General features: G+C 38.2%; 1 long non-coding RNA gene and 1 pseudogene across 1 annotated transcript; one reads left to right on the top strand and one right to left on the bottom strand.

Moving 5' to 3' along the window:
- Positions 1–31,310: 31,310 nt before the first annotated feature.
- On the bottom strand, positions 31,311–88,675 carry LOC131506100 (uncharacterized). Its single transcript, XR_009258731.1, has 3 exons — positions 87,661–88,675; positions 40,166–40,269; positions 31,311–31,450 (listed from the first exon to the last, which is right to left on the bottom strand). It is a non-coding gene; the product is annotated as an uncharacterized LOC131506100 (long non-coding RNA).
- Positions 88,676–117,688: 29,013 nt separating this feature from the next.
- LOC131507976 (FACT complex subunit SSRP1-like) lies at positions 117,689–143,626 on the top strand (annotated as a pseudogene).
- Positions 143,627–144,179: the final 553 nt, after the last annotated feature.

Below are 144,179 nucleotides of genomic sequence, written 5' to 3'. Positions count from 1 at the left end.
CAAAAATTAACATTTAAAAAAATAATAACAAAAAAGAAGAAAGAGATCAGATTAGATACGGCACTCAAGACATGACGAAATAACATCGCCATTTTGCACACTTGCAAAATATCTACAAAAAGGAACAACCGGAACAATTTACTTTTCTTGTTGGCAAGGGCGTTTTTACTTCCTAGCAAACTGGCCAAGTCGAATGTTACAGGGCCAAAAGAAAATGACTAAAGATATGTTTTTATTCTTACTTTTTTTTAAGTTTATTTATTTATTTTGATGGAGAGAGAAAGCACGACTCGGGGAGAGTTAGAGAGAGAGGAGAGAGGAGGATCCCAAGCAGGCTCCGCACCAATAGTGAGGATGCGCTTGGCTCGATCCAAGGGCTCGAACTTGCGAGCGGGGAGTTTATGACCTGAGCCGAAGTCAGATGCTCAACTGACTGAGCCACAAAAAGGTGCCCTTTTGTCATTTTTATTTTTAATGCCTACAGGGGAATTACAGAAATGGGTAGTCTGACAAGTCCGTGTAAGCCCCTTCACGAGATAAAACTTGTCGGAAGTGGAAATAACTAGACCTAAGAGGATCTAGAACAGACACTGCTTGCATGCAAGGACTCTGTCCCTCCAGGTTCGTTGTAAGCACTTTAACCATGCCTGGCCCTAATAAATATTGCTTGACTTATTGATTAAAACAAAGCTGTGGCAAATGGTAAATAGAAAAAAAAAAGGCACACCTAATGTCTCTTTTCACGAAGGAGAACTAGGTAATTACCGTTAAGCTCATAGACTCCATGTAGAATTTTGAATTATTTTGTGACGTGATAAAACTGATTATAATGACCATTATTTAGACTTGGAATAAATAGCACAGAGACTGAGAACAAGAGCCACCTCAAATAGGAAGAATGGATTCGTTTTTCATATCCAACTGATTTTTTCAGCAGGTGGGGTTTCCATGTTTTGAGCAAGGTCCACTGAGACTGTCCTCCAGTTTCTGGAGGGCTGTGTAGGCCAGTACGTTACCCACGAGGCCCATGTGGCTATTGAACACTTGAACGTGACTAGTCAAAATTGAGATGTTACAAGTGTCAAATACGTACCAGATTTCAAAGACTTAGCATAAATAATAATGTAAACTATTTCACTAACGATTTTGTTTATGGGTTACATGTTGAAATGAGGCTATTTTGTGCTGAGTTAAATGAAATGTATTACTAAAATTAGTTTTGCCTGTTTCTTTGCACTCCTTTAAATGTGGCTTCTAGGAAATTTAAAATTACATATCTGGCTCACATTATATTTCTATTGAACAGTACTGGTGGAAACCAATGAAGAGTCACCTTTGTTGGTATCGTCATTGACCTAGACCAGATGCGATCCAATAACCCAGGGGTGAAACACTTTCTGACCCATTCTAATTTACTAAACCAGGCTGTCTCCCGGAGCTTTTAGGTCTTAATCAAAGAGATAGAGTTGCTATAATACTGAATGGAAACTAAACCTAATAACATCAATAGTATACTTGACAATTTTAGGATTAGTTCCGGAAATACAGAAATTGGCATTATTCAACCTAAAGGAGAGAGTGACAAAACACAATTTAATAGGCACCTCTTAGGGACAAGCTAAAATGGCAGCATGGAGGTTGGAGGTTAACTTAAATGATTTCTTAAGAGTCAGAGTTGTTTAACACTTGAGACAGGTTGTGACTCTTCTTTTTCTGGAGGGCAATGATAATAAGGTAGGGTCTCCTCTGAAGTCCTAGATAAGTATAAGATTATAGAAGACAATTTAAGATAGTGACTCCAATATCAGCACTTCTGCAGATACCTGGAGTGTTTCTGAAAGTTGGTGACAAGACAGGACAAGATTACTAGCCCGTACAAACACCGTGAGCCTCTAATTAGAGCCATCTTTAATTTCTCTCTTTAGATATCAAGGAAATTCATTTCGAAGTGTATTATTTTGTGACACGTCATCATTCTCACGATAGCAGCATTTAAAATTTACCAAAATACTATATTTGAAACTTGACTGAAATCCCCTCAATATCTGAGACAGTGTACTATATTACCTTTTCACAATTATATGCCCTCATGTGTATGTAACTATGTTGTATTTAGTATAATTATAAATCGGTACATACACTATAGGACATAGTAGCCATTCAAAAATATTTGACGAGGGCGCCTGCGTGGCTCAGTTGGTTAAGCATCTGACTCTTGATTTTGGCCCAGGTCATAATCTCACAGTTCGTGGGTTCGAGCCCTGCATTGGGCTCTGCAGTGACAGTGTGAAACCTGCTTGGGACCTCTCTTTCTCCCTCTCTCTCTGTTCCTCCCCTGCTTGTGTTCTCTTTCTCTCTCTCAAAATAAATAAATAAACTTAAAAAAAATCAACACGAAAATACTTGATGAATGAATAGATATATTTTGAATAATAAAAAAAAAAAATCAAATATATGTACTTCCACAGCTTAGGTAGAGAAAGCAATTAAAGTGTGCCAGAAATCTCCACCTCCCTAATTCTGGTCCAATACATTCATACAGCAAAATCTTAATAAGCAAATACTCCACTTAAATGTAATAGAGTTTGGATTTTTTGCCAGTGAGATGTAGTATTAGATCAGTTCTGTTTTAGTAAGCTAGCAAGACTTTCTCTAAAAATACTGATGCTTTAGAATATTTTGCAAGATAAGTTCTTCTGGGGATGCCTGGGTAGCTTAGTCAGTTAAGCATCCGACCCTTGATTTTGGCTCAGGTCATGATCTCGTGGTTTATGAGATCGAGCCCCACAAGCCCCAGGTGAGGCTCTGGGCCATGACAACATGGATCCTGCTCAGGATTCTCTCTCTCCCTCTCTCTCAAAATAAATAAATAAATAAATAAATAAATACATAAACATTCAAATCTTAAAAACAAACAAACAAAAAAAAGCATAAGTTCTTCTGGTAGTATGCTATTAAGTTACTAAGTGAAGGAATAGTCACTGTATATATCAATATGAGAAAACCAAATGGAAGTCCAAAGATCTAAAGAAATACATTCTACTTAAATACAAGTGCCTGGTAAAGTTAAAAGCATGGTTTGTAACCTGTAAGGCATTACCCCAAATCTCATTATATCCAAAATAACTTCTTGAGTGGAAGCTTTTGGATGTTATTTTAAGACAACGTTTCTGGCCTCCATTTTTATAGTGTTTGTAAACTCGTATGCTGGAATCTTTGGTGAATCACGGGTTTATTTTTTTAATATATTTATGTCCATGCATCAATTTTTAAGTAGAAACATCTGAGTTTTCAGTGGCCAGGAGCCAATCTTGATTGGGGAAGGAGTGTTCACACAACGCATGGTATGATATCCAGGTGTGGACAAAATAATGGACACCCGGATGCATCTCAAGTGTCTGCCACATAAAGAAATTGATTAGTAGAGTTCATCACTTAAGGGAATGTATTTGGGCTATCCTTACTCTGTTACTGAGAAAAAGTAATTTTATTCTGATCCAAGATTCAAACAATAAAGCATCTATTGTTTCTTCTTAAACTATCAGCTTCACGTCCAGCATTTCTAACGATGCTGAAATTAGTTAACTTCGAGCCATTTACTCTACCTTTGGCTGGACATGTTCCTTTAATTTAAATGCCATCGCACAACTATTTGGCCTTTTATAAAGGTCACATATTTTTCTTCTAAGTAGAGTCGCTCTAGCTATGTCAGAGAAAAGGGGTATCCATTCTTCCAAACAAGAGACTTATGTTCTCACTGATGAGGATCCTACAGTGAGCCACTCAAAGTCCTGTTACCTTTTTTTGGAGGGTGAGGGGGGAAGCTACGAGTGCCTGTATAAAAGATGACTTAACTACTCAGGTATCAGTAACTTACTTTGCCAGTCGGAATAGCGATACTGGATTGGGTCGTGAGGTTTATACCAGCACCTGGAAAACTACATCGCTCCTGTAAGCAAACCATATGAAAAAAACGAAACTATCACATCAATTTTAACATCTTTCCAACAAGTTAGTGGAATTGATCCTCTAAGCATTAGGAAAACATACTTCAATTAGGATGCTACTTGGTAAAAAGAAAATATATTTTGGGAGGTGCACAGTGAAATTGCTACAATGTCCTAAAAAATAAATAAATAAATTCCTGCTCTGTCCCAGCCCCCACCTTCCTTGGAATAAGTAGCTAATGCTCGGCCCAGGCCATTTAATTCTTAGTACTTTTATCAACATGAGAGGTGCCAGCCTAAAACAGGGAACTTGTTTGTTTTTTTTTTCCTTTTTATTTGTTTTCTTTTCAAGCTATCGATGATATGCCCTATCAAATTGAGATGGATGGTGCTTCACTAACTGGCAGTTCAAGGAAGTCTTACCCTGCCTTGTTTACTTGAACACGTTTTAGACCAGCCATTCCGCTTCCAGCCGGCTCTGCCCCGCTGTCCAGAACTGAGCGGAAAAGCAGTCCATGGGCCCATAGGTTGCTGATAAACTAACCCCCCATTTGGCAAGCAAGGAAGCAGAATGATAAGGGCCCTGATTTATGTTTTATCTGCCGCTACGTTTTCAGTCAAGTCGGGCAGCCAGCCTGAAATGACTCAGTTCTGTTATCACCTCAGATGCCACAGGTTTCTTAAGTGAGGCCGATTCTCTGGCGACTTTTAAAGAGAACTTCATTTCACCTCTTGGAGAAGGTGAGCGATGCTGCTTTAAGGCACTTGCATCCGGCTCAGGAAACTTCGAGGCTATAAACTAGTCTGCGGGGCTCCTCCACTCCAGGGCTAATACTTAGCTGCCCATATCACCTACATATGAATGGGGTAATTCTTTTGGGAACACAAAACCGGTCTTGATAATCTTACTATGAGAAGGCTTTAAGTTAAAAAAAGTTTTTTAAATGAAAAAATATGTGATAATATGAAAACTGCCTACGTGTTTCTTTTTTTTTTTTCCTATTGGTGTATTTATTTCTTAGAACACTTTTCCTAAAATGGAACAGCTGTCATATTCCAACAAGGTCCAAATAATACAATAATATAAATTTTCTGACAGGTGGAAGGAAAGTGTCTTAATAGATACCTTTTTCCAATTTACAGAAAAGCTTTATACAGGTTATTGGTATCTCTATTTCCTCCCTACAATCTATTCTCCACAGAGCAAGCCTGAATAATCCTTTTTTTAAACAGATATATTGGGGCGCCTGGGTGGCTCAGTCGGTTGGGCGGCCGACTTCGGCTCAGGTCATGATCTCGCGGTCCGTGAGTTCGAGCCCCGCGTCGGGCTCTGTGCTGACAGCTCAGAGCCTGGAGCCTGTTTCGGATTCTGTGTCTCCCTCTCTCTGACCCTCCCCCATTCATGCTCTGTCTCTCTCTGTCTCAAAAATAAATAAACGTTAAAAAAAAAACTAAACAGATATAAGATTATGTTAATCCTCTGTTTAAAATCCTGCTACGATGCTCATTATATTCGGGACAAATTTCTAATTCCCTACCATTGCTCCTCAGACCTTAAAGAACCGACTCTGGCCTATTTGCACAACCTCATCTTTTGTTTTGTTTTGTTTTTCCAAATTTTTATTTAAATTCTAGTTACTTAACATCCAGGGTAGTTATGGTTTCCGCGTATACCTTTCTATTCAAATTTACCTAAAAAGAAAACCTTCTACAAACGATTCAGAATAAAATACAGGTTGACTTCAGATAATGCAAAGTAACTTGAAAAAGATAATCTGTCTTCGGGGAGAGAAAGAGTGTCAGTGGATACAATTAGAAAGCAAAAAACTCCTGTTTACTCCGTGATGGATGCTGTGGTATGGCAATGGGGGTCAATGGGAGATTAGCCTACATAAAAGCAAGGGAGCGTGTCTTTATCTAGTCTACTAACACGAATCAGCAAATGAAAGCCCTCCGTACCTTTCCCCAACCTGTTTCAAGTTGTTTCCCCTTACGTTTAAATTGGCTTGTCGTTTTACAAGGATGGATGGGTATTATTTTTAAGCTTTTATTTTACAATGAAAGAATGTGAGTGTTTCACCAGTGAAATTTTCCCATGGAGAGGGGAATAGCAATGAATCATAAACAGTGTAAACACTCCCAAGCTCCTTCCATACATAAGGTTATATCCTAATATCTTCTCTCCCAGTCATGTTTTCTTTCCAAACATTACATGAGGAGAAGTGGGGAAGAAGGCCATTGGAAGCTATCTTTTGAAAACAGTGGTAGTCTATCTCCTGTATTCTCAATAGTATAATCTTTTTGGTATCTGCCATGGGCTCAAAGAAAATGACTATGTATTTCCCCTGAGGAATATTGTTCGGTGATGCCCCTCCCCTCCTCTTCCGTCAGGATGAAATCTAAACTTAGCGTGCAAACTAGACCTGCCACTGTTTGCCTATCTGGCCTCATCCATTGCCACCTTCCACACACACTTTTCACACAGGTCACACTAAAGTACCTGCAGTTCCCTGAATACTCCATGTGCTTACCCTTTATTGAATTTACTCCTCTCTATGAGAACAACAGTTTTGAAAGATAGTTTTGATCACTACTGTCTCCCCCGATGCTAAACCTCTTTCTAAAACTTACTTAGTGTCAAATAACTAGTTGTCGACTGAATCATGTGTACATGCCAGGCCCCTTAGTCTGGAAAACCCCTCTCCTTTTTTCCTCTGACTGAATTTTACTTACATTTCAAAATGTGGGTCACGTCAGGGAAGTCCTCTATCTCCCATCTTCAGATCAAGGAAATACATCACTTTCGCGGCCTCTTATTGCACCACTGCACCCTTTCCACGTTTTCTACACCGTATTTTGATAGTTTGTATCCACTAGCAGGCAGGGGACTCTTCAGGGTGCAGAGAACTTGTTTTCCAGTTCTGCGTGCCTTGTGTCTGCTTGAGTATATGATGAGTTCAATTGGTGCCCAAGTCCTCTCCATGCCCAAAGGCCCGGATGATGCGTTCCCTAATTAACCTTCCAAATGTCTTCGACTTCTCCCCGCTTTCCCTCGCTCTAATCCAGCCACGAGGCTTCCTTGCTGTTCTTCCGCACACAATGCAAGCCTTGATGCTTCCACGCTCCGTACCTTCTGCCTGGATTGTCCATCCTTCAGATATCACCCTAAGACTGCCTCACTGTTCTTACTCAAATGGTCGCCTGCTCGTGAGGTCTCATCCGCTCTCCCCACTTAAACCTGCAATCCTTCCTTACCCATTCCTGACCCCCTCTACCCTTATTACCTTCTACCGTGCAATGGGGATATAGTGGTTTGTAGGGTCATTGTCTGTGATATGTCTCCCACTTGAACAAATTTCAAAAGTAAGCTTCTCAAAAGCAAGGATCTTTGTTTTATCCATTGAAGTAGCTTACACCCTTATAAGGAGCACAGTAGACAATCAATAAATACTTGTTGAATAAATAAATGCTGATTATATACATATACATCTATGTATGTATATATATACACATAATTTATAATTACTCTTTTAATCTATATCTATATACAATCCATTACATAGTTGAATAACACTATTGTCTACCTTAACACATGTCCTTTCTTTGCCTTAATGAAAGTTATAAAGAGGTTTTCACTGTATCTTTTGAAGGCCAATATACAACCTAATGGAAGTCACAGTCTAGTTCTTAGTGTGACATTTAAATTTTCCCTTTTAACCAAATGACCTGCCTTTATAAAGAATACTTTCTTTGGCTCGAACTTTTCACAAGCTTGCAATCTTGCCTCATAAGCCACAGTTTTCAGCTCCTATTTAAAATCACGGTTGATTTTAAATTGGTCTTCTCCACTTTTGATGACTTCAATAAAAATCATGTTGTAGGCTTTTAAATTCCTCAGTGTATTTACAGAACGTGTCGGTTGACTGAGAAAAAGATGCCAGAACTGGTGTTCCTGAGCCTTGGCTTCTGAAACTTTCTCTCGTTGTGCAACTGACCATGAAAGAGTTCATAGTCCCTATAAAAATATTTTCACTTTATTTATTCACCCACTGTTTGACCACGAATATATATCTATTTTTAACCACTAACAAGCACAACATGAAAATATTTATCTTTCCTTTCTCATCACCACGTTGGCACTTCACCACTGGCACTGGGCATGGAAAAGAGAAATCACTGGAAGTCCTGGGTACATTCTGCCGTTCTCTGCATAGTCTTGTCATTAGAGAACAGGGAGATCAAAATTTTGCTGAAACACGGCCATTTGACGCTTCTCTTGAGTTTACGTATGGCTGATTACACGTCAGATGTAGGAAATAAGGTCATCATTTCGCTCTTGTTGTTTTTGATTTCCCCTTCTCTTTATGTCTGGCCATGCCTTTCCTATTTTATTTCTTCCTTTCAACTTTTTTGCAGGGTTACTTTTTTGGGGGCAGCTAAGGAGGTTATCCCATATTAGCTTCCTCATTTTGTGTTTACTTTGTGTCTGTGTATACGTGTTTCTATTAAGATAATTACAATAATCTTGTTATTACCCAGTTTCTTTTCCCTGGCTCACAAATGTCACATCCCCATGGAGTTGTCTTGGGTGTAAATGTGATCTTCTGGATTTGTGTCTACTAACTAACAAATGAGTCGGTTGGCATGGAGTGAATCCATGTTAGTTACCTGCATAAGAATTCTGTACAACGGCACACAGAGTTGATCTATATTCTTAAACCGCTGTTTACCATTTATAATAAGAGATTTGCACATACTCTGTTCTTCAAAAGGTATCTTTTTTTTTTTTTTTTGGGACAGAGAGAGACAGAGCATGAACGGGGGAGGGGCAGAGAGAGAGGGAGACACAGAATCGGAAACAGGCTCCAGGCTCTGAGCCATCAGCCCAGAGCCCGACGCGGGGCTCGAACTCACGGACCGCGAGATCGTGACCTGGCTGAAGTCGGACGCTTAACCGACTGCGCCACCCAGGCGCCCCTTTCAAAAGGTATCTTAATTGCTCTGAGAACATTGTCCATGTCTTAAACACATTGCACCAAGACACAGAATATCTGGGCTTTAGAGACACGGGAACAACAATTCATTTGGGTGGACACGAACAAGTGTAGGCTGAACCAAATGGTATCATTATTTCTAACGTCGACTAAATATCATCTGCGCATATTAAGCAAAGCGTTCGTGTTGATTGTATATCTGAACAGCGGTTGTGGTATCCTGTGCATTGAATGTAATCTCTGTAATCCAGCAAGGTTAAGTATCCTTTCAAAAAATTACTTAAATTTTTTTTAATGTTTATTTAATTTTCAGAAAGAGACAGAGCGTGAGCAGGGGAGGGGCAGAGGGAGAGGGAGACACAGAATCCGAAGCAGGTTCCAGGCTCTGAGCTGTCAGCACAGAGGCTGACGCGGGGCTTGAACTCACGAACCATGAGATCATGACCTGAGGGAGCTGAAGTCGGACACTTAACTGATTGAGCCACCCCCGTGCTCCTAAAAATAATTTTTTAAAGCATCTTTACTCGAAGTCCTCAATTTGTTTAGTAAAAAAAGTTATAATAATTTACCCTACACTAATACTTTCATGTTTATGAATTTCATTAAGAATGAGTTTCATCTGGCTGATTAAAATAAGTTTCTGGAGGCAACACTGGGAAATATTCAGAGGGATGGAAGGGGGTAGATTATTGAAAACCTTTAGGTTGGGTGCATCCAAGATGGCCAAGTCCAATAGACTTCTGTGATGGAAGCTTGCTCTTAGGCTGGGGCCTTGGGAACTGTGTAGAAACTGAAGAATAAGAGTGTGAGAGGCTAAAAAAGGAATCTCTGCTTCACTTCGTGTGGTTGTAATGATCCCAAAACTTTATAGTGGGAAACATTCTATTTTTATAATAAAATGTATGGTAGGATATGTTAAACTGTCCCTTGGCTTCATCTTCAATGTACATAGAACTTAAGGCCCTTTTCTCCACTCAGCTGGACTTCATTCCACTCCATGCCTCAATGGAAGGATATCAGAGACCAAGCCTCAGGCCATATACAAGAGATCAAGGATTTAGGAGAAACGGGTTAGGGGTTTTTTCATTACCAGATTCTTTCACTTGGAAAAGGAGTTGGAGGGGTACCAGATAGGTAGCTGCTAACTGGACCTCAAACCTCAGCCTGAGCAGACAATCAGGCACTTTTTGTCACCAGCACCCAGAGGTCTATGCAATCCCAGAGACCGTTCATGATCCTTTCAGGTGTCCAGTGGATATCACCTGTCCCTGGAGGAGTGACAGCTCTCCCTCTTTACTTGCTAATCTTCTCTGAATGTTGAATAGATGGTTTAGTTCATACATCACAAGGGAAGAGTGACCCATCACACACACAAAGACTTTCCCTTCTCTTAAAAAACTCATACCTGCCAACAGTTACGCATAAGCTACAGACAAGAAAGGGCACAAAGTGGACTGGAGGTTAAGAAATATCCTGTATCTTTAAGAGAGTTAGACAGTCCAGTAGATAGAAAAGTGAAACCTACATTCATTTCCACTTACTCTGGAATTCCTTTGGTGCCTCACAACAAAGCAGGAATTTTGCTTCAGTCATTTGGATAAACTAATGCCGGATAATTCTAGTGCAATTCCTGAATATAAATTATGAAGGTTCTGAAGAAAGTCTATAAGTCTAAAGAAAATAACGTTAAATATATTGCATTATAGTCTCTGCCCACCCCCCCCCCCCACACACACACGGCCAATGGTACAGTTTGCCATTTATTTGGTTTATCCTGGGTGTATATTAATAAACCACAGAATGCTGCAGTAAAACATTTATTCATTTTAGGACTTAAGGCATGAAACAGCCACCAAACAGAGATGATATCCCAATAGACGTGTCAAATGATGAATGATATCAGTATTGGGATATGTGCAAACAGCAGACGTCACTAGCGTTGACAGGGTTGTGACTATTTCTCTAACAGACTGTGTCTGTCAGGGAATGCAGTTTGATTCTCAAAGCTAGCCCTTCTTTGGATTACAGCTTTTCCAGCTGTCATCTAGGAGAACCCCAGAGCATCGAACAGTGGCTGCTTTAGTAGAAAATGTAACAAACAGTTCCTCCTATAGTCTTTGTGAATCTGAAGTGAGAGACTGTGTTCTCATACCCTCATTTCTGAGTTTTTTCTGAGGATGTCACAGCTTCTGATCCTGGCTTTGGGAAAGAAAGTTTGAATCCCTTGTTATGTATTTATTGCTGCCCCAGAGTGCCTCAACAAAAACTTAACACTTTTTCCATCAGCTTTGTTTTTAAAGGAAATGGTTTAGAAATAGCCATGTGTTCAGTCATTGCCAAGGATATTAGTGAGAAAACACCTAAAATATGTACAGCTTATGTCATACCATGGCCTAATAAATTAGTACAAAAAAAGTGCAAACCCTCAAGAATATTTAATGATGACAGTATATTTTATCACACTGTAGCAACATATATAAAAACAGTCTGGAGATCTAGACAGTAATTTTAGGGACAAAATTCACAATCCATTTCACTTGCTTTGTGATATTATGGGCGTCCAGATACGGAAAACCCAGTTGGATATCCAGACTGGAGACACTCAAGTTCATCACTGAGACCTTATCTACCAATTTTTAAAAACAATTTTCAAGTATACACAAAAGTATAAACAACACTACAGTGTGCCCTCATTGAGTGTCAAGAGTGATCAACATTTTGCCGCACTGTTTTTTCTTTAGACACCTCTCCCAATGTTTTTAAAGAAATATTTGGAAAAAAAATCCCAGATGTCATGTCATTTCACCCGTAAATATTGTCAGTGCACAATTTTAAATTCCAAGGACTTTTAAAATTAACCATCAGGCCCTCACACCAATAAAATTTTATCATTGCCAAATACCATCTATTTTCATAGTTCTAGTCTGTATTCAAGTTACCCTAATTGTTTTGAAAATATGTTCCTATGGTTGGTTGGTTGTAATAGGGATCCAAATAAGGCGAATGAATACAAATACTACATGGTATCATTTATATGAGAGTACTCTCAAAAAAAATCTCAAATTCATTGAAACAGAGGGCTGAATGGTGGTTGCCAGGGGCTGGGGTGGGGGGAATAGGGAGAGCTTAGTAAAAGGATACACATTTTCAGCTCTAAGATAAATTAGGTCTGAGAATCTAATGTATATAACATGGTGACTAGTGTTGATAATACTGTATCGTATAATTACAATTTGCTAAGAGAATAGAATTCCAATATCTTCACCACATATACATATTTGTATATATGTAAATGTGTGTGTGTGTGTGTGTGTGAGTGTGTGTGTACACACACACACACACATATATATGGTATAGTGATGGTTGTGTTAGTTACCTTGATGGGAGGAATCTTTCACAATGTGTGTGTATCAATATACATATCAAATCATTATATTAGATACTTTAAGTATCTTACATGTTGATTATATCTTTAAGTATCTTACTTGTTGATTATACCTCAATAAAGCTAAAAAAAATTAATATCAAACCATTGTGCTTTTTTGTTAGTCTCTTAAGTCTCTACTCTGTAATAGTCCCCTTTCACCCCATTCTCTGCACCATTGATCGATAGAAGGTTTAGAATATTCTGCATTCTGGATTTGGCAGGTTGCTTTCTCTTGCTCCCTTTTTTGTTCTTTAGACTCTTCCTGTAAACTGGTAATTAAATCTAGAGGCTTGATCACGTTCAACTTCAATTATTCATGGACCATGCTGAATACTTGTTGCAACCAGTCATTAGACACCTTTCTGGTCCCCTGCTCTTAGTATAGCTAACTAAGACCAATCAGTGGGATCAGATGGGGTCAGTCTGATTCTCCATTATAAGGATCCCCATCACTTAAATTTTTTAGCAGTAACTGATGACTGTTGTATAGATCCATTATTTCATTGGGGTTGGCAAATAATACTTCTCCGATTTTGTCATTTCCAGAATTCTTTTATAAGGGAATTAAGAGCACACTTATCTCAATGAGTACTGAGTAATATATACAATTGTTGAATCACAATATTGTATAATTGAAACTAATATAACACTGTATGTTGAGTATATTGGATTCAAACTTTGAAAATCAAAACCCAAATAAATAAATAAAGTTTTACATTGAGTCTCTTTAAAAAAAAAAAAAGATATTCTATTTTATCAATTGTGTAGTTATCCTGAATGCAGGGTAACTTTCCCCTAATTCATTGATACTCGGGATTACGTGCTATTGTACTACCAACCTCGAAGATACTCAAAGGGGGTTCTTTTTGGTGTTGCTAGGACGCAGAGATTCATTTTAACCCATTGCAACTATTATTTTTACACCAAAACTATCTCATCTTAGGCTAATGGGAGTCTCTTCAAGTTGTCTCCTATGCCCCTTTAGCATGACCCAATTCTTTTTGGGTAGATTCCTTGCTTCCTGGCATACTAAATTCTCCCAAACTCATCTTATACCTATGCTGGACCTGATTAAGGTTATTTCTCTAAGAACGCTTCATTCTTGTCAGTGGAAAATCTGACCAGAATTTGACTTTTATAAGAAATTATGCCCTTGAGTCATGGGCATAAACATTGCCTATAGCGTCTTCCACATTTATTTCAAAATTCCTGAAGCATTTCAAAAAGCTAGACACATAAAACTTTAAAGTGGGCCTTTCGAAGTTTAGCCAGCCAGTTGTTACTTCTGTAACAATGTAAAAATTTTATATAAACTTGTAGGTAGCATGTATAAGTCTTTTCATTTGTATCTTTAAAATTTTATTTAAAAACAATTCGGTTTTCTGAAACAGGAAACGCATGTACCACCGTTCACTTAGCAATATCAAAATATAAGCATTATATAGTTTAAGGGATGATATTATTTCTTTTAATTTATTTTTACTTATTTTGAGAGAGAGAAAGAGAACAAGCAGGGGGAGGAGCAGAATCCCTCCTCCTCCTCCCCCTCCTAGTCTTCTTCTTCCTCTCTCTCCCTCTCCCTCTCTTTCTCCCTCTCTCTCTCCCTCTTCCTCCCCTTCTCTTTCCCCCTCCTTCCACCTCTCCTTTCTCTTCTTCTTCTTCTTCTTCTTCTTCTTCTTCTTCTTCTTCTTCCTTAGTTTGATTACTTGAGTCTTAATAGGTAAAGTTTAAATAAATAAATAAGATTCCAAGAGTTAATGTTACTTAGGTCCGTAGGCACCTGGGGCTGGTGTAGTGCTAATCAATTTTTTGAAATAACAATGCCAAAGAATCTCATGAGCACACTCAGCATTGGGGGACACAGATGGGTGACAACTGAGGTGGAAAGAATTGGAGGTCTCTGGGTTACTGGGGTACTGGCTGGTCTAACACAGCAATCCTAAAATTGGCCTAACTGGATATGGACTGTGACCACCCCCTTCTGTCTCTCTTTTACTGCCTTTTGACTCATATAGGTCATTTATTTTTAGGTTTTATGTGTAACACTTTTCGTTATCAAATAGCCTCTTTTGGCCTTCTGGAAATACTGGACAGACTAGAGGTGGTTTGCTCTTTTTCTATTATGAAATAACAGCAAAACCTTATATAATACTTATTCTGTGAGCCAGACACAGTCCTAAGAACTATACATAGATGAACTCATAACAGCCCTGTGACAAGTCTACTGTTATCCGTCCCATTTTACAGAGAAGAAAATTGAGATGCCAGGATTTAGATCAAGTAACTTGCCCCGCACCACACAAACAATTAGGGACAGAGCTGTAATTTGAGCCCACGAAATATGGCCACTAGTCTCAGAGCCACTCAAAGCTGGTTTAATACATAAATAGCTTCTATGAGCTGGAGCCAGAAGGCCTTAGCCTTCAAGGTTTGCAGTTTAATCTTGGAACTGTAAAAATAGCATAAAGCCATTCTCAGTTACTATAATGGAGTAAATTTCTTTCTTAAGTAAAGAAAGCAACAGCAAGATGGGTCTCTGATAAATAAAGTTGACACCTTGGGTTGTCTTCGAAGATAAATACACTGGAAAATTATATATTACCTTTAAAGCAACTGCATTTTGCATCAGTTAAAGTGTCTGAGATATAATTTGTGAGAACACCAGAATAAAGATTGAAAGGTATCCGTCGAGGGAATGAGGTTCATATTAGGAGTATAGATTCGAGTCTGGACTAATCACAGTACACAAAGAAAGATTCTAAACCAAAGCCACGAATCTGAGAGTACATAAACAATCTGATAGGACCTACATACAAAAAGTTGACCTGCTATCCCCACCAGCACCCAGCCTGCTACAGATTATTTTCTACAAAACTGGAAGTTACTGAAGTCAAAACAGAAAGTCTGCTAGATTCTGCACCCACACATCCGCTTGCTGACTCCTTCTGGGGAATAATGTGATGTGGCTCCCACACCCCATACGGTTGTGTGCCATTGAAAACTAGCGGGTATTGACTAGGCAAAGACCACCAACCTCTAGACAGGCTTGGAACCCAGGGCTCTGAAAGGTGAAAGGTCACAACCTCACCTCACAACACCATTTTGGGTCTGTTTCTTATTACCAAATAATTTCCAGAAGGAGACCGGACTGTGCGCCTGATTTTCCAGGAGCAGTACAGAGGGAAATGAGAGTTTGAGAAGGAGAAGTGATATTTTCTGCGCAGTCGCACGGCGATATTTTCAGTGACTGATGATGAGAGCAACAGTGATGTCTGGAGAAGGCAGCTCTCCCCCGGTCCCAGTACAGGCTAAGTGTGGCTTCTCCCCAAGGGAAGGAGCTTATTGTGAGGACATAGGTGGAGATGAAGAATCAGCTAACAGAAGGTCCAGCTGACTCTCAGAACCCCATTCTACAGAGCCTTCGACAGGCACGGTCCCAAAGAGGCGAGGTGAAAACCACATTCACGTACCCGAGGTGAAGGACCACCATTAAAAATAAATAAGAAAACCCAAATGTGTAAATCCGATATAAGCCAAACCATATGGTATAAAATGAAAACATTTTCTTCTTCTGCCTTTGGTAAAATTGTTCCTTGCTAGATTTTATATCCAGAAAAGTATTAACACACCTGTTGCCATGGAGTTTCCCCCCTGATATATGACATTGATAATGGAAGTAGTTCCATGATACTTCCACTGTTTGTGGAGCTATGCATATGAAAAGAATGTTGTGCATAAAGGGAAAGTGCTAAAATCCTGGGGTAACACCTCATACATTAGTGGCCTTCCATGGTGAACAAAGCCATTTTTCAGGCAAGTCATAAAGTAGCCTAACACACAAGTATTTCAGTGTTTGCTCCAAATGAGGCAGTGGCCCAGGGACTGCCGTTCATCTGACATCATTTCTGACCCAGCGCTGGTTTGGTATCTGATTAGGGCTCCCCGCCACAGTGGTGCCAGACTCACTCTTTAAGTGAGGTGGCTGAGGGAAATTAATGTGTCAGAGTTACCAGAAGGTGAGAGTGTCTGCTGTAAGTTTCCTTTGGAGAGCTTCAGCTGGAATTGCCTTTGATTCTTTCCAAGAGAATCTTTTGAAGCTGTCTATAGAGTTGGGTAATAGGTAGAGATGTGCTTCCCAAAGGAAACTTGGGAGTGAATGTGCCCTGAAGGATGCAGATATGCAGTGACGATTATATACAAATGTGGTAAAAATAGCTGACTTACTTAAAGGAGGCACTGGGGCCTCCCGAGAAGCCAAAGCGGCCGTATTCCTTTAGCTCTAAAGGTTAAATTTTCTTTTTTTTTTTTCTTTTTTTTTTTTAACTTTTTTTTTTTTTAACGTTTATTTATTTTTGAGACAGAGAGAGACAGAGCATGAACGGGGAGGGTCAGAGAGAGAGGGAGACACAGAATGTGAAACAGGCTCCAGGCTCTGAGCTGTCAGCACAGAGCCCGACGCGGGGCTCGAACTCACAGACCGCGAGATCATGACCTGAGCCGAAGTCGGACGCTTAGCCGACTGAGCCACCCAGGCGCCCCTAAAGGTTAAATTTTCAACTTGGCCATGCCACTGACCCACTGCCTGGTTCTGGAAAATCACATAACTTCTCTCAGTGGCACTTTATTTGCCTTAAATAATGAGGGAAATGTTATATACTTCACTGACGCATGGAACCATTGGGTAGAAAACACCAAAATGTGCTTCGAGATTTTTTTGGTGAAAGGATGATATACACATAAAAGTATTATTTCTGTAACCTGTTTTCTTTCCCCCCTTCTTCTCCTGCTGGCTTGTCAGCTGCTCCACACACAAGACTCATCACAATTCCCAACTTTCATTTCCATTCTCCGGGCAAATTTTTGGATCTGAGGATTTGCGATTCCGTGGTGCACCTTTTGTTTATTCAGTTGAAGCAATGCACACACACCGAAAGTTTTGCAGACCTTAAAGCCAAACAGAAATGGCAGTTACTATTTTCTCCACTTACTGAGCAAGGAGAGCATAAGAATACATGCTTTGCGTCAGACAAATTTGGACTCGGATCCTCACTCTGCCATGTACTCACGTTTGAGCACAGCTCATTCATACACACATTCGTATGCATTCACACAGGCTCAGGTGTGAGCTCATAGAGTCACAGGTGATTCGTATGCATGTACATAAGTACACCGATGCTCCCACTCCTGCAGGTACACACATGCACACACACGAGCACATAAACCCGCAGGCATGCCTATATGCACGCAGCTTATACCCACGTAAGCTACTCTCTGCAGAGATTCTGGAATTAGAGAAGCGGTTTATGTGATTGGAAGTTCTGCTGCTATTCTTGAACATGCTACAGGAAGGGCATTTTATTTCCCATCTTTTATAAAGTACAGAGAGCCTTCTTTCTTAGTGTACAGGCCAATGCCATTAAACTGGGGCCAGAAGACTGGGTTTGAATCCTGCCTCCACTATAGCGGGGTTGCCCTGGATAAATTACCCAACATTTCTGCCTCTGTTTCTTCATTTGCAAATCAGGAGTAATAATAGTAATGACAGCCCGGCCTTATAAGGTTGTTTCAAGGATTAATTACTAAGCTATTCAAAACAAGGTGTGGTATGCGGTAAATGCTATGTACTCGTTTGCTATTAATATAAAGGGGAGAAACAGCACGGCTAAGAGGGAGGTTTCTTTTAGGCAATGGCCTTTAATGCAATTTTCCGTGTGTGAAGGGGCGAATGAAACACACTGTGTGTGAATTAACAAACATTTTAACGGATCAGCTCACCCTAATTCTACACATAGAAAGGATGTGTAGTTTTCATAAGTAAATTTCAGGCTTTTCTGGGTCTGGTTCAGACTTTTCTAATTCACTCACCCGTAGGGAGAGTCAGGTCTGTGCTTCAGTGACTTCCAGAACAGAGACCACAGCCCCGCTAACAGCTCTAAGTGCGTTGGAGTTCGTTTCAAGCTGTTCTGCTAAGAGTTTAATGGTAGGCAATTATCTACCTTCTCAGAAATCTGGGGTGTTGGGTCTGGCCTCTAAATGCGAAAGAAAATAGGCTTCACTGTTGAATATTTATTTTCTTGAGTGATGTAATAATCCTGGTCATCATACTGTTAGGGCTCGATTTCCCCCTTACCAAAACCCTTATGTGTGGCTGTATTATTTTGTATTATATTTAGCTGCTTTAGGTTCATAGGATCTATTTAAAAATGTCCATTGCTTCTCAGGTTTTCTCTATGTAATCATGATGTCCTTCTGACACATAAATAGTACCTTGATGCTGGAATTCTGGACGGAGTAATCAGCCTTATAGAGGTGCTAAAAGAAGAGTGAGGAGATGTATTGAGCAGTGTAACTAATTGAGATTGAAGAAATACTACCTCCCCAGTTAACAATCTTAGTTACCAATTCCAAATTATCCTTCACCACAGTGCATCCTAGCCTTGATTTCCACCAGCTCCAAGTGAAACTTCCTGTTTCTAAAATAAAATTAAAATAAAATAAAACGAAATAAAATAAAATGAAATAAAATAAAATGAAATAAAATAAAATGAAATAAAATAAAATAAAATATAAAATAAAATAAAATAAAATAATAAAACACATAAAATAAATCTCCTTTGGCATATCACTCTGGGTCTATGTGATAGTATATGTAAATCTTTGCAGATCTGATTCCTAAACAGAAATTTATTTCTGTATCTTCTCAACAGAACCTACTGTTGAAGGGTCCACACCCCTTCACTTTGACTCATGGAAATGTGGTGTGCAGGTACTTAAGGTAGGTGCCTGCCTTTTCCTCAATTGTAAATTTTCAGTCACATTATCAATTCCTTGTCTGCTCATTAAAACATTCAAAAAAAATTTTTTTTGTTTATTTTTGGCAGAGAGAGAGAGAGAGAGAGAGCATGAGTGAGGGAGGGGCAGAGAGAGAGGGAGACAGAATCCAAAGCAGGCTCCAGGCTCTGAGCTGTCAGCACAGGGCCCGACCCGGGGCTCAAAGTCACAAACTGCGAGATTATGACCTGAGCCAAAGTTGGACGCTCAATTGACTGAGCCACCCAGGAGCCCCTTAAAAAAATTTCTTTTAATGCTTATCTATTTTGAAGGAGACTGCGAGCAGGGGAGGGGGAGAGAGAGAGAGGCAGAGAACGAATCCCAAGCAGGGACTGGGCTCAAACTCACAAACTGTGAGATCATGACCTGAGCCAAAATCAAGAGTCTGATGCTTAACTGACTAAACCACCCAGGTGTCCCTTGCTTCTCATTTGTATTAAGGAGTATGAGCTGCACAAAGTTTTTATTTTTATTTTTTTTAACTTTTAAGAAAAAATTTTTGATGTTTATTTTTGAGAGAGAAAGAGAGACAGAATGTAAGTGGGAGAGGGGCAGAGAGAGAGGGAGACACAGAATCTGAAGTAGGATCCAGGTTCCAAGCTGTCAGCACAGAGCTTGACACGGGGCTCGAACTCACGAACTATGAGATCATACCTGAGCCGAAGTCGGTGGCTTAACCGACTGAGCTACCCAGGCGCCCTGAAGTTTTTAGATAAATATAATAAATATTTATATTTATTCAGCTAACCATTTCTTTCTCTGACATATTCCCTCCCCAACACACATGCACCAAGAATGTTTGATATAAATCACTTTCAGAAAAATGTTTGGAGTTATGCTGGATTATAGCTTAAACATTTATGTTCAAACGAAATTTTTAAAAATGTGTGAATGAGAATAAGTGATGGGAAGGAAATTAATTTTTCAATAACCTGATAACTTTTGATGTCTCAGGCACTATTTATATGAATTATTTCGTTAATCCTCATGATAAGCACGTGAAATAGTAAGTTATAAGGACAAGGAAACAAAGGAATTGTTAAAACTAAGGAAATCACACTCATTATAAGGGCAAGAGATGAGATTTTTATCCTTGATATAAATAGCTAGAACTTCTGATTTTCCAATATAGAAGTGCCTTATGAAGATTTATTTTTTTCAGTTTATTTATTTATTTTGAGAGAAAGAGAGAGAGAGTGTAAGTGGAGGAGGGGTAGAGAAAGAAGAAGAAAGAGAACCCCAAGCAGTCTCCGTGCTGTCAGTGTGGAGCCCAGTTTACTGCTCAATCTCACAAACCGTGAGATCGTAACCCGAGCTGAAATCAAGAGTCGCTAAACTGACTGAGCCATCCAGGTACCCCAAAAGTGCTTTATAAATATTTCATGTTTACTACTTATTTTTGGTATCATTTTTTTAAATCATTTATCATTCATCATTAAAAAATTGTTTTTAATGTTTATTCATTTTTGAGAGAGAGACAGAGTGTGAGCAAGGGAGGGACAAAGAGAGAAGGAGACACAGAATGTGAAGCAGGCTCCAGACTCTGACTGTCAGCACAGAGCCTGATGTGGGGCTCAAACCCACAGACCTCAAGATCATGACCTGAGCCGAAGTTGGACACCTAAACAACTGAGCCACCCAGGTGCCCCATCATCATTTTTCAGCCAACAAGATTTATTGAGGTCTTAGTGTATACAATGCTTTATGAAAAGGCACTGGAGAAATGAAAAATTCCTATGTTCAATGATGGGAATTTAGTTGGAAAGAGAAAATACATAACCCACACCCTCAGTAATCATGTCACCCTATAAAACAGAACGTGAGACAGACAAATAGGAATAAAGAAAACGAGGTCAGTACTAATTTATGGAAAAATCTCTTGAAGGAGAGGGCAATTACATCAGGCCCTCAAGGATGGGCAAGAAAATACTGGAAGAATACAGAATCTATCACCAAGTTGGGGTTAGAGTTCATTATCCTGCATTCAGGTGACATTAGGAAGGTTTCCCACATTGCAGATGTGCTTGAATCAAAAAGTAGTGAGAAGGCAGCGGGTATGACCAATTGCTCAGGATTGGTATGATAGGTGGAAAGTCTGGATTGAGTGATGTAAACAAAGAAGATAATATTAGAACCTTATGAGAGCTAAAGTTCTCACCATTATGAGAACCTTAAAGTATCGTAATGGTGGAAGTATTGAAAAATATTGTAGGACTGAAAGGGCCCAAAAATGATGATACGATTTGGAGGATAATTAGGGCAATTTAGACTTGCAGTGACAAAATCTGGCTCAAAAGATGAGAGCACACATGTAAAGGAGGGATCAGAATCTGGTGACTCATTAAAACTATGAGATATAGTGGAAAGTTTCAGTGATAATTGATTTGGAAAGTCGTTTTGCAATTTATTCGATTCTTTTTTTTTTTTTTAATTTTTTTTTAACGTTTATTTATTTTTGAGACAGAGGCAGAGCATGAACGGGGGAGGGTCAGAGAGAGGGAGACACAGAATCTGAAACAGGCTCCAGGCTCTGAGCTGTCAGCACAGAGCCCGACACGGGGCCGAACTCACAGACTGCGAGATCATGACCTGAGCCGAAGTCGGCCGCCCAACCGACTGAGCCACCCAGGAGTCCCATAATTTATTCGATTCTACATCCTATCTGACACAGTTGTCACTGGTGTTTGGTTGCATTTCTGAGTCAGTTAAAGAGTGGAATTCATGAGGAAAATAATGTAGATAAGCAGTTTAAAGATTTTAGTTTGAAAATAATAAATGCTCGTGAATTTAGCAATATGTGATGCAATACCAAGTCTTGTCTTTGCCGGATATGTTTATTGGAGTCTTCTATATCATCTGTGTTGTATAGATCACACCCTTAGGGCGTTATTTACAATATCAGATTTTTTTCAAGTAAATGAAAAACAGTTACAAAACACTATAATTGAAAAATTCATCTACATTTTGCTTCTCTTACCCCAGTCCCTCAAAGCTGTTTCACCTACACCATATTCAACCACATTCAATAGCAATCATTTCAGTGACTAGATTTATTAAAAATTTCCAAACCGTTCCCTGTAGTATTTTTTAGAAGGATAGCTTTCTTTGGGTGCCTGTGTGGCTCAGTCAGTTAAGCATCTGACTTCAGCTCAGGTCATGATCTCATGGTTCATGCGTTCGAGCTCCACAACAGGCTCTCTACTGTCAGCAAAAGAGCCTGCTTCAGATCCTCTGTCCCCTTCTCTGCCCCTACCCCACTCATGCTTTCTCTCTCTCTCTTGCAAAAATAAACATTTTTTTAAAAGGTAGCTTTCTTTTTTTCACTAGCAGTTCATTGGTTTATATAATATCTAACTAAATTACATCGGTAATGAGTACAGCTGACATAAGTAGGTTTAGAAAACACAGCTGACTCTTGGCTTCAAGAGGACTCAGCTGGTGGCCGCAAGAGTGCATGAGATCTTGGGGCAAAAGGCCCCAGGTGGGATGGGAGCTTTCTGTGGGTGCCAAGTTGAAGGCACTGTTTTGTTTTGTTTTTTATAGCATGGTGGCATTATGTAATCGAGCAAGTCGCCAAAGAAGAGATTAGTGAAGAGCTTGTATTGTTCTACAACACAATCCCAAGATAAATGGCAACTGACATTTATCATAGTTATTGTGTGCATTAAAATGGAACCTGGCATGAGGTGGTCCTCATTTTATAACCGTATACCTTGAGTTTAAACACACAGACCTTCTAGATTTTCTCTCGGGGAATTTTTAGTTCAACCTAGAATAAAGGTCAAGTCTAACAATTTTTAAGTGTGTAGTGAAATCAAGGGAGCAAGGAGATAAAAAATGAGATAGAACTTAACATTATAAAGTAAAAAAAAAATTTAAATGTATTTGAGCCATGATTTTATTCATTTTTCACATAGAGGTCAATCCAAATGAACACCTATTGATTTCTTTAAAGCTATATTTTTTCAACTTTTATAAAATTATGAAATATTTATTTGCAAGAATGACTTTAGGATCTTTTTTTCAACTTTAGAAAACAAAATCAATGGATCATTCTAATTTCTTAAATAAGTGAAGTAAAGCCAAAATATTATCGCATAGGGGGGCCTGAGTGGCTCAGTTGGTTGAACGTTTGACTCTTGATTTCAGCTTGGATCAAGCCCCATGTTGAGCTCTGCACTGAGCGTGGAACCTGCTTGAGATTCTCTCTTTCTCTCTGTCTCTGTCTCTGTCTCTCTCTTTGTGTCTCTCTCTCCCTCTGTCCCTCTCCCTCACTTGCACTCTCTCTCTTTCTAAAATAAAAATAAAATATATGTAAGTATTTTTTAAAAAGTTATCATGGATTTCACTGAAGTCACCTGAAAGACCTATGAAAGCTGACTATAATGAAACATAGTATTTACTCTGAAGTTTACCCTTTGACATGGTGCCCCTATATATGTTATCCCTACCTCATTCTCTTTTAAATCTAAGACTTTCATGGACATATCTGAATGGCAAAGCTTTGGACACATGCCAGCTCCCTAGCAGCATGGCAGGCTGGTTAAGATAGCTCCTGGCTTGTACTCTGGTGTCTCAGGTCCATAAATTAGAAAGCACTCCAACATAGGGTGTTAAAATTACAGATTATGACACCACACTGTAGCTGGTAATCAGACCATGCCATCACATGTCAAAATGAATCCTTTTTAAGGGTAAAAAATATAAATGTGTACATCTCAACTCTTTATTTTAGAATATAATCAGATTTAACACAGGGAATTATCTAAAAATAAAAATCAACAGAAGGAACATCAGTGTATTAATCATTGAAGATTATCTCCATCACAGTTCATCTTTTAAACCCCTATATGTGATAACATGTCATATCTAGCTTTTATAAATTGAGTGACTCTCAAAAATCCATTTTAGTGGGTATATTTCACTTAGTGGGCATTTGGATGGCCATTAACAGCTTTTAGGTCTCTCAGAGATTTTTAATTATGACAGGATGGGTAGGCATGCAATGTAGCATGAAAACCAGCAATAGATTACCTAGATGACATCGTACTTAAGAAGCAGGGGAGTTTGGAGCCGAGTACTTTAGCTGATAAAGCACTCATTTTTCACCTCTCAAACCTCAGTTCCAGTTGTCTCTGATTCCTTAAGCAAAATTCATTTTGTTATGTCAACTGTGCTACCATTAGTTGGTAATCCAGGAGCCAATAGATGCCATGCATTTTTCATCCTTCATTAGATTCATGGTGTTTCTGAACATGGACTGAATATCAAAATAAACCATTTCAGATGTGTTTAGAGACGCACTGGCTTTAGCCGTAGCTCAGAAACTGTAAAAGTTTGGTAAATTGTTAACAGTTCCGAGCAGAACCAGTGCGATACTTGGGGTGATCATTCCAATTCCTATAAGCAAAAAAATATTGATGGATGTAACTAGCGTTCCCTGTTTACTGGACTCAGAATTAATTTGTGCTTCTATTATTAATTTTGTGAAGATATAAGTTATTTTTGGAGTTCTTGTGTTCTGTGTTTGCCTCCCATTCAGCCCTATGAATTCCCTCAGGTTAAGAATCAAAGCCTAAATGCCTAGTGCAGTGCTTAGCATATAACATGTGTTTAAAACTTGGAGTAGGGGGGAGATCGAGGTTCAGTGAAACCCTCTAAGAACATTATCAAGGAAGATTTAGGAATTAATTATTGGACCCCCAGACACAGGAATTAAGACTTTACAAAGATGATAGAAGAGGCTTTCAAGGAGTACCTCAGATAAACAAGAAACTCATGTTGAAATACGGATTTAGCAGATGTCTGAGCTTCACCCTAGGCTGCTCACTGAGTTGAAGGCAGAGAGTGCACTACACTTTTAGGTGAGTGATTTTAGGTTCTACTCAAATATCCTCCAACTCATCCTTGGGAAAACTTATAACAAGTTCTCTGAAGGCAAGGAATCCAGAAACTAAAAGAATAAGGTCACCCTTACTGGAATCTTGAAGAGCTAGTTGGACCATAATCAGGGAGGGAGAACTCAATTTGGGAATTTTATTAACATACTATAAGGGCAGAAGAAAGTTCATGAACTAACCTAGTTATGTACTTTAGCTTTAGGGCCGGCCTTGGGGGATGAGATGGCATTCCCAACCACAGTCCCTTCACTTGAGCTTGATAGGGAAATAGTGTCACTCGCCAAGAGGGTCTAGACTGGTTGATTGGTAACCTTAGCAATCTATCACGGCCAGCGAGTAGTGAGCGAATGAAAGTTCCATGGGCAGCAGGGTAAAAAAGTTAATTACCTCCACAGAGAACGTATAAGCCACTGGGATTCTATCTGGGAATGGGATGGCCTTTGGGGACAAAGTCTGACGATGCTTCCGGCTTCAGACCTGAAGACTGGCTGTATTACTAACATAGAAGATTTATTAACACTACACTTTTACACAAATTTACTCACACTGCACTTTAGACATACGGAAAAATAGTATAGTTAATTTATTTTGTCTATAACTAGTCTCTCAAGAGTCCTTACTAGGAATTGAGACACAGAGAAAAGTTATTTTTTCCTGTTTCCCTCTCAAATTTATAGAGAAAAATTTCCCTTTATACTGCCCCAAGCCACTCTGAAACATGACTACATGAAAATAGATTTGGTGGTTCCCTGTAGTCATACAGAGGGAAGCCTGGATGTTCAGCTTCCTTGGGCTGCTCTAGGTCGTACCTAAGAAATGGCCCAGATGCCACTTAGAAGTTTCTACAGGCTCCTGGGTGCAGCCTGGAAGGTGGATGATTTGCCAATTGTCTGTTCTCGAACCTGCTTTAGGAGAAGGTGACATGATTGCACGGAAGTCAAGACCTGAAGAAATCAGTAGTGGAACACCTAGCAGAGAGTTAGATGGAGACTCGGAAATGTATCTGGCTTTTAAATATACTGCCCTAGATTTTCTTGGCCACACCCTTCTCCTTGTCATGAAAGGAACCAGCTGCTGTCATCTTGCCATCATCACTGCATCTTACATCTCATTAGAAAAGAGAGAGTATTTTCCTTCAGTGTGATCCAGCAACATTTAAACAGCTTTATTCATTTATTTTTAAGTTTATTTATGTATTTTGAGAGAGAGCAAGAGAGCACAAGCAGAGGAGAGGCAGAGATAGAGAGGGAATTCCAAGCAGGCTTTGCACCATCAGCACAGAGCCCAATGCGGGGCTTGATCTCATGAACCATGAGATCGTGACCTGAGCCGAAATCAAGAGTCAGACACTTAACTGGCTGAGCCACCCCAGGCACCCCTAAACAATTTTATTATGATGATATATAATGAACATAAGTGTTATCTCTGAAGACTTCCCAAAATAAGATACCTGTTTAATAATTAAAATTTTATAAATAATATATAAATAAAATAAAATAAAATAAAGCATTGCATTATTTCCCTTTATCTTCTCTGCATATACAAGAAATCCCAGTCTACTTGTAATACAAGCATTTGCATTATGAAAGTTGCTCTTTAAACATGATTCAACTTGTGAAGAGCTATGGTAAGAATATGATGTGAGATCTTTCATCTAAACTAATTTCCATAAAAATCTTGAGGGATAAGCTCTACTCAAATGGTAAAGTCAATTTTTATCATCACATCTGATTAAAAGCGGAAAGTCATCTTTAGGGACAACGCAATGATACAATAGTGTTTTAGAATTTAAAAACCTAATAGTATTAGTAATTCTCATCATTTTATGTCTTAAAATACAGATAGTATTACACACAGGGACGTAATTGGCATCTGGTCATCAGCAGAGCAGGGAATAACATGAACTTGGTCCTCGCCCTGGTTACCAAGAGGTTAGGGAAATAAAACAAGTGAGAAAGAGCTTCATCCCTCCTAAACTTTTAAGATAACTATTGTCAAATTTGGTTAACTGAAAAATATGAAGACAGGAGATACAGGTTTCAGAGAGAAGAGTGGTCGTGTCCCAAATAGAGAACATTATACTTTGGATTGATTCTAAGAGGTAACTGTTGAGATTTCAGGGAGAAGAAATGAAAAAAAAAAAAAAAAGATGTTTAATTCTTGAAAACTTTTTTCTGTGATATTTGAGACCATGGAGATTTTGTTACTGAAAGAAAAAACTAGTTAAAGCCGCTCTACTAAAGAGTGTAATTCCCCTACATCATAGTGTCTGTATTTTGAACTCCTTTTTAGTAATGTGTTCACAAAATAATTAGTAACCTAGAACTGTAACAGATTGTGGACTCTGAAAGCAGGAAAGCCCTACAATATTTTTTTGAGTATTTCTCTATTATTTACATTATGTTTTCTTATCTATCTGGTCCCCTGTTGGCTTGAATTAGGTGACAGAGGATATTTGATTGTTAGATTCCTGCCCTAAAGTTAATGAGTAATGTTTGTGATCTGAAACAGGTATATTACATTGATAGTGTCAGGAATGCCTCCTGCTGTGCAAAAAAAAAAAAAAAAAAAGGTGTCAAAATGCCAATAACCAAGTGTGTGGTGAAGGTCGTAGGGACTATATCTGGCCACTTGGTGGGCAGATCATAAACTCTTAATAAGTGGCACTTGGGCTGGGAAAGCCTCATAATTTGTCCACACACGTCTTTTCTTCTGCACTACCACACCCCGTCAATTCACAGCCTACAGCTTTAAACATTTTCACAAGCAAATCTCAAGGTCCGTCTTTCTAACTCCACCGTAAATAGGTTGTAGGGAGGCATCTCCTTTGCTTTCAAAATTCTGATTATTTTAGACCTTCAGTGTAGCTCATCCATTTTCATTTTTTTAAAAAAAAAATAAATTACGCATATGAATTGCGTATCTCTAAAATGACATGCCCTTTAGATCGTCTGAATTATGAGGTTGCATTTAAACCTCCTGATTGCCACAGGATAAACCTCTGAATCATCATGGCCTTCAGAACCAGTTTATAGAAGTTCTAATTCAGCTATCCTGTTGGCAGCTAGAAAGCCTAACCCATTTGTCTAGTTATAGAGTGGATTTTAAAATTTTGTGTGTTTTTCCCCCAAAATTAATAGTTATGATTATTTATAAGAATATTTATTTCTCTCATTCAGTATTCATTGAGTGCTTACTATGTGTTAGACAGAATTCTAGGATTGGAGATATTAGTGAGGAAAACAGACATATATGGGAACTTTGTTTTTGCATAATTCAATAATAGATCTTGGCTAGTTTTTTATGGGAACTATTTCCATCGCACTGGAATTTAGCGCAATCAGGAGCATGCATCGTTTTACACTGTGACATTTGTGTGAGAGGAATGCCATGACAATTCATTGCATTATTCTCTTTTTTTTCTATTAAGTTTTTATTTAAATTCCAGTAAGACAAATTGATGTCTACCACAGGGGAGGTGGGTGGGGGAATGGGTTAAATAGGTGATGGGGATTAAGGAGTGCACAGTTGTGATGAAGCCCAGGTATTGTATTTAAGTGTTGAATCTCCAGCGCCTGGGTGGCTCAGTTGGTTAAGCGCCGACTTCGGCTCAGGTCATGATCTCGCGGTCCGTGAGTTCAAGTCCCTCGTAGGGCTCTGTGCCGACAGCTCAGAGCCTGGAGCCTGTTTCAGATTCTGTGTCTCCCTCTCTCTGACCCTCCCCCATTCATGCTCTGTCTCAAAAATAAATAAACATTAAGTGTTGAATCTCTAAATTCTACACCTGAAACTAATACTGTATGTAATTGAGTTATTCTTTTTTTTTTAAGTGTATTTATTTATTCTGAGAGAGTGGGAGAGGGACAGAAAGAGAGGGAAAGAGAGAATCCAGGCAGGCTTTGCACTGTCAGCACAGAGCCCCATGCAGGGCTCAATCCCACAAAACGTGAGATCATGACCTGAGTCTGAATCAAAAGTCCAACTCTTAACCAACTGAGCCACCAGGTGTGGCTAGATTCATAAACTCTGATGAATGTTCTTTGTTGATAATGTTTTTTCCCTGAAATGTGATGCTACATCTTGGACTTAAATTCTTACACAAAATGTAATGAAGAGTTTAATCGTCTTTCTCCCCTCTCCCTTCAGAAACTTTCTTTGCTGTTGGTTATGTGGGATGTCAAAGGAGTTGTTAGTCTTTTAATGTAAATAGGGTTTCTTTAAAGGCAACCACATTGTAAAAAATGTAGTTTTATTTTTTTCATAGAAAACTTAAACAGTTAAATCTTTAATAATTATTCGTCTTTGTAGAAAAAAGTTTAATTTTTGTTCAAAACAAATATAATGTATAATACAAGCTAAAGCATTATTAGTTAGAGAAATATACTCTAGATAAATGACATTACTACCGTCTCTTTGCATAGTTTTGGTAAAACATACTAGAAATAAAACAATTTCAAACCAAGTCATAAATTACCTAAAGAGCTAGAAGAAAGCCTAGGGAAAGCATAATGCTCTTGCTATTGTGTGTGTGACTTAGAATCCAATAATATCAGTTATTAAAAACATATAATCAGAGGGAATATCTTATTTTAGGGTTTCTAGAGCTAAATAAAGTAGATTTAGTAGCTTTAATAGCTCTTGTACATAAATATACATCTACTCTAACCATGGATAAAATATTATTTTAGACGGTGTTCATGGAAGTAATTGTCACAGTTTGTCTTATTTCTGGTTTTTACTCTTCGGTTTTCACTTTGACTACAATTTCCAATTAGCCATCCCGATGTGAAGAAAATTCTGTATCAACTGGATTCTGTGGATTCACAACATAGGAAACTGAGATACTGATGCAGTAAAAATGGGTGACATTAATTTTTTTAACTGTGGCACGTCAGTTATTTCCCCATTACGGTTTCTGTCTCTTAAAGGAATGATGATTCAAAGTGTGGTTTAGTTAACTAAAACATATTACTAAGTTAGTATAAACTCAATCAGTGGGAAACTTGGCAGCCAGCACGATTATTTATGATGTGCCAGATGCAAAATCATGTTCCTACTTTGAAGTTTTGCTAACAAGGCATATTGCAAATTCCAGAAAGAAAAAAGAATCTCTTCTAAAGTTTTTGGACATGAAAATAACTTTATAATTGTGTTTATGAAAAGGTTTTATGGTTTGTTGTATGTGTTTATAAAGGATTGCTTGGCAAGAAATTTATAAAATTAAATAATTGTATGTTGTAACTCAAGAGCAAAGCAATTGAGAAAGGGCAATCATTGAATTGTAAGAAACAGATATTTAAATATTATTTAGAAGCCAAATCAAAATGAACCAAATCTTATTGAACTTTTCTGACTTATCTATAGTTATCTTAAAATTGTCTTCCTTTTCTTTTTCTGCTCTGTTTTCTATGATTATTCTGTTTTTTTTAATCACTGAATTATGGAAATATTTCTGTAACACTACCAAGTTAATGAGACCACCGGACATCTGTGTAAAGGTCGACTGTGAGTCATTTTTTAAAATTTAATAATAATGTAAAAATGGAAAATATAAATTCATGTTATCTTTGAGTGCACTTAAAGTAGGGCATAAACTTTGTAAACATATTTATTTAGTCATAAAAATATTTTATCATACTGCATTATTCTGTTCAGGTGGTATCTGTGCCTAAGTTTTATTATTGGATTGTAACATTTATTTTCAATGAAACATAAACTGATTTTTTGATTTTGAATTTTTGATTTTTTTCAGATTTTATTTATTTATTTGTTTATTAATTTAGGGGAGAGTAGAGGTAGAGAAAGAGATTCTTAAGCAGTCTCCATGTCAGCATGGAACCCAATGTGGGACTCAATCTCAAGACCCTGAGATCATGACCTGAGCCAAAATCAAGAGCTAGATGCTTAACTGACTGAGCCACCCAAGCACCCCAAGACACAAATTGACTTTAACTGTTATAACTGGGGATTTAAATTTCTAAATTAGAAACACTCTGAAATATTTCTATCGCTATCATGTCTACAGGAAAGGTACTACTGTAGAGGTAATAGAGCTGGGTATAAAAGAAGTAGCAAGAAAAACTACACATTCAATTCAATGCAACAAGTGATTATTAAGTCTCTCTCATGCACCAAAACTGTTCTAAATGTAGAATGCAAAAAAAAGTAGTATCAGTTATCAAAGACTTTTCAATTTGCTAAATAGAAAATGTATGCTTCCATGAATGATGTTTATTTATGACAATTCAATGTTGAATGCAGTTGAGAGGATGGTGTATTGAAGTTTTAGAAAAGAGAATGAGTAGTTCTCTACTGTTTAGGAGAGTCTTCATGTTCCAGGAAGAATTTAACCTGGAAGGAATAAGAACATTTCAGTTAGTGGAATGAGAAAAGACACAATGACCAGACTAAGAAGACTTTAGTCAGTTGAATAAGAATTAGTAAGTTGAATAAGCTTGAATAATAAACAAGTCTAGGAAGATAATAGGAAACAGGTATAAAAAGAAAATCAAGTTTTGATCAGATTTGGAGGATGTTAGATACTTTTATGATAATTTCTATATTCTAGACCTAGGTAGGTGATTTCAGTCTCCTAAGTTTTGGTGGGGGGCACTAAAAAACCAGAGGAATGCAGTGTTTTGGAAAGAGTAATCCAACATTAACATTTGGGATGTATTAGCAGGAAAGATAATAGAGGCAGGAAGACTAACATAATGTAGACATGTAGTTAGTACCAGGACATAGGGGGAAAATAGTAGAAGTGACGAATAAAAAGATGAGTATTAAAGAGGTGATTAAGGAAGATTTATCTTCCAATTTAGTAAAAACGGTTTTATTTTTCTGGTCTTCATCCATCTTTTTTTCATTTTCTGCAGTTGTCATAGATTAAAGATGGTTGCACATTTTTGTATACAGCTCTCATTGAGAACTGGATTTTACTTCCCCTGCCCCTGATTTGGTCCGAGCTTAGTGAGACTTGCTTGAACAGTGGAACGCAGTACAGATGGGACTTTTGCAACTATAGTTCATAAAGGACTTACAGCTTCTGCCCAGAACTCTAGGAACACTTGCCCAAGGAAGCTGGCTACTCTAGGAGTGGCCAACATGGAGAGGAACCAAGGTCCTAGACAATAGCCCAAACTGAGCCTTCAACCATCAGCCAGAACAAGTTGACTAGCCATAGAAGTAGTTTGGAAGTGGATTCTCCAGCCCTGTTGAGCTGTCCTAGTCCCATGAGGAGCAGAGATGAGCTACACATAAAATTGTGAACAAAATAAAACTGTTTTAAATGCCCAAGTGTGAGTGTGGTTGTTATGCAGTAATAGATAATCAGGACAGGAGTAAATAAAAGTGTTTGAAGTCAACCTAGAACCAACCAATCAACATCAAATTGCAGGTGATATTTTGTTTCTAATTATTATTATTATTATAGAAATACTTCATGAGTAAGGAATTCTGATGAAATACAAATAATGAGAAAAGTCTTGACTGTCATAGGGGCATTGAAGGAGGGGCTACCCTTTAATATACGATACCAAAACATAAAATAAAAGTATATTCAAAATTCCATGGCACTGACATCCATGAGTGTTCATTCTTTTCTCACTAAAACTGATTAAAAGATTAAAATTTGTGCCCTCTCTATTGATACTATGTAAGAGCTATTTTCTCCTTTGATATGCAGCATGAGATATGTAAAATTGGAATTTGTTTAGTTTACTTGGTGACATCAAACCATTTTGAAACTAATTTTTTTTTTTAAAAATTAACGTTTTTTATTTTTTAGAGAGAGAGAGAGAGAGACAGAATGCAAGTAAGGGAAGGATAGAAAGAGAAGGAGACACGGAATCTGAGGCAAGCTCCAGGCTTTGAGCTGTCAGCACAAAGCCCAATGTGGGGCTCAAACTCATGAGCCATGAGATCATGACCTGAGCCGAAGTCAGACGCTCAACCAATGGAGCCACCCAGGTGCCCCTTGAAACTCTCATTTTAAAAAACTTGCTTAAAAGTTTCTGCCTTCTTAGAAGCATAAGAAATTACTAAATCTGTTAGTTTAAGTTTTTTCCAGAAATGTCTTTTAGACTATCAGTTTACATAAAGTGAAAAGACTTCATTTTGTTCTTTTATCATATCCCTGATAATTGGGAAGAGGAATTATATTCTCTCAACATGGAAAATAAGACAAGGAGTAGCGCTCTTTGGAGAAATCAACTATAATTTTAATAAACACTTCATGGAACATTCATAAATATTTAAGGGCATTAATAAGGTATCTAACCGTTTGTTCTTATTTCTTCTTTATTTTCATCGACAATAAGAATGAGGGGAATATTTATTTAGGACAATGCTAAGAAGGCAAATCAACACTTTCTCTTTTATATGGTTCTTAATCAAGAAAGAGGCAAAAGAATTTGCAATGGCATGCATGGAGCTAGAGTGTGTGAAATAAGTCAGTCAGAGAAAGACAAATACCATATGATGTCACTCCTATGTGGAATTTAAGAAACAAAACACATGAACATATGGGAGGGGGGAAAAAGAGAGACAGAAACAAACTGTAAGAGACTCTTTATGACAAGAGAACAAACTGAGGGTTGATGGAGGGCTGTGGGTGGGGATGAGCTAGATGGGGGATGGATATTAAGGAGGACACTTGTTATGATGAGCACTGGATGGTGTATGTAAATGATAAATCACTGAATTCTACTCTTAAAGCCAATATTGTACTGTACAATTAGCCAGAATTTAAAAAAATTGAAAAGAAATCACCATACCAAATAAATAAATGCAAATACAGAAAAAATGAAAAAAAAACAAGCATAAAATCTTCTGAGTTGTAGAAATCTTTTGATCATCATCATTAGGCAATATATATTAGGTGTGTGCGGGGGGATTTCTGATCGCTTTTAAAATTATCTGAGTGGACACAGAACAAAACAAAACAAAGTATATGAATTATTTATCTGTTGAAGAACTGATATTGTTCAGAACAAAATTCTGTAAGATTTTTTCTGCATAATACACAAAAATTTAAAGATAATGCTAATGAAATGATCAGACACAGTATCTCTTCTAGTGTCCTTGTTCTTTTGAATGAAAATTTTAATCTTCAAATTTATCCCTAAGTTGAACCATTTCTTTTTTTTTATGTTTATTTATTTTTGAGAGGGGTGAGAGGGGCAGAGAGAGAGGGAAGAGGACATCGGATACGAAGCAGGCTCTGTGCTGAGAGCAGAGAGCTTATTGTGGGGCTTGAACTCATGAACTGTGAGATCATGACCTGAGCTGAAGTCGGACACTTAACCAGCTGAGCCTCCCAGGCACCCCAGTTGGACAGCTTTTTATTTCTGTCTTTTAAATACAACATGTGTACTTCTTCACTTCTGAATAAATGATTGTTACAAAGGGAAAAAAAAGAAGAAGAAAGAAGCAAAAGAAATAAGAACTAAAATTTAACTCCAAGAAATGCTTCAAAACATGAAAGCCAAATATAAACATGTTTTCCAGTATTAAGGCAAGGTGGGAAGAAATGAAATACATCCATCTCTTTAAGTCATCAGAAAAGAAGGAGACAAATACTAACTTTCAGAGTTAATAAAAAAGGTACTAATCACATTTAAACAAATTATGCTTTAAGTTATTCTGTAATCAAGTATTCATTAACATCTCAAAGCTTCTACGTGTGGCTGTTCAGATTGAAAAATACAGTAGGATGCTACTTTAACAACAGCCTACAACAAAATTGACTTTATGATCTGGTGGGGTGGCCGGAAGAAGCTAGAAAGGCATCAAGGAGAGGGTTAGGACTTCAAGCAGGCTATTGTGAAGGTGTATGAAAAAGTAAAAAAAACATGACTCAAAGTTGGGAAAAGTGAACCTAGTTTTGTATGTAGTGGGAGGAAGTTTGGCAACACTATTACCTGTGGTAATTTGAACAATAGAAAATATACCTAATGAATGTGTAAATCTGTCTAAGCGGATTTTCAGGCAGTGTGTTGAAGGTAACACCCAGCCTCCCTGCCTGTGGTAAAATGTGAGAGGAAAGAGATAAGCAATACAGAAGACTGTTTCTAAAATCAGAGTAGGAAAAACTGGTCTCATAACGGAACTATTACTCCATGTGAAATGGTTTCACACTGAGCTGTACTCTCATAAACTTTATTTTGAACATATTTGTCCAGGAAGTTAACCACCGCAGCCATCCAATAAGAGAATTGTTCTAAAAAAGTTTCAGACAGTAACCTATGTTTTCAAGCGTGCTATTGTGATAATGACGGAATATGTCTGTGATGAAGGTTTGTAAGTCAGTGAATAGTCAATCAAGGGGGCCACGGGCCCAAACAAAATGGAAATAAAATGGCCTGTCTTTTTTTGGATGATCACTGTGGCATAAGGAACTCTGGTTGGGCATACAGAAGTTGGGACAGTTCTAGGTTCTTTACATGTGTTGTAGTCTACAATTGCTTTAAGCAGTCTATGGAAGAAAATGCATATATGTAATCATTTTGATTTTTTTTCAATAGTTGGCATATTGAGAAAATAAAACATTTAAGCTTTTATAAATAAAAATTTGTTGCAGCATGAGCATTTCAGGTAATTAATATTGAACAAAATTTACTTAAAATATTGAGTAAATGCACTATTTTGCATTCTGACCACGGGTTTAATTCCTAAGTAAAACAAGAAGCAAAAGATAGCCCACATATAATGAGCTTGAAATGCTCATGCAGCTTGCTTCCACAAGCAGCAAAAGCTAGGGAAGATGCTTGCTGTGATGGAAGAATGAAGGCACTGACTCAAGAGTGGAGTCTTTTCAAACGCAGATGCTGTTATTTTGTTCCCATGTTCAAGCTGACCACAAAGATACCCCCGCTTCTACCCCCCAATCCCATGCCATGGAACTGAGTCTGGGGAGAGGGAAGCCATCCTGAGAGTGTAACCCAGTTACATGTCCAAGAGATGATTTCCAGGAGCCAGAAACTGGAGGCGTTTCATGTGCAAAATGATTGTGGTGCCTGGGAATATTTTATGTAGCAAGGCTGAAATGATAAATAAAATTTGACCTGAATATCTGATTTGGTCAGAATCTTCGAGGTGGTAGACACCGAGGAAATCAACTGTGAATAAGCCTCAGTGTAGGTAGGCCTGTGTGTGAGCTACACACAGGTAAGCTTTACACAATTCTAATGCAACTCAGCGTATGACAAGTGTAATATTAAAGAGATAATAGGAAAATATAAACATGATACTAAAGCATGGAAAAGCAAACATTTTAACTTGGGGGCGTGTGGCATTTAGAGCATCAGGGAAAACTGAGAGGAGGAGGTGAAATTTGGGGTGGTTTTAAAACACAGGTAGTAGTTTTGGAAAAAAAGCTAGAGAACAGACATTCCAGACTATGGAAGAGCATCAGCAAAGAAGTGGAGGCATGAAAATACATGACAGATTCAAGGAATTATGAGTATTCAGATATGGCTACGATAAGAGATGACTGTGACCTTTGGAGGCGATTGGTAAGTACCCTAAATGCCATGCTAATGAGTTTGGACTTGTACCTCATAGGCAATGAAAAGTCATAGAAGTATTTTAAGCAAGAATATGGCATAATCAGATCTATGTTTAAGAAAGAACAAACTGTATTCTCCAATATGGTAGTGACAAGAACATGAGGCTATTTGAATTTAAAATTAAATTAATTAAAATTAAACAAAATTAATATGAGTTAATTAAGTAGTTACATTTCAAGTGCTCAGCCACATATGGACAATGCATCATTATAGAAAGGTTTATTGGACAGTGTTTGTATGGAGAATAGACCAATGACATCAAGCATCAGAGGAAGGGAAATCATTTAAGGAGCTATTTCCACAGTCACCCAAAGAGATAACAGGGGTCTGATGTAAGAAGAATGGCACTGGGAATACAAATTGAATGGACGGAGACAAAATCAAGATATGCCTTAAGGGTGGTTGGAAGCTCATTGTGAAATTGAACTCATATGCTCACCCTTCTGAGATGAACTGTTTAAGAAACACATGTAGGGGCGCCTGGGTGGCGCAGTCGGTTAAGCGTCCGACTTCAGCCAGGTCACGATCTCGCGGTCCGTGAGTTCGAGCCCCGCGTCAGGCTCTGGGCTGATGGCTCGGAGCCTGGAGCCTGTTTCCGATTCTGTGTCTCCCTCTCTCTCTGCCCCTGCCCCGTTCATGCTTTGTCTCTCTCTGTCCCAAAAATAAATAAAAAACGTTGAAAAAAAAAAAAAAAAAAAAAAAAAAGAAACACATGTAAGATTCAGTACCAAAATACTAGGTAACTTACTAGAATAGCAGAATTGGGGAGTGTGACTTGAATCAGGGGCCACATCTAGGCCTCAATACTTTTGCCCTAAGTCTAGATTTGGGAGGCTCCATGGAAGAAAGAATTTGCCACACGAGGGGAGTGTGGTAACCAACCTCCATGATGGTCCTCAGTGTTTCTTAGCTGATAGTATGCAGAGTTGTTCAGTCCCTTCTACTTTATTATTTTTTTTTCAATATATGAAATGTATTGTCAAATTGGTTTCCATACAACACCCAGTGCTCATCCCAAAAGGTGCCCTCCTCAATACCCATCACTCACACCCCCCTCCCTCCCACCCACCATCAACCCTCAGTTTGTTCTCAGTTTTTAAGAGTCTCTTATGCTTTGGCTCTCTCCCACTCTAACCTCTTTTTTTTTTTTTTTTCCTTCTCCTCCCCCATGGGTTTTTGTTAAGTTTCTCAGGATCCACATAAGAGTGAAACCATATGGTATCTGTCTTTCTCTGTATGGCTTATTTCACTTAGCATAACACTCCCCAGTTCCATCCATGTTGCTACAAAGGGCCATATTTCATTCTTTCTCATTGCCACGTAGTACTCCATTGTGTATATAAACCACAATTTCTTTACCATTCATCAATAGCACTGCTAGGAATTTACCCAAGGGATACAGGAGTACTGATGCATAGGGGCACTTGTACCCCAGTGTTTATAGCAGCACTCTCAAAAACAGTCCCTTCTACTTTAAATAGAGCTGACTTGTGTAACCAATAAAACATTATGAATATCACAGTGTAACTTCCAATTTGACAAAATGGACATGGAAGCCTCCACTTTCCTTTCTCTCGAATTGATCATTCTGGAAGCCAACCACATGGCAAGGGTACTTCAATAGCTCTATGGAGAAGCACACATGGAGAGGAACTGAGGTCTCCACCAACAACCAGTATTCACTTTTCAGGCATGTGTAAGCATCCTTGGAAACAGAGGCTCCAGCCCCAGTCAAGCCTTCGGATGTTGCAACCCTAGCTGACACCTTGACCGCAGCCTCATGAGAAACCAGGCACAGGACATGAGCCAGACACCTAGTTTATCTGTCCTTGGAATTCTGACCCCACAAGCAACTGTATAAAATTATACACGTTTTGTTTTAAACTGCTAAGTTTTGAGGCACTTTTCATGCACCAATAAATGTAGGGAGTTGTTCTTAAGAAGCTGATCCTTCATTCAAGGATGTAAAGAAATGAGACACACATGTATATAACTTTTGAACATATTCATTCTACACCGTCAAGACATATGAGCAGAAGAAACTCGGGGTCTTACTACTCACACTTCCTCTCATAAAGGCCTTGGGGGAGGAGTTTGGCAAGTATTATTCTAAAAGAAATCGGCAGATTGAGACAGGCTTCCCAAACACCAGTGACTGGTTGTAGATCATAAAGAGGAGGAATGAGGCTACCATGACTTTGGACATAGCTTACACTTAGACAGAGACAGGCTTTACAATAGAATTTCTATGGCTTCTACTTTTTCATGTGCAAGGAAAGATTGTGCGAGAGGTATGGTGGACAGTTTAGGAGTTTCACAAGCTGACTCTACTTTTGATGGAGAGTGATTACTTCTGCTTTTCTGTCTGGTTACTAGTATTTTACATTTCTACCCATAGCATCTGGTATAGATATATTATCTTCATTAATTCATTTAAAACATTCTAATTTAGTGTTACAAATCCTTGCAAAGCATTGTCACAACTGTTTCCTTTTGCCATAACAGATACTTATTTTAGTTTTTATTTTGATCGTATAAACTCAATGCCAAAAGCAGATTCGAAGTCGATGTATATCATTAGAATAGGAGTAATAAAAAAACCATGTCATAAAAATTTCAAGTGAAGTATTGTAAACCAAAGACTTTTGACAGCCACCATTCATTGAGCACCTACGTTAGATGTTTTCCCTCAAAGTGGCATCACTGAGTTCTCTGAAAGAAAACGTACATTTTGTGTTTCTGTTTTAATGATAAGCTAAAAAATTAACATATGTATATACTGGATTGTGTATATGACCATGTTATATCTGAGTATGGCCACTCAAGTTCAGTTCTCATGTTTGCCCATGTGTTTACAATCCCATTGATAATTATAGAAAATTATTTATTTAATAATTATAATCATCAAGTAGACAGCAAAATTGACAGGTAAAACCCTAACAAATAAACAAAAATGCCCTATATTGAGGCATTAGGTACCATATCTGGGCCACGAATAGACATATTGGGCAGATCCTGTTTGCCCAGTTTGCAACAATTATTGGAAGTAAATGTATAGTGGTGAATGAAGAGTACAATATGTGTCTGTCTACAATCCAGAAATAATTGGTTTAAACATCCACTTAATGTTGATTTCAATCACACTCAATTTTACTCTAACTTAAAGTAAGCAATAGACTTTTACAAAATTATCAAGAAGTACCTTGTTAATTTTGAGCCTGCACGTTTCATTTTATGGTTGTTTTTGTAAGTGACAAGTAGGGTAACCATCATCTTGTACATGAAATCATGCTTGTAGAACCGGCCTTTTTAAAGGTAATGGTAAGAGTATGTTCTCAACAATGGGAACACATAAGCAAACACAACCTACTGATCAAATCTTATGTAAGCTATTTGCTATATGTAAATTCTTCAGGATTAGCCAATTTCTTATTTAGTAAGTTCTGTTTTGTCCCCTAATATTTTAAGCTTTCCAATTCTTTTTTCACTTAAAACTCACCTCCTAATGTGCTCAATTCTCTAAGAACAGGTTTACATCGTACGTTTGTTTATGGCACAATATGTCACTGCAGCCTTTTGTTGCTCGTCACACCTATACCCGTACTAAAAGATACAATAAAGTAATCAGCAAATATACAACCTCGTATCAACTAAAAGCACTTTGCAGAAGGGGAGAGACTCCGAGGCAACAGATTTCCTATGGCAGTACTTTCCTAAGTGTACTAAGGTAATTAGCCTCAATAGGAGATAATTTTGGTTCACAGGGGTTGCTGTTGTTTTAAGTCTTTCTGGGAAATTTGGATTTTCCATTGATAGCAGTTTTAACATGTCACACTGGAGCCAGAGTGAATTAAAGTGAAGAGCTACACAGTCTAAACAAACATTCCTTCCCATTATCAGAAGCCTGACAACATAATAGCATAAACTATAGTCATGTGGTCACATTCACAAGTAATACAAGAATAATTAAAAATCAAAGAAATACTACATTTCCTAAACCAGACTTGAGCTGGGGTAAGCATGTTTAAAATTACCACTTTCCTCCCACTCCCTTAAGTTTTCTATTACGTTTTAAAATAAAACAATATATATGGCGATGTTTACTTGAATCATTCTCATGGTTAGTCTACCTTGATGTTTTGTAAAATTAAGGCAGACCATGGTAATATGGCAATACAATTTCAGGTATTTATATCTTGAAAATACTTTTGATTTGCATTCTTAATTTTTTTAAATATAATTTTTTTATTTTACCAGAGGTGTACAATTATGCAAACAAATTTAAAGCTGTAATTCCACTACATTTTACATTTCCCCCAAAGATGTTAGTAAAATTTGGCTTTATTTACTATGAAGACCCTTTAAACATGTAATGGGTAATGTAGTTAACATGTTGAAAATGAAATATTTTTCTATCTAATTTCCCTTGTTTTTATAAATAAGAGATGTAACAAATAACTCACAAAAATGGAAAGAATTATACTTCAGTGGTCTCCAAAGTAAACATACTTTGTCAATAATTTTGGTATTCTAATATTACTTTATTACTTTTAGATGAGAGTGATACAGATAATAAAAATTTATTAGAACACTTTTGGCCACAGAATGTGTTATAAAACAGAAATGATTTTTTTGTTGTTGTTTAACAACAACAAACAAAAACAAAAAATTAACAAAAAACAATTTTTGTTTTTGTTTGTTGTTGTTAATGTTGTATTTGTTATATTAAAAAAAAAACTTTTTTAGGCTTAGACTCTGCATGTGTGTATCTGATGGGAGATGAACTCACCTAAACATGCTTGGAGCTTAATGACCACACAACCTGCGCTTTCTAAGACCCTCATTTTCCAGTATTCTGTTTTCATAAGTATACTGAGATTTCCCAAGCCTAATTATTTTTATTCAGAAAACAAAACAGATCAATTACCATGATATTAAAGCACCTCCAAATGAGGCTTTGTTGTTTCTTCTGTAGCAATTCTCTAAGGAGAGGTCTGGAAAACAACTCCCTATACACTCAACTTTATTCTGGTTTGGTGTCTTGGAAAAACAACTGAATATTGTTCTGAATTCAGGGATTGGGGTCAAGTGATAAGTGAACAGGAAATACCAAGCCGCACCAAAATGTAGGATGGGTAGGAATTCAATTCAACTTGTTTTTTAGGTACCTACTGTTTACTAAAAATTATACTAGGTACTCTATGGGACGATATAATTAGAAATGTCCAGCTCTATTCACAGAGAACATATAAACAGTGGGGAGATAAAATATAAGAAAGCAATTACGGGGCGCCTGGGTGGCGCAGTCGGTTAAGCGTCCGACTTCAGCCAGGTCACGATCTCGCGGTCCGTGAGTTCGAGCCCCGCGTCAGGCTCTGGGCTGATGGCTCGGAGCCTGGAGCCTGTTTCCGATTCTGTGTCTCCCTCTCTCTCTGCCCCTCCCCCGTTCATGCTCTGTCTCTCTCTGTCCCAAAAATAAATAAAAAATGTTGAAAAAAAAAAATTAAAAAAAAAAAAAAAAAAAAAAAAAAGAAAGCAATTACTACGTAAGGCCTATTGTAAAATGTTAAAAGAAAAGAAAAAGTGCTGGGGAAACAACAAAAAGACACAAGTTCTGTAAAATATCCCCAGTTCAGTATTTCCAACCCCAGCCATATATGAGAAGCACTTAGGAAGATCTAGGTAAGTACTTTCTTTGACCTACTGAATTTCTTGGGGCAAGGTGTAGGGGTAGAAACTGGAATGCATATTAAAAAAAATTTTATCCTAATAATCTTGAAGCACAATCGTGTTTAGAAACATTAATCCATACTATCCAGGTATAGGAAAATTATGGAATTTTATGTAATGCTATCTTTAGCCCTCCTAATTATTTTCTAACTGGGGCTCATTCACAAGGAACAGACTCTTTTTTTTTTTTTTTTTTTTTTTTTTTTAACATTTTTTATTTATTTTTGGGACAGAGAGAGACAGAGCATGAACGGGGGAGGGGCAGAGAGAGAGGGAGACACAGAATCGGAAACAGGCTCCAGGCTCCGAGCCATCGGCCCAGAGCCTGACGCGGGGCTCGAACTCACGGACTGCGAGATCGTGACCTGGCTGAAGTCGGACGCTTAACCGACTGCGCCACCCAGGCGCCCCGGAACAGACTCTTTCAAATTAACTTCTATTTGCCAAATTCAAAACATCTCCGTGCAGTCCCACCCATCTCCAGTCTCTTCATTCACTCAGACAACCTTTTATAATTTCATACAAATATTGATATATGCTTCCATTTTTTACTGGGCTCTTTAGTTATTCGTCCATGCTTTTATTTTGAATACACTACAATAAGGTCATTGCGAAAATTGTTCTTATAGTTAAAATGTATATATAGAGAGATATATACATTTATATATATACACATTTTGGAAGACGTTAGAAAACTACTCTTCACAAGCATGAAGTTTCTTTTCTTCCATTACAATACTTGTCAAAGTGCAAAATTTACTCAATTTTTTTAAATTGCTTAGAATATCATATTTCTGCTAAACTGAGTAAACTTTTATAAGTATTAATAAAGCAAGAAAGCAAAGTTTCCAGGAAAGTGTAAGTAGAAAGTATTTTTTCATTATTACATGCATATGGCCAAAGCCCAATACCAGTTCATGGAACATGACAATATATCATACTAGGGTCATTAGACAAATAGGTATGAAAGGATAGGAAATGTTTGTGACGGCACCACTGAGTTCAGCCAGCTGGATTTGGAGTAAGATAGAGAGACTTTAAGAGCTCCCTGTGGGAAATAATAAATGTATCTCCTTCTTGGGTTAAAAACAACAACATCAACAACAAAAATCCCATGAAGCATACGGATGGGGGAAGGGAAGAACAGAGTGAAATTCTGGCACTGTGTTCTTTCCATTGCCATTGCACTGAGGCTATTCAATTCTTCCTGGCTAAAAGGACACGAGTTTCATCATACCATGCTTCCAGACCATGCAGATTTCTGATCCAAAACAACTCTATTTCCAGCCCATGACACAATGAAAAATGCCTCTGGGTCAAGGCTCAGGGAAGCAGTGCCCAAGATGGAATGGGTATCACATTTTGTAAAAGCTCTCTAGCAAAAAAGATGTCAGTAGAAAGTTGGAGCATTAAAATAGTTCAAATGGTACACGGAGAGTTGCTGTAATAGACAGTATAGTTTTCAGTTTCTGATCGTCACCCCGGCAGTCATGACATTAATAACCCAGTAAACAATAATCTTAGGCTCATCTAATTTTATTTTAGCCGTTACGCTTTAATCTAAGTATTGTGTACACAGGAAAAATTAGGCTACTTTATGTATGCGCTGACTTTGTGTTTATTAAGGTATTTATGTATTTATGTGTTTCTGTATGTATTTATTTGCTTTAATCCATCATGGGAAATTTTTCCACAAAATGATGGCCAGCTCAGGAAAATTATTTACGGACTTACTAATTATTCAACCAACAAGTATTTACTGAACAGTGGTCACGTCTCACGTCCACAGGCTAAAGGAGCAGCCTCAGTGGTGGTCTTGGACTTTGAGAGAACTTTATTCAGTGGAAGAATGCAAAGCATGTACCTGAAACAATCGATAGACGTAAAAGGAGGTGATTCTAAAGCGCTCAAAAACATTTTCCTTAGCTGCCCCTGTGTTGCCTCTTGATATCCAGCCTTGACTTTGTTATTAATTGGGTGGGGCCAGTTATAGAGAAGACAAAGATGGGAAATGTAGCAAACAGCAATATCACTTCTTTGGATTAGACCAAAACTATTCAAAATTTTACTAAAAAAAAAAAAAAACAACCCTTTAAATTCAGTTATACAAAAGTAAGATCATCTGGTCATTTAAAATCAGCTTGTACACAAAAAAAGAGAGATGCAGGATGCCATTTGCATATGTTTGACAAATATTTATACTTTAAGATCACTACAATCATAAAGGCATTCTAGCAGAATGATTCATATGAAGTGGGTTAAGTAATAAAACCACTGCCATTAAAACTTGAATGAGTTTCTCTCTAGAAATTCCTATTGTGGGGAGTAATTTTAATCTGACACTCTGCCCATTAAATGACTTCCATTAAACCGTGAACCCCTTGAGAAAAAAAGAATATCTCTTTTTAGTTTTGTACAGTACTTAGTGCACTTAGAGAGTTTAGTTTTTTAAAATGCATGAGTTAGTCTAGTGAAAAATTATTTTTAAAAGGCATGCTTAACAGATGTCTTCAATGCACCATGTGGCCAAATTATATTTTTGATCTTCTTGCCCAAACTGTTCTTCCTTCCCATAGTTACCTACATCTCAGTAAATGGCAATCTGTTTCTACCTGAGCTAAGTCTAAGTCTTCGTGGTTATTGCTGATTCTTTTCATTCTCCCACATTCACCTAAGTCTTCATGGTTATTGTTGACTCTTTTCATTCTCCCACATTCACGGCTGATCCATCCACAAATCCTATGAACTCCTACTGGGGCAGAGGCTGAGCTGTTCTAGTAAGGAGACCACGAAATAGAGGCTTAAGACCCCCAAAGTTAGTTCTTTGTTGGATAAGAGTTCAATAAAGTAGCCAAGGTCTCCCAGGCAGTGGCAGATCTGCCTTCCTCAACACAGCCTAAGGTGCTCCAGTCATTGCCATTCTAAGCACCTTCTGAGGTGCTTCATTTCCAGAAGGAATGAAGGAAAAAGGAGAAGCCAATGCAAGGCAGCCATCTTTAGGAAGATGGCTAGGAGCTGACATAGCATTTCCACTTAACATCCCGTTGGTGAGTGGGGCGCCTGGGTGGCTCAGTCGGTTAAGAATCAGACTTCAGCTCAGGTCGTGATCTCACCGTTCATGAGCTTGAGCCCCACATCAGGCTCTCTGCTGTCAGCACAGATCCTGATTCAGATTCCCTGTCCCACCACCTGCCTCCGCCTGGGCCTCCCCCGCTCACGCATGTATATGCTCTCTCTCTCTCTCTCTCTCTCTCTCTCTCTCTCAAAAATAAATAAACATTTAAAAAAAATAAAACAAACAAGAAACATCCCATTGGCGAGAAACTAGTCCTATGGACACTGCGCAGCAAGCTTGGAAATCTAGGTTCTAGCTGGGCATTCTTATGCCCAGGAAGGAGAGAATAGATCTAGGAGGACAGCCAGGGTTCTCTGCCATGAGTTTAGATTTTCAAAATAGATTCAGTCTCCAGTTACTTCTCACGTCCTCTGCTGACCCCTCCTGCGCCGCTGGAAGTCCCCATCTTCCATCACCTGTAACTGTTGTTACTGTTTCTGCTCTGCTTTCCCTAAATCCACTCACATCTCGGCCAAGGATGGTGTTAAAACTCATGGGAGCAGGGTATTTTTCTGCTCTTCACCCCGCAATAACTTCCCACCTCATTTGGAGTAAAAGCACGTGGGTTGGGTCTGCTATTTCTTGAGTTCAGCTCCTACTTGTACATGGGCCACCTGGCTCTAAACACGGCCTGCATGCTCGCACCTCCGGGCACTTGTGATTCCTCAGTCTAGCACTTTCTTCCTCCAGCTCTCCCCAAGGCTCACCCCTCACCTTTATGTTGCCTCAAATGGCCCCATCCTGGCAATGCCTTGCTGGGCCACCCTGTACAAAACTGCATCTTCTCCTTCACTTTCGCACCCCTTATCCTCCTTTCCTGTTTTATTTTTCTCCTCAGAACCTTGTAGCATATTACGCATTTTACTTAATGCTGTTTGTTGTCCTTCCAATTTCAGAACGTAAGCTCCAGGACAGTAGATGTTTTTGTCTGTTTTGTTCTCTGTACCTTGTATAGTGCCTGGGCTCATAGCAAATGCTCAGTTAATACTTTTGAGGGAATCAGAGGCAAAATAAATGTGTAAACTCAGGCATCTGACTTCCCATTTAAAACACCACCTTGTAAATACTTAACAGAATATAAGGAATCAATCTTATACTAATTAACATTGTGAGGCTCTACGACTAGGGACTATATACTGAATAAGCTATGGAAGGAAACAGAGACCTGAAACTGGGAGATTTTATGTTTACTGCTGTTCTGAGCCTAACCTGTTTTTGAAATAAACAACTAATTTTCTCCCTATTTGCCTCAATTTTCTTGGCTCAGTAGAGCATAAATACCTACTTCAGATTTATAGGGATTTGGAAACTTAAATATGTGAAAAAGGCAATGTAATATCTCAAAAGTATCTGCATATAATTATCTTAAAGTTTATAACCTTTATTCACATAAAAGAGTAGCAAACAATTTGCTAATTTCAAAGAGTATACCTGTGTAATTTGTACAGCAAATTACAGTACAGTACAAATTACAGTACAGTAAAAATACAGCAGAGTATTTTTCTACTTTGTGTCTATCTCTCAGTTTGTAGTGAACCCCAAAGATGCCTTGAATATGTTTAATAAAATAATCATAGTAATGGTAATTAATAACTTCTGTACGCAACTTGATTATTTTTATGTGTTCTGTTAAATCCTTATAAAAGCCCTATGAGGGAGATACTTACAGAGACACGCAGGATATGATTATAGCTGACTTTAACAATTAAAATAATAATAAAATAAATATAATTTGCCAACCTAAAATACTCCAATCTTGACACGAAAGCACAATTAACAATAAGGTGTAAATAGAAAATAATTACATTTTTCTGAGATGAGTATTTCCTTACATGAGATACTCCACTTTTCCACAATCTGTTATTTTCTTAAGCTTAACGAATAAAGAATGTCCGAATAGAGGTAAAATGTAAAAAGCAATAGCTGTTAGAATAATTTCCTCTTTTACACTGTGATAAAGATGCAATGTGGCAAAGGTCACTAACTCAAAACTAAACTAATTTCCAACTAACTCAAATTGCCCTTGTTTTCTTTCTTAAATTAGAAAAAAAAAAAAAAGGAACACGAATTTGTCTGCATGTTAACTACACAAAGCCTCACAAACAAGGTTTGTTTGTATGTAATTTATAAGGGTGACAAACTTAGGAAAAGAAGCCAGTCAGGAATTAAATGACAGCCTTTGGAATGAATGATCAGGGAAACAGCCCAGATTCCCGCTAATTTAGTTTCAGGAGATGATAATAATGCTTTTTATCTCAAACTTGGCTTAAGTTGGGGGGAAAAATATTTCCCCCAGGAAATTTTAGCCCAGCTGAAGCAATTGATGTTTACTGACTGCATCCAGTATCCTCAAGTTTCCTTGCTGAATGCATGCTCGCTCATTCACGCGCATTCGAATGGTTATTCAGAATTGAATCAACAACTTTGACAGAGTTAATATCTCTGCTGGCCTTTCACAACATACCCTTGTTACTCCAGAGGATGGACAAGAACCAGGATAGCCACACCCAGTTTCCCAGCTACTGCGAATGAGACCATCAGAAACAGTGTTTTGAGTATCAACTGTTTTCAGACACCACAGAGAGAGCCCATTTATTAATTTATTTAATATGACTTATTATATTTTAAAAAATATCTTTTAAGAATGACATCTCAAGCCTCCTCTACTTTTAGGGACAAGCCTGGATACACTCACAAAACGTGTTATTTCTGCGGAATTCTCAACACTGGCGGCCATGATAAAATTCTTGACAGCATTACTCTTAACACAAACAACAGATAGCTTTAATTAACTGAAATAAAAATGTAAAAGCTTTCTGGATGTTAAAAAATAATTTAATGGCTCTTTGAAAATCTCAGATAATTTTGATATTGATTATGCAAGGTTTAGTATCACCATTATGTTGATTAAGTTTTACAATGGTGGCTAAGATAAGTATAGAAAAAAAAAAAAATTCCAGAGTGTTCTTGGGTTTAAAGGGTCACTTCCTTGATAGATTGGAGCTGTGTCAAATCTACTTTAAAATGAGATGGTACATATAAAAATACTTTGAAAAGTTAAAAGCATCGTATAAATGCAAGGCCTTTCATAGACTGAGACCTTATTTTGGAAGCACTTAACTCTAATTACAAATGCTGATAAATGAAAAAACTAGGGCACCAAAATGCTTTCATTGCCTTTTTTCCCCAGTGCAAGTGCATTGGCTGATGAGGAGAAATCTAAGTCATGCATTAACATGGCAAGACCATTTAAATTCCAAACACGTAACAAGTATTCAAATCTGAGTTCTCCTCTGAGCTAAGCCCCAAATGAATGCTCCCCACCCCCCACGCACACTTTTGGCCTTGTATAGATACAAGTTTGTTTCAAAATTTATTTTTAAACTATGGTAGTCTAATGAACATAAGTATAAAGATTATTTGTCTTTCAAAAATGATTCACTCTTCCAAAGCTACTTTGAAAACCAACAATCTTCTCCTGACTTATTGGTGTCCTCAAAGGGCAAGGATGGTTTCATTTACTTCTTTATTTTATAGTAAAAATGATGTCTAAAGAGTTACTCTCTGTAGTATATTAAGAATCAATGTCATACAGAAATTTGTGTCTGTCCTTTGGTTGTGCTATGCAAAGCTGTGAGATAGCACTATCTCCCTCTACTGGCTAAATTAGCATCCAGTTTCTGAGTTCCGGTGACCTAAAGCCTCACTGATACCCCCTCCCCCAAACAAGGAAGAAAAAGCTACTCTGGCTGTGTGTTAGGCTTCCAGAAGCAGCCCTGTGCCAAACAAGCCTGGGAATTTTCTTTCCACCTTAAAAGAAGGAGGAGGACAAGAAGGAGGAGCAGGAGGAGGGGAAGAAGGAGAAGGAGAAGAAGGAGAGGAAGAGGAAGAGGAAGAGGGAGGAGGAGGAGAGAAAAGTGATTACCACGGATAAAGACTCCTTGATGAAAGAAAAGGAAGCATTTCCTTAAAAAAATTTTTTTTAAGTACCAGGACAATTCTTGAAGATTAAGTACAGATACAGTCAATGCTGTGTCTGCAGAGTGTGACTTTTCACAGGATCAGTAAAAAAGAAGCCACTTGTAAAATACAGTCACATCATATCTCATGGCTGAGAATGTGTGGACATTAAAAAAAAAAAAAAAAAAAAAATATATATATATATATATATATATATATATATATATATATATATATATTCGATATCTACCTTCTTGGTAAATGGCTCATTAGGGCACTACTACTAGAAGTCAGGGAAGGCAGAACCTGACTTTAGGTATTTTAAGTGGCATTTCATGTTTTCTTTCAGTTCAGAGGGTTAAACAGGTAAGTGGTTTCACATGTCGGTCCTTCCTAAAAATTGAGGACAAAAATGATGAGCTAGACGCTTTTTCAGGGGTGGAAAAAAACCCGAGTTCGAATACGCGATCTCTGGAGACACAGCCCCGCGGTAAGTGGAACCTTCTGCCGACCGGGGCCCTGCGAGTCAGCAGCTGGGTTCTGTCACCCTGACTGGGGCGGCCTTGTTAGTGTAGCATGACCTCTGGAGCACTCGCACAGATAATACCGGCACCTCTCTCCGCTCTAATCTCCTCCCCGTCTGAGCAATTCAGCAGGAGATAGGGGCATTAAGGCCATATTATTCCAAACAACATTTAGCTGAATGGTAGCTGAAGATTGTGACAGCCAAAGACAAATTCTCCCAGTCAAATACTTTCCTTCCCAGAAAAGTTTCCTGTTTTAGTACTTTTGCGACACAAGAATGTCATTAAAATGGAACCCAAATGGAAATCCCACACCATCCTTAGCTGAACCTAGGGAAGCTTCGATTACAGACAGAAATTTCTGGAAACCTCTTGTGCTACCAGGGGCTATGATGAACACCACTGAATGTCCGGATAAAGACTCATTCATTCATATATTTGCATACTTTGTTGGTGTTATGCTCTATCTCTAGATATGTGCCGATAGCCTTTTTGTGCATTGCATATTTAAATACTTGGTGGCCTGCAGCCATTCTTCCTCAGATGAGACACTGTTAGGAGCACATAACCTGGGTCGAAACTCTAAATATGAGTGGTAAAAGTGCTGCTTTTCATGTTAGTGGTACAACCCGTGTGTTTTCTCACAGTCCAAGTGGGCAAAAGTAAAAGCTTTTAAGTTCTTATACCTAATTTTTTTGTTTGTTTCTTTTACTTTTTTTTTTAAATGTTTATTTTTGAGAGAGAGAGAGAAAGAGAGAGGCAGAGAGCGTGAGCAGGGGAAGGGCAGAGAGAGAGAGAGGGAGACAGAGAATCTGAAGCAGGTTCCATGCTGTCAGCACAAAGCCTGATGCAGGGCTCGAATCCACGAGCCATGAGATCAGACCTGAGCCAAAGTCGGACACTCAACCGTCTGAGTCACCCAGGCACCCCTCTTATAGCTAATTTTTAGGGCTATAATTGTACCCTAACATTGGAGCTAAACAAATCAATATTTAATGTAGAGGAGAATTAAGAACGCTCCCTGCAGCTGCTTTTTCTATTTCTGTTGTTTCTCCTTTCAAAATATACAGCAATAGGGTTTTGCTGTGATGTTCTAATAATCCAATTTGGGTTTTAAATTTGGGCAATAGGACTTATGGGAAAAAATAAACTATCTCTCCGGTAATCTGCAATGCCTGGTGTTCTGAAATAAGATCAGATAATGATCAGAGATGATTCTTTCCTGTGACAGGGCACTGTGTTTTGGGAAAGGCTGATTATTCTTTTAGTTTTGTCTGTGCAAAATACAACCCGGCTAGTATGCTAAAATTTGCTTGAATGCTAGAGCCAGGGTCCTTCACACCTTTGAGGCTCACAATAGTTATTAATTGTGAATGATGCTAATTATTTAAAGAATCTCCTTTCAGAAATGCCTGCATATTACAGAAGAGGTTACTATACCAACAAAGAGCTTTTTCTGTATCATTCTTTTAAACAGCATCATTCTTATAGCCAGGATTGTTCAATAATAAGGAGTAGATTTCCTAGACTGAATAGCATATTATATATCATTGGAATTCATGCTCATTCTGAGAAAAAAATATATTTCCCACATGTCATCTGAAACGGATTTGTTTGACCTTATCCTGTTGGTCAAAGAAAGTAAGCTCACTAGTGTGTGTGCGTGCGTGCGTGTGTGTGTGTGTGTGTATGAAAGGCAGGGCAGTAGAGGTGGTCATTCACTCTTGTACACTATAGTAATTCATTTGTTGACTGTGCCCTACACATCTTAAAAAGTTATGAAACATGGTCAATTAATCCATTCTCGCTGGAATGATTTGCTCAGTTTATTAATGACTATATCTTTATGTCCTTTTTGTCACAAAAAAGGGAGACATTCTCACTGTTTCATCCTAATTAGAAGTGTATCATTTTACATTTGGAATTGGTCATTTTCAAGTTAATCTCTTTATTTTACTGAGCCAGAAACCGAATCAAAGAAGTTAAATGATTTCTTTAAGTTCACCTAACTGGTTATCATGGGAGTTCATGATACATCCAGGTCTGCTGAGTGAGTCTGCCTTTCCTACCTCAAACTCCTATGCTTGCTAATTTTAAGCTGTTTGTTGTAAGTCATCAGATAAATGGGGAGATAGAAACAGAACATCATTCTATAGTTAAAACGTATCCAAAGAAAATTACAAAATGAGCCAGATTTTTAAAAACAAGCGGGGTGCCTGGGTGGCGCAGTCGGTTAAGCATCCGACTTCAGCCAGGTCACGATCTCGCGGTCCGTGAGTTCGAGCCCCGCGTCAGGCTCTGGGCTGATGGCTCGGAGCCTGGAACCTGTTTCCGATTCTGTGTCTCCCTCTCTCTCTGCCCCTCCCCCGGTCATGCTCTGTCTCTCTCTGTCCCAAAAATAAATAAAAAACGTTGGGGAAAAAAATTAAAAAAAAAAACAACAACAAGCAAATCAAGCAATCTGTGTGGGGCACTGAGCTATATTGATCACTGGAATGAATCATAAAATGATGCCAGGAAACTAGGGTTTCTGCAGAACGCTTCGTACATAACTCATAAACAGTAACAGGGTCCTACTCTTGGTAAAAATAAAAACATTCTTTGCCCATACGAACTTCTCTGAGTATTTTATTTTGGCTGTGATTCACAGTTGTCAGGGAGTGCCAGGGGCAGTGTGCTGAAATCCAGAAACAAGTAATACAAGGCTCTACTGAAAGCTGACTTATGACATTATTGAAAGAATCAGTTAAATTTTAAGTTGCTTAATATAATTCCTGAGAAACTGTCTATTTCAGAACACTGAAAATGAAAATTGAAGAATGAAAATGCAGGTGAATGAGAAGGTTTTACACACATGAAAGCCGTGGAAAAACAAACATTTATGTTATTTAGAACTAAACGTTGTAATTATATCTATGCAAGGCATGGCTTCCTGTAGTGAGTAATGAAGAAACTTAAAAGATAATTTCCAGAATAGTAAAATGTTATATTTTTATTGGCTAGGAAAACTTTATGTATGATAGAAACAGCAACACATAGCAAAACATGCTTAGAAATAAATTCAACAAGAAATATTCTAATCCTAGAGAAAACCATAAAATACTATTGGAAACAAAATATTCTTTTTTTAATTTTTTAATGTTTATTTATTTTTAAGAAAGACAGAGACAGAGCATGAGTGGGGCAGAGGCAAAGAGAGAGGGAGACACAGAATCTAAGGCAGGCTCCAGGCTCTGAGCTGTCAGCACAGAACTGAACACAGAGCCCGAACTCATGAAACCGTGAGATCATGACCTGAGCTCAATCAGACGCTCAACTGACATCCCTGAAAGCAAAATATTCTTTTTTAAAAATATTTTTAATGTTTATTTATTTTTGAGAGAAACAGAGACAGAATGCGAGTGGGTTAGGGGCAGAGAGAGAGGGAGACACAGAATCCAAAACAGGCTCCAGGCTCTGAGCTGTCAGCACAGAGCCCGAAGTGGGGCTTGAACTCACGAGCCACGAGATCATGACCTGAGCCAAAGTCAGCCGCTCAACTGACTGAGCCACCCAGGCACCCCTAAAGCAAAATATTCTTAAAGATATGAAATACATTCCTTGTTCTAGGACTGTACATCTCAATATTAAGATGCCCATTCTTTATTGATTTATAAATTTGATGTGATCCTAATAAAAATACCAATGGCCTTTTTTTTTTTAAACAAAGCTAGATAGATTTGTATTTAGGTTAATGTGAAATAATAAATATGGAAGATTAGCTAGATACACTGAAGAGAAGAGGAAGGCCTACAAGATAATAGAACATATTACAAAGCACCTGTAACTGAAACAGTATGATATTAATGTGTGAACAGATAACCAATAGAATAGATAGAAAATCCAGAAATAATCTTGCTATACACAGAAATCCAATGTATGATAAAGGTGGCTCTCTAATCACTGAGGCAAAGTTTGTGGTTTTTTTAAATAAATGTATTGGAACAACTGCATAGCCATTTGGAGAAAAATAAAATTAGATCCAATTTCTTGCATCATAGGCAAGACTAATCCCCAATCAATAAGAGAACTCCAAGTTCTCTTGGAGAACATACAGCACTAGATGAACAAGTAGGTAAATTCTTCTCTAACCTGAGTAAGAAGGATTTCTAATTATGAATAAAAGTCCAGATGCAATAGAAAGGAATGTTAAGTTGTACTACATAAATTTTAAAAAATTATACAGCAAAAAAACAAAAACTGAAAAAAACAAGACAAAGAAAAAAATCCAAACATCATGAACAACACTTGAAAAACAAACGATGAGCTGGAAAAAATATTTGCAAAAATATCACAGAGAAGGTTAATTTTCCTGGTATACAAAGAAATTATAAAATATGAGGAATCCAATAGAAGAAAAAATCCAACAACATGAACAGATGAGTCACAACAAGAGATATAAAAATTACCTTTAAACATATAAAAAGATATCTACCTTCATTTGAGTTAGAGAAATTCAAACTAAATTACAGAGAAATACTATTTCCCAGCCATTAGGGTGGCAAAAACAAAAAACAAAGCTTGACAAAACACTCTTATGATGATGTTGAGAAACCGACATTTTCATACATTGTTGGTAGGAATGCAAAATGGCACAATTCTTCTAGAATGAAATTTGCCAACATCTAACAAAACTATTCATTTAATATTCTAGGAGTTTACCAAAAAGATATACCCTAGCTATATGAAGAATAAAAAACAACGTATATACACACACATATATATGCAAGATTATTCACTACAGCAATTGTAATTACAAAAATATTATAAATTATCTAAATGTCTAAGTATAGGAGATGGTTTAATTAACCATATTACAAACATTCAATGCAGCATTATGCAGTTGTTTAAAAATCTTTACATAAAAAAAACACACACAGAAAGGGTAAACCAGCAAAAAAAAAAAAAAAATGAACCTGATTATCTATAAGGTGTGGAGGAAAATGAGAGGGACCACAGAAAGAAGTGACACTTCTCTAAGTTTTTATAAATCTTGACTCTCCGAAAGCATGTTAATGTTGTTAGTAATCGAAGAATAAAATTAAATCAGCAAGGATGAGAAGGGAGTTTCTAATATTAAAGCAAATGGAAGTAAATAAGCTAGCTAGAATGTATTTCAAATGAGTAAATAATCACACTGAAGGAAGGAAGAGAACTAATCTAAGGGAGGTCTCCTGCTTATAGTAGAATATCAAGTGTTACCTGGTAAATATGGAGCTGATAATAGAACTGGAAAATCATTATTTTGCAGCCAACATAGTAAAGGGTAGCTCGGGGAAAAAAAAAAATCATTCATGGCAGCTAAATCAAGACGGGGAATTTGATGAGAAGCAGGGCATTTGTGTGGACTTGAAAGTCTGTCCCGCAGTTTGCTGTTACTTGCAAGGAAAAAAGTAATACCCATAACAGTGGAGAAACCAAAAAACACCCTGACGGGGTGATCAAAGTTAACAGCACCAGGAAGAGGCAGGTGGACATGATGCTCTGAGAAGGGCTATAACTTCTTCTGTGTAATATTTCAGGGAAGGCTACATATTCATAACTTCAGTCTAATCATGAAGACATTGTAGACAAATAAAAAATGAGAAGCAGTCTATGGTGCGCCTGGGTGGCTCAGTCAATTAATCATCCAACTCTTGATTTTGGCTCAGGACATGATCTCACAGTCTGTGAGATCGAGCCCCACGTTGGGATCTGCCCTGACAGAGCAGAGCCTGCTTGGGATTCTCTCTCTCCCTCTCTCTGCCCCTCCCTGCTCTTTCTCCCTCAAAATAAATAAATAAAGTAAAAAAAAAAAAAAAAAAAAAGGAGCATTCTATTTTTTAAAATGCGAGCCTGTTCTTCAAAAATGTCAATGTCATTAAAGGCAAAGAGAAGCTGAGGAAATCTTCCAGATGAAAAGAAGTTAAAGAAATGTGATGACTAATGTCATACAAGATCCTAGAGTGGGTCCTGTACTGAAGGAAAAATGATGCTAGATAGGACATTATTAGGTCAACTAATAGATTTGGAATACAAAAGAGGGATTCGACAAAATTCAAATGGGTTAAAGTCGATAAATGTATGTGGTTATATAAATAAATATTCTTATTCCTAAGAACTATATCCTGAGGCATTCTGTATATGATTCTCTTTCTTGTGATTTTTCTTTCGGTTTGTTATTATTTCCAACTTAAAAATTAAAAAAAAATAGCTTTAGACATAATATCTCATTTTGAATATAAAGACATGAACATTTTAATTCACATAAAATTAACTTATTATCCGCCCCCGCTCCCCTCCCGCCCCCCCCCCCCCTGCCCCCGCCCCCGCCCCGAGCAAATGTTGAACAAACGAATATGTAGCAAATGTTAGTTTGCGGGCTGGCAAGTGTAGCCTGCCTGGAGTCCATATTCATGACTTTTGAAGTAAGCTAAGTCTCTCTCGATATCGTTTGCATCTCTTGAAAATTAGACCCCAAAACCAACAGAAATGAACTTCTGGACTGATTCTGAGCCCTAAGAAAAACCTGCATGAGTATCATAAAGAAAAGGTTAAAATCCCTGTAAAAAGCAAGAAAGTCACCTTGGAGCCTTTGATAGCCAGTAAGTGAAAACATACAGCGAGTTAGACCTGGTAGTTACAGTTTTAGGAGATCAGAGTCCAAAAAACTTCAGAGAAAAAAAAAAAAAGATTTGACCCCAAAGCATGAATTCCCGGAGGAGAATCCGAAATGTTTGAGAAGCTATGTAAGACTTCACAAATGCAATTTTTGCTGATGAAGAATAAAAAGAGAGACACAAATAAGAGAAGACTATAATGTGCAGTCCTTTATGACCTCAAAAAATTAATATAAGCATAAAGGTAAAGAGAAAAAAAAGACAACTGGGTGCTAGGAAAGGATGGGTGAACTAGGGTGGTGAGGACATGTAGAAATAATGTCAGGAAGAGACCTGATGAAGTGAGGCTTGCTCACCTCTCCCCCCACAATGCTAAAGTTGTTCTGGGCAGTGATACTGAAGCAAAAAATAAAGGAATAAAGGACACTTGCTTCAGCCTGACTGGTCATGGATTAGACATTGCCTGAGCTGAATTTTACAAGAAAAGTTTAAGAAATAAGAGTCAAGAGGGCTTTCTATTAAAGGGATTGCTACAAGGCATGCCACAAAAGTGCGTAGTTAAGAAGTATAAAGACTGTTGGAAGGTTCAGAGGACGAGGTCAGAACATGACAGACAGAGCCAGGTTACTCCTAATGCACCACATTATGCATTTCAGGCTTTGTCTTACAACTGTGGCAGATGGGGACCACTGAAAGTTTCCAATATTAAGCCCTTATAATTATGTAGTTCATCCAAACACCATTGTAGCTACATCCCACAAACTTTGATGTGTTACATTTCCATTATCATTTTGTTCAAAATATTTTTTGATTGGCTTTGTGATATTTTTATTGACTCAATGAATTATCTAGAAGTGTGTCAGTTTATAAAAGATTGTGGGTCTTTCTAGGTGTTATTTTATTATTCTTTCCTTTTATAAATTTTTTAAAATGTTTGTTTTTGAGAGAGAGAGAGAAAGAGAAAGAGAGAGAGACAGAGTGCAAGGAGGAGAGGGGCAGAGAGAAAGGGAGACATAATCCAAAGCAGGCTCCAGGCCCTGAGATGTCAGCACAGAGCCTGACACGGGGCTCAAACTCACAAACCGTGAGATCATAACCTGAGTTGAAGTCAGACGCTTAACCCACTGAGCTACCCAGGCACCCCTATTCCTCTCTAACTTAATTTCTCTGAGGTCAGAGAACATTCTCTGCAAATTTCTATCTCTTAAAATCAATTTGAGAACTATTTTGTTGCCCAGGATGTGATCTAATTTGGTGAATGTTCCATGTTCATTTGAAAAAAAAAAAATGTAGTCTTTAGTTATTAAGCATAACGTTCTCTCACCGTCAACTTGGTTAAGGTAGTTGACAGGGTCATTTTGATCTGTATCTTTACCAATTTTTTATACAGTTTTTCAATCAACTACTAAGAGGATCTTAGAATTTCCAATTATAATTGTGGATTTGACTACTTCTCCCTTCATTCCTGTGAGTTTCTGCTTCATATATTTTGAAACTCTGTTGCATAATTGTAATATCTTTGTAATGTGTTGATCCTTTAATCATTGTGAAATGTCTCCTTTCGTGACTAGTAATCTCGTCTTGAAGTCTGAAAGAACAGCAAACTCACAGATTCACCTGGTGCAGTTTGTCCTCCCGAGCAAGATTCCTCCCTTATTTCTGCCTGCTATTTCCCAAGCCCCCCACACATGCGCAGTTGCAGTTACCCAGGGATTTGGAGAGTTTATGTTTAGATTCTGTGAGCCATCCCTTACTTCTAGGAATTCTCTCCTAAATCTCCAGCTGTTTTGACAACCTTGAACTGTGTCTTGCTTGCCAGCTAGGTACTAGAACATGGCCCACAGGCCATAATTAAGACTTTAGATATTATTCTAAATGTGATGGGATGCATTGGAGATTTTGAATGAGGGATGTGATACGATGTGAATTTTATGGCAATATTACTCTAACTGCTGTAGGGAAAATATGTCATAGAGAAGCAAGAAGGAAATTTGGGAGACAGGGTAGGGAGTGATTGCAGTAGTCCAGACATGTAGGCTAAGCTTCACTGTCTACTGGCTATCTGCAGAAATAAACACACACTCTGGGAAATTGAAAGTATCATTTTTCACAAAGAATCAATCCTTATAACTGTCTACATTTCAGGGTGTGTTAGGGCCCGATTCAGTATATGTTGGCTTGTGAATAGTAAGCAAATGAATAGATCTTTTGAGAGAGAAAGGAACAGCTGACATCATCATATTTCACTTAACAAATAGTAACTGAGGGACGACCAAGTGACAGGCAGGCTCTAATTTAAGGAAAAGGGACAAATTAACAAACCTCTAGCTTCAGAGAGGTAATAACCTAGAAGGGTGGATGATAATAAAGAAATAAGCTAATAGGGGCGTCTGTGTGGCTCAGTCAGTCAAGCAGCCGACTTTGGTTCAGGTCATGATCTCATGGTTCATCATTTGGAGCCCCACATCGGGCTCTGTGCTGACGGCTCAGAGCCTGGAGCCTGCTTTGGATTCTGTGTCTCCCTCTCTCTCTGCCCCTCCCTCTCCCTCTCCCTCCCTCTCTCTCTGTCTCAAAAATAAATAAACATTAAAAAAAATTAAAAGAAATAAACTAACAGACATTGATTTTGGCAGGTAGCACTACATGTTTGAATGGTGACCTAAATGAAGGGAAAGAGGGAGCCATATACCAATCCAGCAACAGCAATGTCAAGATGGAAGAGAACTATGTCCAAGGCCTGCAAAGAGGTCAGTGTGCTGGAATTTAGAAAGATGATGTCTGAGACACAGCCAGGGCCAGGTAATGTCAGGCCTTGTGTGCCACAGTAAGGATCTTGGATTTTATTCAAAGTATGGCCCGTAGTTATTGGAGCAGGAACTGATTTATATTTTCAAAGTATCACAAACTGTTTGTTCCAACAATCCTCCTTGACCAATTTGTTTTGGAGAACAGTTTCCAAGACTATCTTCCAATACTGGTCTCCTTTGTTATAGATTATCTTTCTAAGGATGTTTGAAAGGAGAAGAGGCTTGGATGATAGAGATAGCGCCTTCCTCCAGAGCACATATTCCCTAAGCACGGATTCCTCCCTCTGACACAACCCGAAGCCTGAATCACCTGGCCCTCTTTGAGTCACCCTGTGGGACTTGGGGCTTGGAAACTAAGAGCAATATTGATTTTTTGGCTACTGCTATTGCTGTGAGTAATAAAGTCCTTTGTCTCCAAGTCAGAGAATCGTGTATTTTTTTCAACATCCGTGAAACTGTGGCAAAGTGACTTACTATCTTGTGAATTTCCTTCACAAGTTTTGATGGTTCGGGCAATGAGGGTGGCATGCTGACAGACATATCACTCGTGGAAAAGAAAGAATGAGAGCCTCTCAGGCCAACTAGCAGGAATGGAGGGGAGTCTGTGGGAATCGGTAGCGAACATGACCTAATTGTGTGGCCAACGTAGCAATAAATGGTGTCCTCTTCTTCATGGCTTGGTAGTGAGGATGAACTGGAAAGGCAGCCTTAGGTCAATTACAAGGAAGGAGGTTTAAAGACATAATCCAAGTGTTTCCCTGCTTGTCGTTAACCCCTGCTCCATGAGGGGTGACGGGAGAGGAAGATGTCCTCTCTGATCCTGCAGTCAGCTTCAGGTCTGCCCTCGTGTAAAAATTGGTACTGGGTTTCATCTCGGGTAGTTTCCACCCATCAGGAGACAACAGTGACAGTGATACTCACTTAAATTTAGTGTGAAAGGAGGAAAATCCTCAACCAGTAGAGAAGGAAACCAGGCAAATCTTAGAATATTGGCTGGTTCCGGAGGGCGACAAGGGATGGTGGGATGTAATACCCAGGGAAGAATGACAACAGCTTGGCCATCTTACAGCTCGACCCCTTTGCATTCTACCATGTCAACCTTACATCCCTCAGAAAGGACAGTAAAAGATCTCAAAGGGTTTTGTTTGTTTGTTTGTTTGTTTTTCATTGAGTCCTACCTGCTATAAAAGAGCTTTGGCCTCCTGGGTCAAATTTCCTGGAGAAACCAAACTCCAGCAGGAAGCTGGAGATGAGGCACCAACTAATATCTGGGTTCACTGTAGCTATGATTTTTTTTCAGTAAGACATCAATGGAACACCTATTGAAATATAACTTTATGGTAAACCCTTCAAAATAAAGTATTTGTAAAATATACCGCTAGATAACTGGATGAATCTCTAAGTAAGAGATTCCTATTAATCAGACCATGAGGCCCCCATTCCTTCCTTTTCATAAAAGTCATGTCTTTGTCACAATCTCATCTGCATTGCCAAAACCAGGATTGTGCTGACTCATTTCTTAGAGATCCTAAGTAATAGGCCTAAGTGATAGGATCCTAAGTAATAGGCCAGTCAAATGTTGGGGGCATCTAACAGAATTATGATGCCGGTTTTGAAAGACTTGATCCAGAATCTTCTTTAATGCAGAAAATTTTCTAGCAAGGCCAGTTGTCTTTTGAAGCTAATCCTAGTTTACGATAATGCAACCGTATCGTCTTATATTTTTCAGTACACTATGGTAAGATATACAGAGGAAATACAGTGTTTGTCCTTGATTTCTTCCCATCTTACCCCCACGGAGGTAATACAGCTGTTTGGCTAATTGTTAATATAAGAGAAGATGTTTGATTTGATGCTGGAGTTTGGAGCCTTTTGGATCCTTGATACGAAACAGGTAAAAATACTTCCGGTCAGTAGCTGTGCACCACTGTGTGCAGAGTGGTCCGTAACGAGACGGTTGTCTGCCACTTTGGTAAAGCCTAGTGTGACAACAACTAACCCAATGAATTCCTGAGAATCTCCACCTACTTCAAGCAATTCTTAATAAATATTATTTCTGATGTCTTGCCTACTTGTTTTACAGAGTCCAGGGAAGAACTTTCTAACGCTAATGATGCCAGCTTCTTCTCTTCCATATTAACTGAGCTGTTATACTCTTGTAAAATTGGGAGGGCAATCATTCTCTAGGATTGAAATTTGGGGGGAATTTCCATAGCCCATTGGCTCCCTTTCTGCTGTCCTCTTGGTAAGAAACTGATTTATAGCCTACATTCTCCCACCTGCTAACCCTACATTACCATGCTGCCCTCCAGGCAAAACTAAATGGGTCTAGAAGAAAGGAATAACTAGGACATTCACCATAGGCCTGGTGAGTACCGATATTAATCAGGAAATGAAAAGTTAGTAAACATTTCAGAATAATCCACAGTTTTAAGGCTAGAAATGAAGTTGAAATTATTAGAACAGATAGATCTCACTGAAATAGGAAAAAAAAATATAGCAGAAATATAGTGAAGGAAACAGGAAAGCACTAAAAATAATTCATTGCTACCTGAAGAGAAAATTATACAAAAGAAAAAGGGAAGTCTTAAAAGTAACAAAGAAAAGTTTATTAGCAAAAATTATGATGTGTTTAATTGAAAACTCCAATCAAGGCAGTGAAAATGGAATAAATACTGATGAAAAAACTCACTAATACTATAGTAAATGAGTAATAGTAAATGAGTAAATAGTAAAATTATTCTAAAACATAGAGTAAACAGACAATGAGTGGTAATTTGGAAATTAAAAAAATGATAAACTTAATAGAAGTTAGATCCAGGAGACCAAATGACCCACTAATAAAGCTGGCAAAAACAGATAAAGAAATGGATGAGGAAGAGAGACAATTAAAGAAAGAATAAGAGGGGTGCCTGGGTGGCTCAGCCAGTTAAGTGTCCAACTTCAGCTCAAGTCATGATCTCAGGGTTCATGAGTTCAAGCCCCGCATCCGGCTCTGTGCTGACAGCTCAGAGCCTGGAGCCTGCTTTGGATTCTGTGTCTCCCTCTCTCTCTGCTCCTCCCCCACTCATGCTCTGTCTCTCTCTCTCTCTTTCAAAAATAAATAAACATTAAAATATTAAAGAAATAATAAGAAAATATATCTCTGAGTTGAGTCAGACTAAGGGTCCTGATTGTCAGCCCAGGTTAACAAAAAAGACCTTCTATATAACATGGAAAACTCTCTAAACTGAAAGGACAAAGAACAGATCTCACAAGCTTCCAAATGGAGAAGAGTTTACCAATAACAAAAATAGGAAGAGATTTTCCCTCTGCAACTCAGAAAGGAAGCTGCAACAGAGTAAATAATATTTATAGTTTTCTAAAGCAAAAAGATAAAATCCTATAGGCAGCCAGGATGTAACTCAGGGGTGAGGGAGAGAATTTAAAACTTATCTCACAGAATTTGAGTAATTAAGGAGACAAAGAATATGTAAGCCCACGTAAAGAATTTAGAGAATATAAATTGATATATGGGCTGGCTACAGAATAAAAACTGAGAATAGTAATTTTTTTTTCTTATATCCCTGGAGTATTTTTAAAGTTTGCTATGTCCTTGGTCACAGAGAAAAATCTTAATACTGTTCCAACAGTGCATTATTTCATGACAAATTTGAACTAAAATAAAATAAAACTAAAAATTAAAATTTTTAGTCATTTCAAGATTTGTAAAAATAAGGATATTGCATGTAGGATATGGCTCAAGAGTATATTCATGGCTTTAAAAGATTTCCCTGTTAAATGAGAAAGATTGAAAACAAATGGAATAGCCATTCAATTTAAGAAAGAGGAAAGATACAGGAGCTGGAAATTAATAAAGATAAAGACAGAAATTACTAATTTAGGAAACAATAGTAATAGTTAACATTTACAGAGCATTTGCCATATACCAATTACTGAATAAGTGCTTTGTAAGCATTGTCTTATTTAATCTTCATAATAACTCTAAGAGATCATTTTCATCATGAAAAAACAACAGTTGTGGATCTTTATGAGGCAAATAATTTCATCAGACTCCATAAAGAAAAAAAGACTTACAAATGCTATAGATGCCTTTTAAAGAACTCTTTCAGCCTTTGATGAGTTTAGAAAATAAAAGGCCAACAACTGCCCACAAAACCACACCGAACAAAAAACCAAGCTCGGAGAATTTGCACAATAAGATAAAGTGGAATACACGTATATTTAGTTTCGCATTTATATTTTTCTCATACAAATACGGAATATGTTTAGAGTTAATAAATACAACCCATCATATTCAGATCCCAGTGCAAATGAACTCTGAAAAGCTAAATCTTGTACAGGTCACTGTCTAGAATTCAATATATCAGGGAACTAATAAGTATTTACAACTAGAGGGGTGCCTGAGTGGCTCAGTCAGTTAGGGCACCCGACTCTTGGTTTCGGCTCAGGTCGTGATCTCAGTTTGTGAGATTGAGCCCCGCGTGGGGCTCTGTGTTGAGCATAGAACCTGCTTGGGATTCTCTCTCTCCCTCTCTTTCTCATGCACGCTCATGCATGCTCATGGTCTCTCTCAAAAGCAAATAAAATAAACTTAAAAAAAAAAGTATTTACAAGGACAAAAATCTTGGGATTTGAAGATTATATCCTCATCTAAAATTACATATGTTAAGAAAATAACAAATAAGCCTTTTTTTTTTCAAAACTTATGGGATGAAGCCAAATCTGTAAATAAACACATATTAACAGCCTGAAATATTTTGAATATTAAACAAGAAAGAATGGAAATAAATAAACTAATTATTCATTTCAAGAAGTACTAATAAGTAAAAAGTAAGGAAAACTGACAAGGAAGGACTTCTGAAAACAAAGTAAAACAATTATTTTAAAATAGACAAGAAGACCTGCTAAGGCTTTTTGACCTTACTTTTTCTTTTTTCTATTCTAACTCATTCTAAGTCAAGTCAAGTTTCTATCATAACAGTGCTTATTTTTCAGTATTGGTTCTACTCTGAACTGTTTCTAACATTGGTTTTTATGGAGTTTCTTTATGTTCTTTCCCAGTCTCATTCAGCTACCTTTTCAGGTGTGTCTGCCTTCCATCTCAGTGCTTTTTTCTTATCATCCCCAATGGGTGCTGTCCTGGGCCCAACATTCTTTCCCATGAATTGCCTATGTCTTCAGGGGGTTGCCTTGGGGGCTGGCTGGGTTGTACCAGACCTCAGGTGGGAAAAATCAGTGTGTTCTCCCTTGAGAACCGGAGACAACTAGGGAAGGAAACACAAGTTAAGCTGTCTCTGGGTATGTGGGCCTGTAAGAGACGCTTCTGGTAACTTTCACTGCCACGTAGCCTGGTCTGTGGTGAGAGAATAAAGGATGTAGAATGAGGCAGGTGCACAGGGTGGAGTAGAATCAAGAGAGAAAAGAAGCCTCCGCAGTGCTCAAATAGGTCATTCTGGTTGCTGAGTTTCATCCCAGCTTGGTGTCAATGAGCTGTGTCCCAGCATCTCTCTATTAACTCTGTCTTTGGCTACTTGGATCCCAGAAAGTCCTTACTCAACATACTGCCTTATTCTTATTTTAGATTTCCAGTTATTCTTTTTCACTGACTTTGTACTGAGAATACGATATCTAGTTCCACTGCCTTCAGCCAGTCTTTTCCGCAAGTACACTATTCCTCTGTGCCTTAAGTACTATATGCCCCATCTTTATAGTAATAATCCCCGTGGAGGTGCTTTTTGTTTTTTTCTTTTGTGGTAACTCATTCTTGAAGAAACTCAAGTCCATCCAGTTGTGGGTAGATTCTCTATGACTCCTTTTCCTTTGGTGCTGTTTGATGTATGTATCCCTTAAGTCAACTATCTGAAGGGTTATAGCCCTTTCTTCGTGTGCCCCTGCTCCTGGACATCTTACCGTAAATAGTAGAGTTCATGTCTGGTTATTGTGAAGCAGCCTCACATCTCTCTTGCCAGAATCAGCAAATAAAGACCCATAATCCCTACATGAGCCACTTTCAGCTCTTCCAAGCTCAGCTTGTTCCTGCAACTGATTTCATATCTTGGAATGTCAAGTGCCACTCCCTATCCAGCCCGCCTCCTGCTCCAATGCATTGCTGGCAATTCTTTATCCTCCTTCTAGCCCTGGAGGATAAAGGTTCCTGTCAGGCTGTGCTTGTTTGCAACATGACAATACACTTTGCCAAAACCACTGGTTCTATGTGTCAGAGACCACAGGTTATTTTAAAAAGTTCCAAATATAAAGATTGCATAGTATAGAGAACATAGAGTGTTAGAAAAGTATAGAACTTGCATAAAGAGAATAAATGGCCCTGTGGAGATTAATCTGTAGGTCCCTGAGTGTCTCAAGGTTAGTATGTTCTTTGTTTGCTTATTTATTTACTCTGAAAGAGAGACAGAGAGAGAGATAGTGGGGGCGAGGCAAAGAGAGAGGGAGACAGAGAGTCTTGATAAGACTCCACACGGTCAGTGCAGAGCCCTACACGGGGCTCCAACTCAAAAACCCATGAGATCATGACCTGAGCCGAAACCAAGAGTCAGAGACGTCACTGACTGAGCCACCCAGGTGCCCCAGGGTTAGTATTTTGAAGGCACATAATTTTAAGAGGGATTAGAAATCAGTTGAGGAAACTGGATACAAGACTGCAGGGAGAATGAAGGAAAAGGTCTGTGGTGCAGGTGCTCTCTATTGTTGTCATTCTTTCTAGTTATGCTTTTGATAGGTCATCATAAAACCCAAACATAAGTCACAAAATTAGAGAAACAAAAATTTAAATATACAAACGGATAGTTAATTAAAAGTGAAATAGGAACAACAAAAGATAATGTTACATGCTTTAACATTATTTAAAGGGGTCGTAGTAAATATAAGAGAATTTAACTACAATGCAGAACATCAAAAATGTTTAACATTTTTTAAAAGATGAAAAGCATAACCATGGTCTCCATTGCTACCTCAGCACAAAATAAATGGCATTCTCAAAGGGTGTCAATATACAGAGTAGAGTGAGAGTTAGAGAGCCAGAAAGACTGGTGAGGAGTGGGAAATAATGAACATTTCTAGACTTGAAAGGGAAAGGGTGTTTCCAAATGGTTTTGCCAAAGCTGGGGAGGGTCACTGCTAAGAGCAAGGTCCACCTAAGGTAAAGGAACTGTGTGGTCAGGTAATGAGGGGCCTCTCCTCCTGGCCTCTCTCCTCCCACTCCAATCTTCATGCCAGCCTCTCAGGGCATGAAATGGGGCCCAGAAGAGCAGAGAATGAACCTGGAGAAAGGCAAACAGCACCAAACCAACCCGAAGAAAAAAGGAAGGTAAGGCTGGAAAAGATAACAAAGGTAAAAACTTTCAGGGGAACAGACTGATAAATTAAAAAATATATATATATTAAAGCTCATTAAGGGAAAACAAAGAGTGTAGTCTTGGTGAGATCATAGATTAAGCACAGAACTAGGAACTAGAAATCTGAGTAAAAATATGAAACATTAGTCAAGGAAGATACCAAGCAAAATCATGTACTTTATGAAATGAAAGCGGGGAATTCCGGAAGTTCAAATGTTAGGTGATAAAATCGGAATGCAACAATAAAAATGAAATCAGCAAAATTAAAGGCAATAATACATGTGAAAAAGTAACCAAACTGTGAAGAGTATTAGAATTACTTTAGAACTACCCTAGAATTTATTATTTTTGTTTTAAGCTGTGCACAATTTCAGAGTTTTGAAATAATCAGTATGCCTTATTTTCATAATTGAAACGGGAAAATGTATTTAAAAAATAAGAAACACATACAAACCCAGCCTAGTTGGCCAACTGGTTGATATTCAGAAGGCTACATCAATTAAAAGAACAGATTACAGATGGGGAAACCGTTCAAATTAATTTGCTGAAAACCATGTCAAAAGTTAGGGAGGAAATAAATTTCTCCTATTTTGCTGTGCCCTCTCCCTCTTAGCTGCATTTTTTTCAAGTTTTTAATTAAATTCTAGTTTGTTAACATAGAGTGTAATGTTGGTTTCAGGAGTAGGACCCAGTGATTCATCACTTACACATAACACCCAGTACTCATCCCGACAAGTGCCCTCCTTAATGCCCAGCACCCATTTCCCCATTAGGGATTCCCCTACCTTCCACCTGCCTCCATTAACCCTCAGTTTGAATCTATGGAGAACAACTGGGATTCTTTTTTTCCCTTTTTTAAATAAATGTTTTCATTTCTTTTTAAGAGAGAGAGTGACAAAGCGTGAGCAGGGAGGGGTGAGGGAGAGGAGAGAGGGAGACACAGAATCCCAAGCAGGCTCCAGGTTCTGAGCTGTGAGCACAGAACCCGACGGAGCAGGGGCTCAAACCCATGGACTGAGAGATCACGACCTGAGCCCTGAGCCGAAGTCGGATTCTTAACCGACTGAGCCACTCAGGCATCTGTGTCTGGAGATTCTTATATTTCTCCCCACCCCCATTGTCCACCATGGGAGATGTGTCTGTTGAGAATCGCTGCATTTTTTTTCGACCCCAAACAATTTTTTCAGGCCTCACTTTCTACAGTTTGTATTATAAAATCAAGAGATTTTTTTACTTCCTTCCAATATGATAAACATTGATTCAATATAATTAGAAACTGCAAGTCCCATTGCACCAAGAGTACAGAAAATTCTCTTTGATGTGTCCTCTCTTCCTAGCTTTGCCTGCATGATCACAGCTACCATTGCCAAGCTGAGAATTATCATCCTGGAGAGTAGCTAAAAGTGCTTGTGTGAATCTCAGAGTAGTTCGTGTCTTTAAAAAATATGGAAGACATTTCTTCTTGGCCCTTATATTTTCCCCATTGTATAATAAGGTCATGTTATCTCCAAGTGTGCATCTTTGTTACGTGTTCTGAAATTTCTTTTTTTTTTAAACTTTTTCAAAAAAGTTTTAATTATTTATTTTGGGAGAGAGAGCCAGCGGAGGGGGGTGGGCAGAGAGAGAAGGAGAGAGAATTCCAAGCAGGCTCTGCACTGTCAGCACAAAGCCTGATGTGGGGCTCAAACTTAGGAGCCATGACATCATGACCTGAGCCAAATCAAGCGTCGGATGCTTCACTGACTGAGCCACCCAGGCACCCCTACATGTTCTGAACTTTCAAGGATTAAATCAACAAATGAGTTTGGTCAACATACATTTGGATAGGCAAGCCCAGGTTCAGGAAAACTACTCCACGGTTAAGATAGACGTTGCGACGACAAAAGGAAAGCACTGTCCATATGGGAATTTCTTGTCATTGTCACCTGTACCAAAGCACCTAAGAAAATCTTTTTTGTGTGTGGAAACAAAGAATACTTCCACTGCCTTATACTTCTGCTCCTGACATTTTACATTAAGAGAAAGTCCAGACATCAAACAGAAATATGAAAGGAAGCTGAAACTGAAAATGGATAAAGTAAGCCCTGAATAATGGGAGTTGTTGATGGCACTATAATTGGTCCTTGCAACTTTATAGAACAGATGGGATTCCTAAAAGATCTTAAGAAAAGATAGCTGGAGGGTGGCATATATTATGTAACTGTCATATTCTGAAATGAAGGAGAGTTCTGGGGAGAAATAACTAAATTATGAGCATGTAAAACAAATGTGTTTATTGTTATCTATTATTTATGGCCCTCTGGATAGTGGGTAGATCATTTGACTATACTTCTGCCTAAACCAATTTAAATTAATCTAACCAGTAAATTGAATAATGCTATATCAACTGCTTTGCTGCAATCAAGATATATTGCGTATACTCAACTCTCTTAATCTAGTAACCATATTTTCCAATGTTGATGGATAATTGCCTTTAAGTGCATCCCTGCCTTCTCTGCTTTTAGGTCTGGTTGATAGGGCCATTACTGGAAGTGGTACGTTCCCAGGGCCATTTTGAGAATGCAATTTGCCTTAACTCTCCCATCAGTAATATCAGTATAATCTGAGGGTTCTAAAGCCTATTAGCTTTCTCTAATGGTCTTTGACTCCCTTAAATAATGACCAAAATGGGCCCCACAGACAAGAAGAAACAAACTTCAACTTTCAACTCCCTAATATTTTCTACCCTTCAGTGTGAATGCTCGCTGTGGTTCATAAGCATATACTCTTGAAGCATATGCTGTGAAGATTGTGTGTTGTATCTATGCATGCAGAAAGTGCATTTGTAACTGTAGTGAGCTTGTCTGTTTCCATTTATACTGTCCTAGGACATGGCTATGGCATATCAGGAAGCTATAAAGAAACAGAATGCTAGTAAAAGTCTGGCCTTAGAGGCCTGTATTTACAATTAAACTAAAAACATTTCAATAATGCTTGAGAGTCTGTCTTTTTCACCAGTATAACAAGATCACAATTGTGAGCTGTTTACACCTCCTGTTTCTTTTTAAACAGTCGGTAGATGTTATGATTGGCTTTAAGAACCTCTATTCTGGCCAGGAAAGTTTTCCTTAATATTAGCTTTTGTCACAGACTGCTTATTCCTTTAATGTTCAACAGTAGAGGTGTGATTTGTGAACTTAGCTTAGATGTCTTCTTCACGTTTTATCATTAGGTTGCTGAAAACTCTTCTGGTCATGATTATTAATAACGATAATGGTAGATGTGAACATGATCGCTAGAACATAACATGGGAAGGTGTGTTCCAGGTGTGGTTATGACTAACTCTGGGTCCACCTTGCTGCTCCCTCCCATGATCAGTGAGTCCAAATATTGATGTTGCTTTGAGTTCTGATAGTGTTATTCTAGGTAAGAGACGAAGGGCTTCCTGGTTTAGATCATAGAGAAAACAAGACATTTCCCAGAATGGCAGTTCTTTTCAGCTGAAACATAAAAAAGATCTACAAAACCTTGGGGGTTTAACATTAGGAAGACAATCTCTCATTTTTTTTTAATGTTTATTTATTTTTGAGAGAGAGGCACACAGAGTGCAGGTGGGGGAGGGGCAGAGAGAGAGGGAGACACAGAATCTGAAGCAGGCTCCAGGCTCTGAGCCGTCAGCACAGAGCCGGATGCGGGGCTGGAACCCACGAATCGCAAGATCGTGACTTGAGCCGAAGTTGGACGCTTAACCTACTGAGCCACCCAGGCGCCCCAGGAAGACAATCTCTCAACGATGGTACCTCAGACCTCTAACGCCAAGGGAGAGACAAAACATGTAAACGTATGAACAAAAAATAATATTTCCATTGGCTATATCTCATCAAATAAGACTTGATATATGACTATATTCTGTTTTATCTTGAATTGACATGAATGTGTACCTCTAGTTGATATATACATAATAGAATATATTTATATGTGTTTGGACCTGAATCAAAATGAGATCATCTATGGGAAAGTACTTTATGCTTTACAATACGCTTAAAATGTAAGATTTATTATGTATAGATTTAGGTAGACCTAAGCAGCAAGCTGGTACTTCAGCACGATTACATTGAATTATCCATTTAGAGATATCTTATCTGATTCTTCCCTGACATTTCCAAGCAATCATTTGATCATCTATAGTTTCCCATCCCAAATCCTTCCGTAAATAGAAAACTGTAAATCCTAAAATGTTTACCAGAGAATTTAAGATGACTGTCTCAAATCTTCTCTGGTTTTCAGATACATGTGCTAGGCAATATTTCAAAAGGCATAACTATGTATAACTGCTGTATGAAAATGGATGCATACTTGCATGCACACATAGGCGCACACACACACACACACACACACACACATTTAAAAGACAAAATTAGGTACAGGCTTTGTATAATGTCCAGTTTTTAGATCTTGCCAAAAAATGCATTGTTGTTTTAGGAAACAAAGATGTTTCACATTAACTTCTCCAAAAAGTGTTTTAACTTGCAATCATGTTTTAACGTATAAAATACAAATAAACTCAACTGCATGCTCTTTGAGGGTAGGGATTAGGCCTTTTGTGTCTTGCATAATTTTACCACAGAGCTTAGGATACTGCTAAGTCCAAAGTGGGTATTTAATAAACATTTACACTTATGAGTGGTTGGCTGAAAAATATGTTTCGGCTATATTCCAAAAATAGGATTCTGTGTTTGACTGAGAGGTATGGAGTTACCACTCATGATACTGAGATATATATATTTATAGTATGCACAACACTGGTCCAGAAAAATCTTGATAAATGGTCAAGTCATAAAACCAGCAAGAACCATCCAACCATCTACACCACGAACCAACTGGAATGATGGAGAATTACCTTCTCTTTCCGAAGAGACTTAGGTTACAAAGTGATACTGTTTGTCCGGGTCATCCTTGTTTTACTTTACACATAGTGTGTAGGAATATTCACTTTTGTCTACTATGGCCAGACCATGACTAGTGTATGATAATAACAAATCAATTACACCAGGGTCTGAAGTAACAAGACACTTTTGTCATGTAGATCTTATGACTTTGGAATGTTCCAAATATCGAGCCATGAAATAATCCAGTAAATGCTCTAGTTAGACAAAAGTCAGCAGATTTTTCTAAAGTGACTCTTACGTACTTAGCATTTTGATAAAGACTCCTGAGAAGTTTCTGTCCCTAGGGATTTGCTCTTGTTGGGGAGGACAGAATAATATATATTTTTAAAAAGCCAACTAGATAACAAAACAATCATATGACCCAGTAATAAAATATATGCTACAGATTGTAAGTGATTGAGGAGTAAAGATAGTATGATCAGCTGTGTTCAGAGATGAGTTTATGAGGGGAGCAGATCTTGGGAAATGAGAATTTGGTTGGGGGATGGTAAAGACTTGAAAGTGGAGTGTGGCTCAGGCAAATGTGTAAATATCAAGTAATTGCATCTGAGGGTTAGCACTGCAGAGCGTTTCCTGGGTTCAACGCAAAGTCTGTCTCTGTGTTATCCAAATGGGCTTTATGAGATAAAGCTATATGAGATATACAGATTTTCTCATCTGTAAAATGAAGGAAGGAATAGTGTGCGTGTGTGTGCGCGCACTCGCGTGCACGCGCAATTCAAATATAATCTTGTTTTCAGATACCATTTTATAATTTTATGGGTCCTGTATCTCTTATCTCTTTGAGAACTTTAATTAGGTATACGTTTTGTAATACTTTCTTCTTTCCCTTCCAATATATCTGTTTTCTCTCGGTTGCTTTTATCAGTTTGTGTTTGGTTATTCCTAGTACTTTCTTTTTTAGGTTAGAGACTTTCCTCAAATATTTGGTAATATTTGCCTGTGTTTAGAATGAAGTACTTAAAGTTCATTTGTTTGATATTCATTAAATATTTATTGAATGTCTACTATGTGTCAGGCATGGTGGTAGGTGCTTGAGATTCATCAGTGAAGAACTGATTGGGAATTCTGTGTGCTCAGGAGAAGAATAGAGAATGCCTGCCTCCCTAAATGTCAATATGTCATTTTTCTGGAATCAAGTAGTCTCTTCAAAGAAGAGCCTGTCTATCTTCTTCCTGGGGGAGGAATATTTGGTTGTTTCTATTCTAGAAGTGAGGCAGGAGACTGCAATTGACCGTGCCACTTTGCAATAAGCAGACTTTCATGTAATTCTAGCATGTATCTCCAACTCCTAAATATCTTCAGCTTAAATTTTCCAGACAGAAGACTTCCTGTTTCTTGCCTAAGAGCCGGTAGTTCCTGTCTGAATGTAGAAGAGGGAGGGAACTGAGGTATGACTGCTCTCTGTGTAGGCTTTCAAAACAATCTCCCAGGTCTCAGCCCTTCCCTGCACCCCTCACCCTTTCCAGTCCTTGAAACCTCCAAGTCCACAGCCCCGGGAAAAGGGGTCCTGAAAAGTTAATTCCATTACTTCTCATTGTAGGTATTTGGTGAGTAGCCTCCTTTGCTTTGCTTAAGTTAAAGACAGTGTTGAAATCTTTGCACGGATATTTTCTCTTTTTTATTTGTCCTTGTAGGCTCATTTATTTTTTTTGTTATTTTAATGGGTTTCAGGAGGAAAAGGGAGATGTACACATTTATTTAAGCCACGCTCTTCAACTGAAAGGTTTGTTTCTTGACTTTAGTAAACCATGGCTTTATGTGATTGTGCAATACTGCAGTAAACACTCCAGATTTGTTCCCTCCTTCTTGTATGCATGCGTTGCGTCACTGCTTCCGCACAATACTGGGTATGGCCGGGTGACTTGTTTGGCCCATGGGCAATTGCAAATGAGAAGGTAAAGAGATATGAGACTCGCTTGGAACACTCTACCTTGTGAACAAGACTGAGCTAATCTGCTGCAGGATGACAGATCACATGGAAAGAGGTTTAGTCAGCACAGCTGTCCCCAGTGGAGGCCAATCCCGAGCCACCCAGCCTGACCCACCCAACTCACCACCCGATTGCAGATCCAGGAGTGAGCCCAAATGAATCCAGCTTTGCTGGGCAAGGTGAGCCCAGCTCACCCTGCCAACTTGTAGAATCATTAGCTAATTTTGGGACCTTTTTGTGCAGCCAACAGTAATCAATGTAACTATTATAAATTGCTAACGTTTATTTTCTTAGCATTTACTACACATTAACAATATGTCAGGCACTGTTATAAGTGGTTGACCTATATTAGCTCATTTAACAAAAATCCAGTAAGGTTTATGTTATACCCAACTTAAATCTTTAAATATTTCAAATCTTGAGTATTTAAATATTTTAAATATTTAAATACAGAAAATCTCCAGAGAACAAAAACTCAATTTCCGGTATTAAAAACACAAAAATTTAAATTTAGAAATCAGTGGAGGTTGAAAAGATAAAGAAAATTTCCTCAAAAGTAGAAAAGACAAAGAGAGGAAAATATAAAACAGAAGAGAAAGGATAGAAGATATAAGGGACAGAAAATATAAGAGAGAAGATAAGGAAAGTAGCCTGACTTACAACAAATAGAAATTCTAGAAAGAGAAAATGGAGAATGAAAGAGACGAATATTTTCCAAAACTAAAGACAACCAGTTCCCAGGTTGGAAGATCTTACCAAGTGTTTTGTATGATGAATAAACAAAGAGTCAGACAAAGACACATCATTGTAACAGACAGGAATATCTAAGTAGCGGAAATAACAGCTTTCAGGGATAAAAATCAGGTATATAAAGAATGAGAAGTAGACTGTCATTACCCCTCTTACAGCAACACTATTTTTACCAGAAGGCAACTCAGAAATGCCTTCAATAATTCTGAGGAAAACATATTTTCAAAGTTGTATCAACCAAATTGTCAATCAATACAGAAGACCAAAAATGTTACTTCACATGCATTCTTTCTGAGGTTGTACTCCAACCAAATGATGGAGTACTCGAAAAAAGAGGAAGACTTGGGGTGCCTGGGTGACTCAGTCGGTTAAGCATATGACAATTAAGCGACCAACTTTGGCTCAGGTCATGGGCTCAGGTCATGATCTCACGGTTCGTGGGTTCAAACCCCACATGGGGCTCTCTGCTGTCAGCATAGAGCCTGCTTCAGATCCTCTGTTCCCCTCTCTTTCTGCCCCTCCCCTGCTCATGCTCTCTCTCTTTCAAAAATACATAAATGTTAAAAAAAAAAAAAAAGAAATAGGAAGACTTGAGTCTTCCTTCCAAAAAAAGAAAAAAAACAACAACAGGGGACTCAATTTGGGGGCGGGGTGGGGGGAAGGGCAGCAAAGAGAAGACAAGATGATAGTTGTCAGCGGCCTGGAGAACAACAGGAGACAATGGTTCCAGGAGGACCCTTTCCAGGGAAAGGAAGGATGTGGTATGATCATTCATGTGATACAGCTTTTGGGGGAAATAAACACTATTTGTAGGAATGTGGAGAATTAATGGAGCATTTGGGAGAAGAGACTAAGGAAAAGAACATAATCAATACACATGAAAATGAAAAGTTTATTGATTCAAGAAAAAATGAAAAATTGTACTCCCCAAAAGGAAATATAACCATAATACACTCCTTGCTTCTCCAACAAGCAATATTTAATGATTAAACTAGTGAAAATACTGATTACTGCTTTAAAAACGAAAAAAAAAAAATAGGGGATGCCTGATTGGCTCAGTCAGTTAAGCGTCTGACTCTGGCTCAGGTCATGATCTCATGGTTCATGAATGCGAGCCCCACATCAGGCCCTGAGCTGACAGCTTGGAGCCTGGAGCCTGCTTCAGATTCTGTGTCTCCCGCTCTCTCTCTCTGCCCCTCTCCTGCTCACACTCTGTCTCTCTGTCTGTCAAAAATAAACGTTAATTTTTTTTTAATTATGATTTATCATGTTGAGAGAATGAATGGGACAAAGAGATGGGGAGCGTGAAAGAGAGCTCAATTGTCACCTACTATCACAGAATGTCAAATAGTGATATCTAAGATATATATATATATATATATATATATATATATATATAAATAATAGAAGTATATTATTTAGAAATGTAAAGATAAATATAGAATAAATAGCTAAAAGCATTTTAAGTGATTACTTTTGGGGAGTAGAATCACATGTGAGCAAGTAGGTAGAGTAGAATGCTGCCTTCTCAATGTAGAACTTATTTTTTGACTATGTGCTTGTATGATTTTGATGAATATCAAAAGAAAATCGGAGGGAACCTGAGCACATATGTATCTTATTGTTAGTCGTATTTCCAAAGCTAGGTCTGGGCTGGGGCTTACCAGTCCCTACCTAGTGTGAACCAGGACTACAGCCACCACTGTTGGGTTCCAGGATTGGTTTGTTGTTGCCCTTGGTGATGGGTGTGAATGAGCATGTGCAGAGGTACCTGGAATAATGCTAATCCTTTATCACCAGTGAAAACTTTCTCCACGTCTGTGGCTGGTCCCTCACCCTGGTCCCTCCACTCAGGCCGGGAGGAGGGTGAACCCCTAGCACTGCACTTTCTCCCCAGCACAGCCTTACTTTGGGTTCATCCTGTCTCCCTCTTAGCCTTCTTGGTGGGAAACCGGCACAGGGTTACTATTCCTCAGTCATGGCATGGGACAAAAAAGAAGTAATGAATGTGAGAAAATACCTTCATTTGCCACTTCCCTTGAGATACAGTAAAACCTTGGGGTGCCTGGGTGGCTCAGTCGATTGTGCATCCGACTTGGTCTCAGGTCATGATCTCACGGTCCGTGAGTTTGAGCCCCGCGTCAGGCTCTGTGCTGACAGCTCGGAGCCTGGAACCTGCTTCAGATTCTGTCTTCCTCTCTCCCTGCCCCTCCCCCACTCATGCTCTGTCTCTCTCTCTCTCTCTCTCTCTGGTAAAAATCAATAAACATTAAAACTTAAAAAAAATACAGTAAAACCTTGGTTTGTGAGCATAATTCATTCCAGAAGCATGCTTGTAACCACAGCACGCATATATGAAAGCAAATTTCAAGAACCACTGGTTCAGTTGTGATCATGCGATGTTCAGTATCATGTACTACTCATATTGCAAGACATTGCTCGTTTATCAAGTTAAAATTTATTAGAAATGTTTGCTTATCTTTGCGGAACACTTGTAGAACAAGTTACTTGCCATTCAAGGTTTTACTGTACTTAAAGCAAATATTGCAGTGCCTATCTGAATATCTCTGAGGAGTCCATTTTGGCCTTGACTCCGATCTCACCCCTCTCTTCTAGAAGTGGAAGAGATGGAAGAAAGAGAGGAGAGCAAGTGGGCATGGAACACCTTGCAGAATTTAGTGTGTGTGATCATCATTTCCTATGTGCAAGGCCTTTGGCGATGTTCTATAGGAGAAATCAAGAATGAGAGACATTTTTTGTCCCCCAGAGGCCTGACAAATATCTTTCTAATTACAGGGTTACATACATTTCTTCAAGAATTGCAAATTTTCCTTTTAAACTTCAAACAACTCGGGAAGCCTGGGTGGCTTAGTTGGTTAATTGTCTGACTTTGGCTCAGGTCGTGATCTCACAGTTTGTGAGTTTGAGCCCCAAGATGGGTTCTGTGCTGACAGCTCAGAGCCTGGAGCTTGCCTTGGATTCTGTGTGTGTGTGTGTGTGTGTCTCTCTGCCCCTTCCCTGCTTGTGCTCTGTCTCTCTCTTTCTCAAAAATAAATAAACATCAAAAAAAAAATTAAAATTCAGATAACTCTGTGGCCCCTGGGTGGCTCAGTCTGGTAAGCATCAGACTCTTGATTTCAGCTCAGGTCATAATGTCACCGTTCATGGGATGGAGCCCCATGTCAGCGCAAGGCCTGCTTAGGATTCTCTCTCTCCCTCTCTCTTTGCAGCTCCCCAGCTTATGTGCATTGCACTCTCTCTCTCTTTCTCAAAAAATTTTTTTTCAAACAAACCAAAGATACACTGTACCTTATTAAACTATTACCAGCTACTGCCATTTACTGCTGAGCTCTGTGGAGATGGATCTAGAATAAGGATTTCTAGAGGGTAAATGAGAAGGATGAGAAAGGATGTTGAAAAGGAGGGTGAACAGATACAAGGGTAATCTCAGTAATCTTGTTATCTCCTTATATTTCAAAGTGTCTGCAGTGAATAATGGTGCCTTCCTCACTCAAGGGAAGGCAAGTAAATTTCCCCTTGGCCTTTTATGGTCAAATTAAACAAATTAATTCTCCTTTATTGCTATTACTATTCAACCTTTTACTCATGAAGAAAAGCCAAGAGTTTACCCTTCTCTCATAATCCTAATACAGTGTATACCAATGACTAATATATGTTCATAACTGAAAGAATTACTTTTCCACCCTCTAGGGTTACATTTTTGCCTCCTTGCAGAGTATGTTGCTTCTTTCTATCCATTGTGCAATAAAATCTTTGCTGAGTGACTACACAGTCCAAGATACCCATTTCAGCAATATGTAAAACAGAGGCAAATATTTAAAATTTTTTTTAATGTTTATTTAATTTTTAGAGAAAGAGAGACAGAGTGTGAGCAGAGAAGGGGCAGAGAGAGAGGGAGACACAGAATCCGAAGCAGGCTCCAGGCTCTGAGCTGTCAGCACAGAGCCTGATGCAGGGCTCAAGCACACGAGTAGTGAGATCACGACCTGAACTGAATTCAGATGCTTAACTGACTGAGCTATTCAGGTGCCCCTAGAAACAAATATTTTATTTTATTTTATTTTTTTATTTTTTATTTTTTAAAAAATTTTTTTTCAACGTTTTTTATTTATTTTTGGGACAGAGAGAGACAGAGCATGAACGGGGGAGGGGCAGAGAGAGAGGGAGACACAGAATCGGAAACAGGCTCCAGGCTCCAAGCCATCAGCCCAGAGCCTGACGCGGGGCTCGAACTCACGGACCGCGAGATCGTGACCTGGCTGAAGTCGGACGCTTAACCGACTGCGCCACCCAGGCGTCCCAAGAAACAAATATTTTAAAATGATGACAATAAACATGATGTTCTCCTGAAGAGAGGAGTTGGGGAAATGGGACATTAGGAAAGTACTTACCAATAGACTATGATAGAAATAGGGTAGAAATTATTATTTTAAAAAAAATTTAAGTTTATTTATTTACTTTGAGAGAGAGACAACACAAGCAGGAGAGGGGCAGAGAGAGAGGGAGAGAGAGCATCCCAGGCAGGCTTCGTATGGCCAGTGCAGAGCCAAGTACAGGGCCTGAACTCACGTAACTATGAGATCATGACCTGAGCCAAAATCGAGAGTCGGATGCTTAACCAACTGAGCCACCCAGGTGCCCCTGGGGTGGAAATTATTATAAGGCAGCAAATGAGAGGCACCACAAGCTAAACAAGCAATAAGGGTTTGGCAATTTTAAACCTATAGAACGTGGTAATTAAATCCTTTGTCCATGGAGTCAGAAAGAGCTAGATCCTGATTCTGCAACTTACTAGCTGTGCAACCCTCTTCCAAGTACCTCCAAGTGCCAAGTACCTCAAACAAGCTCCAAGTACCTCATCCTGAAGATAAATATCAACATATTACCTAATTTATTCAGTTATATTTGAGAGTTTGCCGTATGCTGGACTCTGGAATACAACGATGATTAAGATAGTCTCAGCCCCCATTAAACAGTAAGCCAAGGAGTCAAAGCTACGGTAAGTATTCTCAAAGGGAGATATAAGAATGCACCAAACAACAATAAACCTAAAAGGAAAAGATTTCTGAGGAAGTGGCCTTTTAAAGGAGACCTGAAGTGGGTAAGAAGAGTTGCCCCAGTGAAGGGGCAGTCATGTCTTTAAGGAAGGAACAGAAGCAGAGACGGATGGGGGCGGGGCAGAAGAGGAGGCCAAGGATTTTGACAGGCAGTGAATTACAGAGGTCTGGAAAACCACCATAAGGAGGTTAGACTCTGACCTGAGCATGATTACAATCTACTGAAAGATTTTAAGTATCCTTCATTTAAAGAAGTGTTCCAAGGAGTATACGAGAAATTGCATGTAATGTTTGCCAACTAACTTCCTTCTTCCCTCCTTTCTTTCCTCAATTCCTCCCTTCCTCGTTTCTGTCCTTTCTTTTTTTTTCTTTTTATTTCATTTCTTGTTTTCAAATCAAAGGCCGTTTCTGCTTCATTGAAAGTGGTACTAAGTTACCTTTCACTCATTATATAAGGAGGAATGTGTTTAGAAATTTAAAGTTATCGAGTAGCCTAATTCTGATTCCTTCTGTGGATACTAAGTAGGCCATATAGCTGCATTTCCCAGACAAGTGCCCCTATGACCCACACTTTCATTCAATTCTGATGGGAATATGTTTAAAACGTATTTTAAGAAAAGTATGTATTTTTTATTTCAAGTTTTTACTTAAATTCTAGTTAGTTACCATATATGGTAAAAATTGGCTTCAGGTGTAGAATTTAGTGATTCATCCCTGTGCTCATCACAATAAGTGTCCTCCTTAAAGTTAAGAGTCTTTTATGGTTTTCTTCCCTCTATTGCCCCCCACTTCCCCTATGTTCATCTGTTTTGCTTAAATTCCACATATGAGTGAAGTCATATGATATTTGTCTTTCTCTGACTTATTTCATTTAACATAATACTCTAAGCTCCATCCACATCATTGCAAATGGCACGATTTCATTCTTTTTGATGGCAGAGTAGTACTCCATCGTTATGGAGTACACATTCCATGTGTATTTATACCACATCTTTCTCCAGTCATCAGTCGATGGACATTTGGGATCTTTCCATAATTTGACTATTGGTGATAATGCTGCTGCAAACATCAGGGTGAATGTACCCTTTGAATCAGTATTTTTGTATCCTAGTAGTGCAATTGCTGGATCATAGCATAGTTCTATTTTTAACTTTTTGAGGAACCCCCACACTATTTTCCACAGTAGCTACAGCAATTGCATTCCCAAAAACAGTGTAAGAGGATTCCCCTTTTTCTGCATCCTCACCAACATCTGTTGTTTCCTGTGTTGCTAATTTTAGCCATTCTGACAGGTGTGAGATGCAATCTCATCATAGTTTTGATTTGTATTTCCCTGATGAGGAGGGATGTTGAGCATCTTTTCATGTGTCTGTTAGCCATCTTGATGTCTTCTTTGGAAAAGTGTCTGTTCATGTCTCCTGCCCATTTCTTAACTGGGTTATTTATTTTCTGGATGTTTAGTTTTATAATCTCTTTACAGATTTTGGATACTACCCCTTTATCAGATATGTCATTTGCAAATGTCTTCTCCAATTCCATAGGTTGTCTTTTAGTTTTGTTGATTGTTCGACAAACATGTATTTCTAAAGTAATATATAAGATGGCTCCCTACTTCCACCCACCTTTGCAACAGTATTTATTCTCCTCTGAAAAACAGGGATACTTTGGTGAAAAAATTTTACAAGCTCTCATGGTTTAAGCTCTTAATAAGTGGCAAAGTTATTAATATTCAAAAAAAAAGACAGAGAAAAGATTGAGAAAAGGCTTGAGTTCCAGGGGAGATTGAATTAGGTTTTTCAGGGAGGGTGGGATAGATGAATGGAGAGAAGAAAAATGTATTCTAAGCAGAGGACATGGTGAAAAACAAATGCACAGAGCTGGAGGGGTAACAGTGGACTGATCTGGATAGGACAGGTTAGGGGCTGAAATGGGTGGAAAATATAGTGAATCCAGAGAGAAAGGTCAAATTATGTTACAGAGTGATAAATCAATCCAGGGTGGAAAAAAAAGTATGATTTTGATTCAACAACCTTCTTCATTTGCTAAGGTACAAAATAAATGAGATTATGAGATTTTGAGTATGAGAACATAGCCTCAGAGATAAGGTAAAATCACTAAGTAATATACATACATGTCCCCTCATATACACTGATAAAGAAAAGAATTTATTAATGCAGATGAATGCTACTGTATGCTGAATGCTTCCGTTCAACCAAATAGAGAAAAGGAAACTGGGGTAAGATCCCTTCAAATGAAAATGCATGACTGTCACAGGAAGGGAGAGAGTACATTTAGTAATTAGTATACTATGTTGTATTACATTGTATAGTGCATTAATTCATATCATATACACAGTTGATAAGCTTTGAAATGTTTTTTTTTTTCATTTACAAAGTATTAAGTCGGCCTAAAAAAAACCTCATAAAGTCATAAAACTGAAAGAATGGTACTAGGTAAAAATTCAAAACTTTTTAACAAATCTGTTAAAAAGGAGTACAAAAGCCAGTACAAAGGAAGTTCAGTGTTAGAGTGTCATTTGTCCACTTTTATTCTGGTCTTAACTCTGAAATCAACCATGTTAATTTTTCTTTTCTTTTTTTTTTAAATTTGTTTTAAATTTTTATTTTTGAGAGAGAGAGACAGAGTGAGAGTGGGGGAGGGGGACTGAGAGAAGGAGACACGGAATCGGAAGTAGGCTCCAGGCTCTGAGCTGTCAGCACAGAGCCTGGCACGGGGCTCGAACTCACAAACCATGAGATCATGACCTGAGCTGAAGTCGGACACCCAACCGACTGTGCCACCCAGGCACCCCAACCATGTTTCTAAACCAATAGAAGAATTTTGTTGTAACTATATAAGTTGTCGGATGAAATGTTTCCCACATCACTGCTAAAATGCTAGAAAAAGAGTAATGGTATCATAATAATTTGTAACTGTCTTTGCTTATATACATTCTGATTTAGATCTTCCCCTACTTTTGATGAATGTGCTGAATTTCTGCATGTGAAATTTCAGGAAAAAGCGTTTGTCTTAGTTTATACATCTTTGGGGGGGGGGAGTCAAAATAAAGACAACAGAGTTATTTTTAGGAGGTTTTCCTACACTTTTATTGCCTTTTAATAAAAGAGATCCTTGGGTTTTGAGGAGGAGATGATAAATAGTAGGGAGTGTGAAATTTAAAAGAACATATATCTTGGCTATAAATTCCATAGTATGGATAGAATCCCCTTTGTTTAGATCTCTTAATTTTTCTCTGGACAGTGTATAGCCCATTTAAGAATTATTCACATGTCTAAGCAATATTCACACAGTAAAATTAAGGTTTGGTGAAATAGGGGATAAAGACCTGAGAATCTTCCAGAATACAAAGAGGAAACATAATCAAATAAATAGGACTTAAAAATCACCCCAAGCTTTACAAACAACCACTCATATTCACACTGAGACAGCACACAAAATGATGAGCACAGCCATCCTGGTGACGTTTTGTAATTTCAAAACGAAAACCATTCTACAAGCCTTTTGAAAGAGAGAATATATGCCTACAAAGAAACAAGAGTCTGACTTCATTAGATTTGACTGAGTCAGATGCTAGAAGACAATGGAGCAATTTATTCAGATACTCAGATTTCCAGGGGAGGATGTTGAATCTAGACTTTTTAAATTCTATACAGTACATACATACACATACACACATATATGTAATTTCACTTTTGAAGGACTATGTTCAAAAGGCTCAAAATCAAAACAATATAAAACATAATATACAAAAAGAAGAGTCCACCTCTGTCCCCCTCCTCTGCCTTACAAACGGTGATTGTATTCTTTTTTTGTGCATCCTCCTACTATTTCTTTATAAATCCATAAACAAATAGGAATATGTAGATCTTCCCCTTTCTTGCACAAAAGATAGCTTACTATAAGTATTATTCGATTACTTTTTTTATATCACTTAATAAAAAATGTTGACAAACCCCACATTTCTTTGTCATTTCACTCTTCTAACTGCCGAGGACTGCGTTGTATAGATACACTAGAGTTCATATGACCAGCCCCTCATGTTGGCTGGTTGATCAGTTTCCAATCTTGTAGCATTTTAAGCAATCCTACAATTACTGCTATGTTATTTCTTTTCATGTTCATATGTATCTGTAGGATTACCTCCCAGTAGTTGGATTACTAGGAAAAGTTAAATGTATTTGGGTACATGAGATCCAATTTCCTTCCTATAGGGTTTTCATTTTGGAATCCTAAAAACAATGTACGAGAGTACTGGTTTTCCCACAGTTTTGCTAGAAGAATATGTCAACCTTTGGGGTTTTTGCCAATATAAAATATAAAAAATGATATCTCAATGTAAATTAAACTTGCACATCTCATATTACCATTGAGATGTTGTTTCCCTATCTATGTTTGAGGGGGCATTTATATATTTATCTGTGAACAATCTGTTGTTTTTTTTTTTTTTTAAATGTAATGTTTATTGATTTTTGAGAGAGAGAGAGAGAGTGTGTGCGCAGGGGAGGGGCAGAGAGAGAGAGGGAGACACAGAATCCGAAGCAGGCTCCAGGCTCTGAGCTGTCACTACAGCCTGATGCGGGGCTCAAACACATGGACCATGAGATCATGACCTGAGCCGAAGTCGGACGCTCTACCGACTGAGCCACTCAGGCACCCCTATCTGTGCACAATCTTAACCACTTTTCTTTGGGGTTGTGAGTTTGTTTCACCTCAATTTCTAAGAGCTATTTATATATCAGGGAATTAGCGTTTGCTGATAATATGAGTCACAATCCCCCCTCCACAGCCATCACCAATTTTGCATTTATCTTTTGCATTTGCATATAGTATAGTTTTCATTTTATGCAGAAGTTCTTGATTTCCATCTAGTCAAAATCATCATTATTTTAATGACTTTTGGATTTTGCATTATATTAAGCAAGGCCTTCCACATTGCAAGGCTATCAGAAAATTCAGTGCTTTTTTTGGAGCATTTGTATGGTTTCATTTTCAAAATTGCTAACTTTGGTCCATTTGGAATTTATCTTGGTGTAGGATGAGCAACATTAACTTACTCCAGATGGCTTCGCTAAATTGTTCCAGCACCACTGAACAAAAGTTCTTATTTTTTAATGAACACAAACCGTGGGTTAATTTTTGCTCGTAACTGCAGATTGGGGAAGACTTTTCTAACCATACTACAAAATCCAGTAGCTATGAAAAGTTGAGACTGATACTTTAGAACACATCAAAAGAGAAAGCTTTATCTTTTTTCGTTGTTTTCTGATGACATCTTTATCATATGTTAAATTCCTGTGTGTATTTTGTTTATTTACGATCTTACTCTTCTGTTTCATGTGTCAGCTCGTGTGAAAGTAGGAGAGTTATTTACCTTTTGAGGTTTATAGTATACTTCATATCTACTGGGCTAGTTTTCCCTCATCGTTCTTTTTCAGAGTTCATGTGGCTATATTTGCTTATCTTTTTTTACTTGAACTTTAGAATAGAATAATTTTATCTAATCCCAATTCATATTAAATTTAAGATCACATTCAATTAAAACAAACAAACAAACAAAGAACTTAAGGAAAATATACACATTGACACTGAATCTTCCTATCTGAGATTATGGTATGCCTTTACTATTAAGTGTAACTTTATGTACTTCAGGAATGGTTTACTGTTTTATTTTTTTTTTAATTTTTTCTATACAGGGTTTGTACATTTCTTTCTAGTTTTGGGCCTAGTTTTATGTTTTTATGTTGCTATTAAAAATCGGTCTTCCAGGGCATCTGGGTGGCTCAGTCAGTTAAGCATCCAACCTTTGGTTTGACTTAAGGTAATGATCTCATGGTTTGTGGGTTTGAGTCCCTCATCAGGCTCTGCACTGTCCTTGGAATTCTCTCTCCCTTTCTCAGCCCCTCCCTGGCTCTCTCTCTCTCTCTCTAAAAATAAATAAACTTAAAAAAAAAAACTTTAAAAAAAGGGTCTTCCATTGTATCTTTGAACTGGTTTCTTTTTTAATTTTTTTTTTCAACGTTTATTTATTTTTGAGACAGAGAGAGACAGAGCATGAACAGGGGAGGGGCAGAGACAGAGGGAGACACAGAATCTGAAACAAGCTGCGGGCTCTGAGCAGTCAGCACAGAGCCCAACGCGGGGCTCGAACTCACGGGCCAGCCCGACGCGAGGGTCGAACTCACGGGCCGTGAGATCGTGACCTGAGCCGAAGTCCCAAAGTCGGACGCTTAACCGACCAAGCCACCCAGGCGCCCCTGAACTGGTTTCTTTATGTTTAGGTAAATTCTATTCATTTAATGTATATGTATTTTATATTCTAGTGTAGAACTGCATCATCTTATACTCGTAGTGTCTTATTTTCTTAGTGTCTTGGGTTTTTCACAAATAACATTATAGCAACTGTACATAGTAAGAGCTTAACCTCCTCCTTTCCAATTTTGTCCTTACTTTGGCGAGAATGCTTATAGTATCTCATCATTCAGTGTGACTCTGGCTTTTAAATATATATCCATATATCTCTATATAATCAAATTAAGAAAACAAGTACAAAATGATTACTGTATTGTTGAGTGTTTTTAACAAAAATGAATGTTGATATTGTCAAATACTTTCTCTGAATCCAGGTAGGTGATCATATAACCATATAACCAATAGTTTGATAGTATTGAACCAGAGGCTATATGGGCCTTTTGTGACTAATCTGCTTGATTTTGTATAAACCTAAACCTTCTGTAAAACAAGTAATCTATTAATTTAAAAAACTAACTTGTTGATATATTTAAAGAAAGGTTGGCATAAGTTGCAAGATACAGTGTCAACTGAGAATGATAAACAAGACAAGGCAAAAGATAGTTAGAAATAGAGGACTTGTCAGACTTTACTGTAGATAATTCTCTATTGAATCACAAAGCTTCAGTATACAGTTCCTTCTCTTTAAAATTTTTTTTTTTCAACGTTTATTTATTTATTTTTGGGACAGAGAGAGACAGAGCATGAACGGGGGAGGGACAGAGAGAGAGGGAGACACAGAATCGGAAACAGGCTCCAGGCTCCGAGCCATCAGCCCAGAGCCTGACGCGGGGCTCGAACTCACGGACCGCGAGATCGTGACCTGGCTGAAGTTGGACGCTTAACCGACTGCGCCACCCAGGCGCCCCTGGTTCCTTCTCTTTAAATTCCGTGTTATTTTGATCTATCCCCCACTGAATCTTTGATGTCTAAACATGGTATTAATCAGTACTCTTAAGTAAACGAAGACATTAAAAAATGACTAAATTCCAGGCTCAGAGTTTATTTCATTCCTAGTTTGGGGAATTTAAGAATCCCAGAAGATGGGATGGTTGCTCCTTGGTCAGACTTGTTGTTTCTTATTCTGCCCTGAGTTTACAATGGGGTTGTTGCAACTTGCCTTTACCGTTTTCTTTGTCTGGATCCCTCATTTGATCCCCAGTCCAGTTACCTTCCTTGGAATCTTAGAAGATAAATTTTCTTTTCTCTTCAAAGGACCGCTCCAGAGCACAGATTTCCCTATAGCCTGCATTTGGAGAAGTCCTGCAAGGAAATTCCTGCTGAGATACTTGCTGGGTATCTTTGCAGGTCACGAGAAAGCGTGGCCAGAGCACTAATACACCTCTTTCCATTATTCCCATGCATCTGCTTCACCTCCCTTATTCCTGTCACTTCCCTGGGTTTTTTGCCTTCTAATGAAAGCATTAGCACTTGATGCTTGCTATGGACTGAATGTTTTTTTCATATAATGAAGCCCTAACCCCCAGTGTGATGGTATTTGGAGATGCAGCCTTTGGGCACTACTCAAAGTTAGATAAGGTCATGAGGATGGGGCCCTTGTGAAAGGATTAGCGTCTTTATAGGAAGAGACACCAGGGGGGACACAGTGAGGAGGCAGCCATCAACAAGATTGGAGGAGATTCCTCACCAGAACCTGGCACCCTAATCTTGGGCTTCCAGGCCCCAGAACTATGAGAAAATAAATTTCTCTTGTTCCAACCACCCAATATTATGGTATTTTATTAAGGCAGTCTGGGCTAACTAACATAATGCTTAAACCAAGCTCTATTTTCTAGGGAAACTGAACTAAAACAGCAGCCATCACTTTATGAATATTGGATGCCCATATTACCTATTGCCTATTTACCTGAGCTTTTGTCCATGTTCCTGGTGTTCTTCTCTGTTCAACGGAGCTTCTTCATTTCCATTATTGAAGGGGGTTATCTTGCATATTATATATAGCATGTGGTGGCATGTACATCCGGTCTTTGAAAACTAGGTCTTAGGGTTTAACTCAGTTGGGGGTCGTGAGTCCAGTTCTGTCGTCCTAACATGACAAAAAGTAGCACAGACCTTGAGAAGGAGCTCTACTGACTCATACCCAGAGCCTCCAACACTTACCAGTCTGTCTGATCTATACAAAGAATTATTTATGAAAGGAAGCACTTGTTTCTGTTTTGTATATCTCTTGCCCTTTATTCTGACTAGCATCCCTGAAGCCAGATCACACACACATAGGGAGTAAATACTACTACCTATTACCAACATGCTATTCCTCATGTAGGTATTGATCACAAACTTCCTTGCATAACCTTGGTGGTTCAATGAATAAGTTTTGCCTATCTAACATGACAGACTATCAAATGGGATTCTTTCTGTCTCGGTTTTTTAAACCTCCCAAATCTGAGAATAATGGGGCCCACATTCTAAAGCAAAGTCTAGGCCATATAATCAACACTTGGAAGAATTACGCCAGGTCTTCCAGCCTTTGCCCCTTATTCAACTTCAGAGTATAGAATTTTGAGGCTGAAAATTCTGACATTGTGAAGTGTCTTGGAGAAATATGTCAGTATTCTGATCTTCCAAAGAGGGAATTCAAGGGATGGAGAGGGTCTTGATGGGCCTTGATTGGTGTAGGACTCTCACCAGGAGGAATGTGAAAATGAGAGTCTGGCTGAGGCAATGCGTCAGACAAAGGATTACATTAGGAAATAACTGCCTTCCAACAGCAGTGGTACAGAGACATTTACGGACTATATGTAGATTCTGCAACAATAAATTAGCTTGGATACATGTTTAACAATCAATCCACTCAAGATCACTTATTTGATCTAATAAATGAATGGGCCACAGGAAACCAAGTGGCAGAATGGAGTCTCCTAAATGGCTAGCCAGAGAGGAGACATCAGGCATAAGGAGAGCTTCATGAAGAGGTCTCCAGTGGGCACACCCTACGAGAATCATTTCTAGATATTCCCTAGTGGCAGGGGACACCTATGCCTGATCACATCTGTGTAAAGAGCAATTAGGGGGTGGTGACGGAAATGGGTGAGGGAGGACAACCATGTCCTCTTTCCCCTGCTAAAATATTTCCCGTTTCAGTCAGACCTGAGCTGCTAGAAAAGAGACATTTAATTTGGTTAACAGTTTGGAGTTTTGATATTACCTTGTACTGGGCAAGTCTTCCTATTTTCCGAGTGTCCAGAAGTTAAGAAATCAAGTCTGAGAGTCATCCCAGGGTAGGGAAAAATAAGTCATGACACCGATTTAAAGAACAGTGGGAGAAAATAAAGTGGGTTATGGTTATTTTTCTAAAATCCAATTTGTTCAATAAACCAGTAATGAATATCCTTCTTTCAGTTCTTTTATATATCTACATTTTAGCAAAACTGGAATGACTCCTCAGTGTTTAATGAAACCCTATTGGTATTTTGTTCAGAATAACCCGTTTACAGGATTGGCTCATGTTTTACAGAACATTAAGCATTCTACATACTTGCCCATTAAATATCAATCAAGCTCCCCAGTAATTTTGACAAAAGTTTCCTAAGAGTGGTGCCTCCACAAATTGAGAGATTCTTACACAGGGTAAATGAGCTAATGTTGACAACTTGAGCATCTTTAAAAGACATGATAAATCTCCAGTAACACGTAGCCAAAGGTGAACCTTGCATGGAAAACTCTAGATTCTCTTTCCAGTTAAGATCTTAAACATTTAATAATTTATATTTCAACAACAAAAAAGAAGAATCCATTGAACCTGATCGATTTCCTTGGGATGCCCCGCAGCCCTTGAAACAGAACCTACAATCCAGTTGCAAATCTAGAAAAAATTCCATGTTAGCAAATTTATGCAGTAGAATCTAGAATAAATTTCACGTGGGAAACTTTATGGCTCTTCCTCAAGTCCTACCCAAATGTAATATGTTACAAAAATTTATGAACCCAAAATGTTATCTGCAATAATATGTTGAGAATGAAATCCAAGATAGTTAAAAAAAAACTGTACATACTAGCAGGTACTACTTTATGAAAGATCATATTTGCTGCAAAGATTAAAAAAGAATTCTGAACCAATAGGGTTGCCTGGGTGGCTCAGTTGGTTAAGAGACCAACCCTTGATTTTGGCTCAGGTCATGATCACATGGTTTGTGGGACTGAGCTGTTCATCAGGCTCTGTGCTGGCAGTGTGGAGCCCACTTGGGATTCTTTCTCTCCCTCTATCTCTGCTCCTCCCCTCACTCTCTCTCTCTCAAAATAAATAAGTGAACATTAAAAAAAAAAAGAACTTGAACCTATACATAGGAGATGGTGTCTAAAATACAGTTCTGTATGACGTTAAGAATATGATGAGATTTCTGGCAAGTGGGACCTACAAAGATAGCATGGCCAAAAACGGGATTAAAAGATAATAATTAAAAAAGAAAATAAAAATAAATTACCCCTCCCCCCACCGTGTCAAGAATGTAGATGTTTGGGGGTGCCTGGGTGGCTCAGTCTGTTGAGCGTCCTACTTCAGCTCAGGTCATGATCTCACGCTCTGTGAGTTCAAGCCCCACATGGGCCTCTGTGCTGACAGCTCAGAACCTGGAACCTGCTTCAGATTCTGTCTCCCCCTCTCTCTGCCCCTCCCCTGCTCATCCTCTGTCTCTCTGTGTCTCAAAAGTAAATGAATAAAAATTTGAAGAAAAAAAAAAAAGAATGTAGATGTTTCAACAAGCCAGCACACACATGCAACTAAAGAAGGAGGGCATAGAGGTGGGAAAATGGATGAAGGAGAAGGAAAAGAAAGAGAAAAAGGTTGAGAAGGAGGAGGGAGGGAATTAGATCCCAAGAAGGGAGGAGGGAGAGGTGGAACCAGTAGCTATACATCAAAGAATTAGTTACCTGTGTCCCAAGGACTTGAGAGTTGACCTGCCATCAGTTATCAAGCAGTGAGGATCTGAAAATGAAGAGGAAGATGAGCATCGGCTGTATCAAAAATCAAAATGGAGACCGCCCGAAGGGAGTAAAACCACAGACACACGTATTCTCCGCAAAGAGTTCTTGGACCGAATCACTCAAAGGTAAACAGACCTCAAAAGCAGACGTTGCAAGGTACACATTAGCCTCCAACATTCCCTCAAAATAGCAGGATTATGATGGTTCCTAGAGTAAATAACTACATACAACAGGGATTGTAAAACAAATGGTCCAAGGGGAATAGCCCTATACATTGGAGCTTTGTAAAAGCGCACTGTGGTTGAACGTAGAGAGACTCATTTTATCAAGTAGAAAGGTGAATTAATTACCCCGAATGCAACGTTTAAACAGCTATGACACGAATAATATAGAAATGCGTAAATCTTAATAAAACATGCCTTTAAAAATTCCCATGGTTTATTACTCGGTAGAAGAGCATAAAGAAACAGCCTTCACTATCCTTAGCTTACTCTTGTCTCATTACAAAAAACAAACAAACAAACAAACAAACAAACAAAAACAAACCTCTGGAAAAATAAGTATGAAAGTGTGATTTTAAATTAAAAACTTAAATAATGAAATGGGCCTTCACTTCCATTCCAAAAGTGAGAGTGTAAGACTTAGCAGACTAGTTGAACCAAAAAATGAAGGGGTATAAATAGAAGTTGTTGTTTTTTGCTCGTTCCCTGTTGACTTCTTATGTGTGACCCCTGGATTCTTCTTGTTTGGCCCACGAGGATGATTACAACAGTGCTAGATCTCAGTGAGATATCTTTGAACAGCTTAATCATTCTTAAGAATTGTCAACGCTACCTACCATATTTTCACTACTATAGATAATGCTTGGTGATTATAAATAAGGTTGCAATAAACATAAGTGTGCATATATCTCTTCAAATTGGTATTTTCATTTTCTTTGAGTAAATACCGAGCAGTGAAATTCCTGGATCATATGGCAATTCTATTTTTAATGTTTTAAGCAACCTACATACTACGTCAATAGGAAAGTTTCTTGTTTTTAAACGCTAACAATGGGAGAAAGAAGAACTGCTAATGAAAAATAAACATTTACACCCATTCAGCCGAATTCTAAGCATCTCACATGTATTAATGTATTTAATTCCCCAATGACTCTCAGGAGACTGATACTATTATTAGCCATACTTGACATAGGAAACTGGAGAAAACTGAGCTACCAAGAGATGAAAATAACTTGTCCAACGATATGCAACTGGAGGTAGGAGGGAGAGCCAACTTTTTTTTTTTTTTTAATTTTTTTTTTCAACGTTTTTTATTTATTTTTGGGACAGAGAGAGACAGAGCATGAACGGGGGAGGGGCAGGGAGAGAGGGAGACACAGAATCAGAAACAGGCTCCAGGCTCCGAGCCGTCAGCCCAGAGCCTGATGCGGGGCTCGAACTCACGGACCGCGAGATCGTGACCTGGCTGAAGTCGGACGCTTAACCGACTGCGCCACCCAGGCGCCCCGGGAGAGCCAACTTTTAAGCCCATGAGACTCTGGATTCCCAAGGAAAACAACTAACTGGTGATGTGCTTGTGTGACTAGTCAAACGGACATACGTTTAATAAATGTCTCTTTAAGAAATAAGAATGAGCTTACAGGACCGTCTTGGGAAAATCCTTAGGGAATGAAAACCCTCAGAGATGAAGAGCATTGGCTTGGAGAAAAAGATGCAATGTAAAGAATTCACGGAAGGCCCCACGTCGTGTGGGAGGTTGTGGTGACGTCACTCCTCGTCCCATATGTCAGGTCTGACACCCCCTTGCTTCTGGCCAGGAGGTACAACGGAGAGAGAAATAACATTGAAAATGGCAAGTACATTTTGGGAAGATAGATGGCCATTTGGGGGCGCAATATTATATAGATTCATTAAGACAAATAGATCTAGGTCTGCTAAAAAAAGTAAAAGTTACAAGATATCCTAACATGTATTTGAAATAAAATTTTTGAGAAGAAGCCCATCCTAAAACAACACCTCTGTGCTATGCTTTTATGCAGTTGTGGCACATGCAAGCCTTTTGATGGCCTTCAAGTTTCTTTTTTTTAAATTTCTGACAACTTTGGAAGTTACTAAAGAGTGTAGCAATCATTTCTTTTTCATTTTGCAATTCTGTAAATTGTTCCTTAATTCATCTTTTGAAATAGCATTGATCTAAAACAAAACCGATTCCATCTGCAACCTTATTAAATTAAAACCTTTGAATTATTTTTCTGTTGACTCCTCGGTTTTCAAAGTTACCAAAAATGTAGCATTTGTTCATACAATATGCCTTACATATGGATATTGGTTTGCCTATTAATATTTTTAATTTTTTTTTAATTTTTACATTTATTTATTTTTTGAGAGACAGAGCACAAGAGACAGAGAGGGAGACACAGAATCAGAAGCAGGCTCCAGGCTCTGAGCTATCAGCACAGAGCCCGATACAGGGTTCGAACTCACGAGAACTGTGAGATCATGACCTGAGCCGAACTCAGGCGGTTAACCGACTGAGCCACCCAGGCGTCCCGCCTATTAATATTTTAAAGATGAAATATTTTGAATAAGATGAAATATTTTAAATAAAGAGGAGATATTTGTAAGAAGAAATTATAAAACCCATAATTGTTCACCACCAGAAGAAAATAAATAGGGAAAACACCAGATTGATCAACCCATATTTTGTTGACCGTTGGCTAAATGGACAATTTAATAAATTGTGATCAAACTTCTTATATAGGCTAGATATAGAGTGGAATACAAGATTATAGAAGGCATGGTGACCCATGCTCCCATGCTTATATGTGGAAAGGTCCACAATAAGCACACAGTCATCATAGGAGGAGGTATATGACAACTACTGAAGAAATTCTATAAATCAAGTGAGAGAAGAACAAGGGAGAAAGTCATTTGTGCTGGTAGACAAAAATAAATGAAGACAATCTGAGGCAAATGAAATAAAACTAAGGAATGGATGAGGCAGAAGAGTAAATTTTCCAGTTTTACTGAACTACAGATTATTATTTGGAGAAAATGGAAGCATAAAGAAAAATGTAAGCTGGATTAAGGTGATGAAGGGCCTTGAAGGCCAGTCCAGAGCTATTTGTTATTACTTTAGATACAACATCTGTTTGACTGATCTTTCTATCCAGATACTTGGCATTATCCCAGCATTTGGCTGGAGTTTTAAGAAAAAAAAAAAAAAAGAAGAAACATAACCCTTGGGCAAAGGTCAAGGAATATCTGAATTTGACGTTGGAATTTTTTTTTTCCCAAGGGGAGAAGTCTTACCACTATTCCTTGAGGCTTAAAAAAGGGCCACAGTTAAGAAAATAAATTATTAAACAATGTCACAAAATAGATGGCTTTTAATATAAAAGGAGTCCACTCCAATTCTGATTTGTATAATTTTATGAACATTAATATTTTAATGGCCTATAAAGTGCTATAGTACCCTCACCCACACCCAATGACAATGCATTGTCATTGCAGTGGCTGTTCCTAAGTCAGGATTTTAAGTGATAACTGCACGTTGATGTCCACTGAACTTCCTTTGAGGTTCAAGAATCTTTATTTATTAGTGCATGCACTTAAGTCTGTAAGCTGGAAAGTTACATAAATTTGGGAGTCATGAATTTGCAGGCAGTCTAAGAGTTCAAGCATAAATTTGGGAGTCATGGATTTGGCATTGGTTTCAGTCTTGCCAAAATGTATCTTCCTAACTCTGATCCAGTGACATCATTATGGCCTTCAAACCTTAATCTCTAAGCAGGCACTACTCCAACTATAAACAGTGGGAGTTTTACACATTTCAAACCGTAAACCCGGCATACCCAGGAGTTTGTTGTGACTCAAGTGTATATAAAACTGAGATTTTCATCCCTACAAAATAAAATAAAGATTCTTCAAGCCTATTTTAGTAAAAATGAAAAATTTTTAAGTTTTTTTCTCTTTCTTGAGTAGGTCATGAGTTAAGGACAATCTGTCACCATAACTTTGAACTACTTGATCTTGGTATGCTTTTTTGGTCTCGTTTTAATGTTTCTCCAACCCAATTTCTCTTGTCTTCTTTAAAATGGACTAATCTCCAATCATCATGGAAATAAGTCAAGTAAATGAAAAATCATAAATTACACGGGGACTCACTAATTCAGTCAGTTTATTTGAAAACAAATGCCCTGGGGCTTCAAAGAGAGGTAACTGCCTCAGCTCCAATTCATCGTATACATTGGCCAATTTAACTTGCCAAGGAAATGATAGATGATTTAACAAAGTGAGTGGCCAATGTGACATTCTGTTCCATCCACCGACGTGTTGGGGGTGGGAACGAGGTGGGGGTCAGGGGAGGATAGAAAAAGTCTGGAGCATTAATTCTAAATCATGGTTTTTATGAAACGCTCAGGTTAGTTACATTTCACCCCCTAAGGAAGCATCATAAAACAACCCCAACATTTTCAAAGTTAAAAGCTTTCAATTCAATTCTCTTTTAATTATACATACTACAAAGCACTTTAAGGAAGTTGCAAATCCCCAAGGGCTATGAAATATAAAATTAGATATGTGCCAATCAGAAAATACTCCCTTATAGTTTGTTGCATTACTGAAAACAAAACCCATCGGTTATCCACAAGATAACAAAAAATGAATTCAAGATGTAAGCGACATTATCTTATAGGCATATTGCGGTTCCAGGTATAAGTTACATTCATCATATCTGTATTATGATCTAGTCATGTGAGATATGAGAGGTAGATATTATTCCATTTATCACTAAAGGAAAATTGAAGAGTGGAAAGATGTCATGATATATTCAAGACCACACAGCTGGTAAATAGAAGAAAACAGATACCTGTAATTAATCCAACTTTCCACTATAATACACTAATCATTAAGATGGAAATGAGGAAAAGTATACATATAAAATACAACATAGATTTCAAGATAATATTCATTCATTTACTCATTTTAAAATAATTTTAGGGGCGCCTGGGTGGCTCAGTCGGTGAAGCGTCCGACTTCAGCTCAGGTCACGATCTCACGGTCCGTGAGTTCGAGCGCCGTGTCGGGCTCTGGGCTGATGGCTCAGAGCCTGGAGCCTGCTTCCGATTCTGTGTCTCCCTCTCTCTCTGCCCCTCCCCCGTTCATGCTCTGTCTCTCTCTGTCTCAAAAATAAATAAACGTTAAAACAAAAATTAAAAAAAAATAAAATAAAATGGTTTTATATATTAATCTGCCCCACACTTTCTTATGAACTAGTGAATAAGATAAAAAATAAAATACAGTTTTGAAAGAATCAGGTTGTGAAATGTAAAATTTTTAGAGTGGCCACTAGTTAGATGAAAGTGACATTTTCTCATGACTGCCTCCATGTCCTTTATAGAGTTGCTGAGTTCTTCCTTGCTTATCACCTTTTAAAAGTGTTTCTGAAGATATCTGGAATGAGAACTCCAAAGCAAAATTCCATCTTGAATTTCAGAGCTTCATTTTGAGGGAATTTTCTAGCAATTCTTACCTCAACTCAAGTGGTTTATTAGAAATATGCTAATGCATTATTGGGCCAAATTCCTTTTTAAAAAATTAAGTGCATTAGGTGAATTGATAATAGTGGAATCAAGTTGAAATTTTAACTCTTCTTTTCTTTTTTAACTGTGAAATTTTGGGTGGATAGAGAGCGTATAGATTGGCAAATGTAGACTTAGCCTAAGAGGTAACTTGGAAAAAAAAGATTCCTAAATTCTTGTATGATGTACAGGAAGTAGAAAGCAAATGTCAAATATAAATGTAAAACAGGACAGAATAAACTATTACAGCAGATCACGAAAGTGGCTAGGTTCAAACGGGCTTGTCTGGGAATTTTGTGCTATCCAGATGGGTCAATTTGATACATGCACATATATACATCCTACAAGAGTCGACTAAAGTCTCTTATAACTGGAATGTGTCACAAGCTGACAGCTTATGAAATAGCAAAGTATTGAAATACAAGCACAGTGTGATGAAAATTAGAATAACATACAAAAATCAACTTTAATTAGTTGTGCATTAATGGGATCCAAATTAGTTGTATACTCACAAGTGGAAGCATTTGGATGGATGATGCAGACATCTGCTCGAGTGTGGGCAAAGGCAGAAAGATAATTTTATTTTCAGCTGCTTTAGGAAGGAAACAGAGAAACTATGGCAAATATGATCGGCTAGTTAAATAAATTAGATATTGGCAATTACTGTACAAAGAAATACCATGTTATTTTGGGCAAAGTCATTAGAAAACAAAACAAAAATTTAAATAAGTATGAAGACAATGTATTTTCTAAATAAGTATACAAATCACAGCTTTGGAAATTAAAATTAAAAAAAAAACCTACAGTGGAACAGATATAAAATAATGGAGGATTCAGGTCTATAAAATTTTATGTTTAAATGGGGGTGGGGGGACCCTTCTATCTGCTGGTTAGCAGCAGTCATGTTAATTCACATAAAACCGGAAAGATTGCTGAAGGGGATGGCCCCCTTGAACTAAATTGTAAACAATCAGGTAAATTAGCAGAAAAATCTACTGCATCTTTGCCTCCTTGCTCCCTTGCCTCCTGCTATCTTCAGGGGGAAAAAAAAAAGTACCATTGTCACAGCATGTGCACCAGGACTTTGTTCTATTGGTACAACTTTCGTGTTCTTCTGTTTCTGGTCATTGTATGTTGAATTTACACCCTGACCCACAGAGCTGGATAAAATCCATTTTGTTAAGTCCCTTCATGTTTAGGGATCCTAAATAAACTACCTTCAACAGACTATTCCTGCGCCTGTGTCCAGATTTAAAGCCATGTAACACCTGGACTTTGTGAGCTTAACCTGCTGTGACAAATAAAAATAAATAAGAAAGTTTCCCGTAGTTGACAACCCAGGTGGAAGTTTTACTACAATTTCCATCAGTCATGGGGGAAGGCTTCAAGTGAAATAAACTGTATTTACACACAAGTTTGGTCAGAAAGGTGGCTGTATTATAGCTGTATTCAGCCTCTGAAAACTGCACAGAGATCTACAGATCTAAATAAACTGAAAACAAATCCCTTTGTCCACTTGAAGTTCTTCTTTATCCATTTACATGCATCTTTGAAGTTCTTCTTTATCCGTTTACGTGCATCTTTTCTGTATCTAAATAATTTGGACCAAGTGAATTTTGCCCTAATTCAGGGGAAAGAAAAATCTGGGGGACTCTGGGCTGAATGACATAAACGCTCTGGGAGGGGCAGGGAGCCAAGTATTACACATACTCTCTCAGATCTGTATCTCACACTGATTCTGTGATTTAAGTTTTCCTTTTATTCTGATTTACTGAACTGATAGAGTAGGGGAAGTGTGACCAAATTTTTGAAAATACCATATAAAGACAAAAATAAACCCTCTTGCAACAACAATCTAAGATAGAAGAACACTGGTTAAAGAAGTCAAGTCCAGGATTTTAATCAACATCCCCGAAGTATTTTTTTTTAACAACATAAATTTTCCCTAAGTGGAGGCATGAAAATCCGAGCTACATAGAAAACAAGACTAATGAGAGACAGACTTGCAGTAAGATACAAAAATGTGTTATAAAGCTACCATGCTTAATCAAGTGTGGTGATGTGGGCACAAAAATAAGACTGGATGAGAGTCCTGAGAAACAGAAAACACTGCGGAAAATAAAATCTTGTGCATAATGAAGACGGCACTTAAAAACAATTGGAAAAGAATGATTTAGCCATTAAAGTAACGAATGTAGGTTTTCGGGGTGGGGGGGGCGGAAATGAAGTTATACCATTACTCCTACCAATCATCAATATGGTTTAACCGCCTAAACCATGTCAGCAGTTTAGCAATCTTAATATCTAAGATGGGGAAAAAAAGCATGTAAAAGATCAAGAAGAAAATATATGAGTATTTTTCTGATCTTGACGTGTAGAGGAGTTTAAGCCCTGAAGCTAAGAAAAATATCATAAAGGCAAAAGCAGAATGTTCTAACAACATTAAAAGTAGAAACATCTGAATCAGAAGAACACAAACAAAAAGAGTATTAAAAGAAAATGACAAATCGGAAAAGCATTACAACACACATGCTAGATTAGTGGACACAGTCCTAATAAAGAACTACAAATAAACACAAAGACAAACACCCTAATGATATTATACACAAAAGTCAGGAACGGACAACTTAAAAAAAAGAAACGTGAACAGTCATTTGACATACAAAACAAAGTTCAATTCTGCCTTTAATTGAAATATCAATTTCTCGTTTTCTCTTTGGAAAAATCAAAAAGTAAATGATAGTACCTAGTGTTGTTTGGGTAGATCAGACACTCTCATATACTGCAGGCGGGAGTATGAATTAAATTAAAGCATTTGGAAAAAAATAAGTTGCCAGTATGATTCCAGACCCTGAAAAATGTCAATGCATCTTGGTTCAGCAATTCCGTATCTGGGGATTAATCATATGGAATTAATTTAGAGATGCACACTAAGATTTATGTATAAGGATAGTCATAACTGCTTTATTTATAGTAGGAAAGATAACTTTAAAACTCAATAAAAAAGATGAGCTGAATAAATTACAATACATGCATTAAATGCAATAGTCTACAACCATTATAAATCATATCTCTTCACAGAATATTTAGTGACATGCAAAATTCTCACAAGAAAATCAGGATACAAACTGTTATATACACTTTGATTTGCATCATGTTGTACCCAGACTCAAGCAGCAACAAACACAGAAAAATACTACACTGAACTCTAAGAACATATTAACATGGGTGAAGTATCAACTTTGGATTTTGGTTGATTTAAATTTTCTTCTCCACACGTTTCTGCATTTTCCAAATATCCACAAATAAATGCGAATTGCCTTTTAAAAAAATTTTTTTAAGTTTATTTATTCTTGAGAGATAGAGACAGAGTGCAAGCACGGGAGGGGGAGAGAGAGGAGGAGACACAGAATCAGAAGCAGGCTCCAGGCTCTGAGCTGTCAGCACAGAGTCCAACATGGGGCTGGAACTCATGAACTGTGAGATCATGACCTGAGCTGATGTTGGACGTTTAACCAACTGAGCCACCCAGGTGCCCCATCTGACTGGCTTTCTAATTGAAAGACAAAAACAGGTTCAACCACAGCTTCATCTGCTATGTGGACTCAGCCAGGTCGCTTTACCTTCTTGTTTGGTCTTCATTTGCAAGTGCCCACCATCCCAGCTATACTTCTCAGAGGTAGATAGGTGTTTAACAGTTTAAAAACAGTTTTTAAAAAATAATAAAAGGATTACGCATATTTCACGTAGTTTGTTGTTTTATAAAGTCAAAAGACATTTATGACTCATCTCTGACACCTTCCTGAAAATTAGGAACACAGGCTCACAAAATGGTTTGCATTTTATAGTCAATAGAATTATTCTGGAAGGTGTATCTAATTGTAGTTGCACACTCTGGTTGCTGATGGCAAAATGCTTACATCGTCCATTTAGTTTGAATAAACTAAAACCAAGCTGAAAGACTATCATGGTGTTGACATGAAAAAGAAACCTTTCTACGGTGTTCTAGATATTTTTGTTAATGTGAAATCTGAGAACTTTAGTAAGGAAAAGTTCCAATCCATTTTTACATTACTTACATTGATACATTGTTTCTGAAATGTTGGATCACGATTGGTTGTGTTTTTCGGTCAGAAATCAGGGTATATTAATGTCTAGCAGAAGACGTTGAGGTGGGTTTTGATATGTGGTAGTCCCTCATTTCTCTTTGCCAATTTCTAGCCAACATGAAGGTTAAAATTATTATGTTAATGCTAAGGAAAGGGTAATGGAGGGGATGCATGAAATATATGAGGTATATGGAAATAGAAAGAGCAAGGTAGGACTTCTGTACTTCAGAAGATCCACACTTGCATTTAACTGGAAAAATAATAACATCGCCAGCAATAACAGCGTGTAACGTTATTTTACACTACTGAATTTCAGTCACCTTGACAAGGAGTCATACGCTGAAAATTATAAATGTACCCCTTCATTATGCTGTTCCAATGTGGTTTCTTTTTTAACAGTGAAAACATATTAATCTCAGTAGTCATGTTCTTAATCGACCGACAATCCCCTCCTATTTGAGATCAGAGGGTCTACTATTGGGTAGAAAAAAAATCAAAGGGATAGCAATATCTGATATTTACATTTTTTTTCAGTATTGAATTATAGAAATTAAGTTTTTGAGGTTTTGAAGATTCACCAAGCTTAGATTTCACAGGGGCTTTAGAAATGTTACACGTTCACTTTTGTTGAATATCTAGGCATATCCTATCTTTAATAAAAATCGGTGAGATGTTTTGCACGGTAGAGGAAAGAACAAGCATTTATTTCTTCATTAACCTTTGCAATAGCCTGTTATTCAGTCCCTAACTAACAACGGCAGGAATTTCTAATAGTAGTAACTTATGGTAGCAGTTACAACCTTAATCCTACTTTGGTGCTCTGGTCCAAGTTGTTCATCTTTGTTTTTAGAAAGATTAAGCAAGCCATGCTTTATTATTATGACGTCAACCTCCAGACATATTCTTTAAAGAGAAATTGGAGATAGCAAAAATAAGTGTCACATTCTATGGTTCCATATAATACCCTTCTCTCCTTTAAATCACCATATTTTGTCATGTTTCTTCTGGAAGATGAGGCAAATCTTCCCTAGGGAACAACCAGGGTGATGAGTACCAATATATTCAATAAAAGCAACAGAAAGTTCTTGAACTCCTTTTCAGAAGTTCTCTCCATAGCCTGCTTCCTCCATTTTAGTGAAGAAATACAAATTCTCCTCTGGGGGTTACTCAAAGCCTGCCTTCACACACCCCCAGCTTGAAGACTTAAGAACGTAGCTATTTGCACAGGATTACACACAATATGTATAAAATTTTATGTTACTATGTACTCGGCTGTAATCGTATTTATTTCGCAGACATCGGTGCCTTTTCTCACACGTAGGTAAAGGCGGCAGAAACTTGTACGAGTGCCCACCATTTGTATTTGGACACACCTGAAGAGTCTTGGTATCATGTAGAGGCAAGTTCAGAGCTCATTTGTTAAGCAATTCAATCAGTACATTCAATTAATAGTAAAAAGATTTTTTACCATTTGCCATTATTGAGTTTGTTAAGAAATAATCAGTTACGTTAGAAAGAGCGTAGACCTTAGAGCCAAGTAGTACCTTAATTTAATCTCAGCTGTAATTTATAGGCTCTAGGACAGGGTACATGTTACTTAACCATTCTGATCCTCAGGTGTCTTCGTCGGTAAATAGCTACAGTTTGGGGGCAGGGATTAAATGTGATAAAGTATGATAGAGTGATGCATGCACAATGCACACTTAATAAGTGGGAGTGGGGTTTTAAATACTTGGTTAAAATACACCAGAAAATATATAATTGGCTATTCCTCCTATTCATTGAAAATCTGTACCTTTCTTATCCAAAACACTCGGAGTATGCAGTGGTTTTTAAGAAAAGTTGTTCAAATGTTCAAATTTTAAGTAATATAATAAGACATATAACTGGTACCTCTTTTCCTCATTATTCTTATTTGCAGGCTGACATTCAGCTAGTTGGTTTTTATTCCTTGAACACGTCTCTTTGCCTCTAGACTGCAGGTTTGAGGAGGCTAGGGACCAGGTCTGTGTTTTCTTCATTGCTTTCCCTTTGCCCAACACACAGGGACAATTCAACAAGTGTGTGTCGATTGAATGAATGAAAACTAATGCAGACAGAAGACAGTCCTCCGTACCATTTGATCTCTGCTTACTCTGCCACATCCTTATTACCACTGATACCGAATAATATATCAAATGAATTTTATTTTGCATTCACAGTGACCTTGTACTTTATTGCAGAGCTGGGAAATGAGTAAGAAAATGTTCTTGCCTATAGACGTCATGGGACATGCCCAGTATCTATCTACCCCATTATTGTCTGGCTGCACAGGAGACCTCTATAATGAGCCCACGCACAGTATCAGCGACGTCTCGTGAACGAGCAGGTCAGATCTCCCTGCTCTATCGATATGTGAGGGGGGCGGTGAATGGGAAACGGGGCAGGGGGTAGTTTAGCTTTATATTTTACTATCTGCCACTTCTTTTGAACAACATGGGTGGTGCTGGGGCCTCTGGCGGTGTTCCCAGAAGCACTGTCCCTGCCAAGCAGAATTTGCACCTTCACAAGTGCTGACTGACTGTGATAGAAAGGTATGGTCCTCTTTTGGAGGCAGCTTTCTGGGAAAGATATTATACTTTCAGTCCAGGGAGGACCCAAGGAAAGAGGAATATTTGTCTGGTACTGGTAGGCAGCAGATAATTTGATTCTTTTCTCATTACATGTGTTCATTCTACCATGCATATTTTTGAAAACTTAAGTTCCCTAGACACAGATCATAGAACAAAATAATAAAATATGAAAGAAATAAGGTTTCTCCTTTTCTTTCTCTCTTTTCTTCCTTTTTTTTTCTTTTTTTTTTTTTTTTACAGAGTATTATAAAAAGTTTGTTTTCCTGGCTAACAGCAGCAAATGTACAAAGCTTTCTTCGTTAGGGTTTGCTATTTAAACCATCAGCTCATTCTGCAAGAACATCAAACATGTGTCTACCAGATGCTGGGGAACAGTGCAGTCCTAAGGATCTGACTCAAGTGAACAATAATCTGTGGACAGCGGGTGTGAACCTGAGCTGGGCCAACACCTCATCAGACCGAATGGCTAATTGATTTCAAAATTAGACTTGGTATTTCTGAACAATAATCTTAAAAGGCAGCAATAAAATACATCAGGATCCTTTGAGCTAGCCAAGCTTTCATCCAAATGGCTTATTACAAAGAGCTGGCACACCTGAACTTTGGCACAGTCAAATAAATCCAAAAACAGCAAATGGAAACCACATTTGGCACTGGAGGTTTGTCAGGAGAAGTGCGTATTCATGAGGAAACATGATTTTTTATTTTGAAAATAATTTTTGTGTTAGTGGCAGGAAGCAATTCATTGAATGTGTTTTACTTTGACACCTGTGATTTATGCAATAAAATATGCATAATATCTGAAGGCTTTGGGGTCTCACCTAATCTTTGGAACACCAGGAGCAGCCAGGGCACAGCAAGGGTTAGAGTAGTTCCATTAGTGATAACTTAATCGCATGTGTAGACCTACCCCTTTGAACTCTGAATAGCTGTTTTGTGGCATCGGGGTCCAAAAGGGTTTAAATCTGACTGCATTGCAGTGACAATAAATTATACCAACTATTTTAGAAATGCTTGGAATCTTATCTTGCCTTCAGAGTGAACAAACTAAGATTACAATCCCTGGATGAAAAGATGGCATAAATTCTGAGAACAAACACGTAAGATTTACACAATGGCAATGGTGTATTTCAGTACTCTTCTCTTGAAACATTTTATTACAAATCCTACTGATATGTATCAAAAGGCTCTGTTTAAAAAAAATGAAAAGAAAAAGAGATAAACAGTAGGGTGCATGTCAGGGGAAAATGAATTAAAGAATTGACTGATTACATAATCCATGTAAGAATGGAATTCTTATTTTAACTTCCTGGCTATTTTAGGAGAAAAACTTTTGGCATTCTCTTTACATGTATTAGCCAAATAATTGACTCAATTTTTAACATTAAATTTTATGTAAAAGCTCTGCTTAACTGGATGTATTTGTTAAGTCTTTTCACTTCCTTGCTAGACTCTACCCAAAGATAACAAAATATTTCGTAGAAGGAGGAGGGAGAAGAAAAAAAATTAAGGAAAGGAAATGGACTCACCAGCATGGGTCTAACCCGGAACTCATGCAGCAAAGAATTTTCCAGAGAAAAAGGAGGGCAGAGAGTGAGCCTGGAGAACTTCTCTGCAACTGAAAGCATTTTTTTTGTCTTGGGTTCTCCCTTTTTTAGGGCAATATCTCTCTGGTTGTTCAAAAAACTGACAACCTAAGAGCAACTGTGATGATGATTTTTTTTCACTAAGACACTACTCCCAGCCTACAGCCTGTGCTGAGCTCATTAGGAGGTGACTGCCCCTTGGGAATTCATGGTTAGAGACCTGAAGAAAGAAAGTCAGGAGTCCTATCGTCTCCTCTTCCATTCATTCACTTAGTGAGATTTGACATATCTTCCTTTCTGGACTTCCGCTCACTCATTTTTAAATGATGAGAATTGAAATAGATGATGTTCTAAGGACTATTTCAGTTCTAAAATATTATAAAGCAGGTCACCTGGGTGGCTCAGTCGGTTGAGCCTCCGACTTCGGCTCAGATGTGATCTCAAGGTCTGTGAGTTCGAGCCCCGCGTCAGGCTCTGTGCTGACAGCTCGGAGCCTGGAGCCTGCTTCGGATTCTGTGTCTCCCTCTCTCTCTGCCCCTCCCCCACTCATGCTCTGTCTCTCTCTCTCTGTCTCTCTCTCTCTCAATCTCTGTCAAAAATAAATAAACATTTAAAAAGATATTTTTTTTGCAAAATAAGATATTATAAAGCTGTAAAACAGTTCCTTCAAAGCTGATATAAACAAACTTGGTGCCTGCACTGCTTGAATGAAAACATTAGAAAGAGATATTTAGGCTGTGATATTTAGTGAACTGGATTAGGACACACGCAGAGGTTTCAGAAATGTGGTTTGTAACCACATTTTCCAGCATAATGAGATAGAGAACTAATTGACAAAAACTTTAATGAGAAATGCTATTTGAAATGGAAATGATTTTTTAGCTAGTACTAAGTAGATGGAAAAATCACTCATTAACTCTGCTTGCACAGGGCAATAGCAAAATTTTCCAAAATAAAATTAGTTCCTGAGAACACATCTCTCAAATCATATTCTTCATTTATCTCGTTAGCCAGTGTATTCTGAGTGTTTCTTTTATAAAGACAAATGAACACCCAAGATATACAAATACTCAAGAGAGTTGTTAAATGCAGAGTGTTGAATTCTGGAGAGTTTTAGGTATTATGAAAATCAACTCCTTGGTATTCTGTTCATGCATTTTGTCAGTATACGATAAAAGAGTAAAGCATATATTTCGTTTCAAATGTTATTGACTCGGAAGTTGGAATCCAAAGCAGTCTACATTCCAATCCAAAATTCTAAAGGTTTTCCATTTTAATACATAAGTAATTAAAATGTATATTAATATGACATTGTGTTATCTATACCTTTAGACAGTTTTATCTGGAATCTTAACTAATACATTTTAGAGGGTACCTAATCTTATTTTGCTGAATTTGCCTTTGGTCTCATTTAAGTAATTTTCTAATTTTTGTAAAATAACAATAATAATGACAATAATATTTAACAAATGTATTCTAGTCTGTCAAGTGTTTTTAATGCAGTGACTCATTCAACTTCACAATAAACTTGCAAGGTGGATACTATTATATCTATTTTACTTATTAAAAAAACAATTTTTAAAAAGGTTAAGTAACTTGATGGCGCGCCTGGGTGGCTCAGTCACTTGAGCCCCGGACTTCAGCTCAGGTCCTGGTCTTGCAGTTCATGAGTTCGAGCCCTGCGATGGGCTCTGTGCTGACAGCTCAGAGCCTGGAGCCTGCTCCCGATTCTGTGTCTCCCCTCTCTCTCTCTGCCCCTCCCTCACTCACACTCTCTCTCCCTCTCTGTGTCTCTCAAAAATAAATAAAAAACATTAAAAAATTTTTTTTAATAAATTAAAAAAATAAAAAGGTTAAGTAACTTGACCCGGTTAGCACAATAACTTTTTTTTTTTTAAGTTTATTTATTTATTTTGAGAGAGAACAAATGGAGGATGGACAGAGAGAGAGAGTGAGAGGATTCAAAGCGGGCTCCTCTGACGAGGGGCTCAAACTCACAAACGGTGAGATCATGACCTGAACCTAAGTCAGATGCCCAAATGACTGAGCCACCCAGGCACCCTTAGCACAGTAACTTTTAACTGACTATTGCTTACCTGTTCTTATTTTCTACAATAAGTACCTTAATAAGTACATTATCACTACTGCAAGGAGTGTAATCATTCATTCATTCTACCAACACTCATCGGCGGCCTGTTAAATGACAACCACTATTCTAGGCATATAGGACAGCAGTAAATTTACATTTTAGGGTGGGGGCGTCGGAAAGTAAATAAGTAAATATATAAATAAAGATTATTTCAGATAGGGAATAAGCACCGAGGGCCACTGTGTCTAGCCACGCAAGTTGTGACGCTAAGAATTGTGAAGAAAATTCAGCAGAATGGTGCATGGGGAATGACTGGGAGGGATTTTAAAGTAAGCAGTCAGAGAAGGCTTCTCGGAGGAGGCAGCATTTGAGCTGAGATTCAAACGACAAAAAGCAACCAGCCTCGGGAAGATCTTGGGCGGGGCACCACGCAGAACAACAGGAGCAAAAACTTTGAGGCAGGAACAGGTTTTCTGAGGACAAGAAACATAAAGAAAGCCACGAGGCCAGAGCACGCTCAGCAGGGGGAGGAGAGGGAAGATGAGTGAGACTGGAAGGGACTGGACCACATGTGGCCCTTCCTGGCCATCAGAAGGAGCATGAAAAGCATTACTAAAATACTAATGTAAACCCTGCCTTTATACTATTGTCATTAACATTCATAGAGGTAAAGCAGAGCTTGTGAATTTGTCTCCCTCTCGGAATGCTTGCAGATTTTAGGGACCAAAAAAAAAAAAAAGGAAGAAAAAGAAAAGCTATGGATTATGTCTCTGGAAAAACAGGCACATACACGGAAATGTGCACACTATTTCAGGAGGTATTCAGCTTTATGTTCACCCAGGAGCTTATATATGGGCCCATGGACTTCAGATTAAGAAAAATCACAAAAACTATGTAACGGTGAGCTAAATGAATTGTGGCCGCTAAGTAATAAGTATAATCCTCGCTTAAGTAGTTTTCCTCCCAAAATTATATAATCCAGTGCAGACTATATAAGTCACACTACGCTACACAAGGCTGAGTTTCCAGTTTCAGCCTCAGAGGTATGTATATTTCTTTAACAGATCCACAGTCTCCTTTCTGCAATTCTTACGTGCAAAAGCCAAATTCTAAAAGCTGAAAGCAATCATTTCATAAATCAGTTGCCAGAAAAATTTGACCTGAGTCAACCTGAGGTTGTTTTCGATTTGTCTTTATTTGTGCAACTTGTATGTCTTATCTATGGCACAGATAATAATGTGTTGGATTATACACAATGATGCCTTAGTCCTCCCTGGTTGTGTTGATAGATGATACATAGGTGATATAGATAGGTAGGTAGGTAGGTAGGTAGATAGATACGTAGGTACATCCCTTCCAACCACCCCCCCACACACACACAAAAAAAAATTATCAAAATTCTGAAACACATGAAGCCTGGAGATTTGGGGGTAAGGAAACACGGGCCTGCATAAGTCTTCTAAAATGTTTCTTGAATATTTTACACGCCTTTTCTATGTGTTTGAGATACCAAACATAAGTCAGCATGCAGGGCTCTAACCGCTTACGTCCAGCTGCTGTTCTGACGGGTTTTAGATGACAGCCTAGTATTTCCTCAGCTCAGACCACCTCAGGAGTAGGAAGGCTACAGGACCCTGTGAACATTCTCCCTCAGCGTATAAAAAACACCTGTACCAAATTAATTTGTGCTTCTCCAGTGTGAAGTTCACAGGGTCCCTCTGCCTTTCTTACCTATGAAGGGTGGTCTATTGACTTAGCTGCTGTGCCCAACAAGCCCATGCAGGGAGCCCTGGCCTCTTGAGGGGCTTTTCCAGGAATTATTCCTAACATATTCCCAAGCTCATTTCTTCTTTTGTTTTCTCCTTTCTCATTTAACATTTATTTATATAGTGTAGCTTTGTATTTTCAAGGCATTTTTACCACCACTTAATTGCTAATACATCCCACATTGTTGTAAAGTAGGCATTATTCTCCTTGTGCTGTGGAGAGACCCAGAGATGAGTTAAGTAATTTTCTCAAGGAATCTGAATGTGAGTCAGTGATTAGGCTTCAATTAGAGCTCAGAGTTTCATATGCGCAATGTTCTTTTCTCAGGTCTCTGGGGCACGATGTTATTATCTGGGAAATGTTCCCAAAGACCAAACTAATTATCCCTAGCCATGATGCTTCTGCCTAAGAAACAAACACTTCTGGGGGCAGGAGAAGAAGGAAGAACTGTAAAGAAATAAATTTCTCAATTTCCCATAATATATTAATGTATTGGATATAATGAATGTGCTACCTCTTATTCGGTCTGTGTGAAATCATTCCATTGTTTTAACATATTTTAACGCGACGATTTAAAACCTAACACAATTATACTTTAAGAAAAAGAACATCAAAGTAAAACTATTAGAGTTGAACTTTTGTCGAGTGTGTTCATTTACTTTTTTTTACTTTATGCGCTCCCCTGAGAAGTTAAAGTTAATTTTTGCCGGTAGTGGACAACCAGAAGATAATGTATGTTTTATCTAAGTTTCTAGTGGAGATCTGTCAAAGTTAAAATATTTCTTTTAATCCAATCCATAGTTTTTGAATATGAAAAATCTGACATATGACTCAATAAGGAAAGGAGGGCACTTTCGGAGGAATTATCCTTCTCCAGCTTTCTGCAATTCTTTCTCTCCCCTGCATCGTCTGGTGGACACCCCTTAAGTAGATTTTTTCTTCCTCTGCTCCTTTCTGGATCACTGTAACTGACCTTTTCCATTTACATGCAAGTTGTAGCCAGGTTTTCCTGAGCCTGTGCCTTAGCCCCTTAGGTTATTGTAGGATCTGCTATTGTAAATCTTAAATTCCATCTGTATGTATTTCAGGTCCAGAAGGCCAATTTGACAACTGCTTCCGTATTTTAATTTTACACTGCTTCACTTTCCATCAATGTCAGGGATAATTCCCTGGGGTCTTGGACCATCTCCTTTTGTGTATATGTTTTTTTTTTTTTTTAAAGTAACCCATTTCTGCCAATAAAATAGTACTTTGCTCACATTTCCTGCCGTCTTAGAAACCCAATGGCTCCATCTCTTAGCGGGATTCCTCACAACTCCACAAACATAATTGCCCAGTGTTCGTCATTCGGATCACATCACAGCCATCCTGAAAAACTTTTCAGTGGTTCTCAGGATTATAGCTCTCAAAATGGGCTATATAAACCATTCTGTTTATTCTTCAAATACCACACTTCTATGTTCCCTGAAACAATTTAGGGTGTTCCTTTTTCTCCAATCATGGCCCAATTTGTTGGTCTCTAAGGGCTTGGCAGAATTCTTTCTGAACATTCCCTAGATTTCCACTTACACATGTAATAGCCTCTTTTGTTCCATTCCACACATTGTAATTTTCTTCCTTTAATCTTGAACGCTTCTCCTTTCACCAAGAAGTCTTTCCTTATTAATATTACATGACCCAAATCTCCCCATTTACCAATTGTTTATTACTTCTGTTTTCATATTTTGGTGTGTTTTTTTTTTTTCAATTCCTATTTGGTAAATTCTACTTGTTAGTCTTACATCTGTCCTGCCTTTGTCTCAGAGGACATAGTCTTTATAGCTAGTGAATCAAAAAAGCACCATGCCGATTCTATGCCGTGCCCTTAATTATCTGTTGTCTATTTACTAAAAAAAAAGAAAGAAAGAAAGAAAGAAAGAAAGAAAGAAAGAAAGAAAAGAAAAAAGAAAGGTGGAGTGCCTGGGTGGCTCAGTCCACTGAGCGTCCTACTTCGGCTCAGGTCATGATCTCACAGTTCATGGGTTCGAGCCCCACACTGGGCTCTGTGCTGACAATTCAGAGCCTGGAGCCTGCTTTGGATTCTGTGTCTCCCCCTCTCTCTGCCCTCCCCTGCTCATGCTGTCTCTCTCTCATAAATAAACAAACATTAAAAACTAATGATAATTTTAAAGAGAGAAAGATTGAAAGATCAATGTATCAGGTGCCTGGGAGGCTCAGTTGGTTGAGCGTCCGACTTCGGCTCAAGTCATGATCTCATGGCTCGTGAGTTTGAGCCCCACGTTGGGCTCTTTGCTGACAGTTCAGAGCCTGGAGCCTGCTTTGGATCCCGTGCCTCCCTTGCTCGTTCTCTCTCTCTCTCTCTCAAAAATAAATAAACATTAAAAAAAAATTTTTTTTAAAGAAAGATCAATGTATCTTTTCTACCAGACAAAAACTCTGGATTTTTTTGATTTATACTTATTTGTGTCACTTATGTTTTATAGTAGAGATGATGAGGTGTTGGATTATAAGGTGATGGCTCATTCTCCTCTGGTTATTATATTATACATAGTGTTACTATACATTGTACAGATAGACAGACAGAGATAGGGATATATCTATCTGTCTATTGGAGGTGAGTAGAGTGTAATATTTCAAAAGGTAGATGCCACAGCCAGACTGTCTTAGATGATATTCTAGTTCAAAACTTAATTATTAACTCTGTGCTCCTTGCACCCAGTCAGGTTAACTTCTCTGTGCCTCAGTTCCCTCATTGATTATACAGAAATAATCATAGTACTTACCTTGTGAGATGGGTGTGAGGCTTTAACAAGAAACTGTACTTAAAAAACTTAATAGAGTGTGGCACAAAGTAAATGCTCAATAATACATAGCATCATCTTTAAAATTAGATTTAATTTACAATATGACTTTCGACATGCTGGCTTGGGGGAGGGAATGTAAAGTCAGGAAAGATTAACAGCCAAAATTGCAGAGTGAGTTGATGCTTTGAAGCATCCCCTGTCACTGGACACATAGCAACAATATGATTACAGAAACTAAAACTTAAAAGGATAAAATAGAGGGGCACCTGCGTGGCTCGTTGGTTAAGCGTCCGACTTCGGCTCGGGTCATGATCTCACTGTTCGTGGTTTTGAGCCCTGCATCGGGCTCTGTGCTGACGGCTCAGAGCCTGGAGCCTGCTTCGGATTCTGTGTGTCTCTCTCTCTACCCCTCCCCACTCCCACTGTCTCTCTCTCACTCTCAAAAATAAATAAAACATTAAAAAAAAATTTTTAAAGGATAACGTAGAACGCAAAAGCAAGATAATCATTTTAATGGATTAAAAACAGAGCCAAAGCACAAAACTATGAGTCATGCTGATGTCTGACCTAGCAGCAGGCAGTAAGTAGTTGGGAGGGGGCAAGGCCTAAAATGTGCTAGAAAATTAGATTTTGGTGGAGTTTTCCTATTCCTGAGTAGAGGCCCAAATAAGCCACTTAGGGGCCGAGACCGGCTAGAAGACGTGGAACTAGGGATGCACGTTGTAGGCCCTGTCCGCAGCCCCCAGCACTCTTCCAGGCAGACGTGGCCAAGGGAACCTGTCTTCTTTCCTGACACCACCCCAGTCATAGAAAAGCTCTACTCCAGGGACAGTAGGCTGAGAACACTGAGACTTTTCATGCTTCTGCCCAAGCTCACTTATAGGGCAAGTATTCCATGCCAGGCGGAGCTAAATGAGAAGACCAGGGCCGAGTGTCTCCACTCAGAGCTCTAATCACAGACCAGAGGTATCATCCTGGCAGAAGTGGGCTCCTGTCCGTGCTACAGCTGCAACGCAGTGGCACAGTAGTTTCATTTAGGGGGAGAGAGAGATTAAAAGAACAAAGGGCAGGGGTGCCTGGGTGACGAATCGGTTGAGCATCTGACTTCGGCTCAGGTCATAGTCTCGTGGTTCATGGGTTCGAACCCCACATCAGGCTCTCTTCTGTCAGCACAGTTCCTGCCTCAGATCCTCTGTCCCCCTCTCTTTGGCCCTCTCCTGTTCTCTTTCACTTTCTCTCTCAAAAATAAATAAACATTGAAAAAGAACAGAGAGCAGTACAGCTCAGCTTAAGGTGAATTGATTCTATTTGGAACAGAGTATGGGCGAAGTTCATGATTAAGGGTGCTGTGGAAAACAGTTGAGATCTTGGTGGTGAGCACTTAAAAGGAGGCTAGCAACACCATGAGGGAAATAAGCTAAACAGTAGATGAACAAGAAGTTTAAAAGGGAGAACCAGAGAGAAAGAGAGAGAGAGACAGATAAAAAGAGAACTCCTAGGGTTGAAACAAATCACAAAGATTCTCCTCAAAGATCATGCCTGCAAAGGGGATCAAATTTATTGGATCAGACTATGGAACAATTTATGCCCCAAGGCCTAGTCAAAAACAATAGAGTAATCCACCATCAGTGACTGGAGGCCAGCAGCAATTTGTGATATCAGCAGAGGCAATCCCTAATAGAGAAATCAGGGACACACAGCACTGCAAAATCCATTCTCCACTAAGGGTGATTATATCCATGTCAAGGCTGTACCTACTGGGAAGTGACATCAGAGGTTTTTCTGGAGGGGAAATAAACTTCACTAAAATAGTTCACATCCAAGTCACAAAACAACCAACATGGAAACGATAAGCCTTTGGGTGGGGGAGGGGAATTGGTACCAATAGTTGCTTTACTATATCATCTAAAATGTCCAGATGTTAACCAAATATTATGAGACGTGCGAAGAACTAGGTGTTTATCAACAGACAGGGGAAAAAAAACTGGCAACAGAAACTGTTTTTGAGGGATCCCAGATATCAGAGAAGAATTCAAAGAAATGATTAAAAATATGTTAAAAATCTAAAGGAAGATATAAGTAAAATGTCAAAGGAGGCATTGTGAAAATATCTCATCACATAGAGGTATTATTAAAGAGATAGGCAAAATAAAAAAAAAATAATCAACTTCTGTCCTGGAAATTCTGGAGTGACAAGAAAAGTTCACTAGAGGGGCTCAACAGTAGATTTCAGTTAGCACAAGAAAAGAGCAGTGATGTTGAAGATAGATTAATAGAAATTATACAATCTAAAAAACAGAGAGAAAAAAAAATGAACAGAGACTTAAGAGAAACATGGGACACCATTAGGCAAAGCAACATAAACGTAATGGGAGCACCAGGAGAAGGAAGAGAAAAAGAAGCACAAAAAATACCCCAAGCCATCATGGCTGAAAACTACCCGAATCTGATCAAAAATATTGATCTGGAAATCCAAGAAGCTCAAAACCCCAAGTAGAAAAAACCCTAAGAGATCTATACTTGGAAACATCACAGTAAAAATATTGAAAGGTAAAGACAAATAGGAAAATAAGAATGCAGCAAGAGAAAAATTACTTATGTTCAAGGTACCCCGATAATAGTAATGGCTGGTGTCTTATTGGAAACGGTGCAGGCCAGAAGGCTTTGCATAATGGCATAATCAAAGTGCTGAAAGAAAAAAACTATCAAATAAGGATCTTATAGCCAGCAAAAAATATCTCTCAAAAAATGAAATAAAAAGCCCTAAGATAACAAATATTGTTGCTATCAAACATGTTTTATAATAAACACTTAAAGGAAGTTCTTTTTTAAAACAAAAAATTTTTAAATGTTTTTATTTATTTTTGAGATAGAGAGACGGAGTGTGAGTGGAGGAGGGGCAGAGAGAGGGAGACAGAATATGAAGCTGAGCTGTCAGCCTGGAGCCCAATGCGGGGCTCGAACTCACAGACCGCGAGATCATGACCTGAGCTGAAGTCAGATGCTTAACAGACTGAGCCACCCAAGTGCCCCAGGAAGTTCTTAAGATAAAAAGTAAGTGATACCAGACAGTAATTCAAATCAAATCTGCACACACACACACAAAGAGTGTCAGTAAAGGTAATATATTATATATATATATATATATATATATATATATATATATATATATAATTTTATATATATATATAAAATATATTTTATATATAAAATATAAATATATATAGTCATATATATAGATAGAGAGAGAGAGAGAGAGAGGCCTATAGTATATAGAAATATATTTGGCAATTGGCAATCCCAGCAAAAAGGAGATGGATGGGAACGAAGTTGATTCAGAGTAAGGAAATGACAACACATGTTCCGTTGAATTCACAGGTGGAAAAAAAACCAACTAGAAATTGCAAATATAATAAATTTGATAAATAAATGTTCTTCTTTCAAATGGCATGAGAAGATATAAAAAGATATTCTTTACAAGAAACAGTACTACAACACTGAACATCTCTACATGTGGAAAATGAATCCAGACACAGACTTTATACAAAAATTAACGTAAAATGATTCACAGACTTGGGGAGCCTGGGTGGCTCAGTAGGTTGTGTCCAACTTCAGCTTAGGTCATGATCTCACAGGTTCACGAGTTTAAGCCCCGCGGCGGGCTCTGTGCTGACAGTTCGGTGCCTGGAGCCTGCTTCGGATTCTGTGTCTCCCTCTCTCTCTGCCCCTCCCCCGCTCACATTCTGTTTTTGTCTCTCAAAAAATAAATAAACATTAAAAAATTTAAAAAAAAGTATCACAGACTTAAACTTATAGAACTAGAAGATAACACAGGAGAAAATCTTGACAACCTTGGGCATGGTGCCGACTTTTTAAATAGAATATCAGATACACGATCCATGAAAAATAATTGAGAAGCTGACTTCATAAAATTAAAACAATTTCTTCTCCGTGAAAGACAATGTCAAGAGAATGAGAAGACAAGCCACACACTGAGAGAAAACATTTGGAAAGACACATCTGACTAAGCACTGCCATCCAAAATATACAAAGAACTCTTAAAACTCAACAATAAGAAAACAAACAACCCTTATCTCTTCCCCAAAGAAGACATACAGACATACAGATGGCAAATAATCATATGAAAAGATGCCCCACATCATATGTCATCAGGGAACTGTGAACTGAGACAACACTAAGATACCACTGCACCTTTTAGAATGGCCAAAATCCAGAACACTGATAATACCTTGCACTGAAGAGGTTGTGGAAAAACAAAATCCTCATTCACTGCTGGTGGAAATACAAGCCATTTTGGAAGACCTTCGGCAGTTTCTTACATGACTAAACCTACTCTTATCATCTGATCCAGCAATCACACTCACTGATGTTTACCCAAAGGAGATGAAAACTTCAATGCACACAAACACCTGCACCGGGATATTTATGGCGGTTTTATTCATAATTAACAAAACTTGGAAGCAATCAAGGTGTCCTTCAGGAGATTTAGGGCTAAAATAACTGGTACATCTAGACAGTGGAGTGTTATGCAATGCTCAAAGGAAACGAGCTATTAAGCCATGAAAAGACATGGAGGAACTTTAAATGCATCGGACTAAATAAAAGCCGATCTGAAAATGCTACATGCGATATAATTCCAACTCTACCACATTCTGGAGAAGTCAAAGCTATGGAGACAGTAAAAAGATCAATGGTTGCCAGGATCTGAGTTTGGAGGAATGGATGTGTGGAACATGGAAGACTTTTAAGGCAGTGAAAATACTCTGCATGATACTCTGATGACAGCTACATATTATTAAACATTTTTCCAAACCCATACAATGTGCAACACTGAGTGAACCCTAAGGTAAACTGTGACCTTTAGACGATTCTGGTGTATCAATGTAAGTTCATCAGTTAGAACCAATGTACCACACCAGTGGGAGATGTTAGTAATGGGGGGAGGATATGCATACGGAGGGGCAAGGAATGTATGAGACTCTACTTTACTTTCAACTTTGCTGTGAACCCTAAAACCACTTTAAAAAATTAGTCTTTAAATATGAAAAAAAAATAGAATACGTAAGATAATTTTGAAGGAATATAAAGATTGGCAGTATTGATCAACCGGATATCAAGCTTTATGATAAAGCTGTAATTAAGCATTATCTGTAATTAAGACAACATGGAAATCGTGCAAGAATGGATACATGTTGCAGAATAGAGAGCTCAGATACAGAAACGTGTTACAGAAAAATGGTAATAGTACAAAACAGTCTGGAAAATACTGAAAGGAAAAATGTTTGATAATTTCTTATCTGTATGGTAAAATGAAACAAAATTAGATCCTTACCTCATACTGTATATGAAAATGAGTTCCAGATGGACTAAAAGCCTAAATATAAAAAACAAAGCAATAATATCTTGAGAGGAAAAGTATTAGATAACATCTTCATGATGAGGTAGCAAAGAATTTCTTTAAAATATACCAAAAAAAAAATCATGAAGCAAAAGAGTGATAAATTTGACTCAATGAAACTATAAAATTCTTTTTATACACAACTAGAAATAAAACTATAGGATTCTATCTTTATGATTTTGAATTAGGAGTATGATATTGTGATATAAGAAATATATATTTTGGTCTTTGTTCCCAGCTCCAGGTCAGAGTTTCTAAAACCCTTGTAATTTCCTGAAAAGGACTAAAGGGGCATCCTTTGTAATAATATTTGTTTTTGTTGCCAGTTCTGGAAATAGCTCAAAGGTGACAAAGGTGAAGGAGTGTCTTCTGTTATCGTATCAAGTCTGGCCAACCATACCTGAGTGTATGTTAATGAGGTGACTTTTGAAAAGCATCTAATGATGGGGAGCAGGTTCCTAGGGGAACCAACCTTGTGATTAGCAGGTTAGAACTTTCAGCGCCACCCTTAGTCTCTGGGGAAGAGAGGCTGGAAATGGATTCCCAGACTTCATTACATAGATATGATGAATGATATCATTGGCCATTGGTAATTCCTGGAGTTAGCACAGACCCCACAGGTGTAGGGTTCTGTGTAATGAAGGCCAGGAATTACCAATGGCGAATGATATCATTCATCATATCTATGTAATGAAGTCTCCATCATCCTAACACGAGGAGCTCAGAGGGCTTCTGGGTTGGTGAACACATCAAGGTGCCTGGAGTCTGGTGAACGTGGAGAAGGCACAGAAGCTCCATGCCTCTTCCCACATACCTTGTCCAATGAATCTCTTCCATTGGACTGTTCTGAGTTGTATCCTTTGTAATAAATCAACGAGAGTAAATAAAATGCTTTCCTGAATTCTGTGAACCATTATAGCAAATTATCAAACCCAAGGAAGGGGTCATGGGAACCCTTGATTTTGTAGCCTCTTGGTCAGCATTATGGGAGGCTGGGACTTGGTGACTGGCATCTACAGTGGGGAGCAGTGTTGTGGAAGTGAACCCTACACCTGTGGGGTCTGTGCTAACTCCAGGAAGCTGGTGTCAGAATTGACTTATAAGACACCAGGGTGGGTGTCGGGAGAGTTGGAAAATTGGTTGGAGTGGGAGTCCCTGCCACACAATTACATTGTGTGTCCGAAGTTGGTATGTGAGTCAGGAAAAAGTGTTTTCCTTTTAGGGAAAATTTGTAAACAAGGCAGACACCTTGCTAAACACACAAAAATGTGTAAAGATGGATATATCTGTCTCCATTGAAAGTGAAAACACTTTTAAACAAAAGATGCTATAAATAAAGCAAAAGGGTAGTGCCTAATGCAGAATAAAGAAAGAATTAGTATCTAAAACATTTGAAAAGTGTCCAGGATAAGGGTGCCTGCGTGGCTCAGTCAGTCAAGCATCTGACTCTTGATGTCAGCTCAGGTCATGATATCACGGTCTTGAGATTGAACCCCGTGTCTGGCTCCACACTGAGTGTGGAGCCTGCTTGGGATTCTCTCTCTACTTCTCTCTCTGCCCCTCTCCCTCTAGCTCTCTCTCAAAATAAATAAACATTTTTTAAAAGTGCAATATTGTACAGTGGAAAGAGAATGTAATAAATCCAATGCACGAGCTGTATGCCCTTTTTACCTCTCTGAACATTGCATTCCTCTTTTGTAAAAAGGGTGGATAGTAACATTCACCTACTGGTGTAGCTATGAAGGTTGGATGAATTGGCATAAGAACAGGTGCCGAATATCTAATCAGTGCACAATAAATATATTAATTATCTCAACCCAGGGACGGATCTATTACTTCAAGATAAATACATGCATAATTGTGTTTTTTTTATCATGTCTGGTAATATTACTGAAAAGTTCACTTCTGAGATGATACCATTTGGGAATCGGTATGGCTGCACAGTTTTATGTGTTTGTGGAATGGCGTGTTGACTCTGCAGTGCCTTCGGGAACCTGCATCTCTTCTTTCTATCCGGCTCTCTGTGGCATGTGGTTTTGTCTCCCATCCCCCTCATTTCCAGTCATAAGATGAGTACTCTACCTCTAGCATTATATTTTCTGCCCATAAATGAAGAAGAAAAAGAACAAAGTCAGTCGACTCGTTTGAAATGACTTTCCGAGAAGCTCTGCTCAAAGCTTCTATTTGGTTCTCATTGGCTAGAACTGTGTTAAATGGCGTCTGTAAGAGCAAGAGAGACCTGGGAAGATGATCTTGTAGTTGGGCACGCTCCCTTGAGCAAAAGCAGAGTTCTGTCGGTAAGAAGATGAGGACAATAAACAGAATCCATGTGGGAGCCAGCAGGACCGTGGCAGAGATCATTGTTTTCTGCATTCCAAGAGGACCTCCATGTTGAGTCCGGCTTCCCTGACTAGAGAAGATTTGGGGGTGACGATCTGATTGGAAAGTAACTGATTTAATTTTATTTAAGCCTCTCTGCATAGCAAGTGCTCTGCTCTTATTGAAATGACATGTATATTTGGGGTGTGGCTGCAGGAGTAGGGAGGTCGTTGATGGAGCTGGTAGGTGTGGAAATTCTGAAGTCTCCTGGAGTCTTCAGGTGAACCACGGCTTGTAATAATTCTGCTTTTAACATCCCCGGGCACACACACTTAAAATCGAGTTTTCTTTGCGTGTGGAGTGAATTAGCAAAGTACAAAGATCAAAACTCTTGTTAATAATGAGTTTTCATGAGGGGGGTTAAGTGGATTTGGGCAGAGCTGTGCTTTTCTCCTTTTAGCTTCTTTCCTTCTCTTCACACGCGCTTGTGGGAAGAAACTAATAGAACTAATATTCTTTGAGAGAAAACAATATTCTTCCCGAAAGAGAGCTTGCTTGAAGCAACCTCTTTTCGGCAGTGCTTCCTAAGGCTGTTAGGCCAGCCTTGTATAGACAGTGTGTGTATATCTATCTATCTATCTATCTATCTATCTATAGATATAGATATATCTGTAAAACAGAGTGTGTATATATATATATATATATATAACAGTGTGTGTATATATATATATATATATATATATATATATATATATATATAACAGTGTGTGTGTGTATATATATATATATATATATATATATATATATAACACAGGTGTGCTAGAGCTCCACTAATGAGCAGCATATACTTTTAGTTATATTCTCATTTGTGGTGTCATCAGGGTCCAAGAAAGCAGGAATATTACAAATTCAAGTTAAAAAACAAAAAAAGAAGGAAAGCTTTGAGGCTCTTTTAAGCCAGGTATTCTGGGAATCATAAATGAAATCAAACCTTTGAATTATTACAGTGCACCCCATTTACAGCAAACCATTCACCAGTGAAAATTACATGGAGAAAGAATGCTTTAAAGTCTATAAGAAAAGGGGAGAAATAAAACAGGTTTTCCTGTAATGTCAAGTTGGGCCAACCTTGACCAGCCTCCCTTCTAGAAGCACAGTTTGGCCCAATATCTTGATTTTTATATAAGTTCTGTTAACAATGGCTTTTGCACAAGGTAAAAACTGAAAACAACTTAATGACTTACCTCGAGTCTTAGCTTCCCTGGACACCGTAAACCAAGCCATGGACTCCTTAAAACTCTAACTGGCTTGTCTACAAAAGTCAACTTCAAATTTGATCTTGGATTCATTTAGAGGGATCGCTCCTATCACAATCAAAGGTGGTGATGAGTCTTCAGAAATCTCCCTGTAGCTACAAACAATGTCTGGATTAATAAGAACCATCTTGGATAAGGACATATGCTTGAGCTCCTTATTGTACTCACACGAGATAATGAAGGCACGCCATTCACAATCGTACCCTTTTCTGTTGCACAACAGTTTAAAATGGTTCTAGATGCTAACATGTGCAAAAAGTTGAAGTGTGCTTCCACTTTGAGTTTTAGCCCAAGCCGTCAGGCAGTGAGTGATGAAGACCGTGAAAACAGAGTGATAAGTATCAGCCTTTTATGGCTAATGTTATAGTGCATGGGTGTGAAAGAAGTGGGAGAGAATAGAAGATTATATTTATACATTCTGGACTGTGTAGTCCCTTTCAGTGGAGACTGATGCCTCAGGAGTTGTGAAGTCAATCACTAGAGGGTGGCATGAGGTCAGACACTGGTCCCCACCCAAAGCCTAGTACTTAGAGCAAAAGTTGAACAGGAGACAGGCCAGTCACATACCAATCAACTGGCATCTGACACCTGATCCAATCCGAGCAGGTGCAAGAACCAGGGTCCTGGAGCACAGTTAAGATTAGAGCTGACCAGAGTTGACGAGGACAAAAGGAAACTAAGAAACGCATCTCCTTTTGGGATGCACAGTTCTTTGTGGTGGCTTCTTGTAAAAGTATGTGCCCTTCCCTGCCCCCGAATGCCATGCTACCTCTGGTATTTGAGGGGTAGCGTTTGATAATATTTCATCAGGTTGTCATCTCCCCCGCACACACCTTTCTAGTTTTGACACATTTCACACAGATGTCGTACTTACTGTCTTGGGACAAGTCTGTGCACTTCACACAAACCAAGCTGTGTTAATACAAATGTCTGTAACTGATAAGGAATGAGGCATCTGGAAGATTTATTGCAGCTAAGACCAGAAAAGAGCTCTGTCCCTTCTCCTTCTCTCCCTGGAGACTGATGCCCTTTCATCTCTCCATCGAAACACTTGTTCTTCCAATTTTTCTATATTTGCCAAAGCAAAGATAATTCTCCCAGGTGCCAAATCTCTCTTTTTTGACTCAACCCTTCTATTCATCTACATGGAATGTCATCATGTCTGCCAATCTCTGCTTTTGAGTAGCTTTTGAATTTATATTTTCCTTTTCTCTCACTATCACCAGCTAGAGCAGACCCTGATCACATCAAACCTGGATTATTTTAATAATTTCTTCATTTGATGTGCTAGTTCCAGCCTTTTCTCTTCCCTATTTTCCACACCCCAAGCCCTCACTGTTGGATCCGTTGGTGCGATCTCTTTACCTGTAATAATAAATCTAACCCCTCCTGTAACACTTAGGATCTGTGCCCCCTTCTCCATCCAACAACCTCCTACCCCCTTCTCACCACTCTTCTCCCTGTTTCCAATTTTGCAGTGTTTCCCCCACTTCTTCTAACCGATTTTCTCTGCTTAAAATGTCTCCTCCTTCTTCTCCAGCTATCCAAATGCTATTTATCCATCTAAGTCCATGTCAATTTGTCTCCATTCTCTGAAAAATCTGGTCTCTTTAAATTCCATAGCCTTGTCAATTCCACACATTTAGGAATCTAGAAGATCATGTTCCGGTTTGTGTCGTTTAATTCTTGTTTTATAAGTTCAAGTTTGCTTCCTTCAACTGCTCTTGAGGGCGATGACTTTGGGATGCTACACTAAGCGGTCTTCCCTATAGTGGGAAGACATCTTCCCCTGCAGTGGGAAGAATGCAATGGCACAATACACACACGATGGTTATTTAATATATATCTATAAAATGTGTCTGAAAACATGAAAAAAAATGACATTAAGAAGGACTCTTGGAAGGTCAGCGTGGGATTTGGAGAGGTTTAAACATTTTATACACGAGAATTAATTTGAAGACACAAGGAATGAAGCATTCTGCACCCTCTGACCTTTGGACCAGCAGCAATGCTGGCACGTTATACTCCATTTTTTGGCCCTTCTACCACAGTTCCCGGGCTGCTTAATTGGCCTGCATTCCAAGTTCATCGCTGGAATGTAAGACATCACCTACACGTTTAAGTAAATAGTTAACTCTGACCTCTTGCTTTACCAAGTGGAACAGTGGTTTCAAACGTGGGACCCTACATCTCTGCCACATCCTTTGTCACTGTGTGATCCCCTCACATCTCAGTGTTAAATTCTCTGTCTCTTCCCCTGAAAATGATGCTAAAGCAAAACAGGGGTAAAGTCAGAGTCCAGGGGAAAAGAAGAATGAAGTAAATTTGATTTTAAACTGAGAAGCAGTTTTCATTTTAAATAACTTGCATACATGGAACCTTCAGTTAAAAAAAGTAATACGATTTTTGTTAAGCACCAAAGAAGCAGCGAGCCTGGGTGAAGTTGTATCTAGCTGGGGATTTGCTCAGCAGTTGGATAATCTGATTAGTAAATACTATAACAAGGTTAGAGAGTATACCCAGAATATGAAAATTTATTAAATAACCAAGAGTGAAAACTCTCTTCACTTAGGTCTTCCATATTCCATCTTCAGGGTCTATAGCAGAACTTTTTAAGGATTTTTTATAAAATCAAAAAAAGGAAAGGAAAGTTGATTTTAGACTATTTAAATAACACCAGGACTGGGTTCAAGGAAAACTGAACTGACATGCATTATCTCCGTACAGAAGTAGCACCTGGGAGTAATCAATTAATTCAGAATAAGAGCATCTCATTTGTATTATTCTTTTTTCTTTCTTTTTAACACATGTGGTTTAGAATTTCAATACTCAAACCATAACAGGCTGAAAATACCAAGTTGGCTCCCCAAATCTATGTTAGACAAGGTTAACCTTTAATAACATGCTGACTAATCTCACTCACCCTAAACATATTATTTTTGGATTTGACTTAAATAGCTAAGTTACCACTTTATCTCTCTCTTTGTCCAAGCCAATCTCTTCCCTCCCTCCGCTTTACAGTACCGTCTTTTCTTCTTGCTCAATATTATCAAACCAAACCACAAATCTAATTAAGCTGTCTTGATGGCCAAAATCTCTGCTCCTGGAGAAATGCATCATGCAGCACATGTAGGTAAGTGAATTAAAAAAGCATCCAGGCAGGTATCTGGTGAATGTCTCAGTTCATCCTTGCATAATAAACTATCTTCTCCTGCTCATTCATTTGTCAGTCACAGTAACTAAGGATTATTATTTGCTGAATGTACGTGACACCAGCAATTTGCAAAGTCTGTTGGCAAGAAAATCAGGTTAGAATGACAGAGTGAGAAATTAAGCAGAAGCCTGATGTAATTAGCTACAACAATCAGTGCTCTAATTTCTGATTTATTGTTTCCTGTTTTCCTGCTGCACTCCACTCTGTGTATACTGTATGCGCTTCATATAGGTCAAACAATTGCCTTATCAGTCCTGGCAAAGCGAGGGGTCAGAGTTAACAATATTTATTTAAACATGCAGGATGCTTCCCACTGCAATTAGGAAATAACTATTACTAATAGGTCCTTGGCACTACTTCCTCATTTATACAATTTTTTGGGGGAAAAAAAAGAAACAGAAACAAGAAAGAATTGGGATTTATTTCTTACATATGCACGAGAGTTGGCTTAGCTCTCCTTGTAAAAGAATTTTCCTTTCAAAAAAATCTATGCTTCTAAATGAGGCAAACAAATCATTATTGTTATAGCTGAATATTCTTTTAGGGGAAAAGTATCCTTCCTGATAATTAATACAGTTGTATTTTCAAATCTCTGTTAAAAGGTTTTTGTAGACCCCAGCCCCCTGGTAAACTCTCTGGAGGATGTCTTTGCTTTCCATCATTTGGCCACAAACTTAAAATGGAATTAGTCATCCTTTTCATAGTTTAAGAAAGCATTCTTTAAAACTGCATGTAAGATCTATTTCGAAGAGGAAAACCATGAGCATTTCTAAAGTCCAAGAAGAATTTTTAAAAAGAAACCTCTGAAATAGAACAATGAACTCCTGTAAGATAGAAATACCACTATGCTTAACTCAAAATAATGTTTACAACCTGAAAATATAAGTCAATGTAATATAAATTCAAATGAAATTTTTATCACTAGCCGGTAAAGGACAATTTTCTAGGCCCTTCCTTTTGAAAAACAAAGGAACTGGATATAATGAGATAAATACTTTTGCTTTTATTCTTTTTAAAAAAAAAATTTAAAAACTTTTTATTTTAATTTCAGTTCGTTAACATGGAGTGCCATCGCAGTTTCAGGGGTACTGTATGGTGATTCAACGATTCCATATGTTTTTATTCTTTCAGTTTCAAAAATTTACATATCAAATGCTCTCAGAGCACTATATACCTACAATAAGAGGAAGTGGAACATCTTTAGAAGGCCTTCAGGGAGTCCTCCACAGCCTGCAAAGCAATATGGACATTAAAAGACTACATTGAGTATCAGGAGACCTGGAATTTTATCCAGGCCATTTCTCTCATTAACTATTGGTCTTGAGCAAGTCATTTGCCCTCTCTAGATCTCATTTTCCTCATAGATTAAATTAGAAGTTTAGATTTGATCTTTAAATCTTCCTTATAACAAAAATTAGTGTATATCAAGCATTTATGTTCCATGTCAGGCACTATACAAATATTTTAGAAGCTCTATGTCTTTTTTTTTGCTATTAATACAACTAAATTAGAAACATTTCAAATTCCAATTAAATTAAAATTTAAAACATTATAATGGACAAAAAAGGGGCATTATGTATTTGCAAAACACATGAGGAGAAAAATTGTCTATTATACTTGCCCTTTTTTCTGCTCTTTCCATTGTTCTGTCTTTCCTGATGCTCCCTGATTCCTTATTTGTCATTTCCTTTTCATTTAAAGAACTTCCTTTAGCCATTCTTGAAGGGTAAGTCTGCTTGTGACCATTTTTTTTTTTAGTGTCCATTCATATGAGAATGTCTGGATTTCCTCTTCATTCCTAAAGGATAGTTTTCCTGGATATACATTTTACTGTTGACTGTTCTTTTCTTACAAGTTGAAAGACATTCCATGTCTTTTAATTCTCCCAGTAGTCTATGAACTAGGAACTCATTATCTCTGCTTTACAGATGAGGAAACTGAGACTTTGAAATTCAGTGGCTTGTCTGAGGTTATTCAGCTGGAATGAGACCCAGGGATCATTTCAAACCTATAATTAATACAAGTTAATTTGTGCTCATAATCCACGTGCTTAACCTTTTTGTTCTACAGTCTTACATCTTAAGCTCTTAACATATTAATACTGTAATCAAACATACATACAGATCCATGGAAATCAACACTGTAGTATACCTTAAACAAAAATGCAAAAATCCACAAGGTTCTACTGAAATAAGATGGATTACCTTAACACATGAGTATCCAATTGTACTTGTATCTAAGAATAGTTAAGTGAAAATGTCAGTAAAGATTTCCAAAATTAGAATGGAATCAATCACTAAATCATGCTGATTACATACTGTGTTCTTAATTCAGAATTTTATTCTATAGAATGCTATAGACATCTAAAATGCATGCTTTTCTCCCAAGAGGTTAATAATTCAGTTGGGGTTATAATCCATGTTATATATCCATTTATGATAAAAATTGAGGTGCACATACAAGCTGAAGGAAGTCATCTGAAGAAAGGATTTCAAATCTCAGAGCAAGAACAGTCAGTGCGTATTCATGGATGAGGTAGATGAATATAATCTACATTAATGCGAGTGGGGAGAAAGAGATTTACTGGAAAAAAAAACTGGCAGAAAGATGTTAGTTAAGGGATTGAATAGAGACAAGAATCTTTAAGAAAGTCTAATGTAATAGTGCTCAGGATAGAAGAATAGGTGTGTGTGTGTGTGTGTGTGTGTGTGTGTGTGTGTCCCAGGACCCTGTGACACTGTGTGTGTGTGTAGAGAGGAAAAGTAGGGAGAGAAGGGACCTCATATTGAAAGAAGTTACTTAGGCATTATTACAATGTTCTACTTATAATGGATAAAACCTGAAATGAAAGGTGCCAGTAGGAAAAGAGAGGGAAGACACATGTGAGAAATGTTTTTAAATTTGAAAAGAGTTTTATTTGTTCACTCAGTTATTTATTCATGTGATTAACCTTTCTTAAAATGTTCTTTTTAATTTTTTAAAAATATTATTTATTTTGGGACACAGAAAGTGAGCACAAGTGGTGAGGGAAGGTGAGGGAGAAAGAGGAAAGAAAATCCCTAGCAGGTTCCCCAGTGTAAGTATGGAGCCAGAGGTGGGGCTCCATCTCATGAACCGTGAGATCATGACCAGAGCCCAAATCAAGAGTCAGGTGCTCAACTGACTGAGCCACCCAGGTGCCCTGTAGGCTAAGTTTTGAGGGATAAATAGGTAGTATCCAAATGAAATACCAAAGTAAGGGTATTCCAAGGCATAAGATAAGCATGCTCTAAAGTGAGATATACTATTGCATGTTTGGGATTCTGAAAGAAGTTTGGAAAGGTGAAGTATGAGGTGCTAGAATATAGAATGGGAGACCTACCACTAGAAAAGAAAACTGGGACAAAATCTTAAAGAGTCTGTTATATCTTCATCTGAAGATAATAGGCAACAATGAATGGACAGTTGGGTTGCTTCCATATCTTGGCTATTGTAAATAATTCTGTAATAAACATAGGGGCGCATATATCTTTTCAAATCAGTGTTTTTAATTTCTTTGGGTAAATGTCCAGTAGTGGAATTACTGGATCATATAGTAATTCTGTTTTTAAGTTTTTGAGGAGCCTCCATATTGTTTTCCACAGTGGATGCACCAATTTACATTCCCACTAACAGTACTCAAGTGTTCCTTTTTCTCCACATCCTCACCAGAGAAACAAAAATACCATACCATTCCACTCATGTGGAATTTCAGATATAAAACAAATGAATAAAGAGAAGGGGAGACACACAAAAAAATACACTTGTTTTTGAATTTTATTTGAGAGAGAGAGAGAGAGAGAGAGAGCAAACAGGGGAGGGGGAAGAGGGTCAGAGAGAGAGAGAGAATCCTAAGCAGACTCCACACTCAGCACGGATGCCAACTCGAGGCTTGATTCCAAGACACCATGATCATGACCTAAGCCAACATCAAGAGTTGGCTGTTCAATCAACTGATCCACCCAGGTGCCCCCCAAAACATACTCTTAAATACAGAAAACTAACTGGCAGTTGCCAAAGGGGAGATGGGTGGGAGGATGGGTGAAATAGATAAAGGAGATAGAGTACACTTATTTTGATGAGCACTGAGTAATGTATAGAATTGTTGAATCATCCTTGGGAAGATGGCGGCGTAGGAGGACGCTGGGCTCACCGCGCGTCCTGCTAATCACTTAGATTCCACCTACACCTGCCTAAAGAACCCAGAAAACCGCCAGAGGATTAGCAGAACGGAGTCTCCGGAGCCAAGCGCAGACGAGAGGCCCACGGAAGAGGGTAGGAAGGGCGGCGAGGCGGTGCGCGCTCCACGGACTGGCGGGAGGGAGCCGGGGCGGAGGGGCGGCTCGCCGGCCAAGCAGAGCCCCCGAGTCGGGCTGGCAAAAGCGGAGGGGCCGGACGGACTGTGTTCTGACAGCAAGCGCGACTTAGCGTCTGGGAGGTCATAAGTTAACAGCTCTGCTCAGAAAGCGGAAAGGCTGGAGGACAAAGGGAGGGAGAGCTGCTGAGCCCCCGGACAGACGGCAGAGCTCAGCTTGGCGGGGAACAAAGGCGCTCGCCAGCGCCATCTCCCCCGCCCATCCCCCAGCCAAAATCCCAAAGAGAACCAGTTCCTGCCAGGGAACTTGCTCGCTCCGCGCAAACACCCAACTCTGTGCTTCTGCGGAGCCAAACCTCCGGCAGCGGATCTGACTCCCTCCTGCTGCCACAGGGCCCCTCCTGAAGTGGATCACCTAAGGAGAAGCGAGCTAAGCCTGCCCCTCCTGCCCCCGTGCACCTTGCCTACCCACCCCAGCTAATACGCCAGCTCCCCAGCACCACAAGCCTGGCAGTGTGCAAGTAGCCCAGACGGGCCACGCCACCCCACAGTGAATCCCGCCCCTAGGAGAGGGGAAGAGAAGGCACTCACCAGTCTGACTGTGGCCCCAGCGGTGGGCTGGGGGCAGACATCAGGTCGGACTGCGGCCCCGCCCACCAACTCCAGTTATACACCACAGCACGGGGGAAGTGCCCTGCAGGTCCTCACCGCTCCAGGGACTGTCCAAAATGACCAAACGGAAGAATTCCCCTCAGAAGAATCTCCAGGAAATAACAACAGCTAATGAACTGATCAAAAAGGATTTAAATAATGTAACAGAAAGTGAATTTAGAATAATAGTCATAAAATTAATCGCTGGGCTTGAAAACAGTATACAGGACAGCAGAGAATCTCTTGCTACAGAGATCAAGGGACTAAGGAACAGTCACGAGGAGCTGAAAAACGCTTTAAACGAAATGCAAAACAAAATGGAAACCACCACGGCTCGGATTGAAGAGGCAGAGGAGAGAATAGGTGAACTAGAAGATAAAGTTATGGAGAAAGAGGAAGCTGAAAGAAAGAGAGATAAAAAAATCCAAGAGTATGAGGGGAAAATTAGAGAACTAAGTGATACACTAAAAAGAAATAATATACGCATAATTGGTATCCCAGAGGAGGAAGAGAGAGGGAAAGGTGCTGAAGGGGTACTTGAAGAAATTATAGCTGAGAACTTCCCTGAACTGGGGAAGGAAAAAGGCATTGAAATCCAAGAGGCACAGAGAACTCCCTTCAGACGTAACTTGAATCGATCTTCTGCACGACATATCATAGTGAAACTGGCAAAATACAAGGATAAAGAGAAAATTCTGAAAGCAGCAAGGGATAAACGTGCCCTCACATATAAAGGGAGACCTATAAGACTCGTGACTGATCTCTCCTTTGAAACTTGGCAGGCCAGAAAGGCTTGGCACGATATCTTCAGTGTGCTAAACAGAAAAAATATGCAGCCGAGAATCCTTTATCCAGCAAGTCTGTCATTTAGAATAGAAGGAGAGATAAAGGTCTTCCCAAACAAACAAAAACTGAAGGAATTTGTCACCACGAAACCAGCCCTACAAGAGATCCTAAGGGGGATCCTGTGAGACAAAGTACCAGAGACATCACTACAAGCATAAAACATACAGACATCACAATGACTCTAAACCCGTATCTTTCTATAATAACACTGAATGTAAATGGATTAAATGCGCCAACCAAAAGACATAGGGTATCAGAATGGATAAAAAAACAAGACCCATCTATTTGCTGTCTACAAGAGACTCATTTGAGATCTGAGGACACCTTTAGATTGAGAGTGAGGGGATGGAGAACTATTTATCATGCTACTGGAAGCCAAAAGAAAGCTGGAGTAGCCATACTTATATCAGACAAACTAGACTTTAAATTAAAGGCTGTAACAAGAGATGAAGAAGGGCATTATATAATAATTACAGGGTCTATCCATCAGGAAGAGCTAACAATTATAAATGTCTATGCGCCAAATACCGGAGCCCCCAGATATATAAAACAGTTACTCATAAACATAAGCAACCTTATTGATAAGAATGTGGTCATTGCAGGGGACTTTAACACCCCACTTACAGAAATGGATAGATCATCTAGACACACAGTCAATAAAGAAACAAGGGCCCTGAATGATACATTGGATCAGATGGACTTGACAGATATATTTAGAACTCTGCATCCCAAAGCAACAGAATATACTTTCTTCTCGAGTGCACATGGAACATTCTCCAAGATAGATCATATACTGGGTCACAAAACAGCCCTTCATAAGTTTACAAGAATTGAAATTATACCATGCATACTTTCAGACCACAATGCTATGAAGCTTGAAATCAACCACAGGAAAAAGTCTGGAAAACCTCCAAAAGCATGGAGGTTAAAGAACACCCTACTAACGAATGAGTGGGTCAACCAGGCAATTAGAGAAGAAATTAAAAAATATATGGAAACAAACGAAAATGAAAATACAACAATCCAAACTCTTTGGGACGCAGCGAAGGCAGTCCTGAGAGGAAAATACATTGCAATCCAGGCCTATCTCAAGAAACAAGAAAAATCCCAAATACAAAATCTAACAGCACACCTAAAGGAAATAGAAGCAGAACAGCAAAGGCAGCCTAAACCCAGCAGAAGAAGAGAAATAATAAAGATCAGAGCAGAAATAAACAATATAGAATCTAAAAAAACGGTAGAGCAGATCAACGAAACCAAGAGTTGGTTTTTTGAAAAAATAAACAAAATTGACAAACCTCTAGCCAGGCTTCTCAAAAAGAAAAGGGAGATGACCCAAATAGATAAAATCATGAATGAAAATGGAATTATTACAACCAATCCCTCAGAGATACAAACAATTATCAGGGAATACTATGAAAAATTATATGCCAACAAATTGGACAACCTTGAAGAAATGGACAAATTCCTAAACACCCACACTCTTCCAAAACTCAATCAGAAGGAAATAGAAAGCTTGAACAGACCCATAACCAGTGAAGAAATTGAATCGGTTATCAAAAATCTCCCAACAAATAAGAGTCCAGGACCAGATGGCTTCCCAGGGGAGTTCTACCAGACGTTTAAAGCAGAGATAATACCTATCCTTCTCAAGCTATTCCAAGAAATAGAAAGGGAAGGAAAACTTCCAGACTCATTCTATGAAGCCAGTATTACTTTGATTCCTAAACCAGACAGAGACCCAGTAAAAAAAGAGAACTACAGGCCAATATCCCTGATGAATACGGATGCAAAAATTCTCAATAAGATACTAGCAAATCGAATTCAACAGCATATAAAAAGAATTATTCACCATGATCAAGTGGGATTCATTCCTGGGATGCAGGGCTGGTTCAACATTCGCAAATCGATCAACGTGATACATCACATTAACAAAAAAAAAGAGAAGAACCATATGATCCTGTCAATCGATGCAGAAAAGGCCTTTGACAAAATCCAGCACACTTTCTTAATAAAAACCCTTGAGAAAGTCGGGATAGAAGGAACATACTTAAAGATCATAAAAGCCATTTATGAAAAGCCCACAGCTAACATCATCCTCAATGGGGAAAAACTGAGAGCTTTTTCCCTGAGATCAGGAACACGACAGGGATGCCCACTCTCACCGCTGTTGTTTAATATAGTGCTGGAAGTTCTAGCATCAGCAATCAGACAACAAAAGGAAATCAAAGGCATCAAAATTGGCAAAGATGAAGTCAAGCTTTCGCTTTTTGCAGATGACATGATATTATACATGGAAAATCCGATAGACTCCACCAAAAGTCTGCTAGAACTGATACATGAATTCAGCAAAGTTGCAGGATACAAAATCAATGTACAGAAATCAGTTGCATTCTTATACACTAACAATGAAGCAACAGAAAGACAAATAAAGAAACTGATCCCATTCACAATTGCACCAAGAAGCATAAAATACCTAGGAATAAATCTAACCAAAGATGTAAAAGATCTGTATGCTGAAAACTATAGAAAGCTTATGCAGGTAATTGAAGAAGATATAAAGAAATGGAAAGATATTCCCTGCTCATGGATTGGAAGAATAAATATTGTCAAAATGTCAATACTACCCAAAGCTATCTACACATTCAATGCAATCCCAATCAAAATTGCACCAGCATTCTTCTTGAAACTAGAACAAGCAATCCTAAAATTCATATGGAACCACAAAAGGCCCCGAATAGCCAAAGTAATTTTGAAGAAGAAGACCAAAGCAGGAGGCATCACAATCCCAGACTTTAGCCTCTACTACAAAGCTGTCATCATCAAGACAGCATGGTATTGGCATAAAAACAGACACATAGACCAATGGAATCGAATAGAAACCCCAGAACTAGACCCACAAACGTATGGCCAACTCATTTTTGACAAAGCAGGAAAGAACATCCAATGGAAAAAAGACAGTCTCTTTAACAAATGGTGCTGGGAGAACTGGACAGCAACATGCAGAAGGTTGAAACTAGACCACTTTCTCACACCATTCACAAAAATAAACTCAAAATGGATAAAGGACCTGAATGTGAGACAGGAAACCATCAAAACCTTAGAGGAGAAAGCAGGAAAAGACCTCTCTGACCTCAGCCGTAGCAATCTCTTACTCGGCACATCCCCAAAGGCAAGGGAATTAAAAGCAAAAGTGAATTACTGGGACCTTATGAAGATAAAAAGCTTCTGCACAGCAAAGGAAACAACCAACAAAACTAAAAGGCAACCAACGGAATGGGAAAAGATATTTGCAAATGTCACATCGGACAAAGGGCTAGTATCCAAAATCTATAAAGAGCTCATCAAACTCCACACCCGAAAAACAAATAACCCAGTGAAGAAATGGGCAGAAAACATGAATAGACACTTCTCTAAAGAAGACATCCGGATGGCCAACAGGCACATGAAAAGATGTTCAACGTCGCTCCTCATCAGGGAAATACAAATCAAAACCACACTCAGATACCACCTCACGCCAGTCAGAGTGGCCAAAATGAAGAAATCAGGAGACTATAGATGCTGGAGAGGATGTGGAGAGACGGGAACCCTCTTGCACTGTTGGTGGGAATGCAAATTGGTGCAGCCGCTCTGAAAAGCAGTGTGGAGGTTCCTCAGAAAATTAAAAATAGACCTACCCTATGACCCAGCAATAGCACTGCTAGGAATTTATCCAAGGGATACAGGAGTACTGATGCATAGGGGCACTTGTACCCCAATGTTTATAGCAGCACTCTCAACAATAGCCAAATTATGGAAAGAGCCTAAATGTCCATCAACTGATGAATGGATAAAGAAATTGTGGTTTATATACACAATGGAATACTACATGGCAATGAGAAAAAATGAAATATGGCCTTTTGTAGCAACGTGGATGGAACTGGAGAGTGTGATGCTAAGTGAAATAAGCCATACAGAGAAAGACAGATACCATATGGTTTCACTCTTATGTGGATCCTGAGAAACGTAACAGAAACCCATGGGGGAGGGGAAGGGAAAAAAAAAAAAAAAAAAAGAGGTTAGAGTGGGAGAGAGCCAAAGCATAAGAGACTGTTAAAAACTGAGAACAAACTGAGGGTTGATGGGGGGTGGGAGGGAGGGCAGGGTGGGTGATGGGTATTGAGGAGGGCACCTTTTGGGATGAGCACTGGGTGTTGTATGGAAACCAATTTGACAGTAAATTTCATATATTAAAAATAAATAAATAAATAAATAAATAAATAAATAAATAAATAAATAAAATAAAAAAATAAAAAAATAAAAAAAATGGAAAAAAAAATAAATAAATAAAATGATTCATTAGTAAAAAAAAAAAAAAAAAAAAAAAAAAGAATTGTTGAATCATCATATTGTACACCTGAAACTAAGATAACATTATATGTTAGTTATATTTCAATTGTTAAAAAGAAAGAGAAAGAAGAAAAAATAAAATGAACAATGAACGTGATTGGATTTGAATCTGGGAAACCCAGATATTCAGTGTATACGATTATGTCAGCTGCAAGCAAAGGTAGTTTTATTTTTTACTTCCCAATCTGTATACCTTTTATTTTCCTTTCTTGTCTTATTGCAATAGCTAGAACTTCCAATAGGATAGTTAAAAAGAAGTAATGAGAGGAGACCTCCTTGCCTTGTTCTTGATAACTAGTGGATATGCTTCAAGTTTCTCATCATTATGTTAGCTGTAAGGATTTTTTGTTGTTTGTTTGGGGCGGGGTGGGGGGGTTGTTTGTTTTTTATAGATATTTCTTATCAAGTTGAAGAAATTCTCATCTATTCCTAGCTTACTAAAATTATTTATCATGAATTGGTGTTGGATTTTGTCAAATGCTTTTTCTGCACCTACTAATATGATCATGTGGGTTTTTTTTTTATAGAAAGTTGATGCAATGGATTACATAAACTGATTTTTTTAAATTTTTTTAACGTTTATTTATTTTTGAGACAGAGAGAGACAGAGGATGAATGGGGGAGGGTCAGAGAGAGAGGGAGACACAGAATCTGAAACAGGCTCCAGGCTCTGAGCTGTCAGCACAGAGCCGACACAGGGTTTGAACTCACGGACCATGAGATCATGACTTCAGCTGAAGTTGGACGCTTAACCGACTGAGCCACCCAGGCACCCCTACATAAACTGATTTTTGAATGTTGAATCAGGTTTGTATACCTGGGATAAATGTCATTTGGTTATGGTGTATAATTCCTTTTATACATTGTTGAATTCTACTTGCTATTATTTCATTGAGAATTTTTACATCTTTGCTCAAAAAGAAATTATTTCTCCTAATCCCTTTGTCTGATTTTGGTATTAGAGTGATGCTAGCATCATAGAATGAGTTATAAAGTATTCTTTCTGCTTCTGTCCTCTGAAAGACATTGTCAATAACTGATACATTTTCTTCCTAAAATGTGAAGTGGAATTCGAAAGTGAATCTGTCTAGACCCCACCTTTCTATTTGAGGAAGTTATTAATTTTTGACTCAGATTATTTAATACATATAGGCTTATTCAGTTTGTCTATTCTTTCTTGTGTGACTTTTGGTATTTTATGTTTTTCAAGGAATTTCATCTAGATTATCAGTTTATGGGCATAGAGTTAATTCATAGCATTTCTTGATTAGCCATTTAATGTCCAAGGGATCTGTAGTGATGTCCTTTCTTTTATTTCACATATTAGTAATTTATATTGTCTCTCTCTCTTTTTTTTTTTTCTTACTTAGCCTGGCTACAAGACTACTGATTTTATGTATCTTTCAAAGAACAAGTATACGATTTTGTTGATTGATTTCCTATTTCCAATTTTATTGATATCTGCTTATTGTTTCTTTTCTTATGCTTACTCTGAATTTAATTTGCTCTTATTTTTTCTTATTTGCTCTTATTATTTTCAGTTTAAGTTTCTAAGGAAGAGACTTAGTGTACCTATTTTTGATATTTCTTCTTTTCTAATATATTCATTTAATGTTATAAATTTCTCTCTATGGACTGTTATTGCTACATCCTACAAACTTCGTTGTGTTTTCATTTTTATTTAGTTGAAAATATTTTTAAATTTCTCTTGGGATTTCTTTGATCCATGCTTTATTTAGAAGTGTGCTCTTTAAACTCATGTATTTTGAGATTTCCTACTCATCTTTCTGTTATTGACCGCTAGTTTAATTCCATTGTGATCTGAGAGCAGACATTGTATGATTTCTATTTTTTCAAATCTGCTATGGTGTGTTTGTGGCCCAGAATGTGGTTTGCCTTGGTTGCATGTTTCATATGAGCTTAAGAAGCATGTCTATTGTGTTTGATGAAGTAGTCCGTGGATGTCCATTATAGCCAGTTGAACAATGGTGTTGCTGAGTTCAACTATATCCTTATAGATTTTCTGCCTCTTTTATCTGACCATTTCTGATAGAGGGATACTGAAGTCTCCAACTCTGATGTGGTCTCATCTATTTCTCCTTGCACTTCTGCCTCATGTAATTTGTTGCTCCAACGTTAGGCACCTACATGTTAAAAATCATTATCTTCCTGGAGAATTGATCCCTTTATCATTCTTTAATGTCCTTTTTTATTGCTGATAATTTTCCCTGCTTTGAAATTTTCTCTGTGTAATTAATATAGCTACTTCTTTTTTTTTTTTAGAGTTATCATGGTATATATTTCTTCATCCATTTATTTTTAGTCTATATGTGTCTATATATATATATATAGTGGGCTTCTTATACACAACACATATTTGAATCTTGTTTTTTGATATACTCTAACAATCTCCAACTTTTAATTGTCCAATTTAAACCATTGGTGTTTGAGATGATTATTGATATAGTTGGATTAATATCTATCATATTTATTACTGTTTTCTATTTGTTGTCCCTGTTCTTTTTTGCTTTTCTGTCTTCTACTCTTTTTCTGCCTTTGAATTGAACATTTTATATAACTCCATTTTCTCTCCTTTGTTAATGTACAAATTATACTATTTTTTAAAACTTTTTGTAGTGGTTGTTCTGGAATGTATAATATATATTTATTATAAATCTAAGAACACTTTCTAATAACACTATACCACTTCATGGTAGTGTGAGTAACTTATAATAATAAAATAATCTTAATTCCTCTCTCCCATGCCTTGAATCATTGCTGTCATTCATTTAACTTATTATAGCATACATAAGCATATGTATAAGTATATATACATATGTAAGATGCATACATTAGCACACATAATCAAATAGGTTGTTTCTGAAAGAACAGAAACATAGGATCATCTCAATAGACACAAAAAAAGTATTTAACAAAGTTCTACATCCATTTATGATAAAAACATTTAATAAGTTAGACACGGAAGGAGCATTGCAACATAATAAAGGCCATATATGACAAGCCTATAGTTAACATCATGCTTAATGGTAAAAGGTTAAAGCTTTTCCTCTGATAAGGAACAAGAGAAGGATTCCCACTCTCACCACTTCTACTCAACATAGTGCTGGAGATCCTTGCTAGAAAAATCAGATAAAATAATAATAATAATAATAATAATAAATTAATAATAATAATAATAATAATAGACATCAGAATTAGAAAGGAAGAAATGAAGCTGTTCTATTTGGAGATGACATAATTTTATGTATAAAAAATCCTAAAGACTCAACTAAAAAACTGTTGGAACTAATCAATGAATTCAGTGAAATTGCAAGATACAAAATTAACACACAAAAATTAGTAGTGTTTCTACACACTAACAACTAATTTTCTGAAAAAGAAACAAAAACAATTGATTCCATCCAGAATAACATCAAAAACAATAAAATAATTAGGAATAAATTTAACTGAGAAGATGAAAGATCTCTACTCTGAAAACTACAAGCCACTGATGAAAGAAATTGAAAGAGACACAAATAAGTGGAAAGGTATCCCATGTTCATGCATTGGAAGAAATAATATTAAATGTTGCTAAAATACCATCTATAGATTTAATGCAATCCTTATCAAGATTCCAGTGGCATTTCTTACAGAAATTAAAAAAAAATACTACTAAAATTTATATGGAACCACAGAAGACCCTGGATAGCAAAAGAAGTCCCGAGGAAGAACAATGCAGGAGGCATCACACTTCCTGATTTCAAGCTGTATTATAAACCTATAGTAATTAAAACAGTACATTACTGGCACAAAAGCAGACAAATAGACCAATAGGACAGAATCAAAATCCAGAAACAAATCCAAGTACATACAGTTAACCAATATTTAATAAGACTACAATATTTAATAAGAAGCCAAGGATACTCAATGGAGAAAAAAACAGTGTCTTTAATAAAAGGTGTTGGGAGAATTGTATATTCACATGTAAAAGAATGAAAATCAAAAATTAACTCAAAACTGATTTTTTTTTTTAATTTTTTTTTCAACGTTTTTTATTTATTTTTGGGACAGAGAGAGACAGAGCATGAACGGGGGAGGGGCAGAGAGAGAGGGAGACACAGCATCGGAAACAGGCTCCAGGCTCCGAGCCATCAGCCCAGAGCCTGACGCGGGGCTCGAACTCATGGACTGCGAGATCGTGACCTGGCTGAAGTCGGACGCTTAACCGACTGCGCCATCCAGGCGCCCCTCAAAACTGATTATTAAAGGCTTAAATGTATACTTGAAACCATTAAACTCATAGAAGAAAACAAGAAAAAATCTCCTTGACATGGGTCTTGGTAATATTTTTTTTGGAAATCACACATAAAGCAAAGGCAACAAAATCAAAATAAACAAGTGGGGTTATACCACACTAAAAATCTTCTGGACAGCAAAAGAAACCATCAACAGAGTAAGAAGACAGCCCTTGGAATAAGAAAAATATATCTGCAAATCATGTATCTGATAAGGGGTTAATATCCAAAATATATAAAGAACTCCTACAACTCAATAGCAAAAATAATAACAATAACAATAATAATAATCCAATTCAAAAAGGGCAAAGGACCTGAATAGATATTTTTCAAAGAGAATATATGAATGGCCAACAAGTACATGAAAAGATGTTCAACATCACTTGTCATTAAGAAAATGTAAATTAAAACCACAATGAGATATCACCACCTGCCCCTTAGAATGGTCATCATAAAAAAGACAAGAGAAAACAAATGCTGGTGTAATTGTGGAGAAAAAGAAACTCCTTTGCATTGTTGGTGGGATTGTAAATTGTCATGGCCATGATGGAAAAACAGTATGGGGATACTCAAAAAACTAAGAATAGAACTACCATATGATCCAGCAACTCCACTTCTGGGAATGTATCTAAAGGAAACTAAAACACTAACTTGAAAAGATACCTGCACCCCCCCCCCCCGCCACAATGTTCATAGCAGTATTATTGACAATAGCCACGACATGGTAATAACCTAAGTGTCTGTCAATAGATGAATGGATAAATGTGGCACATATATACAATGGCATAAAAAATGAGAAAAATCCAACCATCTGCAACAACATGGATGGATCTTAAGGGCATTATAAAATAAGTCAGGGAAAGACAACTACTATATGATCTCACTTATATGTGGAATCTAAACACAAATCAAAATAAAAAAAAACAAAGCAAAAAACACCAGACTCCTAGAAAAAGACATCATATTTGTGGTTACCAGAGGTAGAGGGTGAAGGGGGGTAAGTGGAGGAATGTAGTCAAAATATACAAACTTCCAGTGATAAGAGATAAGTTCTAGGGTAGTAATGTACAACATGATGACTAGAGTTAATATTGCTGTATGATATCTAGGAAAATTGTTAATGCAGTTGATCCTAAGGGTCCTCATCACAAGGAGGATTTATTTTCTTTTTATTGTATCTATATGAAATGATGGATGTTAACAAAACCTATTGTGTTAATCATTTCACAGCATGTGTAAATCAAATCATCATGCTACACACCTTAAACTTACGCGGTGATGTTTATCAAATTGTTTCTCAATTAAATGCATTGTTACTAGTATTGTTTTGAACAAACTGTTATCTGTGATATCAGTTAAGGATAAGAAAATTTTAAGTTTTGGGACACCTGGGTGGCTCAGTCAGTTAAGCGTCTGACTTCAGCTCAGGTCATGATCTTACATTTCGTGAGTTTGAGCCCCGCATCGGTCTCTGTGCTGACAGCTCAGAGCCTGGAGCCTGCTTCAGATTCTGTGTCTCCTTCTCTCTCTGCCCCTCTCCTGCTCATGCTTTGTCTCTCTCTGTCTCTCAAAAATGAAGAAATGTTAAAAAAATATATATATATAAAGTTTTTAACTTTATCTTTATTATTTCTTCTTCAGTGCTCTTCCCTTCTTTATGTAGATCTGAGTTTCTGACCTATATTGTTTCCCTCTTCTTTAAAGCACTTCTTTTACCATTTTTTGCAAGGCAATGCTACTGGCAACAAACTCTCTTAATTTTTGTTTATGTGAGAAAGGCTTTAGTTTGCCCTCCCTTTTGAAGAATAATTTTTCAGGGTACAAAAAACTAGTTGGTGTTTTTGTTTTGTTTTGTTTTGTTTTCTCTCAACACTAAATATTTCACTCCACTCCCTTCTCACTTGGATGGTTTTTGAGCCGTCGGACGTAATTCACATCTTTGTTCGTCTTTAGTCAGGGTGTTTCTTCCCTTTGCCTTCTTTCAGGATTTTATTTTTATCTTTGATTTTCTGTAGTTTAAAAATATCTGCCTGGTATAGGTTTGGGTTTTTTTTTTTTTTTTTGTTTTGTTTTTTTTTTTTTTTTTTTTTATTTATCCTGTTTGGTGTTCTCTGAACTTTCTGGATCTACGGCTTGGTGTCTGACATTAACTTAGGGAAATTCTCCGTCATTATTGATTCAAATATTTATTTGTTCCTTTCTCGTTTTCTTCCCCTTGTGGAATTCCCATTACACGTATGTCACACCTTTTGTAGTTGTCCCTCGGTCTTTGATATTCTGTTCTTTTCCTTCAGTCTCTGTCTCATTGCTTTTCAGTTTGGGAGGTTCCTATGGACATATCCTCAAGCTCAGGGATTTTTTCTTCAGTCCTTTCCAGTCTACTAATTAGCCCGTTAAAGGCATTCTTCATTTCTGTTATAGTGTGTTTTTTGGTTGTTGTTGTCATTGTTGTTGTTATCTCTAGCATTTTTCTTTGGTTCTTTTTAGGATTTCCATCTCTCTGCTTACAATCGCTATTTGTTCTTGTATGCTGTCTACTCTATCCATTAGAGCTCTTAGCATATGAATCATAGTTTTTTAATTCCTGGTATGATAAATTCAACAGTCCTGCCATGTCTGGTTCTGACACTCGTTCTATCTTTTCAAATTGTGGGGGGGTGGAGGGGCCTTTTGGTATACCGTGTAATTTTTTCTCAAGAGCCACATGTGAGGTACTTGGGTAAAAGGAGTTGCTGTAAATAGGTCTTCAGTAATGTGGTGGTGAGATGTGGGGAAAGAGCAAGTGTTCTATAGTCATGAGATTAGGTCTCAGACTTTTAATAAGCCTATACCCCTGGACTATGAAGTTCAGAAGTATTTCTTAGTTTTTTTCCTCCATCCTTCAGTGGTAAAGGATGGCTAGAGTGGGTTGGAGTTGGATATTCCCTTCTTCCACATGGAAAGCTAGAGCGACTGGAATTTGGCTTTTCCCTCCCTCTAAGACAGTTAGGCTCCAATAATACCTGGTTCACGTGGCAATTTCCACACATGAGCCTCTGCTCCTGTGAGCTATGACTTTCTATATTCACCTGTCTGTCTCTCCTATCTTGAGGGCCCTGTGTTCTCATTTCTCCTTTGGATCCTAGAAGAGTTGTTGATTTTTCTGTCTGTTCAGCATTTTACTTGTTATTAGGATAGAGTGGCAACTTCCAAGCTCTTTACATGTGGAACCAGAAACAGGAAGCCCTTAGTTGTTTTTTTTTTATGTGAATGATAGGGTAAACATTGATGTCATTTATAGAAACAATATTTGCTATTACTGAGGTATTGTTGACGTATATATAGGCATAGCTGGGACATAAACCTATACACAATCCATATGAAGCTGTTCTATGAAAGGCCTACATTCCTTAATTCTTTCATTTACTCCACAAATATTTACTGAGTGCAAAATAGGCTCTGTACTGTTTTGAAAAAACAGTGGGGAACAAGTAAGACAAATCTTTATTCTCATGGCAGAAAGTCAGGAGTTCAAGGTACCTATCAGAAGTGAAAGGCTCTATGAATGCTAATTGGCTAAAGTTGAGGCTCCTGGGTGTGATATTTAAGAATAGCAAGACAGGCAAAGTGGACAACATCCAGGCTGGAGCATTAATGGAAGGTCATCTAGTACAACGTAGTTCTGGATCATGGACTTAAATTACTCAAAAAGAACAGCCACGTCTACAAGTATGATGGCATATGAGAATCTGGATTTAGGGAACTCTGATTTCTTCGAAACTCACTGTTGCCTCGAACTAATGGAGAAGGTCCTATTTATGAAGGGCAGAAGCTGAGGGACGGTGAAGTTTGGTGGACTGCTGCCTTCCTTTGACATTGGTGGCCGTCTGCTTTTTGGAATACTCCTCAGCAACATGTCTCAGTGCACCACAGGCAAGAATGAGGTGACACCAGAATTCCACCAGAATGTTGATGTCAAAATCTCTCTCACGGAGGTGCACTTCTGTGGGTCTCCCACCCTAGAGGATGACGTGGACCTGATTGAGGCCTTTGCCCAATACATGCTAAGATGTACATAATCCTGGAGGCATTGAAGATACATCTTCCAGAAGCTGCAATGTGTGACTTCTCTTGATCGTGAGAACATTTGGATCTACCCCAACCTTCTGCACTTGCACAGCAAGTTCTTTGACTATAAGATCCCCTACACCATGATACTTAATCTCTTTTCACTACTCTACAACGACTAGCACCAGAGGCTTTTTGTGATTAGCCTGAATCTGCCCATCAGGCAGGATCAAACCTAATGCCACTTCCTGACCCTTCTTTTCCCCAAGAACAAGGACATTTTCTTGACTCCTATTACGAATAAGGAAGAGATGAAGAAGCCCTTTGACAGGCAGATCACCAAGAACATGTCAAGATGCCTCCAAGAGATGTTAATTGGGTCATGAAAACACTGGTCAACCACAAGCTTCCAGGCAACTTCCAAGGGCTCTCGGGGGCTCAGTGCATGTGCATCATCTGCTCCTGTAAGGCAGGCTCAAGACTAGTACATCTGCCGGAGCAAGGTTTATCTACGTTCATAAACCACCTGTGTGCATCTGCTTTGACAAGATCTCCTTCGTCAACTTTGCCTGTGGCTTCACCCCCACTTGCTCCTTTGACTTTGATACTGAGACCAAGCAGGGCACCTTCAGAAGCATCGAGAGGCAGGTGCATGGGAACCTGATTTTGTTAATGCAAAAAATTCAACATCAAAAATGAAATATTGGAAGAGAGGGTAAACCAAAACTACAGCAAATAGGGCTCTAACTGCAATGAAGAGGAGCACCACGCCCACTTGGACTTGATAAAAGGATACCTACTTAGAGAATGCCATCAACAGTAGAGATGACTCAAGAGAAGGAACGAATAAGTCATTCAGCTCAGGAGAGGAAGAAGAAATGGCAGAGAGATTTGACAGCAAGACCTCTGCCAGTTCCTCCAGTAATGAGGACGACTGTGCCTGGAGTGAGAAGAAGAGGAAACACCTCAAAAAGACCAAGAATCATAAAGGTTGCAAGAAGCCTTTGGAGAAGGGAAAAGACCTCAGTGCCCCCCCAAAAGGCATATTTATGCATAGATGCTGTGGCTCGATCCTGAGTGAGAAAAGATCAAGTCAGACCATCTTAACATTAGTATTAATGAAACTTTCCAAGAAGGCAAACGAGACCTGGAGGGGAATGCCCAAAGAGAAGAAAGACAAGTGGGATTGCAAGGCTGAGGATACGAGAGGGAATATGACAAAGCCATGAAAGAACATAAAGGGGTCCATGGTGAGTCTTCTAAGAGAGACAAGTCAAAGAAAAAGAAAAGAAAGCTAAATGTGGGAAAGAAATCAATGCCTTCTAGGAGCTCATTATCCAAGTCATTCTCAAGGCAGCTAAATGAGGCCTTCAAGAAAATAGTCTGTGTCCTGTGAAGATAACTTTTCAGGAAAGAACAAAAGCAAAAAAAAGAAGACAAGCAGGAAAGGACTCTGAAGAAGAGGAACAGCCAGTACTTCCCCAGCTCAGAGGATTGCGTGACAGGATCTGATAAGCTGAGAGGAGGGAAATGTTCTTTCCTTGTACTTGTCCTGTCACACCTTAGTCTCTCCATCCATGTTTCAGTACCAGTTTCTCCTTGTGTGAAATGTCATCCTCAGGTTATGTGCCATCCAAACAAGTTCTCCTGATGATATACCCTTCCTTGGGGAAGCAGGAGAGGTGTCTTATCTGCTACTTCTCAGGGATGACTCTATAACTTGGGAGAGCTTGGGTCAGAGGCAGGGTAATGCAGGATCAAAATCCTCCTAATTTCCAACCTTTAGGATATATGCTTCTTGTTCAGGTCAAGTTGCTACAGCAGGGGTCATGTGAGGTCGGGCCTGTCGCTTCTAACTGGGGCCTATTTCTACTTTTATTTTGTATTTCTGGTCTGTGAAAATCAACATTTAAATAGAGGGAACTGACTTCGGGGAAGAAAGAGAAGGAGGGGATGATCAATTTTGCCAAATACTACTGATTGGTAGAGAAAGACAATGGCAAATGGAGGTTAATGATGACCTTGACAAAAGCAGATTCATGAGCTTTGAGGTAATACATCTAGG

The sequence above is a fragment of the Neofelis nebulosa genome, chromosome 3 (assembly GCF_028018385.1).
Source record: "Neofelis nebulosa isolate mNeoNeb1 chromosome 3, mNeoNeb1.pri, whole genome shotgun sequence".
NCBI classification, from domain to species: domain Eukaryota; kingdom Metazoa; phylum Chordata; class Mammalia; order Carnivora; family Felidae; genus Neofelis; species Neofelis nebulosa.
This window is presented reverse-complemented; position numbering and strand designations above follow the sequence as displayed.